This window comes from Astatotilapia calliptera, chromosome 6, assembly GCF_900246225.1.
Source record: "Astatotilapia calliptera chromosome 6, fAstCal1.2, whole genome shotgun sequence".
NCBI lineage: Eukaryota > Metazoa > Chordata > Actinopteri > Cichliformes > Cichlidae > Astatotilapia > Astatotilapia calliptera.
In genome coordinates, this window is record NC_039307.1 from 9,708,406 (window position 1) to 9,812,855 (window position 104,450).

At 40.8% G+C, this 104,450-nt stretch overlaps 6 protein-coding genes across 9 annotated transcripts; all 6 read left to right on the top strand.

Annotated features, from left to right (window-relative positions):
* The first annotated feature begins 2,756 nt into the window (after positions 1 to 2,756).
* Positions 2,757 to 8,349, top strand: LOC113023227 (myeloid-associated differentiation marker-like protein 2). 2 transcript variants are annotated; one of them, XM_026169253.1, is made up of 3 exons: positions 2,757 to 3,538; positions 3,634 to 4,048; positions 5,807 to 8,349. In XM_026169253.1, the coding sequence occupies exons 2-3, from the start codon at positions 3,768 to 3,770 to the stop codon at positions 6,456 to 6,458; spliced, it is 933 nt and encodes a 310-aa protein (XP_026025038.1). In that variant the 5' UTR covers positions 2,757 to 3,538; positions 3,634 to 3,767; the 3' UTR covers positions 6,459 to 8,349. The 2 variants fall into 2 exon arrangements, with proteins under 2 accessions (XP_026025038.1, XP_026025039.1); XM_026169254.1 differs by having other exon boundaries at positions 2,757 to 3,145.
* Positions 8,350 to 18,993: 10,644 nt separating this feature from the next.
* Positions 18,994 to 27,621, top strand: pycr1b (pyrroline-5-carboxylate reductase 1b). Its single transcript, XM_026170147.1, has 9 exons — positions 18,994 to 19,192; positions 19,721 to 19,804; positions 19,923 to 19,993; positions 20,110 to 20,289; positions 20,665 to 20,772; positions 20,899 to 21,012; positions 24,340 to 24,432; positions 26,101 to 26,264; positions 26,487 to 27,621. The coding sequence occupies exons 2-9, from the start codon at positions 19,738 to 19,740 to the stop codon at positions 26,662 to 26,664; spliced, it is 975 nt and encodes a 324-aa protein (XP_026025932.1). The 5' UTR covers positions 18,994 to 19,192; positions 19,721 to 19,737; the 3' UTR covers positions 26,665 to 27,621.
* A 6,174-nt stretch (positions 27,622 to 33,795) lies between these two features.
* Positions 33,796 to 56,205, top strand: mafgb (v-maf avian musculoaponeurotic fibrosarcoma oncogene homolog Gb). Of its 3 annotated transcripts, none has more exons than XM_026170149.1 (3): positions 33,796 to 34,685; positions 51,236 to 51,301; positions 53,712 to 56,205. In XM_026170149.1, the coding sequence occupies exons 2-3, from the start codon at positions 51,266 to 51,268 to the stop codon at positions 54,189 to 54,191; spliced, it is 516 nt and encodes a 171-aa protein (XP_026025934.1). In that variant the 5' UTR covers positions 33,796 to 34,685; positions 51,236 to 51,265; the 3' UTR covers positions 54,192 to 56,205. The 3 variants fall into 3 exon arrangements, with proteins under 3 accessions (XP_026025934.1, XP_026025935.1, XP_026025936.1); XM_026170150.1 differs by lacking the exon at positions 33,796 to 34,685 and adding an exon at positions 34,694 to 35,597; XM_026170151.1 differs by lacking the exon at positions 33,796 to 34,685 and adding an exon at positions 50,655 to 51,103.
* Positions 56,206 to 62,887: 6,682 nt separating this feature from the next.
* cp110 (centriolar coiled-coil protein 110) lies at positions 62,888 to 78,764 on the top strand. The gene is made up of 10 exons (XM_026170152.1): positions 62,888 to 63,598; positions 63,856 to 63,975; positions 65,298 to 67,845; positions 68,496 to 68,623; positions 71,692 to 71,793; positions 72,305 to 72,415; positions 73,243 to 73,335; positions 73,492 to 73,608; positions 77,362 to 77,444; positions 77,662 to 78,764. Exons 1-10 carry the CDS (start codon positions 63,461 to 63,463, stop codon positions 77,819 to 77,821), a joined length of 3,600 nt encoding a protein of 1,199 aa, XP_026025937.1. The 5' UTR covers positions 62,888 to 63,460; the 3' UTR covers positions 77,822 to 78,764.
* A 1,104-nt stretch (positions 78,765 to 79,868) lies between these two features.
* sirt7 (sirtuin 7) lies at positions 79,869 to 87,711 on the top strand. The gene is made up of 10 exons (XM_026170153.1): positions 79,869 to 80,159; positions 80,265 to 80,402; positions 81,679 to 81,783; positions 81,866 to 81,936; positions 82,032 to 82,104; positions 82,646 to 82,744; positions 83,633 to 83,869; positions 85,509 to 85,589; positions 85,701 to 85,807; positions 85,963 to 87,711. The coding sequence occupies exons 1-10, from the start codon at positions 80,055 to 80,057 to the stop codon at positions 86,162 to 86,164; spliced, it is 1,218 nt and encodes a 405-aa protein (XP_026025938.1). The 5' UTR covers positions 79,869 to 80,054; the 3' UTR covers positions 86,165 to 87,711.
* A 2,965-nt stretch (positions 87,712 to 90,676) lies between these two features.
* Positions 90,677 to 101,496, top strand: pcyt2 (phosphate cytidylyltransferase 2, ethanolamine). Its single transcript, XM_026170154.1, has 12 exons — positions 90,677 to 90,992; positions 95,304 to 95,392; positions 95,982 to 96,143; positions 96,821 to 96,972; positions 97,052 to 97,093; positions 97,211 to 97,349; positions 97,458 to 97,540; positions 98,135 to 98,212; positions 98,603 to 98,668; positions 98,907 to 98,972; positions 100,213 to 100,301; positions 100,398 to 101,496. Exons 1-12 carry the CDS (start codon positions 90,868 to 90,870, stop codon positions 100,513 to 100,515), a joined length of 1,209 nt encoding a protein of 402 aa, XP_026025939.1. The 5' UTR covers positions 90,677 to 90,867; the 3' UTR covers positions 100,516 to 101,496.
* The last annotated feature ends 2,954 nt before the right edge of the window (positions 101,497 to 104,450 follow it).

Sequence of the window (104,450 nt, forward strand, 5' to 3'; positions counted from 1 at the left end):
GTACATAAGGTGTGCTTGCTGGCAAACAACCTGTCAATCACATCTCGTTTGCCAATGAGTCTAAAGCATCTCTCAGTTTCTCAGCCAGATCCGCTTCTTGTTCATGAAACCAACTCTCTAAATATCAAGATGAATAAGGTGAAAACAATTAGCTGAAATCTCTTAATGAGACTTCAACAACCAGTGGGTGATGTTACAGCATCTCCATCCATCTATACCTCATCCTGGCAATGACTAGTGGTGCCTAAACTCTTCAGTTATTTTTTATAGTCAAGATTTATTTGGTTAAATGCGAACACTGAAAAAACAAAAATGAAAACAGGATTTCATGATGTCTGCAGCTTTAATAATAAGGACAAAAAGTTACTTCTGCCAGTGCAGCACTTGGGTGTTCTTTTCACCATGCATGTCAGAGGAGACCTGAGGGGTACTACAGAGAAAGTTCAGCAAAGCCAGACTTTCTTTGACTCGACAAAACCTAAAAACTCAGCCAGAGACAATAATCGGTATCTCAGTATTGTGTTTTTTTTTTACTTTCTGTATTAACTTAGGCTTTCTGCTTCATCATCAGCACAGTTGCTGCTGCTGCCCATCTTCTTTCTGCAGTGTAGGACACATGTCAACACTTGGATTTAATAAACCGCTTGCTTCAGCAGAGAATTGTCCCCATAAAACGTACTGTAAATACAAGATTAGGTATTTAAAAAAAATGCTCTTCCACATTATTTTAAATGAAACTGAACATAATAAGCTGCCAACAAGATCATTATGGTAACACAAGTTACAATTTTAGCTCAGCCAGGTAAAAGGAGACCAACCTTCATGACACTGAAAACTCTGACTTTAAGCTCAACATTTAAGCTCAACATAGTTAATTAATGAATTAATCTCCCTCTGAAATGAGCCCAGGTCTGCTGGGTAACTAGATAACATCCGGCTTTTATGTCAGCTGTAATAGCAAGACTGAGAATGTATTACATATTTATTCATATTTATATAGCGATATTTCCAACACCAATATTCAGAATGATTGACTGTCATGTTTTATTAAATCAAGTCCATATAGTAATAAAAAAGAAGAAATAATGAATTTTTAATATTTTAGGATATATATATATATATATATATATATATATATATATATATATATATATATATATATATATATATATATATATATATATATATATATGTTTTATTTTGTACTATTGCTAAACTTAAAACTGAACCCTTTGTGTTTCAGTCCTTGAGACTCCTGTTTGCATGTGAGTACCAGGTCACTGTGTTTCTTCCAGAGTGGGGATCATCTTAGGATGTGGGGACTGTGTATATCCTCCATGTCATGGTCTTTGGTTTTGAATTTTTATTCCCGAGTTTTATTCTCTGCCTGGGTTTGTTCCAGTTGAGGTCTTAAATTATTCTTAGTTTATTTTGTTCTTTTTTTGAGCTGTAATACTTTTTTGTAAACTTTGAGTTCTGAACCTTTTGTACTGGTTTAGATCATGTATTGTTCTCGTGTTAGTTTTGAATTCTGGGATTTTATTAAGCTCCATTTAATGTTTTAAAGTTGTTGGTCGTGTGTTTAGATCCCTCAGCTTCTTTTGTATCAGGGTTTACAGGTGTCTTTTGGGTTTTTTAAGATTTTTTTTTTTTAATGTGTCATATCAGGGGTGTCGAACTCCAGGCCTTGAGGGCCGGTGTCCTGCAGGTTTTAGATATCACCCTGGGTCAACTCACCAGAATCACATGATTAGTTCATTACCAGACTTCTGGAGAACTTCAAGACATGTTGAGGAGGTAATTTAGCCATTTAAATCAGCTGTGTTGGATCAAGTACACACCTAAAACCTGCAGCACACTGGCCCTCGAGGCCTGGAGTTTGACACCTGTGTGTTATATGTTAGTTCTGCTTCCTGTCTGTGCCTTCCTCGCTTCCCTGATTGTCTTTACTTGCCTTAATTAAGTTCAGCTGTGCTTTGTTGGCCATCTGTCTCCTGCTGTGTAGTCATCTCTTTGTGTGTATGTATTTCCTCCATTGGTGTGTTGCTGTTTCCCTTTTTGATTGTGAATATTTTGCGTCTGTGTTTTTTTTTTTTTCCCATTTGGACACATTTTAGATATGCCTCCTCCATCCTGTGTTTGGGTCCTCATCCATCCCCCATACTGATTCTGGCACATACGAAATGAAATAACAAAACACTGGGTTAAAAAATGAGGGAAAACAATAGGTGCACAAAAAAGGGAAGGCTTAAGATACAAGCTATGCAAATCAACCATCTAGGGCTGATTATTTGAGCTTAAAGTAACTTTGTATGTTTCTGTTTCTGAGATCCCAAAAGGTACACGTTTAGCACTTAATCCACTGTGACCAGTTTCATTCTATATCTGTCTTTTATATCTGCATAATGATGATGATGATTACAGAAAGTTACTTTTGAGTTCAATTCTCCTCGAGAACATTTGCTCGCTCTTGGTTATTATCAGTTGGTAATAAATGCAGATATTAGAAATATAATGTGCAGTATAGCTAGATTCAAAAAGTCCCATATACCATAAAACTAAAATGTTAAGCACTTTATTGTCTGAGAGTGTGGTCATGCTGCTTCTGCTCACCAAGACATTTAATGGTTCTGTATTAAATTGATTGATTTAACTAGTGAGTCAGATATTTAACCTGTTTTGTTATTCAGTCTCTGGGTTTCAGCTTCACTGGGGTCATTTATTTCACCTCATTCCACAGGGTCTGCAATGTGTCTGCATGCTTCAGCTCCACGCCCAACCACATGTACACAACCCTCCAACACTCATTTGGTGATGGCCCAACCCCAAATAACTTCCATTCTGGTCTGACAGACCAATGGCACCCCGTCCCCGGAGCACATGGGAGGAGAAAGTAAGCGCGAGGGTGCGACAGAGGGAAAGTACGAGGATGAGACCGAACATGCCAGAGTCTGCATAAATGATCCGAGAGTCAAGAGGAGGCTCTGAATCAGCTGAGAGTTTTGCGCGGACCTGGTTCTGATGTGGTCCAGTAGGAAGAGGCTCATCAGGCTCTACAGGAGATTTTCAAACAGTCCTCACGACTTCATTCCTGGTTTTGAGTCTGTATATTTTGGAATAATCAGGATAAACTCTCAGAAGAAAGGTGAGTGTGTGTGTGCCTGCCTGCCTGGCTGGCTGCTTGAGCTCTGACAGAAGACCTCAAAAAAGTGTCTCCCCCCACGTCACTTGGTGACATGCTCTGATTCATCAACACATAAGTACGACTGTCCTCATCAAGTCGACTGAGAGAGAGAGATGAGAGTGAATAATTCAAAATACCTGAGCGTCTGATGCCTTAACACACATTTACCAGATGTTTGAGCTGAAAGCAGAGGCATCCATTCATCATTAGTGGCGTTCTAAGTTTGGAGGCAGTGGTGATTTCCACGCACATGTCAGTGGTTTAATTTTGTCTGAAGGGATGCAAAGCGGAGACTTAAAGTGAATGATGAGAGCACTAATGGAGAGACAAAGGCTGCTTCATGAGACAAGAGAGGTAAACGCAGAATAAGCTTATTTTTAAAGTGAAGCTATACTAGTGTTTCAGATCTGTGAGAGTGACTCTTTCTTGTTTGCTTCTTTTCCCCACAGATGTCATGAAGCGGAGGGATTCAGTCAGATAACCTGAGATCATAAAAGACTCCTCATCATCATAAATTTTGCCAATTCTGAGGCCCTAAAGAAGTTCTGTCTTGAATATTTCACTGTACACTTCCTGGACTGTCATGGATTCCCACAGCGGTCCCTATCTCAACCATAAGGCTCTCTGCTCACCTCTGGGTGCAGCCCGGCTATGTCAGTTAGCTTTGGGCTGTGCTGTGATCGCGATGGTGACCCACACTGCTGGCTACAGTGGCTCACACGGCGTGTTCTGCATGGCGGCATGGTGTTTTTGCTTCGCCATGTCAGTGCTGGTGTTCTTCCTGGATGCAACTCGTCTCTACAGCTACCTGCCCGTATCCTGGGACAACCTCACAGTCACGTGTGCTGCCTTTGCAACGCTCATGTAAGTCACAGAGTCAACCTTTGAACTGGAAGTTACATTTTGACCACCTTTCACTCGTCATACCAGTTTTTTCACATGCAGCAAATTAATATCCACCCAACAAAAATACCCAAATACATCTAACGGATGAATTATTGCATAAAAAGAAACAAACATTATCTTCTGAGTCCTTTTAAATGAAGAAACAATAAAAATATATGCACACCATGATCTAACGTCTCCCACTGGCAAATTCTCGCAAGAATTAATTAATTAAATCTGCTATTTAATCAACGGTGGAAAAAAATGACAATTAATAATGTAAAACTGCTGCTCAGTGATGAACAGCAGATGATTATCATTCGACTACAGTTTTCTCCAGCTTTAAGAAATATTTTTGCACTTTCCATTGCACTTTTTTTTACAGTTAGCAACTGTTGCTTATCACCGTCAGTGTTTTCCAGCATCAGGCGGTTAAAAGACGATTTTGATAAATCTTCTATATGCTCTGCACTCACTTTTTGCACAGGCAAGGTTGGCACTGAGCTGCTAAATATTTGTGTACATAGGTGAAAAGATGCCTTTTTTCTAAAAACTACATTACTTAGCAGGCAGATCTGAAATGTGAGTTAAATACTGGACTCAATTCATCAAGTGTCCCTCCAGATAAATGCTTCTGTTGCTATACTGGATGTGCTAAATGAATAAACGCAGCAAATATTCACCACATCAAGTTTATGGAAAATGAACAGGACTTATATACAATGTTTCTACTCAGCTGAGCAGTCAGAGCATTTCCTACAAGTGTCATTCACCCACTGACACCCAAACACTCATTTATACCATGTTTTTATCTAACGTCTAATCGCTTTCTAACACACTCACACACACACGCACTGATAAGGAGTCAGGGATCTGACTCTACCACCTATTGTGCATTGTGTTTAAAAAAGCACAAACAAAGAAACCTACATAGTTTTGACTAGATAAAAAATATTGCAGTTTGAGATCTTATAACCTGGTCTTTACTGCTAAACACACTTGGATCAGGTGTTGTTAAATTGTGAGACTTTAGGGATATTTGAACTGTTCTTGATTACAGCCATCTTTAAAGCCAGACTGGTTTTAGGACTGACTTCCTGTGTAAACACACCTCTAATCAACTCTTACCTATGTGGCTGAAAGAGTCACAGCTTTAACAGAGGTAGAACATTAACCTTTCATTGCAATACTGGGCACATAATCACACTACTGTCACTGTGTGAGGTTTTTTTTACGGGACTTTTGATCCTCTACAGGATCCATACAGGATCAAAATTATACATACAGGCTGAAAAATCTGCATATATCTTTACTAATATTTGGTTAAATGTCCCTTAGCAAGCTGTACCTTGGCCAGACCTTTGCAAAGTGATGATACGAATAAATAACTTGTACATGGGTACAGTTGTTTGAAGTGATGATCTTAGAATCTGCAATTGTTTAGAAATAGCTCCAAGAGACTTTCGAAAACAGCATTTTGCAAATTTGTTGCAGTCAGAAACTTGTTTCCAGTTATACCAAAGCAGTTATAATGGGAAGGTTAAGGGTCAGCCTCACTCATAATTTAATGCCATAACTTAGAAAATAAAACAAAGGTTCCTGCTGACCTATTAAAGACTGCACAGTGTATATTTTATATAGTGTATCTTATGAGACGTTACAGACATAGTTGTAAATGTAACTCTGGTTTTCTCAGATTTAATAAACTCATATAGCTTTTCTTTCCTTCTTCTGCAGGTATGTGACGGCCTCTGTTGTTTACCCTCTGTTCTTTGTGCAATCCGAGTGCCCTTACGCTGGCTGTGATGTCAGAAATTTCCGCATTGCCGTCACCGTCTGCTCCATCCTGGGGACTCTGGCCTACGGGGCGGAAGTGGCCTTGTGCAGAGCAAGACCTGGCCAGATTGTGACGGGTTATATGGCCACAGTGTCCGGCCTTCTCAAAGTTGTTCAGGGCTTTGTAGCCTGCATCATCTTTGGTGCACTGGCCAACCGGAGTCAGTATTCCCAGTATGCAGGCACAATCTACTGTGTTGTTGTCTATGCTTTCTGTTTTGCTCTCACAGCACTGGTGATCATAATGACTGTATGCAAGCGGACCAAGGCTGTGTGCTGCATGCCCTTTGACCGCTTTGTGGTAGTGTGCACCCTCCTCGAAGTACTGCTCTACCTGAGTGCATCAGTGGTGTGGCCAGTGTTCTGCTTTGACACAAAATACGGCTCCCCATGGAGACCGTCGTCCTGTCCACAGGGGAAGTGTCCGTGGGACAGCAAGGTTGTGGTGGCCGTGTTTTCCTTCGTCAACTTTGGACTGTATTTGGCTGACCTGATCTATTCCCAGAGGATAAGATTCGTCTCCTCACATAGGCCCAGTAACTCGCGGGCCTAGCAATCCTTATTTGGCATTGGTTTAAGTTATTTATTTGCCTCAGTTTATGATTTTTAATATTTAAAACTATAGAAAAGGTAAATTTGTAATGCACAAGTTTCCCAACCCAGGTGCTGCACTTACTCTGCTGCTGAGACATCATGAATTTGAACTGAAAGCACTCTTGTGGAATTTCACTGCCACACCCTACCATGGCAAAACTGACCCCTTCTTTCTTAGGAGCCAGCCTTACCCAGACAGTCTGGACCCAGTGTATGTCCTGCCGAATCCTCAAAATACAAGACACTCCCACTATTCTTGACCTGTGACACAACACACACTTCCTTTCTACTTGTATTTTTGGTCAAATAATACATAAAAGTCTTGAATATAAATAGCAAACCTGGTTTTGGCATCCATGGCATCCCTGTCATCTGCGAACCCCACACCAACAATCTACGGACTCAGGCTGCCAAAAATAAACACGAGCCGTCTGCACTCATAGTAAAGCCATGACACAGCATTTATAAGAGGCTGGTGTCTTTAAAGCCTCTCTATGAAATGCTTTCCTCAGTCTATGCAGATGAGGAGAAAATTATCAGCCGCCCTGTAAGATTTAAAGTTTTTGTCAAAATTTTCCCAAGCGCCTTTTTTAACAGAGCAGGGGATTTTCCGCATAGCTTTTCTAAACAAACTAGTTTTCTTAAGAAAGCGTAGATTATTTCTGTTTGCACCCAATAACGAAATTATTTCAGAAAATAACAAAGAATTACCAAAATCAATTTACACAGAGTATTAAAGCCTCAGCAGTGTTTGAGCTGTTGCTTGAGAAAGCATCATGCCAAAAGCCAAAAGAAATCAGTTTAGACTTGAGAAAAAGAATCGCCGATGCAAAGCATGGCATGACTATACAAAGTTATTACAGCATTTCAAGAACTGGAGAGAGAGGTATCGTGAAGAAGGTCAAAGAGAGCCACAGAGAACAGAACAAGCAATACTCTGGAAAGAAAATGTGATGTGATGTAAAGATCCCAGAAACACTGCCAAGACACTATCGAATGACTTAGCCAATTCTGGATGCTATTGCAGTCACTAGGACTCAGCACCCCTGGACTGTGAGATTGCAGAAGAGCTCCACTTCTGCAAAAGAAACACCTTCTAGCCAGACTGAAGTACGCTAATGACAACCTGGAGAAACACTGGAGGCGCATCCTTTGGTCAGCTGACACAAAACTAGGGCCACAGACAGACACAGCTTATGTTTGGAGAAAGACTTGGAGAAGACCGTCCCCACAGTGAAACATGCTGCTGGGCGTATTATCCTATGTAGCTGCCTCCGTTTATCTTAAACTGGGAATCTCTACGCACCAAGGGACACTATGAGCATGGTCAGGGTGGCCAAGAAGTGTTTATACAGTCTCACTGATTAATCACATGTAACTCAATATGTGTGCTTATTTTGCTTTTTCTTGTGTTCTGTCACATATGTACACATTGTTATGTTACATATATTGTTATGATGGTGGATGCTCATGTTAAACATAGCCAGGATTCAAATAATGAGGTCAAAGTATGTAAAAAGCCAAGTTTCAGACATCTTTTTTCTACTCTTGGGTCTGAATGATGTCATAGAGAGTGTATATGAATATTATGGCCATCTTGGGCACAGAGCTCTGGCTTCAAATGAACTGTTTGTAAGGGGTAGCTAAGCCCCCAGTATATGGTAAGCTGTGAATAATGCAAAGTTACTCTAGTTAATATTATGGAGATGGAAATGAACATAATAGATCCTGTTTAACTGATAGTTAAAAGGGTTGTACTATCCTTATTAAAAATGACCTGTGTGATAATCCTTGTAAACCGTATTGAGACACTATGTGATTTTACATTCAAATAAACTCAGATTTGTTGATTTAAAGTTTCTGTAATAACGTATCTTCCCATGAGTGAACTAATTAGTGAATCTTTGATTGGTGATCTCTGATATTTGTAGAGATCAAAACAATAATGATAACACCGATTATTGTCCTTGCTTTTGTTTTTGTATGGAAACTTGATTTAAAATGAGCTCTAATGTTGCCCTGCACACCATCTTTGATAACATCCCGGTGCTGTGTTTAAGGCTTGTGCTGCCACCAAGTGTCAAAATAAATAATGAATTCAGCGCACTATATTATATAAAATATGTTTACATGTGTTTCACCACACATGTAATAGTCTCTACGTACATTCCATTTCTCTGAACAGAAAAAAATGTCAAACCTTTGAGCTAAACTTCAGTGAGTTTTGTTCAGATTTTACATTCACCTCTGGAGTCTGCAGACATGAAGCCAAATGACCTGCATCATGCTGCCGCTGCCACACGACTGAGGTGGTGAAACACAACCTGTGTAATGATGGGTGGAAGTTTGTCAGTGTGAGGCTTAAATTATCTCCAACACAGGACTGCTTGTCTATGTTCACAATGTGCCATCTCCTGTATGAGCCTCTTTCCTTTTCCTTTCCTTTCTTTAACGTCTTTCTAATGTGCAAATTCAGGATGACATCAGTCATTTTGATCGTATGACCCATCAGATCTCCAGAAACACTCTTCAGGCTTTGGTTGTAGATCATTAAATTGCTAGACGGTCTGATTTTTACCCCCTGTGCACCTTCAGGGGGTAAAAAGGCGCAAAGACGGGTCTTTCTCTGTCTGTGGTGCTAGCATTTACAGGGATAAAACACAAGAAGAGATCTGATCCGCTCAGCCTCTCTTTGTTCTCCTCCATTAAGATTTCTCTCTCCTCCACATTTTCACACTCCCTCCCTGGATTTATTTCTCACACATCATACCAGTTACCTCCTCCTCCTCTTTGCTTTGGTCACCTCAGTGAATCTCATCTCTTTAATCCAGGATCAATGTAGTGCCCTGTCACATCTGTGAGTGCTATGGATGTATTATAATAAGTCCTCGGGAAGCTGCTGTGGCACAGCATACGTCTCGCAAAAACTGTTCTTGCTGCTCAGCAGCAAATCCGCCACCAGTTGGCTGCTCTCATCTCCAAATCTGTCTAAGACAGCAGAAAACGTCACTGTGCGACTTGGAGATTTGCTATTTTCAACATTGTGCCAATTTATGGAAATTAGTAAGTAAATACAAGTAAATAAGATATACCAGATTATCTGAAGAGGGTTTATCTAAACTGCTGGGCTTTGTAGCAAAAAATAACTTTGTATTGTTAAAGTAATATTTTTATGTTGTGTCTGTTGCTCTGAAAGCATTTAGATCCTCTTATATATTCTGCTCAATTATTTCTGTTAGCTAGCTCTCTGGAGGTACTGCTTGATCCGTGTGTACTCTTCTCTGGGGTTATATTTCCAGAGTGAGATGTAACATCAGTTGAATATGACAGAGCCCAGAGAAAGCTACGACTGAAAATGATGGACACTGTCACCACAGAGCAATCTGCAGCTCAGTCGAGGCCTGCATTCTGCCCGCTCCTCCGCAGACCTCCATTCAGCAGCTGTTCCATGTTTGGCACTCATTTTTCCTCTCTATCCCAAGGGCCTCTGTCTTAAACATAGCAGTGGATGAAGTCGCCTGACAGAGATGGGATGCGGCAGGTGTCCATCATAACTGTCCCCTCCTCACCTTCCTGCTGGGGGCACATGGAGCGACGGCTGGCTCACTGTTGTCACTAATCTCTGATGGCACATGTTGTTGGTGTCAGATTCCCCCTGCGGATCTCAGCTCTCGTTTTGCCAAATGTTGGGTGGAACAATGCTGAAGTCTTGATTTTTGGTCCCAGTAGATCTCAGTCTGCTACTGCATGCAAAACAGTGTGGGAGCTTAGTATGAAAGCAACGGCATGGTACTTAACAGACACATCCAGCATTATGTAATCAGCTTCAATATTGATTGCATATGTTGCTAGGCTACTGAACTGCATGCCATCACAGTGTGTGGTGTTGAACCTATATTGTGAAAATCCGATGTGTTTACTGAATTGTGTTTTGTTTGCCTGAATGAAATGACAGAATAGAATGTAAATAAAACAGAATGCAATGATTTGCAAATCTCATAGACCCATATTTCATTCACAATAGAACACAGAAATAATATTTCTAATAAAAAAAAAAACGGAATATTTAATCTGAGAAAATGCACCATTTTAAGAAAAATATCTCATTTTGAATTTGATGGCAGCAACATGTGGATTGGGAAGGACCATTTTTACTACTGTGTAGCATCGATTCTTCTTTAAATAACAGTCTGGAAACTGAGGAGGACAGTCGCTGAATTTTTGGGAGGAGAATGTTGTAACGCTTGCCTCAAGGCGCTTTATATTGTAAGGTAAAGACCCTCACATAATACAGAGAAAACTCCAACAATCAGACAAATCACTATGAGCAAGCACTTGGCAACAGTGGGAAGGCAAAACTCCCTTTTAACCAGAATAAACCTCCAGCAGGCTCAAGGAGGGGCGGCCATCTACTGCAACGGGTTGGGGATGAGGGGAGGGAAACAGGATGATGCTGTGGAGAAGAGCCAGAGAATAATAATAACTAATGATTAAATAGGTTACCGAGTAGCATGTAAGCACATAGTGATCAGGGGGAAAACTCAATGCATCATGGGAAGCCCCCAGCAGCCTAGCCCTATTGCAGTGTAACTAAGTGAGGAATCAGGGTCACCTGATCCAACCCTAACTATATGCTTTAGCAAAGAGTAAAGTTTGAAGCCTGATCTCAAAAGTAGAAAGCATGTCTGTTTTCTGAATCCAAATTGGAAGTTGGTTTCACAGAAGAGGGGCCTGAAAGCTGCATACCATTCTACTTTTAAATACCCTAGGATGGCAGCATATGTTTCTCTAAAACCTTTCAGCTTGCATTGTGCTTTTCCAGATGTACAGACTGACAATACCAAACAAGCACCCCCGCATTTCTACCTCTATAAAATGCAAGTGTGATGTAAACGTTTGAACTGAGCGTTGATGAAAACTGGTGAGCAAAAGACAAATATTTTCTGGTGACCTTTAGTTTGCTCTCCTCAGACCTCTCATGGCTTTATCCACACCACACGAGAGCTATAGTCAAGCGGTAATATCATCCTGGTAAGCGAAATACAGGTACCAAGGATAGAGACACAGAAGGAGTATATTATTGAGGCTTCTCTCCCACAGATTCTTCTGGGATTTACAGTCTGATTTGTTCCTGAGATTTTGAGATGTGCTGTGGGAAATCCTTTATTAGTTTTGGGTTTGACATTCAAATGAAAGCTGACATTACACTGGATGCCTTAACTTCCCTGCTGCCATTTCCTTTGTATTCTGTCTTTGCCGCTTATTCTTGTCTCAGACTGCAGGAGGGTGATGTATGGCAACACTTGGGAAAGATTTCTGTCTGTCTGTGATATTAAATATGCACATCTCCCCTCACTCACCAAAGCTACTTTTCTCTCTCTCGTTCTCACATCGTGAAGAACACAAGCACGAATACACACCTCGGGCCCCTAATCACTGCAAGCAACAATTTGTTGTGAACGCTTCACCTAGATCTGCTTTCTGCTGTTGCTGAAAAGAGAGAGAGAGAAAAAAAGATTTGTGCTCTACGGGTATTTTTAATAAATCTCTCGGGGTTTTGTCAAAAAAAAAAGAAAGACAGAATGAGTGTTGTCACGCCTCAGCACACATACCGAGTCTGAGTGATAGATAGAGCAGAGGCAGGCAGTGGTAAATTGACTTTGTCTGTCTGTCAGACTGAGAGGCAGCGTCGTGGGGATATATCTCTGTAAATTTCAGCTAGTTTCAGATTAGGTTCATGGAACAGATTTGTGGGCAATTAGCTTATTCTGCAACCAACAAGACGAAGAACACTGACACTTTGTATCATCAGAAGGGAATATTTTTCCCTAATTCCCAACAATTTTCCCTTTTCTTCTGAATATAAATGCATACAAATGCAGAGACAATCTTCTTCTCAATCCTTCTGCAGAAGGAAAAAGTGTCTGTGTTGTTTTAGGGATATTTAACAAGCTTGAGGAAGAATGCACATTTTGCAGTTGCACACAAAAAATTAATTCTTTTCATTCAAATATGCTCAAATTTTATTGTTTAGGTAAGGAGAGTGTTTTATCAGGGGAGACATGGTGGTGGGTTTGAATGTACTGGTCTCCTGAGGGCTTTATGGCATTCGCATGTTCTGCCTGTGTAGATTGTCTCCGGGTACTTCAGCATCCTCCAACAGGTAGGTGTGGATGTGAAGAGTGTGTGGTTGTCTTACTTACTAAATACAAATACAATGGTAACTAGTTCAGGTTGTATCCCTCCTCTCACCTTGGAACAGCTTGGAAAGGCTTCTGTGACCCTTTGGCAATCGAAAATCTTTCTGACCTAAAGTAACTGATCTAAATCTGAATTTTCATTTTCTGGATGATTGGCCAAATGGTTTCTAGGCCTTTGTGAGTGTGGATGGATGGATGGATGGATGGATGGACTTTTGAGAGGACTCAAACGTTAATCACCCTTCAAGGCTTTTTGGAGGTAATCCTTGCTGACCTCAACATATGATATACTGATATGTAGAACCATCAGCTGCTCAATCCTGGGTCTATAATACACAATGTCAACCAAATGATGGGCATACTCAAATAATGTTGAGGTGAAAATTAGTATCATGGATCACAGTGATGATGGGTTTCTAAAATGTATTTATTTTTTATCTTGCATATTGTGTTGTAAACAAAATCTGGAAACGTTTTTGAGTTGCTCCTACAGAGATGTTCAAACATAAATACAATAATCTTAGAATTTATTTTGAGTCATCCACAGTGATTTCCTCACTTCTATGAAGGTTGACCAATATTAACACAGAGTGCACAGATTTCGCAGCACTCTGTTCTTCTTCCTCTGCTGACAAGTTTTATACACATGCCGATTTAATTTTCCAGCAGGACTTAACACCTGCTGACAGTGCCACACAGACTGCCAAAGCTACTACAAAATGTTTGCTAACCATGTTATTACTGTGGTTGACCGACCAGCCAAATCATCAGACCTGAACCCCACGAGGAATCTGGGGAATATTGCCAAAAGGAAGACGACAAACACCCGACGCAAAAAGAAAGTGAAGGCTGCTATCAAAGCACCCTGGGGTCTATTAACACCTCACCATGGATTACCTCCATGCCACACTCCACTGATGCAGTGATTCATGTTAAAGGAGCGCAGAGTAAAGAAACGAACATACTTTTCAGGAGTTGGACATTTGTTTTATGATCCTCTGCACAACATTTATTGCCATATCTATAAAAACTTTACACTTTAAGTATGTTTTTAGTATTTATAATCATTAATAATCAGTATTTAGAATTTTACCCCTTTAAATGAGTAATATTTTATTATGTATTTCACTATTTTCTCACCTACACTAGTGCTAAGATTGACCTGATACTGAAAATTTAAAGACGTCAGGCAGAAATTCTCCACAGTCTCTATTTATCCCACATTTTCAGTCTAAACAGGTAGAGGAACACTGTGTGTTTCATCACTTGCCACACTGGTGGGTTTAGTACTTTTCATAAAAATACACAAAAGTACTGATATTTATAGAGGTTTGTCTTTGTACTTCAGAAGTCATCACCTCATTTTTGTGATTCTGTGCTGCAGACAGCAAATCTTCTACAAGATTGACGTTTTGATCAAATGCACGGAAAGCATGAGTCATCAAAACATTGCGGGTTACCAGAATTGGCTTGAGATATTTTAGGGAGCTGAATATGAATAGACGATTGTTATTCTAACAGGAGACTGCGGACCAGTTCTTTTTTTTCTTTCCCCTTAGAGTTGACAGAATTTGAAATAAAGCAGAACTGAATAGCACATACGCTAATGAGCTATGGAGTATGAATACAGTTTGGCTGCCTATCCCTTGGTATTTCACCAGCACATATTCTCAGAATTAGCCAAGAACTTGTCCTGTAACTGTCAGTTTAATGTTAAAATCTCCCCTCTCCACATTTTAAAAGGTTCAACCCTCTTCTTGTCTATCATGCCTGTCTGTTCTTTTCATGTTTCCCATTCCATACCAGCCTAAATTTACACACTACGGGAAGAAGTGATATGTCTTCTTCACGGGACCACATTCCATTTATTTTCTCACAGGAATGCACACTGAGGGATTGCTTATGCTCCTGTCTATATATAAAGCAGAATGCAAGGCTGAGCTCTGAAAGCGCCAGCTGTTCAGATACTCAGAGTCCTCAGTGATATATGCTTGGCTAAAACTGAGATGAGCCCAGATTTAACTAATAATTCAAGTAATATCAGAGTCTTTGTACCAAAATGTATATCCAAAGTATTGGCAAACAGAGCACTAAAACAAAGAAACAAGAAAAATAATCTTTATTTATATTGATAGGTTATAGGTTAGGGTTTCGTAGATCTTAGACATTTTTTACTCTGTCATCAGGAGTTAAAATGTAATCTGTAATGTATCTATCTATCCTACTAACTTTCTTCATGTCACGGTCCACGTGGCAGACTGTGGGGATGTGGAGGAAAATAGGACCCAAAATGCAGCACTCTTTGATGAAGGCAGTGCGTTTATTTACAGCGATGTAACAATCCAAACAACAATAAATCCCCAGTGCAATCCCGACTCCCGTGCTCTGTCTCCGTTCCTTGTGTACAGTCCGTCAGCTGCTTTCTTGTTTCCAGGGGAAACAAGTATGTTTCTTTGTATGTGTTTCACATACAAATATGTATGTGTTACAAAGGCAGCCGTACCTTTACATAACAGCAGACTGGCACTTACTTTGCACATTTACTGAGAACTGATGGAAAGTCACTCAACGATCCAGCGTCGAGGAGCTCTCAGCTGCACTGCTTTGTAGCTCCCCCGACAATGCTTGATCAGCTGCAGGTGTGTGATCATTTCCTTAGGTGTGGCCAGCCACCTGGCAGGGCACACCCACCAGGCCTGAAGATGCCTGTAAACAGGTGCTCCCAGATACACCTGCATCCACACACACACCCACACATACCTGCCAGTACACAGGCATGAACACAGGAACACCAGCAGTGCAGAAGACACACACATCAAATAATAATAATAATAGTCCACACTGCTCACGGACCCCGAGTCCACTTCATCCCTATCATCTTAATGACATCAATAATGACAGTGATTTCAGTCCAAAATTTACCCTTAAGACCTGATATCACTGAATTTCAGTTCAGCTCTTGTGTAATTTGGCATACCTCCACATTTGTCCAGTTTCCCTTCCTTAAGACAGCCACGCTCCCACTGAGACCATTTCTGATGAGGTTCTGGTTGAACAGATGGATCAGCTGAAGGGTCAGATGCATCTCTCAGGTTCTGTGTCAGGTCTTTGCTAGATTTTTTAAGGACATGACTTTCAGATACTGTTCATCTTATGTGAATGTTTTTTAAGCTTGCCACTTCTTTTAACCTTCATTTTTTCCAGTTTCCTGAAACTTGTAAGGACACACTTCAAACCACCATATGCCAAGATTTTGGCTAATAGCTCCTTTTTAACACCTTCTTAGTGCTAAAAACTATTTCATCCCTGCCAATTTGTGTAATCGTTGGCATTTTTTCTAGAATCGACTAAAGAAATACAAACAAATTGTGTTTTTGTGAGAGGATGATAGTAATAAAGTGCCTAAAGGTATAATTTAAAATTGCTTTTTAAATAACTTTTTATTTTTTTAATAATTCATGTGTTTGAGGTATATTTAAAGGTATATTTTTTTCATTTCCAAAAATATTTTAATTTCAATTCAACACTAGTATTAATCCGATATTAATACCAGCATTGGTATTAATACTGTCATGGTCGGCTGTGTGGCAGGCAGGCAGGAGTGGTGGACCCAAAATGCAGGATTCTCAGGACACGAGGTTTAAACAGAAAATGCAGCTTGATTGCTGGAGCAGAACATCAAGATAAAATAAAACTCACAAAAGCAAACAAAACTCTAAACAGAGATGCAGGAGGACTGGAAATCCTAAACACGCAGCAAGTGAGGGTAAACAGACATTAACGACGCGACGCTGACACAAAGACACACTTGGGCTTAAATACACTGAGGGAGTCATCAAGGAATTAGAGACAGAAGGGGGACACAGCTGGGAGAAATAAGACCTAACGAGATAGGGGAGAGGTAAAACTGAACTCACTGACATGAGACATGAACTTTCAGAATAAAACAGGAAACTTAACAGACACAGAGAACCAGACAGGACACTGAACTTGACAGGCAGACTCATGAGCAGACACATATATGTATATATATATATATACACACACATATATATATATATATATATATATATATATATATATATATATATATATATACACACACACATATATGTATATATATATATATATATATATATACACATATACACATATATATATATATATATATACACACATATATTTATATATATACATATATTTATATTAGGGGTGCAACGATACACAAAATTCACGGTTCGGTTCGATACTTTGGTGTCACGGTTCGATATTTTTTTGATACAAAAAAAATGTTCATGCCTTTTTAATTTGTCATTTATTAAAATTATAAATATATATTTTAACTCAAAAGTACAGTTTTTAAATTTAACCCTAACCCTTGTGCGTGTTTTTTATTTTGACAGCGAATGCGCACCTGCGGACCACTTATGTGCAGCCCTGGTTATTTAGCTCGTCATATTGCAGCCACAGAAATTCTTTTGTCCATGAAACCATAAAGCTGCACTTTCTTTTTGCCTTATAGTCTGATTTGTCATAACTTCTCCGTTTTGTGGTAAGCTTTTCTTTGGCTGTCACTTCTTCACCCTGACCTGTCTTATTTGGCTCAGCAGAACTAAAATATATATCTGTCTGTGAAGGTTCTCAGTCATCCAGGTCATCGTAGTCAAATATAAATCCTGCTGCTTTTACACACGCACTCACATAAGCTCAGCGATTCTCTGCGCGATCAACCTCTCACATGTTTAAGCTGCGGGAGATTTCACTTGTCATGTTTGCATAGTAAGCTAACGATTAATAAGACGATGTCAGAGGAATTGGTGCACAAATTATCATCACTCACAGATCAGTGCTGTCGCTCTCTATACACAGATCAGTGCTGTCGCTCTCTATACACAGTTCGCGCGATTGCAAAGTGAAAGCAAAAAAACAAGCGCAAATTCAAACGCGACTTCAATATGTCGCATATTGACAGTGGCTCACCGATGCCAATGACATAATTACCCAGCGACATTTCCGAAAGAATGCAAAAGCATTGACATATATTTTTCCTTCCTACAATAGCCCGACGGGCAGGGCAGAGATAGATTTTGGTACCCCGACTGAAAAAATCGCTAGCACCGGGACGTCGGGCTAGCGATATTGCGAGCCCTGTATCTGATTGAGGAATCACTCATCTTTGGAAAAGAGAGTTTATTACAGAGAAATGTCTCTTTCCAAAATAAAAGCTATACTATCCGCTTCTTCTGGGCTATATTCTCAGCAGCATATTAAACAGCTATCTAAATGACTCGGCTAAAGTTAGTAGCATGCTTGCTTGTTTTTCTGCTTCCACTTGTCTTTGCACTAGGATGATGTCGGCGTAAATGTGCAGTCATATTCGTTGTGTTCCCACTAGTGCTTTCAGGTTAATCTCGTTGAAATGACCTTAACGCCACAACACGGCAAATCTCCGTTAACGAGCTACTGCCGATCGCCCGTGCATGGGGCTAGACGGCCAACACGTTAACAAGCTAACTGCGCTAACACACTAGTTCCCACCCATGTAATTGAGTATTGCATGGCACATCCAACATACTGTTTTACTTTAGTCCATGACTCGCTTACCTTCAGGGTCATACGTCACATGAAAACCAAAATAATTCCAAACACCAGATCTGAATGAGGGTGGGGAAGGTCCATGTTACAAGGAGAGCTTAACTTCTGTCTCGCTAGCTTGCCCTGCGCTCTTCCTTCTGACGATGCTGTCTGTGTTGAGCGCTCAGTGAATCTGCGTTCGACTACTCGCCTAGGCTGCACTGTCGACCCTAGGCGGAGTAGTCGAACGCAGATTCACTGAGCGCTTAACACAGACAGCATCGTCAGAAGGAAAGTTGATAAAATAAATTACAAATTTTGTATTGTTCGATACATATGCATACCGAACCGAAAGCACTGTATGAACGGTTCAATATCGATACGAATATCGTTGCACCCCTATATATATATATATATATATATATATATATATATATATATATATTTAAATTTAAACTACATAGTGAAAAAACAGACATTTTCTGTGTTTTAACTGTTATTGTTACTTAATACACTCGACTAAATACTCTATTAGATTAGCACTCGGTTCATGGTCACATATTATTGTCTTAATATGTGCTGGAAGTTCCGGTCTCACTATATGAACATGACCTACTTTGAAACGCACAGGGTGGGTGACCTGTATTTTTCCCGGGATGAAGCTGATGCAACTCCACCACGCCCATATTTCATAATCAAGCATCTCCATTGGTCAGAGACTCCGAGTATGTCTGTCGTGATTGGTCCTCTTTGATGTCTGCTGCTGCTCTGAGCTCACATGTGGGCTGAGAAGAAGGAAGCCACGTTGACACAAAAAAACTGGTGTTTTTTGTGTGTTTTTTTGACACCGGGAAAAGGCGGTCACATCGACACTTTATATCCATCAACGCAGAAACATCAGTTGGAGCGTCTGGATAAGGTATCTTAGCATGTTTAATATGTATCCGCCATGTTTCTCAGTCATTTATGGGTGTAAATCTAGCTAAAAAAAAGTTAGCTGGGAAGGGAGCTCAACGGCTAGCTAATGGCTTTATCATTTCAATAAGGATAACGCTTCATAGATTAACGCCCCCTAATAGTTGCTAATTGGTTGTGTAAGTCAGTATTTAACACTGAAAACATGTGAAATCGTGGTTTACGTGGATTTGTACACTGCAGACACAAACTCAGTGCCTTTAGCTCCGTGCACATTCAAATAAAGGCTGAGAGTATTTGTATGATACACGGCATTTAGATAGGTTTTATTTAGATGTAAAGCTCACTGTAAATCAGTAACTGCACTCATATCCTGCTGGAGTCAGCCATGGGTGCTGGAAGAGTGTCAGATGAGTCTTTGGCCATCATTTGTTGTCCGGGCCAGCTCCAGGACGTTTTCTCTCTGCTAGTCAGGCGTAAAATGTGAAAAGTCTGGTGGACTGAGATGACTCTCCCCCCTCCTCCACTGTAGGACAGAAGTGCCACATCATGAGTGTTGGATTCATTGGAGCGGGCCAGCTGGCTCATGCACTGGTGAAGGGCTTCACTGCTGCAGGTGATATGAGTCTTTTAGCTCTTTTTCTCCACTTTGTCCATCTTTCTTGTGACTCTGGGCCTCAGTAAGGACTTATTTTACAGCTGTTATTTATTTCTCTGCTTCCACCTGCCACCAGGTGTGATCGCCACCCACAGGATTACAGCGAGCTCCCCAGACACAGACCTGCCCACGGTATTGGGGCTGAGGGTGAGAAGTTTCCACATAGTTATTGTGATATCACCTGTCCTTCCCCGCCTCTTCACGTCTTAACATCTGCAGTTTTCATGACAAGTACCCCTGTCTTTTTTGCTCTTTTCCTGTAGAAAATGGGAGTGAACCTGACAACAAGTAACAAAGAGACCGTCAACAAGAGTGATGTGCTCTTTTTGGCTGTAAAGCCCCACATTATCCCCTTCGTTCTGGATGAGATTGGGCCAGACATTGAGGACCGTCATCTCATAGTGTCTTGTGCTGCAGGTGTTACCATAAGCTCCATAGAAAAGGTGAGCATTGGTCTCTTAGTTCAGTTTTTCATTTAAAGGGGCTGTACCAGCACTAATAAATAGATATAAACTAAAATATGAATAATGTTGCATTAAAATCGGTATTTACAGCATGTTCTCTATGTGGATGATTGCATGTTTGTAATTTTCCTGGGAGTAAATTTAATAGAGAGACCATGTTTTGAGTTAGGTTTGATAAAGTAGGTCTTTGTTGTACTTTGAAAGGAGGAAATGTACACACTTAAATGCTCCAAATGTGTTTTACATCTCCTGACTTGTTTCTTGCATATCACTAAGTTAAATTAAGCTGCTCTGGTGTGATTTCAAACACGTCTCATTTACTGACATCGCCTACATTTCCTATTAATTTTACAGAAGCTGCTTCAGTACCGCTCAGCTCCTAAAGTCATGAGGTGTATGACAAACACTCCAGTGGTGGTGAAAGAGGGAGCAACAGTGTATGCCACTGGGACACATGCAGAGGTAAAGAGGGATGAATCGCCTCGTGTTTATTGTCAGAAAAGATAAGATGTATGATCAGGTAGTGGGATTTCAGCTTTATTTTAACCCCATTAACATACATTTTGTCACTGTGGCATTTTTATCAAGGTGGAGGATGGGAAATTACTGGAGCAGCTGATGGCCAGCGTAGGCTTCTGCACGGAAGTGGAGGAGGACCTCATTGATGCTGTCACCGGTCTGAGTGGCAGCGGACCTGCCTACGTAAGTCACTTCGGGGGTGGTTTTGTTTCCCGGAAGGATGACTGTAAAGTCTGATGGATCCAGGTTTTGGCTATTACAGTGAGGCCTGGCACAGATGAAATAATCTGAGTAATCCTTCATCCTAAAATAGACTACATTGGAGCCTGGTGCAGAATTCATTCATTAAAGAGGACCTGTTATACTCATTTTCTATTCTAGCCCATTATGACTCTGCTAGAATAGGTTTTTGTGCGTAAAAATGTTTCTATGCCTCCAAAGAAGTTTTAGTCTTTCCCAAATAGAAAATCAACAGCAATCTGATAAACGTAACCTTTAAAAAAAAAAAAAAAAAAAGTTATTCTTGTTTTATTTTCTCAAGGTTAAATACATTATCTCCAGACAGCCAGTAGATTTCAGGTAACAGTGACATCTTGACTATATGTGGACATGTGATGCATATGTCGGGTGTGAGCCCCCCTAAGGACAAGCTTGAGCCAGGTAAAGGGGTTCGGTTAATTCTTAATCAGTTATTCCCTTTAAACTGTGCTTTTATCTAAATCCTCAGTTCACCCACTGTCTGAAAGGAGCCGTTTTAGATCCCTCTTAGTTAAACAAAATCTGGTATTCTCATTTCCAGATCTCTATTTCTTTCTTATGGGACTCCAAGTAGTAATAGTTATGCATGATGGAAATACAAAGTTTGTTTATCAGGCCCTCTGTACAGTCTAAAAAAAAAAAACCTCTTAGCTTCTGGGCTGAACTTTTGTAATCTGTATATAATCAGTATAAAACCAACCAGACAGCATCGGCCGCTGTGCCAGACTGAAGACACAAGTGTACGATCATGTCAGTTTTTATCGCAATTTCAGTTATTTATCAGTACAGATGCTTAGAGATTTACACATTATACAGAGGGAGATGTTGCAACACTTTGAAAAGATGAGACTTCCTGGAACCAAAAACAACTTTGAAAAGAGAAAAAATGTATTTGGTTCCAGGTCTGACTTCCTCCCCTTTTTTATACCACCAATGATGTCGAGATTTTGTACTATACTACAGCGAGTACTCGCACCCTCAGCACTGGTATTTATGATACAGAGCAACATCACTGTAAACATAACACCTTTTTAAAAAGTGTGTTATTGTTTTATTTGCTCGAGCTCCACTCCAGCTCCTCTGCAACCCTGAACTGGAGAAGGAGAAGAAAATTGATAGATGGGTAATAGATCCCCTTTAAAATTTTGCAGCATCCTTCGTCTTACAGTGTGTCTTACGAGGAATTTATTTATATTTTTATCAAACCACCCTCTCCATTTTGCACTCAGAGCTACTGGGATTTATGTGGATTGATGCAGGAATGATCTGATACGCTGTATTTTTCGAAGACTGGTTGCTATTACTTCTGTTTATCTTCAGCTGTCAGGCTTCACAGCCTGGTCTGAAACTAATCATTAGCCTTTGATAAATTATTTAGTCTATAAGATGTCAAAAATAATGATGTGAAGCGTTCGATTCATGACAGGATGTTGAGAAAAGTAAGCACTTCTTCATAGATGTAAGCAGAAAATGTGTCTTTTTCTGATTAGGTTGATTCAAGAACACATTGTTTTGGCTTCGTACCTGCTAGTCACGACTGCACTGACTGTTTAGAAACCTTTGCGTGTTCACTGTTTTTCAGTGACTGGTAATATTGTGCACATGGTCTCAAGCTTGAGGTCTAGATAAAGGAAAAAACATTGGCAGGTGTGTATGTATATATCCTGTCCATATAAAGGACCTTTCGTGTTTGTGCTGTTGTGGTATTTTTGGGCAGTTTTGTCATATCCTGTCCTTGGTAATTACCTGTAGTGCCACGAGTGTGTTTCCAAATTTCAGTCCTCTTTGCTTTCGAAAATGTCACATCAAATTTCGTGTGTAGCAGGCCGATGTAAGCACTGGTGGAGGAAATCAAGAGTAAATGTGTCTTTGGCTGATGTCTGCATAGAATCTGAGCTTTAGCAGAGATCTTGTAAGAAAGCGGACTTGAAAAATCCTGACTTGATATCTTTTCAGATTTTCTTTTTCTTCTTGAACGATGGTGTTGGTGTTAGAAGTAAAACGTTCATGGGGAAAGAGGTGTTTAAAAACTTTTGTAGATGTTTTGTATTAGATTTGAGTGTTGATTCTTTACAAGCAGTTTAATTCCAGTGATAAACAGAACATAAAAGCTTTAAAGTTACTTCCAAAATGAGTCACTAGGGGCGTTTAAAAAGGCATGCCTTTGGCACGACTTGCTTGTAGTGGGACTCTGGCTTTGGGCAGGTATTTCTAAATACATTTGAAGGGCTCTGAGGACGGTGCAGCACCGTCCAAAGACATACAGGTTGATTGATTAATCCAAATTGGCCATAGGTATGAATGCGGGAGTGAATGTGAGTGCGAATGGTTGTCTGTCTATGTGAGTTAGCCCTGCGACAGACTGGCGACCTGTCCAGGGTGTACCCTGCCTCTCGCCCTGTGACAGCTGGGATAGGCTCCAGCGACCCCCATGACCCTGAAAAGGATAAGCGGAAGCGAATGGATGGACGGGCTCTGAGGATTATTTTCTTTTTTCTGTGCTGGCTGTTCAACAGCATATTGTAAAAACTAGTTCTGGGAGAGCATTTACTTTCCTGCCTCACACTAGACATATTTAGTGGAATGTAAAGAATAAAGGAGAAGCATAAGAAAACTAATCAGTAGCTTAAATTGATCTCTACCCTCACTTGTAGTTTGTTGTCCGTCATTGTTTCCTTCACGATCCAAGAAGTCAAGGCAGATGGTTGTGTCTCCCTGTTATTCATTCTGCTGTTAAAAGGGAGTTCTTCCTCCCTACTGTCGCCAAGTACAACTCACAGTCGATCTTCTTACCTTGTATTATAATGCACCTTGAGATCACTGTTATGAACGGATGCTGCAGGAATAAAACTGAATTGAACTGTGAGGAAAAAATAACATTGTGCAGTGCAACTATTGCCTCATGTCTTCTATTGTTGTGGTGCTGCTGGCCAGTTTAGACCTAGTTGGATACATTTCTGCCTCCCAAAAAGATTTTCCCATGGCACTGGATGATTTGCAGATGAAGCTTGCAGACTGTGTCCACCAGGATTTTATTCCGTCCTCAACTTTTTCTGCGTACCGTAATGTAACATTGTATTTCTCAAATCTGTTGAAATGTGGGGTGGCTCTCAAAATAAGCCAAGGGAGGAATGGCTCTGGTCTGAAACGGGCCAGGTGATGTTGAATTTTTGTGATGGGTTTAGATGCTTTAAAGACATGTTGATGACTTTCTTGTTGCTTAAAATAATAGAAAATGTTGTGTTTATACAGGCGTTCACAGCCCTGGATGCTCTCGCAGACGGAGGAGTGAAGATGGGACTGCCGAGGAGGCTCGCTGTCAGACTTGGAGCTCAGGCCCTGTTGGTCAGTAGTGCTAAATCTGTGTGTCACATTCAGGTCTCTTCTGTTGCACTTATTCTAAATATTAAGTTTCCTTGATCTGCTACGCTGCATGTTTGGAGGCAACAAAATTATTAAGCTTGAGTTGCTGTTTTCAGTGCATCCAGCAATTTTGCCGTCTGATAACTGCTGACTTTTGTTCAACGAAAAAATAATGAAACCCAAGAAAAATAAACACCTGCGGGGCACTCGGGCTTGCCAAAAGAGGAGGAAAAGAAGAAGAAAAGGATAAATTTTGATCCTGCAGCTCTTTTTCTGCAGGGTCTGCACAAATTTTAAATTGCTCTTTTTAACATTAAACTTAAATGTAGTTTGATTCTGTTTATACGGCGCTGTTGGGATGTGATTAGGCTTTGGCAGTTTATCAGAGACATTACTGGAAATTACTCATTTCAGTTTTTGTTATCATGGCAGTTGCTTCAGGCTTCGTGTGTGTGTGCGCTTACAAGTTAGATGTTATTATGAATTGTTTTCTACACATTACTTGAATGGGCTGCACAGATACATCTGGGGACTCATTTGGCCTTTTTTAAAAAAAATAAAAAATAAATAAAAATGTATCTTTTTTAGCCCTTTAGTTGAACAATAGCATCCACAGTTGATTTACTCGAGGATAACTCCTTAGTCTTTTATTGAATGGGCTAACCCATCCAATCTCATGGTTTTGTTTTGGGGTTTTTTGGTGGGGGGGGGGATCTTTTCACCGCTGACTCGCTGGCGGGGGGCTATTGTGTCGATATCATGTAGCTGCTTCTTCACCCCATGTTTGGATGCGCTCCATCTCCTTTGTTTTATATTGCAGCTGGCAATGAGCTCATTTGAGCTCCTAACCAGAGCTTGGTTCTTGTGCTGTTACCCTGAGCTTTGTAAGGCTGCACAGCAGAACAAGGACTGCTGTTGACGTATGCAGCACCAAGCCGATTGTATTCCAAGTTATGTATTTTTGGGGGGTGAGTTGTTGTTGTTTTTTTGTTTTTGTTTTTTTTTGTTTGTTTGTTTTTGTAGCCGTTATTGTACAGAAAGTAGGGACAGAGCCGGGAGGAATGACATGCAGGGAAGAATCAAATCCCGAGCCCCTGCAGCATTTCAGCGTACGGTTCGCTCACTCAACCACGAGAGTTAAAACGACACAGAGTTTGTGTTGAGCTGAAGAATTAGAGACAGTTCTTGGATTGATGGGTAATGGATATTGCTCTTTTTTTTTTTCCTTTTTTCTTTTTTTTTTTTAAGTGGTGTTAATTTGTTTCTTACTCAGTAAATTAAGAGAAATGGTAACCAACCAATCATCCAAGGTGTCATTCAAATATTCGCTGTACACCAGCATGGTGCCGGAAACCTATTTGGCTGGGGCCATCAAATCTGATTCTGCATTGCATACGTGCTCCATTTACAACAGAAGTGACACAGGATAAAACAGATCAGCAGAATTTGCAAACAATAAGTGAGAGAAGACGCTGAGAAGCAGGAGGTTAAAGCTTCACAACCCCTAGTGGCATACAGAGCAACTTTATTATTTGAGCTACGCCTCAGACTTTATTCTCTTGTCCATGCTCTATAGAAATGGATGCCAACACCTGCACTGTTTCTGCAATACCTCCTTTATTTTTACATATTTCTAATGTTCACTTTCAGGGAGCAGCAAAGATGCTGCTTGAGTCGGAGCAACACCCCGGCCAGCTGAAGGACAATGTGTGCTCACCAGGGGGCGCCACCATCCACGCCCTGCACTTTCTGGAGAGCGGTGGCTTCCGTAGCCTCCTTATCAATGCAGTGGAGGCTTCTTGCATCAGGACACGGTGAGAAAATTAGAAAGTCGTTAAAAAAATGTAAAAATTGCAACTGTATATTTCTCAATTGACCCATTTTCCCATTCACTCCACGTTTAGTCCTGACTCAGTTTTGTGACATTTTAAATTGTGTGTCTGTCTTTATCCTTTAGTTATAGTTATCATGGCACACACAGAAAACCTTTCATTTTTAGTGTACTCGTGACATTAGTATTTCTCTTGTCCTCGCAGGGAGCTGCAGTACCTGGCAGACCAGGAGCGCATCTCTCCAGCAGCGATTAAGAAAACCACGTTGGACAAAGTGCTGCAGCAGCCTGGAGTCACAGTCGGTGGAGTGGCTAATGGGAACAGCAAATCAGGGCTGAGCTTATTCAATAATCGCGGCTCTGGGCTCAAGAAGAAGAACTGAGTACACAGAGTGGCAGACACACACACACACACAAAGACACACAAACATGTTACAAGTTTAAGTGTGCCGGCACGTGCACATGTGGACCTTCATGCTGTACATCTATTCAGCCATAGAATTTCAAAGACAGACTCAGGACTGCTCCGAAATCGAATCCAAATGACTTTGCAAAATTATTTATTGATACTTGATTGACGTGCGGACAGCGGACCTCTTGATGACATCGCCACATTACACACAAGCACAGATGTGCTTGTGCACGCTGCTCACAGTTATCGCCTTATGTTGTGATGTGGGATTGCTGTATGCATACACTCACTGAAGAGCGAAAGTGCATTAACAATCTGTCTGTCTGTGCTTTAGCTCTACGGTCTCTGGGGCTGTTAAACGGTAATGACCCAGTGGGCCATCATGAGGTCCTGGTGCACGCCAGGCAGCAGATGGTTGCAACATCAAGCTGTTAATGTACGTCTTAAATGTGTGTCTTTAAAAAAGAAATGAAACCATGTAAATCATCATGTACCAAATAATTATCATTTCTCTTTGTCTGACAGTGTTATGAAGACTGAATGCAGATGGAACAAAAATGTTAACTTTTTTCTTTGTTGTCTGTCACATATAAACACTTAAGGACGTTCAAAGATCATTTCAAACTGTTATACCTCTGACTTCAGCATTGCTGTGCTTTATAAAACCCAAAGGCACTAATTAATGTATTTTTCTTTTTTTTTATGGAGAACAATGTGATATTCCTATATGGACGGGCAACAAGAAAGCTTAAATCATCTACACAGTGCATCACAGATCATATGGATTATATGACGGTCCTGTTTACTTCTGTATTGCTCTCTGAATTTTTACCCCCATAATGTTACATATAATGTCTATTTTACCTGGTGCATCAGCCACTGAATTGGTATGCAAGTCAAAAAGTTGATATTAAAGAAACAGAATCTGTTTTCTTTGTTCATCCTCTTTTCTTTTCTCTTTTTTTCCCTTCCCTGTTTCCCGAACGCCGTTATGCATGTTTCATTTTTATAGTTTACGCTTATGTCCATTAGCTGGTAATTAATGTGCACCCTGGCCTCCAGATGGCGTCCTCTGATCAATGTGACCCATTTAAGCGCGCCTGTAAAGATCAAATTACCGTCTTCACGCTGCTGCCTGTTAATAGAGGCTTAAAAATCAACCTTAATATAGCATCAAATATAACTAAACCACCTCCCTTATTGGAAAAGAGCATTAGCTGTAGTGCTACAATTACATGTTTTATACAATCTCCATTCTAAACTCTCCCCGTGTCGCGTATCATGTCCTCTCGTAGGTCACCGCCTTCTGAATTCTTTCCCAATCAGATCTCTGTGGTAAATTTAGACCTTGTGTGTGCTTTAAATAATGAGAGGTAGACCGGTGTTTCCTTGCTGGCCTCGAGATGCATTGTGATTGGTTGTTTGAAGAGGAAACGCACTCCAATTTTAGACACCTTCTGTTAGCAAGACTTATGACCAAGGGGTGGGGACGTGGTTTTTCTCTCCAGATTCAGTCCTCGTGTGTCCTTAGTCCTCGACGAGATCAGAGACATGAGTGGGGTGGAGCAGGTGATGGTAGGCTACTAAAAGTACCACTTAAACCTACGGAGGACCAAAACTGCCAAAATAGAAAAATTAATTCTCAGTGAGAAATAGTTTAAGGATTAAATGTACCAGATATACACAAAGCTATAAACTTAGACATGAGTTTATTCAAAAATGTTGAATAAATTATTATTTTCGAAATATTTTTTTTAATGAATCTCAACATTCTAAAAGACTATTACTGATTTATGAATGTGTAAATGTTTAGTGTTTATTGATGTGGAGCTTGTTAGATTGATCAGTTCAGTGGTTCCCAGCGAAGCGTCTAACCAGAAAGCGGTTAGCTCTAGGAGGTCATGAGATATTCTGTAACAGTTTATCACCCAAAAATCTGCATCACTTGTCAGATTTCCCTGTATTCAGAGAGTGGCGCAAGCCCTAAACTGAATTCACTTTTCGTGCGCGTTATTAGTGTATTACTCATTTTTTCTGCCTGTGTGTGTATTTTGTGAAGTTCTAATTTACACTGCTGTTAGTAACCGGGTTGGTTATTAGTTAAATGAATTGACCTGTGTTGAGAAATTGGATCACTCTTAGACGATCCTCCCAAATAACCTCAAACTCCCATTTGTGCTTTTTCTAGTGATTCCCCCCCCATACAACCAAAAATGAAGCCCAGTTAATACTCATAGAACTGGAGTTACGTCCAGTGACAATTTTTCAAGCAGAATTTCTTTACAAAATATTTGTTTTTGATGGATGATGCTCCCATACAGACAATTTTAACCAATAAATAAATTCTACACTCATCAGTTATTTTATCAGGTTATTCAGCTGTTCACCTTCTTGTTAACACAAATATCCAATCAGCCAATCACATGGCAGCATCTCAATGTATTTAGTTATGTAGACATGGTCAAGATGAACTGGTGAAATTCACATCGGGGCCATGTGGGTATTAGATGCCTCAGTTTTGTGTTGTGTTTTGTCCTGCAGGAGCTAACTGGAGGGTAAAAAGCCTCATAAGTTCTACACTGGCCCAGTGAGCTCTGTTTTAAAAGATTACTCCTTCCTGCAGACTCTTACCACCGGCTGCTTTTTAGTTTCTTTCTTCTGTTTTTTGCAGACACTGCTACTCATCCATACATTCTTTGCATCACTGTCTTGCTCATAAATGCAAGTTCTTATAAGTCTAATAAGTTTTTAAGTAAATGAATTCCCATGTTTTTAAGTCTCGTCTCCCATTCCTTGTCACAGTCTGTGAGGTCCACTGTGACATGAGTCAAGCATGCATAAATATAACAGTGAGTGACCAAAATAAATTAACTCTTTGGCTTACAGAGATTTTCCACAAAGAAAAAAAAATGAACAGGACATTATTTTCTTTGCCACCCAAATGTAAGTAATGGTTTCAGGCTGGAAACCCCTAGAAAAATGTTCTTGCATGTGCTAATTTGCCCTGCTTAGTAAATCTGGCCCTAAATATCGAGTTTTGAATTAGCTGATAGAAAAGGGCAGAAGTTCAGGTGCATTTGGGGAAATTAAGAGACAGTAGCTACTGCAGACTTCAGGTCTGTAAGGTACTTTTCCGATTTTTGGGCCCATCACTGCGCTCCAGGCTGCTACATTTTGGATTAACAAATGGCACTTTGTGTTGGAATGAGATAGGCCTGTGGGTGTATTCAGCCAATACACAGGTGCATAATGGCGAAGCAAAATGATGGAAGAAGGGTGATGGTTTGTGAAGAGCCATGTCCTCATTATAATTGAACAATTTATAGCTGTTGTAGGATTAGTTTATTTTCCTTAAACTAATACACACACCAGTGTCCCTTGATTAAATTGCGTCCCTCATGCTCTCAGCGGACTCTGGCTGTTTATTTGTGCGTGCAATGGTTTTTCTCTGCCGCTGAAGTGTCTTGGTAATCCCTCTTTTATTCCGTAAGGTTATTCTCCGCTTGCTCCCGCCGCTGTCCGTTAAGATTAGCCATTCCTGAAGAGACTTCCATTTGCTTCTCATTATTAGACTTCTGTTACCTTTCGTTGGTCGGGCGGCTTTCGGCGGCTCTCTTCCACCCAAGGTGAAGAGGATGTGCTCTGTGTCAATCATCTTGACACTGGCTGAGGGTCTAAGATGGCAGTTCAGTAGTAGTTAATCCTGAGTGGAAAGTTTGTGCATAGTGTGTGTGTATGAGTGTGCGCGCTCTCGCTCAGCATGGGATTTCTGTCCACAGGTAGGCCAGATGCTACCTGTCATCCCCATTCAATCAGTGTAATCACTGACCTTTGCAGTAACACGGTTGTTTGCATATTGTGTCAAGGCCAGGAGGAGTGCCAGAAACCAAGAGGAGTGGATAGATGGAACAAACATTCATTTAATCCTCTCCAAAATGATAAACTCACACAGACAAGCGAGTAAATAGGTGTTTGTTTTTCAAGTTCCTCTGTTTTTGCTTTCTGTGCACTCAAGTGTAGTGTCAGCAATCTGTGTGTGCAAGTGTGTGTGTTTGTGTGTGATCTGAGAGCTGATACAGTATCAGCTTTGTGCAGCTGTATGGTGAAACGGCCCCAGAAAGAGGAAACACTGGCGGTTATCACACAGCCAGTGAATCTGCAGTATGGGCTTCCCTCTATTGCCAACTTGCAAAGTACAGAGCGAAAGGATTCCTGGAAACGCTGACCTTTATTTACCTGATACTTATCAAGGAATCAGACAGGTGCACAGGTGTGTACATGATGTACCAAAAGCATTGATCAACCAGCTTTTTAGCACCCTCTCTACGGTTTTAGCAGTATTATATAGAAGTACACTTATTTGTTTTTCATGTGTGTTGTTCTCATTAATAGCTTTCATATAGAACAAGAAGGGTAAAAACAGATAAAAATGAAAATAATCAAAATTACTTCCAATTTTACTCTCACCCTGTGGCTTGCAGGGTTGTTGTTTTTTTCATCTTTCCTCTCTTCAGAAGCTGAAAAAAAGCCCACTCCAATCCATTTTCTTCTGCTTATAAAATTCAGGGTTGTTGGAGGTTCTGGAGCGTACCCCAGTGATCACGGGGCAGGAGGCAGGGTACACCCTGGACAGTTCGTCAGTCTGCTGCAGGGCTGGCACAGAGAGACAGACAACCATGCACACTCATATTCACACCTACGGTCAATTAACCTAACATGCGTGTTTTTTGAACTGTTGGAGGTTTTTTGTGCTCCCACTGTCAAGACTCTCATTCTCTCATTCTCAATAATACATTTCAAAATCACATATTGTGAAAGCATAGGGTTAGCAGTTAGAGGTAGGTTGCTTCTTACAACTACTTAGTCATGGTTAAATGCATGAGTTAGTATAATCAGTTACTTTCCACCACTAGCTTTGTGGTTCAGGCGTTCCGTTTTTGTGTGGCTCCAAAACCAGTGGAGGAGCAAGTAGGTAAAGCTTTTAATTAAATTAAAAAATAATGAATTTTCATTATGCAGACTAGCTTATTTCACACAAAATATACATATAATAATGCTGGATTTGGATTAGCATAATTTTAATATTTTTTACTAAGAGTGGGGCTGCTTCGACATATAATGAGCATTAACACTGTGTTTTTCCTTGATATCCTATACAAGGGCTCACATTTTCGTCAGCAGTCTTGGCATGGGTAGCTCTTAAATCAAATTCTACACTGACCTCATGTATATATTAGTCATTTTCATAACAACTCACCCCCCACCCCCCATTATTATGTTCACTTTCAGCAGCCTGGTAAAGATTTACTCCTCAAAGGCCTGTGCACGGCCAAGTGGAAATAATCGGTCAATGAATATGTAATACCAGCTATCCCCTATAAACTGAGTGGCATTATCTGGAAATAGGCTGCTAATATTGGCAGAGTGCTTCCTTGTCTTGCATGTGAAGTCGTTAATTCCTCAGAAATGCTAATGGATATTGATATACTAATGTACATCAGCCCTTAATTTTGTTTGTACTGTAAGCGAGGATTGGTAGCTCATGGCTGTTTTATGTGTTACAAAACAGGGAAGGAAGTGTTGCATGACTCTGACTACTGGCCAGACAGGTGCTCTTCTGCGGAGCAGAAAAGAGACAAAATCTCATGTGAGAGAGGCTAATATTTTAAACAGTGCAATTTATTATGACTTGGTTGATGGAAAAGGTGAGCCAGCGTGTCCAAGATTGCACTAAAGTAAGCATCAATGAAATCTTGAATTGTCAAAAAATAAATCCTCATTGAGTATAAGTTACACTCAATAAGAAATAATGTTTATATTACAAAAGTTTTGTTTTTCCAGTTTCATGGCTTTGCATGTCGTGGCCTTTTAAAGGTGACATGGCAGCAAACCATTAAAAAAAGCAACAAAAAACTGCAAATCACTACAGTTAGAACTGGATATTAAACACATTTTAAAAATACTTTGCTCTTCTAGCCCAATATGTGTAGCACTGCAGTCAGTTTCTCTAGAAATTAACAAGCTAAGTCATTAATAATAATGCTGTGTCACATTGACACATCCTTTTTTTTTTTAAGAAGAAGAAGAAAAAAGAAAGAAGAACAAGTAAATGATTGTGATATGTCCCCATGAGGACTCATCACAACCTGTTTGAACTACTGCCTTAGAGCAAGCATTGCTTGCAAGACCATCAAGTTAGGGACAAAGAGACTCATTAAGAGGCATCATCATCACCATCACCATCATTTTGTCAAATACTATCGTCATGTGCAATATTAATTTGCTAATACAAGGCATAAATTTGAGAATTTTACATTGCGTGGTTCTCTGATACACACTCACTGGTTATTTGGTCAGGTCATTTGGTCATTTAGGCATGCAGTTGTGGTCAAAACAAACTCCTAAAGTTCAAACTAAGCGTCAGAATGGAGCAGATAGGTGGTTTAGAAAGGCAGTGAGTTCACTGTACTCAAATGACCTCTGCGGTCACCAGATCTCAATCCAATAAAGTGCCTCTGGGATGTGGTGGAATGGGAGATTCACATCATGGATGTGAATGCAGTTAACAAATCTGCAGCAGCTGTGTGATGCTACCATGCTATCGTGGACCAAAATCCCAGAGCAATTTTTCCAGCATCTTGCTGAATTTGTGACATGAGGAATTAAGGCGAAGGTATTACAAGCTGGTACAGGGTGTAATTTATTAAATGGCTGGTGAATGTGTAGCTATAAGCATGTTAATTACCCCCTTTCTTCTTTATCTTCTTTAGCACCTTACAGAATAGTGAACTAATTTGAGTGTATTTGGTACATTTTGTTACACATTCGTGCGTTTTCAAACTGGGGAAAAAAATAGAGAACCTCTTCTAAAAAGTGGCTGTATTTTGTAATTTTCTCTTTTGTATTTCTCTCTTGCCCAGGGATGTCAAAACCACATACAACACACTTTGATCTTATGTGGACCGGACCAGTGAAACTCAACCTTTCTCTCAGTATACAGAAATTTAACTACAAATTTAATCAATTAGATATCTCAATATAAGAAAATGAAGCAGAATTTAAACGGTATGTCTGAATTCTTACATGATGAAAAAATGCTGCTGTAGTAAATCTGTGACTCTTTGGGCTTAAATTGTACGAAGTAAATGTGTGAAATACAGAAAACTATAATTTAATTACTTTGGGGTAGTATAAAAGGCCACGAGGAGGTCTTTATCGGTAGGAGCAGTGGGTGAAAACGTGTACATAACTTTTTTCAAAGCCATCCAGTGTACAGAATTGAATTCTTTGCCGACCCACTCTGGCCGTGGGACCTTATGTTTGACAATCCTGCACTAGCTTGTAACATTAAGGTATTTCATAATTTTTTTAAGTGGGTAAATATTTCGCATTGAATTCTTTATTTTAATCTCTTTGTTTACCCGTTTTCATACCCTAGTCCCTATTTCAGCTGCATGTTCAACACAAAGGGGTAAAATTCCTAAAAATACACAACATTATTAAAAATAAATGAGTCATAAATGTGGAGGGCACTGTCTTTCACTTGTCGGGTGATAAATTTCCATTGCCTCTCAGAGCATCGCTGCTTTAGTGTTAGATGGTTGTGTCGCCGCTCTTTGTCCTATTGTTGGATCAGAGGTTCAAATGTTAGCTCTAAGTATAGAGATGTGCACAGCTGTCGTGTCACGCTTTCCACCCTGCCTGTTGTTAAAGCACACAGTAGTAGTGTCTCGTGTCTCTTTAAAAGCGGGTTGCGTAGATCCTTCATGAATGAAGCCACGTGATCCAAACATCATTTGACGTCTGGCGCCTCCGACCATAGACTAAAACAAGCGGGGAAGGAGTGGATATATCTGGAGACCTGCGAGAGAAGGCGTGAGCGGAAAAACATTTCTCCAACTGTCTGTCTTCTCCACACCGGGTCGACGAACCGTCGGCGGACGTCAACCTTTCGAAGCTGCGGGTGGGCGAAAGGCGCCGGTTTGACTTCTGGTGAGTCAGCTTTGTCGAAATCAAAACTGAAATGTCTTCAGAAAGTGCTGAATGTAGAGGTGTTTTGCTGAGTGTGCACGGCCGCCGTCGCTGCCGCTCAGTGCGGGCGCACTGCCGCCTGTCCCGGTGTGCGCTGCCGCCGCCGTCGCCGCCGCTGCTGCTGTTGTTTAAAGGGCATTAGTCTGGCAGTGCTGAATCATCATCATCATCATCATCATCATCATCATCGAGGTCTTTGGTACATGCGCTACTGAAACGCGGTCGGTCGCTCTAGCTGCCACGCACTACCGACCAACCGGTGATTTCATAATAAGACAGACAAAGGGGGCAGGATGAGTGTGGCTGTCAGGCTGAAAAAGAAGTGTCGGAATTAGATGACCGCGCGGAGACGCGGCGGTGCCCGGGGATTCCCTTGTTTTGTGCCTGTTAAATTTCTAAATGTATAGTGTTTACTTAAAGCACCGAAACCCCCCTCGGTAACGGCACATAACCTCAGCTTTTTCTCTGGCTGTGCCTCGCATTTGGAGCGGCGGCAGCGGCGCTCACACAGACCGGACATATCCAGCTGCTGGTTCAGATGTGATATGACCGTTAGTCAGCTGTTTGTTAGCTATGTTGGGATTTAGGGCTCTCATATATGAGCGTCTCGTTTGCTCTCTGGTTGTTTAGCTGTAGGTGGAAATATAAAAATATGTAAAAAAAAAAATTCTTTCTGTTTTTTTTTTTTTTAAAACAAGGCAAAACACGGCTGGCTGTCATGCTGGAGCGTCGATAGCTGTCAGACGCCCAGCGGCTAGCTACAGAGAGAGAGAGAGTATTGTGGCCGAACTGCCCGAGTGACTGTTTTGACATTTGCTTTGTGTCAGCCGCTTCACACAGACAGCCGCTCGCTTCGCGTATCACTCAGCAACAGTGAGTATTTTTTGGCGTTTTAAGGACTTGTACTACCGGGTTTACTCTCATAGAGTCTACTCGGTTTTCCGGCCGCGGTGCTGCTGCTGCTGGTTCACCGGCTTGAGCTAGCGGCAGAGATGCTGATTCATCACAACGTTCGTATTTCTCAACGTTTGCGCGAGCAGAGCGGAGGCACGAGGGAGCCATGGCAACATGGCACCGGCGGCAAGCGGGCGGGCGGACAAAGGTCTGGCGTAGAGGGAAGGAAGGAGGTCTGTTCACGGCGGTGAAATTAGACCTGGTCACGGAGTCGGGGTCAAGGATAGGTGTTTTTAAAATGGTCCTAAATGTGTACATTTTTGTAGTATTCAGCAAACACTAGTTAATTTATGTGCACTGGAGCACGATGTTTGTTATCTAGTGGCTTAACCCCATGATGTTTGAATCCCCCAAGCCTTTGTTTAGGGTTTTTTTCTGATTGCCTAGACTTCGGATGTTTTAAAGCCAAAGTAATTTTAATTAAAATCACATTCTGATAAATTAGGCCACGATACTGACGGCCAGAAGCCATGTGAAGTCAGTGACATTCACCGTTTACGAGCGAAGAGGGGCGAAATAACGGTTAGCGACGTGAAATGGGCGGGTCTACCGTCGAACTTTTCTCAACTTCAACGGTATTTAACGAAGAAGCCACCAATGAGAGCGGAACATGCGGCTGATTGACATTAGAGAGTTACCTAGGTAACCGGAGCTTGGGTCCACTGCATACCAGGGTCAGATACAAAACGAGCGAATGGAGGCGGCTTCAGACCTTATAGAGTTAACCCCTCAACCTTTAGTTCACTTTTTAATAAAATAAATAAATACAGTCTGATTTTGCCAGATTAAAAACAAGAACCTCCTGTGTAAATATCATTAAAAATACAGACACAAATGAAGGCTGAGGGGAAGGACTGATTCCCATGGCGGTTAATGAACCCACACTGAGACGTGTGCTAAAAAAGGAAGCTATAATGCTGTGCAACAGAATTTCCTCTGATTGATCTCTTGCGGATGGGCCATTATCTTCTGCCTATGAGCGCTGCAACTCTTAAACACTGAAGAGTAATAGGGAAGCTCTGTGGGCACAAGAAAAACAGAAACTTCACCCCCCTAATGACTCCATATCAGCAGCTTTAGTTGGAGTCAGCACTCTGCAGAGTGTATCAAAAGTATGTAGTAAGCAAGTTGGCAAGTACTGTAATAGAGGGTCATAATGATGAAACGGTTGTATCAGTATTGGAGAGAAGAGCACCACCACCAACCCTCCCTCTTCACTGTCTTTCTTTCTCACATACACACACACACACACACACACACACACACACACACACACACACACACACACACACACACACACACACACACACACAGATTTTTCCCATTTCCTTTTCTCATTGCATGTACGCACGCACACACACAACCTAGGGGCTAAGCTTTTTATACTTGGTATCAGTATTTAATCAGTGCTTGAAGTGCATTTCTCTGTCAAGTACTTTCCCATCCTTCCCTGGTGTTCGCGGTAATTGAACGCTGACCAATGCTTATGTGTGCAACTTTGCTGATGGTGGCAGAGCGGCGAGGCGCGCAGAGCAAAAGGGGGGGATGAAGGAAGAGGGAGGAAGAATGAGAGATGGGATTTGTGGAGAGATTGAGAACAAGGACCTTTTTGTCTTCAAGGCATTCCCCTGAAAATGCTGAGGCGAAGCAAATGCGCTCTCGCTTGACAGATGGCGTTTTCACTTGTTACTTACCACAGCTAGTTTCTTTGCCTTGTCGTGCGTGTGTGTGAGTGTGTGTATATACATGTGAGAGGTTGCAAAGAAAGCAGGAGATATAAAACACCTACAAGAAGCTAAGATCTTCCTGCTGTAGGGCTGTGTGTGTGTCTGTGCGTATGCCAAGCACCAAGGTTAAAAGCTGTGTGTGAGTTCCTGCCTGCACTGTTGAGGCGTAGAAAGGAGATGTAACAAAGGGAAGTGATTTTACTATCAGTTGGCCATTACAACATTTGGTGCATGGTGGTTGATTGCGTTCTATCTCTTCTTGTCTGTCTTGAAGCCTCGACGAGGAAGGAAGTATATGTGTGTTCATATTAGAGATGGCACGATACCACTTTTTTATGTCCGATACCGATACCGATATCATAAATTTGGATATCTGCCGATACCGATATGAATCCGATATAGTGTGTTTTAATCAACAAAACTGTTTTTTAAAATATCTTGCTGCATTTTGCAAGTCTGCAAGTTCATACTCAAGTTTAAAACAACAACTACACTAAAGCTATTCTGTTATACCTGTATACAAAAAAAATATTTCATAGTTCAGCAATACTGATCAATCTAATAAACTTAGACCTACACCATCCTCCCTATTCTGGTATTTTAAAGAGTACTTAGCGTAAATATTAAGCAACCTAACTAATAGGGTTCCAACTCCCAGCAACAACAAAAAGAAATAAATAAAAAATAAGGAACCACCCCTCACGCTCCACCTCATGATGCTTAATCGACGTAATCAACCTTAATTTGATGCAGTGTGAAAAAAATGCACAGAAATCAATTATTTTTCAAGAAATATTAAATAGATTCAACATCTTTCTTCAACAAAATTGCAGACTGCACAGATGGTACCTTCCCAAAGTAAAAAGTACTATAGCTTACTAGGGTATATATTAGACTTAATAGTCACTATATACAGTAATTGACTTCTATTCATTTTACATCAAATTAAAACTTTGGGTGTCAGATAATTATTTATTAAAAGCTCGACATTTTAAATGAGAATAAGAAAGAAAAGTATGTCTTTGTGCCCCCTTTTCCCTGTTCATGCCCTATCGGCCCCCCTGGCTAAACTTTGCTAGATCCGCCCCTGCACAGTTACCAGCGTCAGCTACGTAGAAAAAGATTCTGGAGTAGAAAGTAATATTAAATAAATTCTAACAACAGCTTATCAAGCTTAAACGTTCTGCTGTTGTTCAGCCGCTGGTTTCCTCTTTCTGGTGCAAAGTGGACCAAAAACAAACAAGAGACACGGACTCGCGACAGAAAAGCCGATCAGCTGATCATTTAAGCAGTGTCACGATTGAAGTAGCAGCCGGAGAGCGAGAGGCAGTCGCTTGTTAAGCTTAACGTGGGAATGCTTTACAAACATTCAGAGATGGACTTACACACTTGCTTTACTTCTCTCGGGGATAACTTTGTCGGAGATGAAATGCCAGGTTGCTAGCGAAGCTCCAAATGCTATCCAGACCACAGGTCCCGCATGCCACAGCCGCTCTATCACGTGATGCATACTGCTCCGACTGCTAACGTTCTGAGGTGAGTTACGGCGTGTTGCAAGTTTTGTGAGGTGCTTTCGTGATATTTAATGGATCGGATTACATTTTTTATTTTTCTCCGATATCCGATCCAGTAATTTAGGTCAGTATCGGACCGATACCGATACGTAATATCGGATCGGTCCATCTCTAGTTCATATACACTGTTTGATGCCCTACGTGTACGGTGGTCAAGGTGTTGAAGCATCATGCAGAGCAGTGATAGTCATAGTAAACAAAGGGCCTCACATGGAACATCTGAATGAAAATATCACACACACATATTGCTGATGAATGTTAAAATCCATTAATTTGGGTAGATATAACAGATTGCCTGAATGTTTTAAATAATCCCAAAACAAGCCTGAGACAACTAGTTCACAACCCCCATGCTTTTATTTTGAAAGCCCAGTCACTACTAAGGTCATTCTGCAGTCCAGTTCAGAACAAGATCTAATGCAGCTGGGGACAGTAGCTCTTGTTCTACTCTGGAGATCCGCTGTTAGCTTGAGGGTCACTCATACTGAACCTGCAGCAGGTGGAGAACGGGTGCTGCTGTGCTCTAACTCACAGAGGCTGCAGAGCAGAACGAGGAGCACCAGCAGCAGTTGAAGTCAGGGTTCCCGTGTGCCTCCTTTCACGCAGTGTTTATTGATTTTTGGGTGGTTGTTTAGTTTTCTTTTAAGGTTGTAGGGAATCGAATTGAGGTGGCCGTTAGGCTCTGCTCATGTGTGATGTAGAGCCTCCTTTGGCTGTGTTTATAAGGAAGGATGATTTACTGAGCTACAACAGGAGTTGGGTATATTCAAGATGGTCAGCACAATCTATAGACAGAGGTTAAAGTGGAATTTGGCAGATGAAAAAGACTGCTTGAATTGCCCAGCACTATCAGCAACACATCGTATGTGGATCCAGTGAAAAAAATTCTAGAGAGACTCTGTGTATTTTCATATATATATTTATATATGTCCTTTAAATTTCCTTTCTGAGCATTTCTTAGCTTCGAAAAATAATCCCTCATCTTCACTGCCTGTCCTTTTTTTTTTTTTTTTTTTCCATCTGTGAGAGTGATGTTATCAAACTTTTGTGGAACTGATATTTTTTCCTAACTGATCAAATGTTCTGAGGCTGTTGCCAACAGCATGCCTCGGTTTTGTTACTAATGCTTAGAACACATATTTTATTTATTGGCTTAGAACTGTAAATCTAGTTTTTCCCTCTAAAATACATCAGCACCTATTAATTTGGTCTTAAACTGAATGTGGACACATTGATGTCAGTACCAAAAGGTTATTTTAGATCCATACCCAGTAACTGTGAACAAAGTCTGAGGACATGATGTTTAATGATGTTTTTGTTCTAAAGTAAAGAATTTTATCTTAAGGTTTTTTTTCATGATTTTTGTATCCATTCTTGCTCTGAGATTGCATTGAAAAAAGAGACTGCACAAAGGCAGCGTTTATTGCAGGGCTACAGCTCTGGATTGCATTAGATTGCACAGGTGTTTCTGATATTGTGTCCACCTCCTCTGTATGTGTGTGTATGTGTGTCTGCGAGGAAGAACGCGGTGTTTGTGAACATAATTTCTAAGTAGTGTTTGCATGTTTATGGTCTTGTTTACTACTGGGAACCATTTCAGAAGTCTTGTTTTGCTTGCAGATTTCTAAAAGAGTGAGAGGGAAGTAAAATGCGATAAGTAAACACGGGAATAAAAGATTGAATTGCAGTGAGAGAGAGGAAGAGAGAAAAGGAAGCAGTGGGGCAGATCAATAGTTGAGTGTTTTTTCTCCACAGTAATGATGAAATATGGTGTAAGCAGATCTGGTGCATAATCATTGCTGTGCTCCACTGTTTTTTTTTTTTTTTTCTTCAGTTTTCTTTTTTGCTTCGATGTGAGTGCGCAGCTTGTCCTTGTGTTATTCTGTCTCCGAGTCTGTGTGTGTGCGTTTAATGTACCCGCCCTCCACAAGTGCTTCGACTGCTTATTTCATAACCTCCCTGAGAACCAGAAAGTGTATGAAAATGAGACAAATCTCATTTCAGCATGTCAAAGGGATTTTTTTATTTTATTTTTTTTAATGGAAAAAAGTTGAAGTTCAGTTTAAGTTGTTGATCTAGATTTCGGTCCTGAATCGATTGTGTCGTGCATTTCAGTGATCGGTGAAGTGATATTGTAGTCTTTGAGTAAAGTTATCAAGTTTTTCCTTTGTGGGCCTTTGGGCTTATTTTGGAGCTTTTAGAGATGCCGCCAGTTAAAAAAAATAACACTCACACATTCATTCCATACCTCACCAGTGATGCAGCCATGAGATATTGTGATTGGCTTGTAGCGGCGAAGATGCAAGGCCCTGGTAACAGAAGTATCCGCACCAGCGGTTGTCTACCAGTTGCATCATCTCTATGCCAACTTGCCGCATTTTTTAACTGCAGTGTGACGATCCCAGGATTGTGGTATGAATTTCTGAAGCTTTAAAACACACACAAACAGAGTGGATCAATGCCAAGGAGCAAAGAGAGGGAACAGAGATACGTGTGCGTTGAATGTGGCACCGGCTTTGCTATCACCTGTGGCATTAAATTATTTCCAAGCAACAATGGTCCTCCGGTGTCTCGACTGAGTTTTCATTTCCCCTCCTCATATTGAAGGCTGGCTTGCAAAGTAAACATCAGACCTATTCTCAAACAAAACAAGTGCATGTTTTAGATCTAATCACCTTCAGAGTGAGCAAATGTAGCTGATGAGGAATTAGCGTTTAGGGCCTGCTGAAGCTATGGAACCTTTGTTTCATTGTATTTTCTGCATCTTTTTTTCGTCTTATAGTCATGAAAAAAAGAAAAAAAATATTATATATATATATATATATATATATATATATATATATATATATTGTTATTAATTCCTTCTCAATCTGTTTGACCTTTTTGTAGAAGCAGCTGACTGCACCTAATGATTATTTTCACCACCAAGTAATGTTACTGCAGTAATCTGTAATTTCTTGTCTGAGCTGTGGTAATGATTTTTCCACAGTCCAAGGTGACATCTTCAAATGCTTTGTTTGTTAGACAGTCCATAACAGATATTAAAGTTAGTTCCACTAATTGCCCTTTTTGGAAATGGGCTTTTTGTCTGTGACTGTCAGATAAATACAAAATAAAAGAGTAGAAAAATCTACTTAAAACTCACTGTTTAGAGTAATCTGAAGTCTGAGCTTTTGGCTCACAGGCTCAAAGAGGCTGTTACTCAGTGCCTGTACAAATATTTTGTATTTATAATGTCATATATACACAAAGAAAAAGTATAATGGGTCCAGTTTTAGCCTGGGAAAAGCTGGAAGATCAGGCTTTTTAAATCAGGAAGTTGTTTCAGCACTATTCACTTCACAATTCTTGGCATTTAATCGTGTTTCTTTAAAGTAGTAGAATTGTTTATGGTTTTTACAAGTGAAGTTTTGTTAGTCATGTGTTGTTTTAAACTGCTGCGTTTAGCAGGAGGATAAATATCAGATTGAAGGGAAGCAGGCAGCACTGCTTCGGTAAAATGTCCACATACTCTGCCCCTCTGTGCGCATTTAAATATATCGTAATACCCATCATACCATCTTAAAGGAAAACCTTAAAATAGTCACGGAGAATGTCGCAGTGCAAAAGAGACCACTGCCCCCGAGTGCACCTCTGTAAACCACAAACATGTCTCCTCCTCCCTGTGGTAAAGGTTTTCTGATGATACTTTCCCATTAATGTGACTGATAATGATGAATGCCTCCCCACAGAGTCGCGCCGTGCTTACTTTGCTCTTGGACTCGAACTTTCTCTTTGTCTCGAGTTTGTATTGCTGACCTGGGATGCACGGCGTCTGGGTGAAATAAACTTATAGTGTCGTTTAACTTATCCCTGTCTCCCTCGCAGCTCTGTTTGTATGCACGCATACACACACACACACACACACACACACACACACACACACACACACACACACACACACACACACACACACACACACACACAGAAATGACTTAACCTGCGCTACATGCTTTCTCTCTTCAAAAAAAAAAAGCACTTATGAAAAAAAGGCGCCAGAGCTCAATTGCCTGACAGTGCAGGTTTTTTTTTGCTTGTGTTGGGAAATTTGTCATCACACTCCGACTTACTACCTGGAATGGGAAAAACGTGTCGACGCCAGGACTTTTTCTCGCCTTTAATAACGCACTTGTCTCACAAACACAGACACACACGCACGCTGCCCCTTTTTAACTCTCAGTAAACTGTGAAAGTGATTCCATATATGTTTATGAGGGGCTAGAACATCAATGTCAAAGTGATTTTAATTACTAATAATGACTTAATTTGTATAACACTTTTTAATACACACAGTGCTTTAAAAAGAGAAATGCGTAAAAAGTGTGCATATGCCAACAAACAGTACATACAAACACACATTCACTGGCAGGGTCCACATCCTCAATTAGATTTGAAAACATGTTTTGTAAGAGAATTGCAGGTTCAATAAGAATAGTTGTTTAGGCTGTGTTTTGAAGAGGACCTCAGTGGAAACTCAAGCTCCCAGGTGAGGCAGATCCACATGTGCTAAGGAGGGGTATGTGAGATGAGAAAGTGGATGAGGGTGGGGCACGAACTACTCCTGGCATTCAGAAAATGATCTTGAATTCAAGAATGGTTACATACAGGCAATGGTGTGAACCACAGCAGAAAAGTAAGGGCAAAATTTAAACTAACCTATGGAAATTAGTTGTGTTAACAACTCTGCCTCCAGCACCAGCTTAAAAAAACCAGAGAGCTGAAGGAAACGTACATTTTTTTTGAACGCCAGCAGTTGTGACGTTACTTTCGATGTACGGTGTCATACGCTCATGTCACAATGCTTCTTTTTTTTTTTTTTTTCTTCAAAAGTTGGAGTAACTACAATTTTTTTCTGACTCTGGTGGGCTGAGTTGAACCATTTTGCAGACCGGTTATGGCCCCCAGGCCACATGTTTGACACCCTTGGTCTAGACTCCTCTTCTCCATGACTTTTCCTGTGTTTTCTCCATCTCCTCATTCTGTCTGTGTTATCATGCTTATTTCACGCTCTGCATAACCTCCAGTTAATAGCTTCCTTTCCTAAAACACACACGCGCACACACACTCTCAAACACACATAGCCCATACTAGTGACTTCTCTCCTTGTCACTCCTCAGCTCCTCAGACCCAAGGTCCTGTATCGCTGCTCCTCCCTTTTCTCTACACACAGGTTGCCATTATCTCTGATCTGATTCCTAATTCTCAATCAGACTCCACACAGAGCTCATCGTTAATTATTTACCGACTCCCTCACCATCTTCGGCCCACACGGGATCAATGAGAGCTACTCGCTCTGTTTTTTAACAAACCCAAGGTGGACTGCTGCCAGGAGCTGAGTTTTGTAGCTGTCTGAGGTTTCAATTCACTCTCCCTACGTTTTGCTTCCTTTATGTCTTTCTGTCATGTCCTCTCTACGACCTACTGTGCGCGTCTACTGCTTCACTCAGCTGCCATCCTTTGTGTTTCCCCCCCGCTATTGCTTAGAGAAATGCCTGAAGGAGAAGACACAGTTAAAGCAGTTGTTATTGTCGGATTATTCAATAAACGCAGCAATGCCACTGCATCACAAATGACTTGTGACTCTTACAATCTATTCTTGATCATTGGCTATATATGCTCACTTGTTTATGTGCGCAAACACCCACTTGTCGCAGCCCCCGGGTCATTTTTGGAGCGCCTAATCTGGCCATTTATTTTCCACTGTGTGTGTCTGCAGCAGGCCACCGGCTCTTAAATAGCAAGTCTCTTTCTAAGAAATTCCTCTCTGTGTGGCAGTAGAGGCCGGGGCAAAAGGTTCTCGCAAACAAGATTAATTAGAGCTCTGTCTGAAGCCAGCCGCACAAAGAGAGTTCATCATCCTGTTTGTCTGCGAGAGAAAGCAGTCTATGTCTCATCATGCTGTGTCCTTTGTTCTTTTTAATCTATCTTTATTAGCCCCATGATCACATCCTGCTGCACTATTACCCTGGTTTTCATCCTGGGTGCAAGACAGAATGATAAAAAATAAAAGTCAATGGCAAAACTAAAATTAGGAAGCTTGATTACCAGCAAGTAAGAAGATCTTACGTGTAATGTCATGGCATAAAAGAAAATCATTGCAAATGCATTGAGGTGATTTAAAGGTGACTACTGGGAGGCTGACCTCCTCAGGCAGGTTGTTCCAGTGCAGAGGGGTCCTGATGCCAAAAGCACAGTCACCTTTAAGCAGTGATTATATTCTGCTGCAGCGTGGGCAGCTGGAGACACTACGGTTGACTTGTAACTCATTTCATAGTTCTTTGAAGCCAACTACACATGCATAGTTGGTGCAATGTCAAGTCAAATCTCTGCAGACGAGTCTGCATAGTCATGCAAATCGGACAGACATGTGGAAGTACACTAAAAACCTTATCCTGACAAAATACACATCGCCTGGACCCTAATAGCCTAATGAATGTGAAAATTGTAAAACGCCTGTTCATGTGGTTAAGCGACCCTAGCCCCCTTGAAAAGGTAGGCCTGAGACAGCGCATGACTATCTCAATAAAAATCTCTTTAACTTACTAACAAATACTTTGACACTATGAAACTGTTTCCGCAATGAATCCACAAAATGCATAAAATTATTAAAAAATTATGAAGCTCTGCAAGACTGATGTCGGAAATGTGTGTCGAAGGAGAGCAAAAACGTGCCTCTTCCCAGTAGATCATGCAGTCATGAGTAAAGCCAGGAAAGTTGGACCCAGTAATCTAATAGTTCACATCGAATGTGAAGTGAAGTTTTGCCTAGCATCACGGCAGCAACCTGGTTGAGCTTTGGTCATACGCGGATCGTTCTCTAAATGTTATAACTGTGCGCTGTCACCAGGGGGCGCTGTCAAAAACGACCTGCCTGTAAGTTATTCTCGTTCTTTATTGTGATGTTGTTGGTTATTCAGCTTAGCTCCTTCTATTTAACAGAGAGAAGTTAAAAGAAACAAAGAACTTCTCTGTAGTGAAGTGAAACTGAGTGTTAAAAACAACAGTATTTTCTATGCTTCTATCTTTGTTTTGAACTCTGCTGCCACTTCCTTTTCTGTTCAAGTAAACTTTTCAACCAGTCCACAGTCTACCTTTGCATAGCATCATTGCCGTCAGATGTGCTGTTGAATACGTAGGTTGCTTGCATGCTTATAATACTTCACTATGCATAGCCAATGGAAACACAGTGTTATGAATACAGTCAACTGGAAAAATGATAAATATTTGCCTCTAGCAGGCAACCGGATAAGGAGGAATCAAGGCTCATACAGGGATCAACGTGTCTCTTATGCAGGGAACAAAAGAAAAAGGCCTGAATGAAGGAGGATATGTCAGGTTACTTTTCTCCCAATCAAGAATGTTTAATTTCATTTTGCTGTAATCAATAAAAAGGGTAGTATAAAATTATTCTTGAACCCACAAGGACATCCAGAGGGCGGTTAACTTCTATCATCGCCACTTTTGTTGTGGAAATTTTTTTGTTGAGAAAGACGGTCAGCCGACAGATAGTTGTCGCTGAAATGTTTGCCCGGGGAGTTGCAATATGAGCCTTGGGGAAAATAAATGCTTGAATTTATTTTATTTTTTTTCCCCAAGTCTGAGTGTGGATGTATTGGTTTTATTATTAATAGCTCTTATTTGCAAGACTATCCCCCTGTCCCTTCTGTGGGATTTGATTTGTCAACAGGAAGAGATGTGAAGTCTTTTCTTTATTTTGTGTGTTAAAGAAGGTTGAGGGGAGAGGGAGGTGGTCAGCAGTGGTTTCATTGCATTGGATCAGCTTCAGAACTTTTCTAATTGGAGGTTTTAGTTGTGGTCGTTGCTGAGTTCAGGGTTTTTGGGGGGGGCTTTATCCCCCTACTCGTCCTCCTCCTCTCTCTCCCCCACTCTCTGTACTCCACAGCTAAGCTCTTACAAATGTGTTGAGGATGCATTTTCACCGAAATGCTTTCCCACCCCCCCTTCCTCCTCTGTCCTTCTCCTCCTCCTGCTCCTCCCTATTCGCTTGCTTCTCTTTTTCTTCTCTTCTTTCTCCCTTGTCATTTGCACCCCCCCTCGTCTCCTCACACCCTGTCCTCTCTCCATACTCAGCATTTTTCTCGGCTGTGGGTGTGATGTCTCTGTGTAACGCTAATCAGCTCTGGAGACGTCAGCATTCTTTCAGTCCTCCTTCACCACCAGCGCCCCTCTCCTCTTCCTCCTCCTCTTCTTTTCTGTCTTCACCTTGCTATCTTTTTTCTCCCTCCTGACTTTCTCATCTTTTTTTTTTTTTTTGCCTTCCAACCATATTCTACTCATCTTCACCACTTCTCAGCTCTTCTGCCATCCCTGTCCTCACATCCCGTCCTCCGTGTTTGTGTGTGTTGTCTCTCTGCTGTAACCGTAAGCAGCTCTGCTCTTGAGTCGTCAGCGTTCTTTCAGTTGCTCCATAAAAATACAGCCTGCCACAGCAAAAAAAAAAAAAAAAAAGCTCTGTTGTAGCAACAGTGGCTGTGGCATTGACCACACCGCAGCGATCACCTAACAAGCATGATGGGAAGGACACCTCTGGCCCTTTGTGTTTGTGTGTCCACCCAAGATGAATGGCGATGCCTTTGCTCAGCAGATGATCCTCAACCTGGGTGACTTACAGATGCCCCAAAAAGACACAGTTTGTTGCAGTTTTATCCTCTGGTCTTAGTCAGTTTTTTGAAATTTGTTGTTGTTGTCTAACCATGATGGATTAGGACATACAGGTTTTTGTTTTGTGTTGCTTCTGTAAAGGTGACACAAGGTAACGCAGACTCTGATTTACCTGTTTGCAGATAAATTATGCTTATGTATGCAGTCACCCTCAAAGAGCCAATTAATTAATGCTGAGCGCTGCACCCAAAATTTTTATCACTGTTTTTTTCTAGTGGTTTTGCAGTTTTACACACTTTTTTTTCCAGGTGTAAACAGAATGTTAAAACAAACAAACAAACAAAAAAAAAACATTAAAAAAAGTAAAGTGATGAAGTTCTGGGGGTTTATACTGTGTCTTTTGACACTGCTTGTAATTCCTCAGTGTTTGGTTACGGTTTATAAATCTGATTACATTCGGTGGTGTTGTGATAGAGCAGAATGATTCAAGAATAGACCTGGCACCTTTTTGGAAATTAATTGGCATTTATAAAGTGGAAAACTGATTTATAAATGTCTATGAGCCACAAATTTATAGCCAACACAGGATCACCAGTTAACCTAACTGCTTTGAATTGTGGGAGGATGCCAGTACACTCCACACAGAAACACTCCAGCTGCCCTAAAGATTCAAACAAGGAACCTTCTTACTGTGACTTGATGGTGCTAACCACTGCACCACCATGCCAACCTTTTATGTTGCGTATATAAACATCTAAAGTGCCTTTTAAAGTGCTTTTAATTACGACGTTAAATATGGTATCAAACCTCTGCAGTATGCGAGTACGACATTGTTTAAAACACTTGTGTACTCGCAGTCAACCATTTTGCATGTGTGTTTTATTGTGCCCCGCTGGCATAGCAGCAGGGTAGTGTGTGTGTGTGTGTGTGTGTGTGTGTGTGTGTGTGTGTGTGTGTGTGTGTGTGTGTGTGTGTTTGGCAGCATGCTTTTTGTTTCTATGTAGATGGAGGATGGGGGGGTTTGGGCACAAGGGAAATAAACCAGTGCCTGTCAGGGAAACAGCCCCCTTTATGCCCCCTCTGTTTGCATCAACCCAACCCCCAGCAGCTAACCTCAGTCTTCATGTCTTTGATTCATCTTTTGTGCGAGCGTGCACCTCAGCTGTGGGAGGCTGCATCCTAAAAAAACAGAAGAGTGCAGCGGCACATTCAGCTCTCAAGAAGAAGCTCTTTAATAAAAGATTGTGTTTAACTGACTGATCGTAACTCATTAAGAAGAACCTTAAGTGCTGAAGTCAAATGCTTTAAATGAAGCTGTGCCATTTCTCCATCGGATTAAGCCTCGCATGTTATTGCGCGTTTTTTGTTGTTGTTGTTTTTCACTCTTCACCACTTCCTTGAGTTTTAAACTGTTTTTTTGTTTTTTTTTTAACTTGCTGTGCATTTGACATGTTTTTTTGTGTGTGTGTGCATGCATAATTATTTGTATGTTTTTCTTTGATCTGCAGCTATTTATATCTGTAGGATTTGTGGCAGTGCATGCACAAACACTGAAGCCCCCTCACAAACAGACAGGCAGGCAGTGATGCGTTGTGAGGGAGGCTCACTAACACATTTGGTGTCTTTTGATAGAAAAAATGGAAAGAGTCGTGTTGCCCGGTATCATTTAAATGTCATCACACCTAAGAAAGGTGTGATAACGCCTTCGTAGAAATTAGTCCAGTGAGAAAAGTTTCCACCTGACCCCCTCAGAATAGCTTTATTATAATGAAATGATGCAAACCACCATACTGTGAAACTGTTACGTTTGAGTTACAGGCCCTCAGAGTGCATAGGGGTGGATCTAAAGCTGTTTTGTTTTCCAGCATATTTGAGCCCTCATAACTAAGAGTACATGAAATAACCACATAAGACAGGACTGAAAAACACATTTAAGCGTTGTTGAAAACTGCAACCAAATCCATTTTATAACCACTCCAAATGATTCTAGTCTAAATGAAAACATTTTTTTCTATAACTTTAAGCATCAATAGCAGGGGATATATCATAGACCCTGGATCTTTGATCTGTTTTCTGATAATTCACTGGAGAAAACTTCTTCAAAAAGTACATCTTAGGGTAAACTTTCAACTTATAACACCATATGATGGGATAGGTGGCTGGTCAAAATATGAAAGGTCTCCTTTGTTACAAGGCTAATCTTTTATCTTGGATTCTTTCTGAGTCATCCAGGGTACCAGTTCTTGTTTCTGTTATTCTACGTTGTCTTCTTCTTTCGGCTGCTCTCCTACATCATAGACCTAAAATTCCAACTTCTACAACAACGACTTCTGAGGTAAATGAAAGGCAGCATTCATCTGTGATATATCCCGTGACAATAATGCTCAACGTTAATAAAGAAACCTTTCTGGATTGTGACACTTTGAGGTTTGTTTGATTTTTTTTTTTTTTTGTGTGTGTGTGTGTGTGTGTGTGTGCGTGTGTGTGTGTGTGATTTGGGGGCTTTAAGACTGATGTAAATTTTTACATCGTCCATTGCTTTGTAAGGTCCCCTTGTGAGGCTTTAATCTGAGAATTATTGCCATTGCTGTCTCTGTTTTTAAAATGGATATGATGACTTCGGGCTTGATTTGACTCTGAATCTGAGGGATGCTGCATGCTCATTGGCTAATGACTCGTGATTGACAACCATATCTTGTATTGTCCTCCCCTTAAAGGGAAGAAGGGAAGAACAAAAAGTCAAGAGAGGAGAGCAGAAATTTGTGTTGCAGGAGAGAAGGGAGGGAGTGAGATCCGGAATCTGCTGCGTCGTCATGACTGGTCTCATGATGATCGCTCAGCACCAGCTACAATAGCCGCCCTTTATGAACACACACAAACACACAGGTCACCAAACAAAGATTCTCATTGAGAGCTTGCGGAGATGCTCATCATGGAGCCGTGCGCTCTAAGGGCTGATCTCATCCTTTGCGTTTCCACGCTCGGTCTTTGTTGACTTCTGATTCACACATTTGTATCTCCATTCTTTTTTGTCTCGTTTCCACTTTGGTGCAAAGGCATCAATGATTTCATTTTTATCCCCAGTAGGTGTAGGTCTATATCTGTTTTCTGCTCATCTTTGGTACGGAGAATGTGTGTGTGCGTGCGTGTGTGTGTGTGCGTGCGTGTGTGTTTGTGTGGACGTTCTAACAGTTGGTTTTCCCCTGGAGTCCTTCCCACAGTTTTTACCACTTCCTCTTCACTCACACTCATTTCATTCCTATTGGCAGAAAGCCAGCCAATAAGAGCGCAACAACACAAAGGTAGTGGGCAATGTCAGTGTAACCACAAGGAAACAGGAAGTCAGGAAAATTCTAAGAAAAGTTTCTGTCACTTTCACTCATACAATCTCACCCCGATACAACAGTGGAACATGCTCCCACAACATAGTAGATATAGATTTACCATGTCTCCACTCCTCTTGGTAGGTATTGGTTTGCAATTTTTTTTTAATTGACTGTTAGAAGAGAGGGTGTCCTTAAACACAGTTTATTTTAATGTTTTTTTTCTGTGATGTTTCTCTGCTTATGTTTTGTGCTCTCCTGCATCTCCACAGGTTCATTCAGAAGAGCAAGGCTCTTGTGGCATGACGACGACTAACAAAGGAAATAAAGCCTTGAAGGTAAGCAGGTGCATGTTTCAATTTTATTTTAGTTATACAGGGTAAGCTGTTGGGTAAGTTAAAAACCCTACAATATTCTAGAGAAATGAAACAATCAGATGGTCCACTAACAGCAGGAACTTTGGGAAGAGAAAACTTTTAACGGGAGACCTCTAGCAGAACCAGGCCCAGAAAGGAGTAGACATCTGCCCTTAAAGGTCGGAGAATGAGCGGAAAGAGAAGAGAAAAAAGAAAAGGACACAGAGCCCATAACAACATACGGGAAAAACACAAAGTAGTAGATTAAAGATAATGATATGCAGCAGTGGCATATAAATGCATGGCAGTGGGAAGAAGTGCTCAGGTCACGGGAAGTCCCCAGCAGCCTGAACCTATGACGGCATAACTAAGGGATGCTGATACACCAGTAAATACTCATTTCATATTTATTCACAATGCCATTTATATTGTAAGGGAAAAACCCCAAGATATTAGAGAGACAATCCCATATGAGGTGGTGATGGCAGAGAGGAAGAACGACTTTTAACAGGAAGTTGACTGTGGCAGAACAAAGCTCAAGGAGGGGCCGTTATCTGCTGAGATTGGGTGAGGGGAAGCAGAGAAAAAAGGAAAGCATCAAAATCAATACCCCTATGCCTAATGGACAATTTTGTCTTCTTATGCTTCTCCTTTAGTGATTACCTACCCCAAACTCAGTACAGTTTGAGGTCAAAGATCAAATGAGAAAAGAAAACTTTCTCAGAGGACCGCAGAATTTAAAAAATGCCCATCTGAAGCCAAAATGATGCTAGAAGGAAGGCACACCTCTGGGCTTTTTGAAATGCCTCTGGGCAGTCATTTTAAAGGATTATGTAAATGAACTTGAATTTAAATAAGCAGATGGGAAGGTGAGGAGGGAAAAGAAGAGACAAAAAGAGAGCGCAGAGATATCACAGACAAGGAGAACAAAACACAAACTACAGAGTAGAGAAGAAAAACATCATTCACATGTTGTAGCGGGATAAACACACGAGGCATGAAAAACATGCTCAATGCTGGGAAGTCCCCCCAGCAGCCTGACTCTCACGGCATAACTAAGGGATGGTTCAGGATCACCTGATCCAGTCCTGGGATCTGGGAGCTGGTTACATGGGAGAGGGACCTCCTATACTACTTCTAAAAACTCTTCTTTGAATTTATCCAAAATAAAATGACTAAAACCATTAAACACAACCTGTGACAAAATAATTAAACATCTAAATGTAATTGAATAAGGAGCTTGAAAAGAAACACACACGTGTGGTATTCATATCTGGTGGGGACATCGAATTGACATAATGCTTTCCCTAGCCTCTCACCCTAACCCTAACCATCAAAAATGAGTCCCTAACCCTTACTAATCCTTACTAGCTCTCACTAAAAAACATTTTGAGTCTCAAAAATGCCTTCAAACTTATGGGGACCAGGATTCTGGTCCCCATAAGGGCTGCTGGTATAGTGAACTTCTCATTTTTGGTCCCCACAAAGATAGGAATACATAGTCTCTCTCACACACACACACGAAGTTCTCTGCTGCTTGTCCAGGACGTGGTGCAGAGGGTGATCTGGGTCCATTTATGTCTGTTGCCATTCACCACAGTCATCTGCTGACCTTTGCATCAGCTGATGGAGGAATCCAAACTGTGATGATTAAATCAAAGTTTAACTCTGAATTCATGCAGTAATGAAGGGGTTTTTGTTTTTTTGTTTATTAAATCTTTCCAGTGCTACATGTACTCATTTGTGTTTTTGTACTAGAAATATTTTCCCGTTTTAAAGCATGACAAAGTCTACATTTGCAGGCTTGAGGGTTTGGTGGTGGAGGGAATGACTTCGCCTCTTAACTGAGGCCTGAGTCATCATATGTGGTAACCCTAACCCAGTAGTTTGGAGAAAGCAAAACAGTGCATGGTAGGATGATTATTTTCTTTGTTCCCTGATTGTCAACACTTAGGATAACAATTTAATAAAAAACTCCAAGGGCCAGAGTTTGTTGGGGTTAAGCTTGGGTTCTTCAGGATTTAGAAATCGGTAAACCACAAACCACTGTTTGAAATGTGGATGGTTAAATCATGTCACAGATTTAACACGTGAATTATTTTCAATATGTTGTTAACCAAGCCACCTTTAATGGTAATTAAGTTTAGAGAAAGGTCATGGTTTGGCTTAAAGCACAACAGCTGCCACTTCTTCTAAATCTCGGTTTTCTGGGTTGGCAGGGTGACACGTGGCCACTGGAGAGTCTGATACAGGTCTGAATGTTCAGGCCACATAAACATTTCCTGGCAGTAACAGATAATATGAGGTCTTAAAGGTGTCAGGCGGGGCTTTTTACAGTCAACTCATTGCTGCTTTCTCTCTCTCACTTCTCTCTTTTTCCTGTGTCCTGCAGGTGAAGCGTGAGCCGGGCGAGAATGGCACCAGCCTCACAGACGAGGAGCTGGTGACCATGTCGGTGCGGGAGCTGAACCAGCACCTCCGAGGGCTCACCAAAGAAGAGATCCTGCAACTGAAACAGCGGCGGCGCACCCTGAAGAATCGTGGCTACGCCGCCAGCTGCCGGGTGAAGCGTGTCACCCAGAAGGAGGAGTTGGAGAAGCAGAAGGCTCAGCTGCAGCAGGAGGTGGACAAACTGGCCAATGAGAATGCTTCGATGCGCGTTGAGCTGGACGCTCTGAGGTCTAAGTACGAGGCGTTACAGACCTTCGCCAGGACTGTGGCACGAAGCCCCACTGTCGGGGTCGGGGTCAGGGCTGGAGGGGGAGGGGGAGGGGTGGCGTCATCGGTCATCGGTCCGCTCATCCCAGGGAAGGTGGCGACGGCGACGAGCGTGATTACAATAGTGAAGTCAAAAACAGACGCACGGTCTTGAGGGAAGGGAAGGGAGATGAAGGTGCATCAGGATGGAGCTTAGCTGCATCTGAGTCAATCTTCCCCTCTGCCGGACTCCTCCTCCATCTGCACTGACAGACAAACAGCCGGGCGGCCTCGCTTGCATCGCCACGGCACGCTCCTGTCACGTTATCACTTCTGATCAGTGCAGATGAAGGAAAGGATGGAAGCGGAGGAGAACTCTTGTACCAATGCAGGACAAATACACAGGGTTCCTATGGGCACTGAAGACCCGGAAATCCCAAATAATATGAAAACTGTCTTATTCCTGATCAAGAAAATAATCTGACATTTGTAAATACTCAAAATGAGAAAATTCCAACAGTTTTTATTTGGTTTTCGGTGCTCAGTGCTGGTGAATCTCTTTTTAAGTACATAATAACCATGTCACGAATTTGCACACAGATTTGAAGAGGTGCCTGATCGAAATAAAATGTATAAAATTGAAATTTGGTACATCATCAAACAATCCTAAACACACATGAGAATCAGAGCATTTATTCTTGATTAGTTCTATGGAAATCATTGAATTTAATGTGACCTGCTGATTTGAGTGGCTGCAGAGAGGCCCCATCTTGTTCCACCTAGCCAAGAACTTTTTTCAGAAAAGTACTATAGAAGATATATATATTATACAATGGTGGTAACTGTATTTCTACTGTTTTGTACTGTGTTGTCATTCACATGAGGTCCAAGGTGTATTCTCTGTGTGTGAATTGTTATATATCAGGAATTCTGTGAAATTCTGTGGCGCGTGTTCGTTTTGGTATTGCTATATTTGGGTAGCTGTATTTTTACTTTGTTTTTCTTATGGTCTTTTTACTTTCAAGTCACACTCTCGCGTTCTCTTACCTACTCTTTTCTCTGTCCTTCGATTTTTCAACTCCAACTGGCTTCCATTATTACATGCAGTACTTCCTGAATTTTATGAAAGGAGGAGGGGAAAAGGAGGCAATTAATATTTACCAAAACATATTATAGGAAAAGGAGATGACGTTATTTAATTCGCTGACCTTATTTTAGTGTGGGAATTTTCAGGGAAATGGTCATATGAAGATAAAAGCCTCTTTGAGTTTTGCTTCAAAGTTGATTATTCAAGACATTTGGAAGGGCAAGTGCCTTTTCCTCCTAGTGATATGCATAGAGAAGAAGTCAAAAGGATAACTGATGAACAAATAATATGATAACTTGTGGAAGGATGGTGGAGATTCAGTGTAGATGTGTTGCGTATGCTTGTGCTTTATAGCATAAACTGACCAATCAGGAGTCAGCTAGTGACAGCATTGAACTCTTCCCGTACACTGTTATTTAAGCTGTGTAATAGCACGTAAGGACGATGATGATTATTAACAGTTATGTACCTTGGCAAGTCATTTGTTTAAAGTGGACCTATTCTGCTCGTTTGCATCTCTATATTTTTATTCTTAGACTCTAGAGAAGCTTTGCATAAGTCTCAGTGCAAAATGATCCCTATTTATTCAACACTAGTCCTTGATGCAGCCCTTCAGGTCATTTCTGTGTCTGACATGAGCTGCTTTAGCTCTTCACCCTTTTAAGGCAACCTTCTGGTAAGCAGAAGGATTGACAATGAGTTGAGAACATTCAAAACATGGTTTCATAGAGTGGCTTTGCATGATTCAGAGTTGAAATAATGCTTGTTTATCTGATACTGGTCCTTTATGCAGCCCTTCAGTTCAGTTATAGCTCCATTCCCTTTTCATTTAGGCTGTATTCTGATTGGCTGCTAATCCTAAATAGAAGATCTTTGTCTGTACTCACAGTCCAAACTATGTCCCTGAAATTACCAGGGGAATCTGCTCTCACTGACATCATACTGGGCCAGAAGTAGAAAAACAGTCTAAAGCTGAGCCTTCTCGTCTGTGCGTTTCACTCACAGGTTGTTTTTTTTTCTATTTGTTATTTGTCCATGATAATGTATACATATGTAGAAAGAAAGGAAAAGCACAATAGGTCCTCTTTAAGTGAAAAGAAAAAGGGAGATTAGCAACAAAAAAAAAAAAGAGCCTGAATTTTATTCTTGCTTTTTTTTTTTCTTTTCTTTTTTTTGGTCTTGTTTTGGGGTTTTTTTGCATAAAATACATTTGTCTGTTATAAACAAAGTCTGCTGTAGGTTACAACACCTGCAGGAAAACCTTTGCCTCATATCAGAGCAATTTGGGTTGCACTTTTCTTTTCTTGTTTTTACCCGCAAAACTTACAACTGCAAACTGCAACTGTGATTTCTGACAGTGCAGTCAGCGGGCATGGGTGACAAACATTTCTCTGAATTTCACATATTTCACGCGGGCTTTACCATAAAAAGTAGTCTTACGTGGTGTTCTATACTTAAAGAATCTTTGTCTATGTATGGTGGAGTCTGGATTTTTATAAAGACAATTATCTTTGCATTGTTTGTAATGACATGTATAAAAAAACAAAACAAAAAAAAGGTATAACAAAATCTGTTTGATATACAGTATCTCTCTATTTTGCAATTGTACCAAAAGTGGCTTAACTACTGAATAGCTTTGTTTTTTCTCTAGCTACTAGGCACGTGTGTGTAGCCGTGAACTAGTGTGTGGTGTGCTGTGTAGGTATGTGACGAGGTAATATAACGTTCCCTATTTCATGGATATGACTTTGATACGTGTTTGATTTCAGGCTGAAGCGGGTGATGACACAGTGAGTAACTGCACTCTTTCTCAAATCGTAAAGTCTTTGTCCTCCCCGGCCCTCATCGTTCAGCTCCAGCCCTGCAGACGTGTTAGATCATTTGCTAAACTGCACTTTGGCAGAGTTCACGTTTGTGACGTATTTCTGAGCAGGCCTCCATGTCTTTATTTTTGGTCTGTGCAGCGTGTTGCAGATAAAGTGACCAACGAGATGAGGAAGTTTTATGGTTAACCTCACACACTGCGTTGTGTTGTGTATTCAGGTCATCAGGCAAAGTAGCAAATATGTGAAACTCTGCTGAAGGCCTTTGTGGCTACATCACACCCACTCCTTCAATAACTTATTTTTATAGTGTGTGATTAAAAAAAAATGTTGTTTTTGTTTTTTTTGCTTCTGTATTTTACACGGTTATGTGTATTTAACATCGTTCCAGTTGTATTTGTTTTTTGTTTGTTTTTTTAACTGTTCTTGAAGTGTCAGGGAAGTGAAATAACAATTGTTATATGGTGTTTTATGAAGTGAAAAAAAAACTATTCTGCTATTTAATGGTTTGTCTGTCAAAGAGTGAGGTTTACCTTTGAGTACAATTGCCTCAAATATTTTTTAACCTGATTTTAAAGCTGAAAGAGAAGCAATTTACACAGATGAAAACATACATGCAGCCTTTTACCTGAACCGCTACTTCTCCACTGTGAAGAAAAATGGGTTAGCTCGCCTACTGCTGTGCAGTTACTATGATAAGTAAGGAGTGTCTTCATCTGTACAGAAATAGAAGTCAAACTGGTGAACAGTGAAAAAGGCGCAGGAGGATAAATGGGTTTGTGATTGAAAATATTTTTTCTCCGTAGTCTTTGAACGGATAAACGTTCACACGTTCAGTCAGGCGTGAAACCAGAGAGCTTCAGATGTCAAATGAAAATCACTTATCACACCTAATGGTATTGAGCAACAAGCAAATTTCAGTATCTCATACAGTGTATTAACGTGTTTTCTCCATATTAAAGAAAACGCCCTGTTTTGTACGTCCTGAATGCCGTTATCTGAGTTTTAAAAATGTATTCTGTCCCTCTCCATCAGTCTGCTGCTTCCTGCCTGTCTCACTGATGTTTTTCACTGGCCAGCTGTGCGTGCATGCGTGTGTGTGTTTCTGTCTAGCTATCTTTGTGAGGACCGAAATCTGCATTCTACTATACTTGTGAGAACCAACAGTCACTTGTGAGGACACACACCAAATTTGAAGGCCTTTTTGAGGCTCAAAATGTGGTTTTAGTGTCAGGGTTACAACTAGGTTATGGTTAGGTGTAGAGAAAGTTTGGGGCTGCTGGATCATCCAGACTCTCCTTTAAAGTTCCTGTTAAGCTTTTCTGCTCCTCTTCTCCTTCCTCCGACGGTCATCTTTGGCGTTGTACTGTAGTCGAGCCCTTCTGACTAATTGATCCATGTATTAAGCTATTGTGGAGATATTCAGCTTTTGAGCTAACAGAAAGAGTGGTATCTATTAAAATATCAGCTAAAAACATGATATTAAAATCAAAAAGGTAGACAGGTCCCACTAACCCTGTGTGGAGTGGATTTAGCCTCCACAGAACACTGAGTCTTTTAGTTTTTGTGCTTTATTTTGTGCTGTTAAATCAATTGTGAGGTCATTCACTTTTTAGTATTTATCAATATCCACACAATTTTCTGTTAGTTTTATAAGTAACACTTTATTTACACACTCTATAATATACATGCAGTCTCAGTGGAAGGGGAACCTGTCTAAACCATCCGATATCAATATAATATTTTTTTATATAATTATTTTAATATTTTGACTAAAAAATTAATTATAAACCTTATTTCTTACACTAATAGAACCTTGTTGTTTTTTTTTGTTTGGTTTTTTTGTTTGGTTTTTTTAGGGTTAGGCATTTATTTTTAATGGTTAGGGTAAGGGGCTAAGGAGACCATTATGTCAATGAAGGTCCTCACTAAGATAGCTGAATGGGCTTGTGTGTGTGTTTGTGTGAGACATCATATAAAACAAGAGGAAACTCAACTTGTGTTGAGACTGTAAGTTATGTCAAATTGTACAATTACGTGTGCTGCTTCTCTGTGTTTTTATGCTCCTCTGGTTTCTAAAAAGAAAAACGAAAAAAAGAGAGAAGCATTCTGTGTAAACATTAATGTGTCAACATGTGGCTGCTGTTAAATAGACACATCTAATTATGCAAACTGGCAAAATCCAAACTCCTGCCTCACAGGAGCACTGACGCTATCGTAGTCGTTTGTCAAGTTGTCTGTTTTCCTGACTGTACAGTGTGATGTGACGAGGTTAAAGAGCTAATGTGCGGTGTTTAGCTTCTTCTTCTTCTTCTTCTTTTTTTTAAATATACCTGATAAATTAAAATGTCAGCTTGCCTCTGTTTAAATCTGGCATATGTGGTGTGGCTTACCCACTTTCACTTAGCAGTTAACTGTGAAAACACAAAGTCTTCAAATTTATTTATTTAGGATTTTTTTTTTTTTTTTTTTTTTTTACAGGGATGCACCATTTTTATTGGCAGATATTGGCTTCAACTCCCATCAGTTTATTCAGCAAATAAGACGGCATTCAAAAACTGCAGCAACTGATGTTTGTTTGTTGTGCTCCATCAGTTTGGTGTCCATTTCTAGCTCAGAATGGGTCTCTCACATCCAGTCAGGTGCATGTGTCTGGACGACACTTAGAATACAATATTTTGTTTTCTGAAACTAATGATGGCTTCCTTCGCTTAGATTGACACGTCTGTTGACCCTCATATTTAGATTTCAAGAGAACAGCAACCAAATGCAAATGCAACAAAACCACTTCAGACCTCAATGAGGCTTCATTACGAAAGAACTGGCCTCACCTGGCCATAAAACTGTTCCTCGGTCGATAACAGTATTGGCCTGTTATTTTTGGCCATTTGATAAACAAAAGTATACTGTGTGTTTTAGTAACTCAAACCCCCACTTTAGATGAGTAACGGACTTGTAAGCAGTTTATCTCTTATGTCATATGAAAAAGGTTGAAGTCTTTTACATCTGATATTCAGATATTTGTATTTGTAGAGAATCCACGTCAACATTTGTTTTAAATTTTGTGTTGTTAATAAAAATATAAAGGACAGTAACTACAATGAGAGACAAACAAAAAAGAGAGTGAGAGGACTACAGAGTGTAGTAGCGATGCAGTAATACAGTCACTACAAAAAAAACAAAGCAAGATTTAATTAAATTCCACAAAGAACATCCAACTCCTCTCAGGCTTGTAGAACTGCAGCGACTTGTTCCTTTGATAAGTCCATAAAGTCCTCAAACCGCTTCACCTTACCGCAACAGGTTGTTGTTTCAAGTTTGTTAAAATGATTTCATTTGACTGTGCAATTATTTCAGAAGCAAAATGTGTTTCAGAAACCTAATCTTAACCCTAGCTGAGTCACCAGTGAGGTTAAACATTGTTATCTGCTTAAAATTTCACAATTGGTGCATTCTTGTGTTTTTATTTATTTAATTTTTTTAATCCGTTTCTAACCGAGAATGATGCAGCCGTCATGCAAGGCCTCCTGCTGACCTGTAGAGTTCTTATTTTTGTCTTCCACATTTAAACTTCTTGTGGCATTTCCAGTGAGAAACCATGTGCCACATCTCTAAACAAACAAAAGGTTAAACATTACACAAGTTTAATCCAGACTATCACTCAGCAGACACGGTCAGCTGACACCTCAGACCTCCTGTGATTGTCAAGACATGCTGACCTTATTTTCTGCCACCCCTGCAGGGGTCGAACCCTCGTCATAATGAAGCTTTTCATCACAAACCCTAAAACAACCACTCAGACTACATCTATAAATATTTTACAGAGACAGAAAAGGAGTGGTGGAGATGCGTCTGATAAAGCTCTTAACCATTTACCACTCTACTTATTCTCTCCTGCTTTAGTTAACTCAGCAGCCTACCAAGCCCTTCTTCAAAACCCACACTTCTTCCAGAAGATGCAAATCATTAACTCCTTATCTTGCTGCTTGGCCAATCGGTATGCAGGCATCCAGTGATTTTCCTGTGTAGTGAGTCACGCCACTGGACTCTAAAAGCCCTTTCACCCACCGCTGATCCTGATCGATAGGAGTAAATGAACCAAGGATTCCTTTGATCATTTTGTTTGGTGTTTGCATCAATAGTGATGTTTGTTTTTTGCATCCCAGGTTCATACCCAGCCTGCATCAAATGTACAAATAAAAAAAAATCGTACAGAGTTCAGGTATCAGCACATTTAAATTAGTATTTATTTATTTTTTATTGTAGCAGTGTCCCCGTCAAATTTGACTCTTGATGCGAGCATTCAGCCAGGTTCACCATGGGATTTTTTTTTTTTTTTTTTTTTTTTGTGTGTGTTTCTAAATCTTACACATGGAAACGCAGTATAAATAATGGTCCGTTTAAAGCCTTTGAAAAGTAGTGAGTTTGTGTGAATATGGTGTAACCTAATCAGAAAAGCCCTTGTAATAGGAAATTCTGTGTTTTGTAATATTTCTGTAAGGGATGTAATAAATTATTCGATGGCAGTACTTTCTATGGGAAACTACTTAAAATGTGACAGTCTTTGTTAGTATTTATCTTCCAATTTAAATTATTGTCTTTTTTTTCTCTCTCGCTCCTTTTTTTTTTTTTTTTTTTTTGGCAATTTGTAGATAGTGACGATGACAAGGTATGGGTAATCACGAAATTAACTGTTTCATCATAGGTCCGATGCATTGTTTAATTTATTGATGTATATAGTGTACGTTTGTTGATAAACAGCTTACTTTATTTTGTATATGACCAATAAACATGTTTTAAAATGGAACTGTCTACGTGTTAGTCATTCATGAATCTTTAGTATTATTAGCATTTTTAAGCAAATATAGTGCATTTATTATATAAAAACAGTGCGTACAATGTCATCAATTATGTTGAATATTGTTGCATTATTCTGTTGCAATAACTGCATTGATTAGTGAAGACAGTTATGTACAGGGTTTAATGAGATCAAGCAAGCTTCCTAGGCAAAGCCTTTTGTAGTACTGAAAAAATACAGTATAATCAATTAAATTAAAGTTTATACAAAAAATAGTCCATATATGGAAATGCATAAATATATAAAAGCATTTATGACATGTGTAACTATTTGCTGTACAGCAAATGAAGCAAAAAAAGGAAGCAAAAAGTTTCATTTTTCACACTGTCTGTCTGTGTAAATGGGTCATGGTCGGGAATGGAATAATGAAGGAACAGCCCACACCTGGTCATGAAACTGCGCAACATTCAACTGTCCCATTACTTTTGAGCCTCTGTAAATGGATCACTGTACAAAAAATGTAAACTTTAGTATCTAAAATAGAGAACCTGTTAACCTTCATACACCCAAGCTGTGTACTTGATTACTTTAAGATTATTTTACACTAGAACCATAACAAATATTTATTCTTTACTTGTTCTTAAACCATTGAGCACCACTGATATACAGGAAAACTATTACACACACAAAATAACACTCGGTTAGTTTAACAGAACACACAGCTTTAATTATAGTCCATCCTTACACACTTGTTAATGCGATACTGCTGCTGCAGGTGTTTTGCTTTCAGTCTGCTGCTCTGCTGCCAGTAAACCAGTACCTGTGTCTGTTTGGTCACATGCTGCTGACACTGCTCCCCCCCCCCCCAGGTGAACACCTGGATTGATATGGGTGAATTGCGGGGTTGATAACCACCTTCATGTTACAACTTAGCCTTATAGGTGCTGTTGGCTTAAGTAAAGCCAGATAAGGAAAACATAAACTTGCTTTTTGGGACAGGGCCCTGGAAGAACAACAACAAGCAAATTTAGATTTTTAAATTCTTTGGATTCTAATTTTAATCGTAAAAATATTTAACCAGTAAATAAATAAATAAATGCGAGCGTTGTATTCCCTTAATTCTCTTCCGTCTGACACCAAAGTATCTCCATACTTTTCTGCATGTTTTTCTTTGGTCAGTCAGGCCTGTAGGGGGCAGTATCACGTTAGTCTGAGTTCAGTGAAAAGTAATTTCTTCTCATTATTTTTTAAGTATTAAATCCACTTCTTATACTTTGTCCGACGTAACGTTGTAGCGGTTTTCTTCCTTTCCCGTGAAATGCTTTTGTGTTGTAAAGGGGGTGTTTGTTGAACCCTGGTGTGAATCCACTCCGGGTTTTCGGCGCTCTGTAACCGTCACTGTCGTTCTTTACCCGGTTGTTGCCCCGGAGGAGAGGCGGTAAAAATGTAAACATTGATTCCCCCCAGTGGACCTGACCAGACTGTCTTTTGTGTTGCTTATAAGAGGACCAACAGTATAGCTGTAGCGTCTACCTTTGCTGAGTTTAACCCAGTGTCTTCTCTTTTTTTTTTAAGTTTATGCGTCTACTTTTAAACGGTAACAAAAAGCAGCCAAAGCTAGCGTTATGTTAGCTAAGCTAGCTAGCAAACTAGCGTTAGCAAACAATAACTTGGTAGTAATTTTTTAGCCGTTAAACTGCCCAAAGTTACTCTCTACTGTGTTCCGATGAAGAGTAATGGAGGAATACGAAGAGTTTGTGCAGCATCTTCTTCCTCAGCTCAGGAGAAGAGAAGAGAAAGAGGAGGAAAACCACAGACCCTCATCTGCATCCTCTGTCATCCGCTTCTATGGACGATCCATCCTCCCTCCTCTGGTGCTGGATAAGTTTACGGCTGTCATCATGGTTGATCATTTTAGCAAAAGGCTGAACTTATTTTTTTTATAGATAGATGCACTCTTAGTTTGAAGGAAAATGACGCATATTAATTCAGTCACTGAGACATGCTGCCTATCTCCCTTTAATGTAAATTATAGGCATCCATTAATAATAATGATAAAACAGAAGCAGACTTGTTTGAAATGAAACAGTATTAATTCCAGATAACTCATGTCTGTTTTGTGATGACACAGCTCTCAGAGAAACAGAGAGAGGAGATGCGTCGACTCAGAGACGAAGCTGCTGCCCACACAGTTCAGTTCAGAGATGATCCCCGGATGGCCTACTTCCAGACGATTCTGCACAGCGTTCAGGTAATTTAAGCTTTGTTTTGTTTGTAACCTATGCTGTTGGCTCCTTGTGTGAGAGCAGCTTCAGTTGAGAATGACAGAGTCCGGGCACAAAATACGGAAGGAATATTGTAATCTTTAGTTTTCTTTTATAGGGAGAGAGACGTCTAATGTATAATAGTACATCACCATCACAGTTTGCACATATGATTTGTGGACTCAAATGCAACAATACAGTTTAATATGACAGAAGTAAATCTATAGCGCTTTCAGGTGCTGTATGGCCAGCTGTGCCATTTAACGTGAGTAATTACATGAAATAATTAAAAAACAAATTCTGCTTGAATCTGGACTATCCACCTCCCAAGAGGGTGGTCACTTTATATAAATTTGTCCAATACAGATGGACTCAAATATTGCAATTAATCAAGTATTCTTTGGCTGATAGCCTGCGCCGATACAAATAAGGTTATGCATTTACCCAATGGACCATTGATGCAGTAAAACAGTTGCTTCAGCCATCATGAAATGTCACTATACTGGCTCACAGGGTGGGCAATTAATTGGAATTAATGTAAGTTTTGGCTTTGGCTCTTGGAAGTTGTGCAAAAACTATCATTTTTATATTCAAACACAAGACAAATCTCTTATTTGTTTTGTGTTTTAAATCAGTTGCACACCTTTCATTTAAATCTTTTTAAGCCCCTCCTTAAAAACCCAAATCACTCAAAGTTCAGCTTGAGTCAAGAACACAGAAAACATTTGAGAACCTTTTGGTAGCAAGGTCTGTCTGCTGCATTGCCCGTCTGTCACTGAGGGACTCCTACCTGGTTTGCTTTTAGTAGTGCATGACCGAGTTGAATATTAGGCTTTGCCTGTCCATCTCTCTTCCTGTTGATACTTTGCTGGTCTTCCAAGGAAGTCTGCTGCCACCTGGGCCGTTTTTAAGCTTCCATCTGCCAGTATGGACATTTTGCAGTGGAAGCTGTGGTATATATGTACATGGCCCTTGGCAGATGGACTTTATGGTCCAAAACACCCACTACTCTGGGCCTAGCTCTACCAGACAACACACTGTACTCCACGTTGTACACCCCGCTTTTTAATAATTTATTTATTTGTTTGTATGTTGAAATTATTTTTAAAGTTCCAGGGTAATCCCCTGTAAAAAGATGTATTGAAAGTTCATTATATGCATAAGTGTTGAAAATTAAAATTACCAACTAAAATAGCTGTAATTATGTTTTTTGGCATAATCAGCGTTTGGCATTGTTGTATTGAACAGGGAAAAGCACATTTTTTAAAATCTCATTGCATTATTTTTGTTTCTGCTCATGTTTTTCCAGCTGAGGAAGACACCAACACTCGAGGAGTTGCTTCAAGAGTCAGAAATTATCACACAATCTTCATATTTCCGTAAAACCACTGGTGGACTGGTGTGTCCGGATGATTTTTTTGCGGGAAGCAGTGATAATGTTTCGCTCCCAGCTGCAGCGAAAGGAAAAGTTGGTGTTTGTCTTCCTCCACTGACATCGACGACATATAGTTCCTTTTTCGCCTCTAACGTGACACCTCAGGAAAATTACCAGGAAGGATGCCTTACTGACCAAGTTAACAGCCAACAAGGATCACAGCCAAATTTTTTACATAGTGCAAGCTGCCAGTCGCTCTCCTCAGGTTATGTCACCAACGAGAATGTAGAAAACTGTACTGCTATCCCTGAAAGGATTAATGCAGAAAACGAGAGCAATGTCTCCGACTACTCAGAAGGATTTTATAACACAGTGGGCTTTTTTCTTCACAACACCTCAAATACAATCGCCAAGATGCCAGATATTATCAGCCACCCTCCCATAGATGGAGAGGAATTAGAGAGGAGTGGGCGGGAGTCATCTTTTTGTGATAACTTAACAGAGTTGAGAGAAATTTGTTGCACGTCATTTGAGGAGGATTCACTCTTGTGTAATCCTTTACCAACAGAAAAATCTAAAAATGGTCAACTGGACAGTGTGATGCGTGATGATAACGATCCCTTTAGTTCAGTGCATGACCCTGACAAAGATGCACATTTAGACAAAAATGAGGACTCAGTTGCTTTTTTGGAAAAAAGCAGCTTTTCAGATAATCCAACACACACACAAAGCACTCGTCACCGTCTTACAACAGAACTGTGTGTTCAGCGTAGTCCCAGAGAGACTGAACTAGAGGACAACCAGGTAGATGAAGCAGACTCAAAGCTGTCTGAGGAGCCTTATCGTCTGAGCCTCCAGGCCTTGCTGAAGAAATCTCAGGAGTATCGACGGCGCCAGCGGATGCTTAGGAACCAAGCCAAAAACACTAAAATCCAAGAGAGAACCCAAGAACAGCCAAGAGCAAAGGCAGAGGAGCAGAGCAGCTCTGATAAGGAGAATGATGAGATCCCTTACAAGGACACTGTGACTGCAGAGGGGAAGAAGACTAAAGACAAGAGAAGTACTTTTATCTCGTCAGTGGAAACTTTGTTAAAGAAATCCTATGAGAATGAGCGGATGATTGAAAGTGAACTCTCTGGGAAAAATATGACACATTTAACAGGAGATGGAGATAATAAGGAAATGACTAGTGTTGATGAAGAAACAATCATCATAAGTAATAGGCTGAACAGTTCACAGGAGGTCTTAATAAAGCCAAAACAATTCAGTGCCTTCATCCAGCAACAGCCATTAGAAACTTCCCTTGTTAAAGATCCTCCAGCTTTTTTTAAAGGAGCAGGGAAATATCGCACAGTCCCAGCCCCTAGCTTCTGCAGGAGCCCTGTTCACTACAAAAGAAAAAGTGGACAAAAGGTTGATGTGGAGGAGACCTCAAAGGGGAAACTTGAGGTTGGTACTGGTTTGAAAGACCATCACAATTCTGAAGAAGTTAATCCAGGTCATCAAAACAGTCCTATAGTGGGTCCTCCCGGAGTGAATCTCACAGTTGAAGGGGAAGTAACAAGCATTTTAACTGAGAGTTCACAGCACATGGATCAGTTGGAGTCAGACCTGTCCAGTCTTAAGGTTCTGATCACAGATCTTGAGTCAACGGTGAAAGAAAACTTGAAAGAAGACAGTCACAGCCAAGCTGAGAGCAGCCTGCAAAGTGAGTTAAGTTTTAAGGGTATGACAAATGAGCAAATAAAAAGTGATTATTGGGAGGACAAGCAGAGAGCTCATGGTGATAATAGCAGTGATGCAGAGTACAGGAAGTGGTCGAGCAGACAGTTATATAACAATTACAGAAACATGCATGGAGACTTAGTTCCGGAAGCGACTGTCAGTGACACAGATGATGTTCCCCTCACAGTTAAGGAGAACGGGGATGAGCTCTGTGATTTTAGCGAGCGCAAATTGATCAAAACCTTATCTGCAGAGAGAGAAAGTTGGAAAAAAGTGAGCAGAGAAGCACTAACCGGGAGTTCTGCACAGCCTGGAGATTGCGGAAAGCAGCAGCCACCTGGTAAATGCATCCTTTCTGTGGCTCAGCAGATGCGCATTCCCGATGTTTTCCGAAATGTTCCATCTGATCCTCCTTTTCGGAGTTACATCTCAGTGCCTTCAGATAACAGTAAACACCTTGTTGAAAGAAGGAAAGAATTGGCCCTAGAAGGTCACAACTCCACCCACTCACCATCTCTAAATCAGTCATATGATGTGGACACACCGTCTGGCCTGTGGTTCACTGAAAGATCAGGGTCACAAGGTCATCCTGAGCAAGAAAAGCATCTGACCCCACAGAGTGGCAGTGACGGTCAGGGAGGGGTGTCCAAGGTCAAACGGAGACTGCTAATGCACACGATGGAGGAGACACTGGAAGGGAGTGCCAATACCAGTGGGGGAGTGGACTCTGTCAGACCCAACTCCAGCACACCCAGAGGTAAGACGAGAAGAGGAAGTGTTGTTTAAATAACCATGTTAGTTATTAGATATTTATTCTCAGTGACATCATACAGAGCCAAGAGTAGAACAAACTGCCTGAAACACAGTGTTTAGAACAGTTTGAGGCCTGACAGTTTATACATGCACCAAAAATAGCCGACGTCTTTGTGTTGTTTTGTCTTGAGTTGGAGACTCTTGATGTTTAATACAGGAGGGGATAGTGCATCACGTGGAAATGATGAGGTGTTGTGTAAAAAAAACTCTTTGATCGAGTGGTGACACCTTTCTTTCCATCGTGCCTCGGGTGCCTCAACACTATAAATGGTTAGGTGTGCTGGTAATGTTACAGCTCACCCAGACACTGACAGACACCTCGCCCATAATGATGTCTTTAGATTTTGGTTTAAGTGTAATATATGACAGAAAATAAAGGTAAAGAAAAAAGATAACAGCTCTTCTTTAATCTTTGTGCCACAAAAAGGGGAAAAGGAGAAAATATTTACTCAACCCCAGACTCTACATCATTAGAAAGCTAATTTTTCAAATCTTATAAAGTATAGTAACAGTTGTGCAAATGACCTGTAGGCAAATGTAGTGGGCCAACAGTGAATTTCATATGTGACCACATGTTGTGTTTCCTGTCTGTAGCTGCAGGGCAGTGGTGTGAAGGTCTCGGCAGTCAGAGGGATAAGCGAGAGCAGCTGAAAGAGATACACGCTGCTCAGGTCAGAGCGCTGCAAGAGGAGCACAGGAGACAGCAGGAGGAGCTACTACAGGTGAGACTTATTTTATTATTTATTGTATTGTACTATACATATTACTGCTATTTTGTTATTGGATTCATATATTTCCTTTAGATGATAGATCTGAAACATTTTTTTAAAAGTGTGGAAATAGACAAATGTGAAGCAAAGAAAAAGAGTGGCAGAAGGTTTATTTGAGAGTCCAGCTATGTACAAATTACTCTGTATATTTCAGGTATTTTCTTCCCAAACTCGTTTGTTTAATACTTGCTGCACCTCTGATGGTTTGTTGCCAATTTGGATCAAAATCTCCTGATAAAGTTTTAACTAATGGTACAGTGTAAGCACACATAACCCAAAGACTTTAGACTGATGTAAACACCCATTTTTCTGCTCTGTATGATGTCACTAAGAGTGGATATCCCTAATAGGGTAACCTCCTATTCAAACCTTTTGAGAATGAGGGGCAGCCAATCAGAAGAAAGTTGGCTTAAGTCATCTTGGTGGAGAGAGAGGATGCTCTGAGGGGCTACCCCATGGCCCAGTATAAAACAAATAAGGATTATTTTGAATTGTGACTCATACAAAAGTATTTTAGCAGAGTCCAAGAATAAATCTATAGAACTGACAATGAGAATAATCGGGCACTTTAATAACGATGATAATTATTTGCATATGTTTAGTTGGTAATACCAGCTCATCGTTATCGTCTTAGTGAGGAGTGTTTGATGTACAGAAAAAAAATATCAAATTAACCAATAGTGCTAAAAAAGTAATGTTTTTAGATCTCAGGAAGTGCTATGGTTAGAAAAAGTTTAGGGACCACTGCTGCAGCTAATGGATTTAATCAGAACAGCTTTAAAATATCATGCATACAGAGCTGACATCAAACATGTCGCCCAAGGTGTTTGCAGTTAAAAAAAAAGTGTGTTTATACTTTATTTATTTTTTTATGGTAATTTCACTCTACATCTCACTGAGATTTATTTATTCACAAAAGATCTCAGAATATTAAGTGCTAGATGATATCGATGATAATTACTTACAGTAAGTCACACAATAACAAACCAAAAATGCTAATAAAAAATAAAGAATGATAACAAAGAATTGAATTAAATGGGAAAAAAATACAGGTGTAGGCTTATTACACCTGTCCTGTTTATTTATTAATTATTATTAATAATTTGTTCAATATGAGTTGTAAGTTGGATAGCTTGATGTAAAATAGATTGAAATAGATTGAAGACTTGAAATGTTATCCAGAAACTGCTGTATGCGCAGAAATATTGCATTTTATATGCTGAAAAACATTTTTATACTTTTCTTTAGTCTGTTGCTAAAAATATTCACATGCACAAAGAAAGTTGAGAAGAAATACAGCATTTACTCATATCTGAGTGGCATCTATTAATATTTTAGCAGTTCTTTTAGCTTATTTTTTTTTTACACAGAGTATTCAATCATGAGTTTAAATAAATAGGCCACAGATTAGAAAAGGAATTTAGACAGTTTGCTTCTGTTAATAGATTTCTTCAACAATGATAGAGAAGCGGTATAGAGCACTGTCAGGGTCATTCTGTCATTGTTTTATTTGATGCAATCTAAAGCTGTTTGTCAAGTTACATCAAGAAAATGGAAAAAATAATCTGAAATTATATATTCCTGAGACCCCCGAACAAGTGATCATTTATTCTAAGTCTAAATATGGTAAAAACGCAGTCAGTGATATTACCTCCCTCCCATTGGTCTGCTTCTTGCATTAGATTGCATCACGTATTGCTGTACAGATCTAGCACTGTGTAATTCCAGTACAGCAACCATAATTCACTCCGCCAAGGTTTCCGACTTCACCCAAAGTCACCTATGAGAAATAAAAACTGAGCTCCAGTTTTAATCTTTTAAAGACGAGGAAAACAGGCGTTGTGAGTTTCTAGCCAATTTACTGAGCGGTAATACAATACTGACCCTAAATGTTTCTTTGAAACTAGAAGCAGGCATTTGAAAAAGACTTTGGCATTGTTCCACATGTGACCATGTGCACACAAACGCACACACACACACACTGTCACCCTACCTGTTAGAGTGAGCTTTTGGAGACCCAGGTCGTGGGCTGACTACAGACGTTTGCTCATTACAAGAGACCTTCAGACTCTCCCCAGTAAAAAAAAAAAAAAAAAGGGTTTCTACCATAAATGTTTCATTACATCCCTAAGAGGCGAGCTGGCACGGTCGCCTCTTTCTGTGTGTGTGTGTGTGTGTGTGTGTGTGTGTGTGTGTGTGTGTGTGTGTGTGTGTGTGTGTGTGTGTGTGTGTGTGTGTGTGTGTGTGTGTGTGTGTGTGTGTGTGTGTGTGTGTGTGTGCGCGCGCGCGCGCGCACATGCAAGACTTCAAGGACGCCTGCTGTTCTCTGGCAACCGGTTCCTGTTTCTTCAGCTTGTGTCTGTGTTTGTTCTTGGCCCGTGTCCTTGCCCTGTTAATCACAGGCTCTGTTTAATTTATGTATCCTTAACAACAATATAATTAACATAAGCTGTTTCATAAAAAGACTTCTTTTTGACTCCCCTCCGTCCTTCCATCATCTGCGCTGTGATGAGAGCGAGCTGTCTGCTGGACTCTCTGGTAGTGGGTGGAGGGGATCGAGGGAATTGACACAGAAAAGGAAAGGATAATTTGTTTAATTCATGAGCGTCTGTGGTTAAGTGCCAGATCGTCCCGCTGAGTGCCACCGCTAATGGTCCCTTTGCCTTCTCCTCCCTCCTTTTTTTTTTTTTACCTCCTCTCTCCTCTGATCCCACTTTTTGTTTTGTTTTATACCTCCACCAACATTGTTTTTACTCTCTGGCTGTATTAATTTCCTCCATCTCTCTCGTCTCATCATCCTGGTCATCCCTCTGCTCTGCTGCTCATCTCATCCCTCTTACCTCTGTGCCCCATCTCTCCCCCTTCTGTCTCTTCGTCTCTACCCTCAATTAATTTCTTTCTCCTGCCTCATTTGCTGTCCTTTCCAATTCAATATTTTCCAACCTTGCCTGCTCCCAAATGTGCACTCACATACACATGAACTTTTCCTCTTATTCCGTATGTGTCTCTCTGTCTCTCAGGCGCTGGCAGTCCGTTATCGTATCCTTCAGAGCGTGTCCTTCCCCTGCTCCATGTCAGGCTCACGTCTTGGGGACACGTTGACCTTTTCTACCCTCTCTCAGGTATTACCATAATATTTGTCCACTCATGTGGGTGATGCAGAAAGCTTGCCCTGCTCACCCTTTTATCTGAAGGATTTTTAGTCATCACCAGTTGGCTGACACGCTCATGTAAAACACACTCCACCCCCCACATGTCTTAATCCTCATCAGCATCCCTTTTTATCTGTTATTGTGCTTTTATACGTCTCCCCGCACAGCAGTTCAGCTTCAGTAGAAGTACATTTGTTCAACAAACATGTCTTTTTAATGCAACCGCTCTTGAATCAACAAGTGAGTGATGGCACATCAGCTGCTTATTATTCTGCTTATTATTCTCTATTATAATGATGAGCCACGAGTCCACTTGCGTTGATGCACTAAACAGATGCCAACCAAAAGACCTTGAGAAGCTGCGTGGGAAATTAATTGGTTGTCACTGATGGAATTAGCATTCTCCTCTCTCCTCCCCTCTGGTTCTCATTATTCACCCCTCTCTCATCACTCATTTTCCCTTCTTTCTCCTCTTCCTCAGCCTTCCAGCTCGCAGCACTACCGCCCCCTGCTGGCAGCGGCTGTGAAGGGTTTTCTAACTCGCAGGTTGCTGAGGACGGAGAGAGTGACACAGCTGGTGCGCACCGTCAGGGTGAGTGGAGACAGCAGCGACACGTCTGTTTCTTGCAGCACATGCTCTTATTGTCATTAAATGAGCTCTGCTTGTGTGCAGATGTGTACAGCTGTGCCTAATTTAATTTATTAGGATACCCTTTAGCTATAGCCATGCAGCTGCGATCCTTCCTGGAGTCCTTGACAGTGCAGCATACAGTCTAAAACAGAGACTTCCTCAATCAGGGGTCGCGTTAAACAAATATTTTCCATCACTTATGAGGTTTTTGCGTTCGTTTGTTTTTTAATAGTGACAGATGAATCTGATCATCTGGACAGGCTAAAACACTGGTAGTGGGTTAAGCATAAGATTAACCAACACACATGAACACAGTGTTGCTGGCAACATCTTGTCTTTTATACCATAACAAAACGCAACCACCAGAAGTCCAGTCACAGCCACTGGATGCCTTTGAAAAGTGTGAATGTTGCAGTGAAGTCTTCAATGTCTTACATTTGTTTGTAAAAACAACCCTCAAATGGACTGAGGGATTATTATACCATCCATGTTTGATATTTGAATAGAAGGAAAAAAAATTGGGGGTATCTTCAGCAGCTGAAGCAACTGTGTTCTTAATTTTGGTGAAATTTAAATTTTTACTAAATAACATGTAAACCAGCAGGTGCTGGCAGCGTTTTTTGTTTTTGTTTTTTGTACTTTAATTTAATCGTAAATCCATGAATATTTTAAATATCCATTTGACAGATTTCACCATTCAGTTTGTCTCTGTGTAAACATAATATTCATGATAAATATAACTAAATAATAGCGCAATCTTTGCTGTGTGTGTGCTTTTGCTCATTTAGGACACACAGCAGTTCCTGCAGGCCCTCCGGCAGCAGAGCACTCAGCTCTGCAACAAACAGGACCTCTTACTGGAGGAGAGAGTCACACTGCAGGTATAAATGTTGTAAACACATCTGTTAACCTCTCTGCTCTCCTGCACACCGTCAACTCAACAATTACTCGCTCCATTAGCAGTTACCACAACAGTTACTGTGACTGCACGCATTCATTGAAGCCATCGTCTGCTCTGAAATTGTTTGCTCCTCCAGCTGCGCGCTGCACTTTATGAGGTCTACGACATATTCTTCAACCTGTCAGCCAGAGAGCGAATGCAGCTGATCAGCTGGGACAGAGAGCTCGCCAAGGAGAGAGAGCTCAGACGACAGGTAACCTTTTCAGGAGATCATAGGCTGTGTTTACACATGTGGTCAGTAGTCAGGTTTTCTTCTGGTTCTCCAGTCAAGTGACTGTAAAGTGACCCTGGAGTATTTTAATGGCAGTCTTAATAAGAAAATTCACATTCTCTAAGTACTGTGGAAAAGTGCTTCAGTGCTTCCTTTATTACCACCTGTATTACTTCCTTTTGCAGAGGCTACACAGAATCTTTTGTAAGAGGAAAAGAGATAATGCACTCCCACAATTCACAGAAACACCAAAGAAACAGTCAGCATGACTGAGAAGTGATGCAGGTCATTTAAATGTTAATGAACAGTATGTTTTCCATTTTGTGGCATAACCTTTATTATGGTTGAACCTCTAAACTAAAAGGTGAACTCTGAATATACTACATTGCAATAGTAAAACTGAATGATATGATGTTGTTACATTGTTTGACAGACTTCGTGTGTGTGTGTGTGTGTGTGTGTGTGTGTGTGTGTGTGTGTGTGTGTGTGTGTGTGTGTGTGTGTGTGTGTGTGTGTGTGTGTGTGTGTGTGTGTGTGTGTGCACAAAATCATGAATTCATTTTAGTGCAGTCAGAGAAAGCTTTTAACAAAATGAACACTGGATCATCTCTCCAGCAGGAAGAGAAAATATGAGTGGATGGGATGAGCAGCTAATCATATTTCACTTTATGTTCTCTATTCCTTTGACTTAACCAAAGTGTCCTTCATAACAGGTGATTAACCTTATGTTTAACTCCTGACATGCACAGGATATGCATATAGTTAGCTGTAACTTGTTACAATACAATACTACCCATGTTCGGGTGTACCACACCTGAAGACTCATTAATTCATAAGACTGTGTGTTCATGTGACAGCAAGTCAAAAGGTTAAAGTAAGAAAGACTCATACTGTTTTGTTTTTGTTTTTTCCTCACTTTCACTATAAAATTAGGGCTCATGAGGATGTAAGAGTACACCAGCTGGGTCAAAAGACACATCACACAAATGCAGTTGTGGTTAGAAGTTTGTATACACTCACTGTCGGCATGAATGTCACAGAAATTTTGGTCTTTGTTTATTTTTAACTTCATTTTTCAGGGTGGAGTGGTACATCGTACAGCATATACATCACACATCTTTAATGACTTTTAAAAAGTCCAAAGATTTAATTTATTTTGGGTTTTCTGCAACCCACACAGAGTCAAGTATACATACAAGCTCAAATATATCCATGCACCCCCACTAATAGTTGGTTAAATTTCTTGCAGCAAGTTCGACCTTGGCCAGATCCTTTTTGTAGCCATTAACGAGCTTCTGGCACAGTTCTGGCTGGATATTTGGCCACTCTAGACCCAACTGTATGGAGCCCCAGAGCATGATGATGCCACCACCATGCTTGACAGCTGGGCTAGTGTTCTTACATTTGAAAGTCTCCCCTTTTTCCTCCAAACATACCTCTTGTCATGTTGGGCACAGGACTGAACCTCTGCCTCATCTAACCAGGAAACTGTTCCCCAGAAGGCAGTCGGCTTGTCCATGTGGTTAGCTGCATATTTCAGTGAAGCTGGAGGTGTCAGTTTTGGGTCAAAGACTTCTTTCTCTGCACCCTTTCAGTCCATTTTGAGTTTCAACTCATTTCACGGTGGATACTGATGCTGATGTTCCAGCAGTTTCCAGTTCATGGCAGTTTTGAGCCTTGGTGGTCCCTGTGTTGTTCCTGAACATCCAAACCAATTTCCTCTCATCTGAGCGTGACAGTTTGGGTCTTCTTTCAGACCCTGGCAAAGTGGTGACTAGGGCAGGGCAATATGGCCAAAAATATTTATCACAATATATATTTGAAAATGTGCGATAACGATATAACTGAGGATATAATTGACACAAGACAAAATACTTTACAACTCCACAACTTTATTAGTGCAAAAAAAACCCATCAATGTATTTTCACTTAAACAAGCAGCTGTTTTTTATGTGCATTAAAGTTATATAAAAATTTAACAGTGCAAATGCAAATTCCTTGCTGACAGTTTAACCAAAAGGCATTTCCAATGGAAATTGGCCAACATATCCTCAGCATAACCATGTATAATATCCACAAAACTTAAAAAGAGGTTATACACACACAATACGGTAATATTATGTTGAAGCACAGTACGTATTACTCCGCGAGGCTCCCGACTACGGTAGCCGTAATGCTCTGACATCAAGCAGTGCGGCTTTGTAGCTTCCGAAAGTCGTACTAAAACATTTTTTGACAAATTTCTGAGCACCGTGTACCACATAAAATCAGTTCGAAGTCAGTAAGCACAACCAGAATTCATACATAAGGCACACAGGATTATAAGGGGCACTGTCAATTTTTCAGAAAATCAAAGGATTGATTTTAAGTGTGCCGTATTTTCCGAAAAACACGGTAATAACGACGGCCCGCTAGCATGCTCTACCAAAAAATGTGCTCTGGTGTGTATCTGACAGAAGAAAGCCAAACCAGTTCCACACCACTGAAGTTGCATTTTTACAAACCAATTCTGGTTCATCCGTTTCATTCAACGATCTGCTTTCGCCCTTCTCATTCTCTGTCGCCGCTATGCTTTTTCCGCCATGTGCGTATGGGGGGGGGGAAGGCACTGTGCATGCGTATTTTACCCATATTATATCATGATATTTCATTTTCTTATCGTTGCCCAACATTATAACTGTATTACCATGAATGTTATGATATGGCCCAGCCCTAGTGGTGACACATAAAAATAATGTGAACTTTGATACAGTTGTTTGAACTGGTGATGTTGGAATCTCTTTAGAAATGACTCCAAGAGACCTTCCTAACTCTGGTAAATCCACAATTCTCCTTCTTAGATCTTCACTGAGTTCCTTGGACTTTCACATTGTTCTAATTATTGATCAATCCGTTGAGTGCCATCAAACAAGTTCTTCTAATGCTGGCAAAGAGAAACTATCAGCTCTAGTTTGTGATCTGAGTTTCTAGGCTGAGAAGCAGAAATTCTAATATTCCATCAACATTGTATAAATTTGCTTTTGATACTGGTGGCATACATGCCAACCCTCCCGATTTTTCTGGGAGAATCCCGAATTTCAGTGCCCCTCCCAAAAATCTCCCGGAGCCACCATTCTCCCGATTTTCCACCCGGACAACAAAATTGAAAAACCCCAGATTGGGCCGGTCAATTCCAGTTTCCAACAATGGCTTCTACTACTGCAGCTACTTAGTTTTAATATTACTCTTATTACTCATTCTGGGTCGCAAAATAAACTTTTCGAAAATTTACGCCAGGGTCCGGTTATATTTTAGATAACAAGGAGCAGACAGCAGAGTTTCACTCCACCGAGAGAGCTCGTGACGTAATTCTGAAGGCTAGACTGTCCAATTTCACAGTCGCTCATTTCCGGTCTAGCCGGCTTTCTGTAGTGCGCGAAGGCCGGGTCCTCAGGTGGACGCAGCCTCTGAATTTGGACAGCCCCGCTGTTTCCGGCTGGACAGTATTAACAGTGACATTTAACTTATTTTATCCAATAAATAAACATTGTAAAATTCTAATTTTCTGTATATATATGTATATGTATACCACTCCCCCACCCAACATCCCTTTTGAATGTCTCCCTAATTCTGAGGTCTCAAGGTTGGCAAGTATGACTGGTGGCTGCTGCAGAGACTATGTTCTAAATATTGTGCATTTTTACGTGTGTGTGTGTGTGTGTGTGTGTGTGCGTGCGTGCGCGCTTGTGTGTTTAGGGTTCACAGACTGGCCGCCCCAGAGGAAAGAGCTTTCTGTCAGCTGCAACACAGAAGTCGCTGGAGAGGAAAAGAGGAATGATGTGAGTTTTTCCTGCATCGTTGCTGTTTTTCTGTTTTCTTCACAAACCAAACCCAGTCATTACAAGTAACATAAGAACCACTGGAGTGGCTTTTTATTGCAAGGTAAAAATGCAGCAGTTCCTTTAATTTTGTGATGAATTGAAAATCCTGCACCACAGAAAGAAAAAACTTTCTTCTTCATTTCTTTGTCAGCTCTAAAACTTGTCTTTGTTTCAGGATCCAAAGAAAGGCTGCAGGAAGGCACCGCGGGGTTATGACGAGGACAGCACAAAAGTCTGGATTCTCTGCTGAGCCCCTGCCAGAAACCAAACGAGGACATTTCAGAGCAAATCCTCAGAGGGTCCCCAAGAGCGCTTCCTCCTCTAGACCCCAATGACACCTTCCTAATTGGCCCCAGTGAGAACTCCTAACGAGCCCTCTAGTGATTACATGAATAGAGTATTACTAATCATTTGAGAGTTTCCAAATCCAAAAACCAAATTTGATTCAAATGGATGACTAATGCATATCATTGTATTTCATCTCGGGGGCTTTGAGAACATTTTTGACACCATGGTGTCTACAGAGGAGCGGCTATGTCACGTCTGCTTCCGGCATTTTTTAATTTATTTATTTATTTAATTTTTTTTGCCATCTTCAGATTATTCATGTTGAAGATATTTGTGCGAAAATGTTGAGTTGACAGAAAAAATCGTTTGGCAGCAACTTTAAAGGGTTGTTCACAGCACCTGAAAGATTTATAGACTCGCAGCAGACGTTCTGACAGCTACAGTGAACAGTATTGATCATCTCTCTGTTCCTTTGGGTACTAGAGGAAGACAGCAGTTCATAAATTTGGGGTCAAATATTAGATTTGTGTTGGGAACAAATACTCTTTAGTAGGTTGTGCATTGTAGTCTTCAGATAGGCAATCGCTTTGTTTAAAGGTGACCAATTGTGCTTATTTCCAGCCTAATATTTTTATTCATGAACTCCACTAGAGTGGCTTTGCATGATTCACAGGTAGCAGATATCCTTATTTGTCTTTTGCTGAGGCTTGGTGCAGCTCCTCAGTCTATCCATTGTCTGAAATAAGATACTTTAGCTCCTCTTTTGTTAACTTTGTGACCACTTTGACTGAAATTTCAGGACCACAGATCCTGAAACATATTCTTAAAGTGTGACTGCTGTCACATGCCTTAAAGTTGGCGATCTAATAGATACACAGCAGCTTGTTTCACGTTTGCTGACATTGGCAGCTCTTTTCCTGCATAAGCTTTATAAACATCTATGAAACAGAATAAAATATACTTCAATCTTACTCTCAGATTTGAAACATAGCTTGGAGTTTTGTTCTGCTTATTTCCAGTTCCTTTTTTTGTTGTTTGACTCTACCAGCATGGCTTTGCATGATTAACAGTTAAAGGTTTTCCTTATTATCTGATACTACATCTTGGCGTAGCACCTCGCTCTCGTTCACTAGCTAAAATGAGCTGTTTTAGTCAACTTTCTCCTGATTGGCTGCCCCTCATAAAACAGGTTTCAAGCAGAAAGTGGGTGGGGCTTCTGTGAGAAGACCATATTAGGGATATTACCATTCTTTTAAAGCCAAGCGTAGATAAAACAGTTAGAGCAGTGTGAAGCCTTAACTTTTGTCTGTGCCAAAGTATTTATGACAGAAAACGAGAAAAATTATAATAGATCCACTTGATGATGTTAGGAAGTAAACATGTGGTAGATAAGCTTTTTCAGAGCAGACACTTTGGAAAAGCACCCTTGTATGTGCTGTGCTATATGGCTCAGTGTTACATTTAATGGGAAATAAGCATTGCTTGTGTTTTTCCTGCTGCTGTTATAAATCTTTGTCTTTTGTGGAAAAAACAGTATTTCCCCTTTTCCACAAAGACAATGCTGGTGCCCAGTGTAGTGCAGACTAGTCCCAAGTGACAAAAGCTGAGGCCAGCACTACGCTTCAGAGATCCCAGGCACGGTGTTTTAGGCCCTCAGGTCAGTGACCATGAGAAGGACTATCACAACAACCAGCAGGCAGTCGTCAGATTCTCTCTGTCATCATTTTTCTTCCCACAGTATTTCTTAACTTCTCGCAACTCAGCATAATCGCCACTAAAACCAGTTGAGAGGTGGGCCGGTTCTCTGGAAGCTCTCTGTGTGGGTGGAAAAGAGGTCCATTAGGACACCCAGCTGAAACACACCTGTTCGTTCATCCCCTTTGTGATTCGCCACCTCTTGTATTCACACATATTAAACCCTGCTTTTGTGATATGAGTAGTATTTTGTTCGTCTTCATATCAATGGCTGATACTTGAAGTGTTACTCTTCGTGTTGCCTTAAATATTTGTAGCTAAAACCTTTTGCAAATTTTGTATTGTTGTGGATTTTTGATTTGTTTTAAATGTTATTTATTTGTTCGTGTTTGATAATAATAAACTTATTTACACTGAGTTGTTGATGTGAGGTGTGAAATTGAGGGAAAGTACAGACTCCCACCGGCAGGGGGCGGTGTTCCCGGCTCCCGCCCGGTTTCTTTTTTAACTTCCGCTTCCGGCTGTATCTGGTGCTATGAGCTTTGTTTTGAATAAACGTCTTCTCGTCAGCTGATTGAAAACAGGATGGCGGAAGAGCAGGACGCCGGTGTTTCTTCTCGGACTCAAAGGAAAGCTTTGAGTAAGGCTAAAATACTACAGCGGGAGAGCGAGAGGGAGGTCTTCAGACTGGTGAGAGGGGGAAAACATGCACATTTACAGCTAGCAGGCTAGACTAGCTCATGTTTGCTGTGTCCATTGTGAGGCTTACCCGGTCCCTCTGTCCTCCTCCCGTAGGTCGGGCGGGTCCTGAAAAAACCGGAGTCTCAGCGGTCAGAGGAGGAGGCCGCTGCTCTGCTGCTGCACAGAGACACTGTGGAGGAGCTCTGCAAGAGACAAGTCCGCAGAAATGTGCTCAAGAGGAAGCAGGAAGAGGTGAGACTCCGGCCCAGAGAGGCTGGCCTGCTAAGGTTGGTTTGTCAGCTAGTGGGACAACTTCAGAACAGACGTGGAGGCAGCAGGTTTCTGGGTTGATTGTGTGAAGACTCAGAGAGGTTGAATGGTAGTCGCTCTTTGTGCACAAACTGTAGTAAATACAAAAGGACTAAAACCATTCTGGTAAATGCACTGGTACTCATATAGTGCTGTTCTGCTCTAAGTGGGCACTAAAAGCTTCATTTGCCCAATCACACACATTAATTTCTTACACCTAAGCACCTTTTTACACTTTTCACACATATACTCACACTCTGATGGATGCAGCAGGCTCAATTCGAGCTTCAGTACCCATGGATAAGTCAAAATGCAGACTGGAGGAGCCAGAGATTGAACCATTGGCCTCCTGAGCTACCACTCGGGTCCTCATGGATTGCTCATGGAGGAGCAGTATGAGGGCTCAACATCTACCCATGTGTGCGTGTGTTAACTCAATAAGAGTTAACACACGCACACATACACCCAGAAGCAGTATCTCTCAAAGAGCCCAGAAAAAATGTTAGCAGCTATTTTTGTTGGTTTGTAATCCTAGACGTAGCCAAAGTATGAACTGAGGAGCTGCACCAAACGTGGTTTAACTCTTTCCCCCCTAAAGACGACATTTGACAAGATCCTCTGTACCCTTAATGACATGTATTGACACCGCAGTACCAATATACTCTGGTTTGAGTTTGACAACCACTAGAATAGTTTATGAAGGTCAGCTGCATAGGTAGAGTCCACCCTCACCCATTTCTGATGAAAACCCAGTCATTTTGTTCTATAAGCAGGTCTGAAATATGGTAAAAACCACTTCGTTCAGAAAAGAGCTTCAAGGGTTATTCCTAGTAGGCTAAAGCAAGGTAGAAGGTAGAAAACTTCCTCTCTTAGAAGTATTTGTGGTGATTAAAAAAAGTTTCATTAAAGATCATGGTTGGGTGAAAGAGTCCTCCTGCTGTTGTGACGGCGTCTAGCTCTCTCTGCTGTGAGAGGGCAGCGAGGCTTCAGAGTGAAACGTACAGTAGTTTACTGCATGATTTTAAAAAATAAAACTGCTTCTTTTGCTTGGACTTCCTCCCTTCAGTGATCATTTTACATTATTTTGTCATGGTTTAAAAAAATCAGATGCAAACCATCGTCACCGTCACTCCCTGACCCACTCTCCAGGCAAACAGTCTATTTCTGATTATTTTTGAAGCTCTAATGGTCTTCAGTACAGCTCTGATGTCTTTTTCAGGTATTTGATGGTGTTGATGAGCTGAAAAATAAAGTCAGGCAGCTCGCTGTGGCAGTCAAACAAGCCAGTCACCTGGTGGTTTACACCGGAGCCGGTATCAGCACGGTATCTTAAACTCTTCCTCTTCATTTTCGCCTTACTTTTCTTTTTTAAACTTTCACAAAACTGACGTCGTCTGTAATTTCAGGCAGCTTCTATCCCTGACTACAGGGGCCCTAACGGGGTATGGACGCAGCTACAGAAGGGTCGGGCCATTAGGTGAGATACAGAGTCTTTACTGTGGTATGAAATATATGTATTACTCTCCCCTAGTGTGTTCTGTTTGATTTATCTCTGCGTTTCTTTACAAACAGCTCGTCAGACCTGAGTAAAGCGGAGCCGACGCTCACGCACATGTGCATTAAGATGCTTCATAAGGAAAAGCTGGTATGTCACACCAAAGTCCAAAAACATATTTGAATTTCCATTTAAATGAGTGATTAGAGATTTGTAACTTCAGTTTCAATGGTTACTGCGACATAAAAACAGCATCTAAAGACTCATCCGTTAAATCCAATCATTTAAAAAAAAAAAAAAAGCTTCAAGTTAAAAACGTTATTTACTTTTTCCAGTTATTCTGACTTATTCCAGTCATTCCGACAGAAGCTTCAAAATAACTTCCAGGATGTTCCAAAAATGACAACTTATTCTAGAAGGATTTTAATAAGGTTAGCCAAGAAAAACAATAGCTACATTTACCAGAATTTTACTATGATAACAAGCAGATGTGACACACACACCTGAAACATAATTGGCTATTTGTGTTTCCTGGTCTGGCATTGATAAGGACAGGACAGCGTCCATCTTTAGCGTTACAGAATATTACCTCAGTTTACCCAGGTGCTGCGTCTCCTCCTTGTAGCATCTCTGCTCGCATCACATTTAAAGGCAGTGCTTCATGTTCTGTCTTTGTTTGCTCTGTGTAAAGGTTAAGCACGTTGTGTCTCAGAACTGCGATGGACTCCACCTGCGTAGCGGTCTGCCCAGACACGCCCTCTCTGAACTCCATGGAAACATGTTTATTGAGGTAAGAACCACGGATCCTCAGTTCTTAGACTTTGTAGAAAGCCTGGAAAGAATTTGCTGTGATGTTTCTAAAAACAGCATCTAAGCCTAATCCCCTACAGATCCAGACGTGTTTGTTTCGCATCAAAAAATATTTCTCAGGTGCATCACGTCTTAAAAGCGCTGGAGGTTAATCTTGCCTTTCAAGAGCCATCACACACGCTGCTTAAATTGCTGCTCGACTCTCCACAAAGGCCCGTTTAATGTCATTTGTGTGCTCCCATCACTGGCTGCCTCGTCATTTAGTGTCTGTGCAGTCCTGACCAAATATTTTTATGCAAATGGCAGGGATTTGCATGAGAATATTACAAGAGCTCAGGCTAAGTGATTAACTGTTAGAGATGATCCAGACATTAAGTAAATATGTTTTTTAAAAGGATTGCAGACCAATGTGAGAGGGGCCAAAATTGCTGTGAGATGTCATTGTGATGTTATTGAGAAAGATATGACAAACTAATCCCGATCCAGATATCTTTCCTGGATGCAGGGATTTGATTCATTCATGGTGTGGAGGGAATTTTCAGCCTCAGGCAAAGTTATGCAGTCTCTGACTGCTCTCATCCTTTAAAATTTCCAGGCTTGGGATTAGTAAAGGTCTCTGAATTGAGTAATTGAATAAAGAAATTTGAAATGTAGAAGTGAATTGCATCAGCAGTGTAAAGCATGCATGGATGAGTGAACACTAAAAGTTGAAAGAGTAGAAGAAGCCCTAACATTAGATGTGTGTACAGCAGGATTAAATGTAAAACATGAATTGATAAACATTACAATACATTTCTTACTGGCCTCAAACTCTTTATTCAGAGAGTTTAAACTGCTCTGAAACGCTGGGTTTCCCTTCTGTCGGTAGGTGTGCACGTCCTGCTCCCCGGTCAGGGAGTACGTGCGTTTATTTGATGTGACCGAGCGGACGTCGCTACACCGCCATGGGACGGGACGGAAGTGCAGCCACTGTGGCGCCGAACTGAGAGACACCATAGTGCACTTCGGGGAACGTGGGACCCTCGAGCAGCCTCTCAACTGGAGGGGAGCAACAGAAGCTGCCAAGATGGCGGATGTTATACTCTGTTTAGGCTCCAGTCTGAAGGTAGGATTTATAAAGCTGTCGGAGTCTGTAAATGTAATCTGGGTTAGGTTGCATACACTGTACAGTTTTATACCAGTTAAACAGCATGTGCCCTCAAGAACAGACATCGAGTTTGCGTAAAACTGAGCAGTCCAAACAAGATTTGAGCCCACAGTAAAGTGACGATAAACCCTAAGGCCTGATTTGGACTTCTGCAGGGAATCTTTGAAGAGCCTGCGACGTAACCTACGTATGCTGTGCCAGCCAATAGAAACAAATGAAATGCTGGGTCTATTTTCCCTACTGGGTCTCCACTTTTTGTTGTGGTTAGTTTTTGCTAGACCACATACAAAAACTGTGGTGAGAAAAGAGGGATTGATGGTAGTGAACAGATCACAGTAGTTGCGAGCTGCATTGTTACATTTCTAGAGAGCTGCATCGTCAGGTTACACTGTAGGGTTTCACGGGGGTTTGCGGTAATGGTAAAATGGTTCGTATATAGCGCTTTTCTACTCTAGCACAGTACTCAAAGTGCTTTACACAACTTGTCTCATTTAGCCATTCACACCCATTCGCACAAGCACTTTTGTCTAAGCTTTTTCTCTGTAAGTGCTTTCTGTCTAACATTCACACACATTCATACTCTGATGGATGCCTCTTGCCAAACGATACTTGGCATGCAGACTAGAGCAGAGCTGCGGTGTAGATTTCCCCAGTAACTCAGTCATGTGCACCTTTAGTGTCTCCTGGTTATTAATGATCCTGGAGCATTCAAAAGGTCACAGCCTCTGTTATTATTCAGTTAGTAGTTTTTTTAAAATCATATTATGATGCAAAGAAGGGTTCCCACACTCCCACACAACTTAAATCTGGGACTCTCTACCATTTGACCCTAGAACTGAAGAAGCTTCTCGGATTAGAGGTGAAATGTCTTCCAGCAACTTAAATAAGTCCAGACGCTTTTCTTTCCAAGCTCCTTAGACAAAGGGTTCCCCTTGTCCTGCCAACTCAGTTTTCTTTTATTTCACTTGCAGGGATTTTTTTTTTTTTTTTTTTTTTTTACTTTATCCAACAGCTCTCATTAGCAGTTGTATTTCAGGTAAATGCAGAGAAAAAGTATGAAGAACTTATCAGTTACTACTGCGAGTTAATTTATAACTACATTTGAGTTGTAATAATGGCAATATTGACTTCATTTTTAACAACACAGTACTTTAATTGTACTGTTTACATGGACAGCTAACTCCTCCTGGTTCTGGTTTTCATGCAGTAGACCAGTATATAAGTTAAAGTTTACCTTAAACCTTATAATATAGTCTAAATATATGTACAATATAAAAAAAAAACCAAATATTTTTTGATGTATTTCCATTTGTGAAGAGGGAAAAACCCATTTATTCATTTTACTGTGTGTTACGTTCCCCTGAAAGGGGTCTAGGTGATGAGGGGGAAGTAACAAAATGTGTCCGGGTCAGAAAAAGGAGACAGAGGCAAAATGGTTAAATTAAAGAGTTTTTGCAGAGGGACGTAACACTGTGTGAAAGAAGCAGAAATCAAGTAGTAGGACAGTTAAATTCCAGCTATATGGCTTTATTAACTTTTTAAAGGAACCTCTATTTTGACGAGTGGTTTCCCTTTGTACTGCCTCTTGCTCTTTCAGGTGCTGAAGAAATACACTTCTCTGTGGTGCATGAACAGACCAGCAAGCAAAAGGCCCAAACTCTACATTGTCAACCTTCAGGTACATTTAATTTTTTTCAGTATAGGTGAAAAACATGCAGATAAATAGATGAGATGCGGGTAAAGTTCTGAATGCTCAGTGGTTCATTATGCACTGGCGTTTTTGTTTTAGTGGACACCAAAAGATGATCTGGCTGTGCTGAAAATTCACGGCAAGTGTGACGATGTCATGAGACTCCTCATGGAGGAGCTGAACCTTCAGATTCCTGCATATAACAGGTAGGATGATAACGCCCATCAAACACAGATGATGTAAATAATATTGGCTTATTGATATAAAATCTGTCATTCAGAGACAGATGGAAAATTACAAAGAAAACAATTTAGCCGAATTGTTCACTGCCCTGAGTTCTCCTCATTGTTTTTTTTATCAGGGCAGACGATCCCATCTTCACTCTGGCTACACCTCTGCAGCTTGAAGAGGTGCAAAGCCACTCTCGTGAGGTCGTAGCGCCTCCCAATGATCAAAATGACTGCTCAGATGACCCCGAGGAGCAGAAACCCACATCTGTGCAGGGCGGCTGGTTCGGACGAGGGTACGGCAAAGGAAGGCAGAAGAAGAAAAAAGTTGCGTGACTGACAGGACATTGTGAACTTTTTGGTCACTGCCAGCAGTTTATCCCATCAAGAGATTCAAGTTTCAGTCCTGTGATGACGGAAAGTTGGACTTGAAGCTTCTGGGGTGTTGTTTTGTAGGATTGTTTCCTTGCCATTAGGAAAATGGCACACTGCACTGAACTGTCGTGTTGTACAGCGTACACTTTAGAGTGATACCTGGGTTCAGAGCAGGGTTTTGTTAAGCAGCTGCAGTTTGTTATGTTTTTGTGTTCATGGCAGCTAAGCCAGCTGGGTTAGACGGAGCCAAATTTTAGCTCAGTGTGGCTAGGATGTTTTTTTTCTTTTCTTTTTTTTTTTCTTTTACAAAAACTGACAAGAAAGGTCTTAAAACGTGTCAGAAAATGAGGTCCTGTAGGGGTTTGGTTTGTTTTTTTTGTGAATGGATCACTTTTGACACCATTTCAGGTGTTTTAACCAGACTGGTAACGGGTGCTTCTTAGAGCCTGATTGATATCACCAATATCAGTATCTGCATTTCCCACAAACACAGCCAGCTGATCTGAGTAAAGGTGGGGGGTAAACAAGTAATTCATGGCTTACTGGAACAAAACAGAATTATTTTTAAATATTATCCTAGTAAGTCTTCATAAAAAATGACAAATGTTAGAAAAGTCTTTGTTTTATGTGTCTGAAAGGGGAAATAATATCACCAAATATTGGTGTAGCTCGTATTCCTGCATCGGTTGGGCTCTACAGTGTCTAATTTACGCTCTGCTGGTGTAGTATGACCATGATGTATTAAAACATGGATATCTGAGGGTAGAGTACTTCATAAATACTGTATCATCAGAAGAACATGAGTGGCAGATAACAACAGCAGCTTAAGCAAAAGTCCATTTTGAATTATGCTTTTCTATCTTTTACACATGTACTGATTATAGTAGAATATATTTTTGTAGTGTTTGTTTTTCATATGTTCAAGACTTCCCTTTTTTTAAAAACATGGCATCTTTGTGTTGATGTTTATTTTGAAGGTTTATGTTGGCCGTACTTAATTATTGTGTGCTGCCCTTGACTCTGCTGTAATCCTTCCTCAGGTATGCAGGCTGGTTAGTACAGCCGCTACTGTATTACATTTGTTTACGTTTAAACTTTAGTGTGATATATATATTTTTTATTAATAAAAAAAATGATTTTTGTTTACAGCATAGGAAGGTAAGCTGAGTTTTGAGTTAAATTACTGTTTGCTTAAGTGATTGGAAACAGCAGCCAGAGTCATTGTATCTGTTATTTTATCTCAGGAAGAACCTTTAGTGTCAACAGTCTCATCATGTCTGGTATAGTGTTACACATTATTAAAAAAAGTGCAGGCTGTCTTTGATAAGCTAGTGTCGGCATTCCTAAAACTCAAACCAGTGCTAAACCTGAATGTGAAGCCTCGTTGGTTTTTGCTGTATTTCTTTTCTCTCACACGCAAAGATGTATTTGTGAGAAAATAAATCATGATGCAATGAATTTTCTTTCTGCTACCATTTGTTTGATAAAAATAAAGAAACCATATCTGATTTGGTGCTCTAACTTATCCTATTGCCTTTGTAGGTTGTGTATAATTCTATACAAAATAGGAAATGGGTGCAAACAGAAATGAAAATGCTGTATCTAATCCAAAAACAGTTTGTACAACTCTAATGAGCTTGAAAGTCAATATTTAGTAGGATTACTTTTATTCTTCAGCACAGCCTGAACTCTCTAAGCAAATGCTGATGTGAAGTGGTGTATGACTAATATCTTTATCCCAGTAAAATATGTTTCATGGCGATTTTGGGCAAAATTTTTCTTCCCCCAAAATACTGCTTCAATAACATTGAGGTGCAGGAGGCCAATCCATTCATCGCTGTCAAACACACTGTTAGCAAAAGTGCTCCTGGATAGGAAAACTGTACCTCTCTCCTGAGCTCCTCTGAACATACTGCTGATTGGTTAAATAAAAACAATCGTATTTGGACTCATCACTTCATCAGACCTGTTGCCACTGAAAACCAGCTTTTTCTCCATGTTTCACTTCCTTAAAATGGCTTCTTAATACAATCCCACTTCCACTGAGACCATTTCCACTGATCAATGGCCATGAGTACCATTCACAGAGAGTTGGGGAATGGCTGCAATTGTAAGATGGCGAAAGATGTACCCTTAGTCCCCCTCCTCGATACAGAGATGGTCTTTCCCTTTTCACGTAAATGGACTCCTTGAGTCTGCCCTCAAACCAGCTTTCCTCCCTGTCCAGGATGTTTACATCCTCATCATTGAAAGTGTCCACTGGCCTGTAGGTGTAAATAGACTGCGTCCTGGCCTGACGAGGTGGCTCTTCTGTGTTGTGCCATCCGCTTCGCCAGAGGTCAGGGCCGTGCAGACAGGTTTAAAGGGGCGGGTGCTCAAAGTTAAAAAGGGGCACATTGAACCAGGCTGAATAACAACAACACACATTCATCAAGAATCTAATATGGGAAGGGCAGGGCTGTGTTGATCTGAGACTGTAGACATTAAAAAGTCCATAGGAGAGATGGTAGCTGATTAAACAAGTGTCATGAGATAATAACAAAATGCAAAGATTGGTGACAGCGCTTGGAACCATAAGGCAGCAAAAAACTGTGAGAAATAATTTAGGCTCTGCCTGTGAATCACTCTTTGCTTCTCTTCTTCCTTCCATCCCATCATTTCATATATCACTCTCCACTTGCTATGTGGGAACAAGGCACAACTTGCTATTGCAATAAACTATAATCTAATTATCCACACCTAACAACTCTTCCACTTAATCTATAATAAAATGATGACAGAAAAATGTTATAGCACTGCCTTTAGTAGCCTCACACAGCTCCTGCTGTTTCCTCCTCATGTCCTTACCAGGCATGTCTGGACAATATTATATCATGAGTAATATTTTTTTTTTAAATCCATCTAAATAAAACACACACATGCACGCACACACAGTGACATTTTAGACCTTCTTCAGAATACTGTATATACTATGGGCATCATGGTGCTGATCCAGAATCCTTACATATTTATTACTAGAGCTACAATAATAAAGCAATGAGGAGGGGGAAGTAATAAATATGAAATAATGTCATTATGATGATTCCATTTGTTTCACTATCCACTCTGTGCAGGGGAAAAGCTTATTACATTTTTAAACTGTAGAGATACAATCATTTTACTGCTGTAAAATCCAACTTTTGTCTTATTTAAAATATAAATCTGATATAATCTGCTTCTTAATGTATGTTCTTTAAAATACAGCTTGTGTTTTTTAATATATTATAATTATAATAATGCATAATTATGTGGACATGCATATTAGATCGTTTTTTAGTGAAATATAATCCCTCCAGAAAGGCAGGAAAAGCCCGGAAACTTACTTTAAAACTAAATATGTTTCTAAATACTTTAAAACTAAATATGTTCCCTAAAACGGTGACAGAGCTACAGACCCATGACTGCCAGGTAGCCAGCAGCTATGACCAGCACTACTTGTGCAGTTAATAAAAGGACAGGTAATGTTTGTCGCGCTGTTGCACACACGCACGCTCGTTTGTTTCAGTTCGTCAGCTGCCACAAGACAGCTTACCAACGTGTACGTAATAAGCTAATACTCCTGGGTGCTACACACTACAGTGTACGCTGTACACCTACTTACTGGTTTTGTCGCATCAGTCTGTGTCTCTGAGTTAACTTGTGTTTCTCCTACAGCTCCGGACCGCTAAAAATGCGCGTGCTCTTTGTGAGCTCGTTCCCGGCTCGTAACCAGCGCGTTCTGCCGTCAAGGGCGATCATTGGTTAAATGTGATCATGTGACTGATGCAAGCCAGAGCCTTTTATTTAGCAAAACTGTGATTAATAGTTAAATATTATTGTTGAGGGGCACAGACAGGACTCCGCACGCACGCACACACACATAAAAAAAAATAATAATTTTTTTTTTCTTAAAGTTGCCTCAACAAAAGGGCACTTTGGGCACCCATCAGGAAAGGGGCGGGTGCTCAAGCCCCTCTAGCCCCCCCCCCCCCCCCCCCTGCACGTGCCTGCCAGAGGTTGTTGATCAATGGTCATGAGAATTTGCATAATTATAATGAAGGAACTGACCTCCCAGCCCATTGTTCCTTCAGTGGGCTGGTTTCAGTCATTATGCAAATGTTGTGTTTATAAGGTTGGGGAAACTTGCAGTCAGAAGAAGTCACTTGGATGAGTGACGAAACGTTTCTCCCACTAAAAACGCTACGTCCAGATGAACAGAATCAACTTTTGGAGATTTACTTACCTGGATGATTGAACACGCATCAAGACATTACACTGTAAATCTTAAAGCTATAAAAAGCAGTAACGTACACAGTGAATGTTTACATGTTGATTAAATGTGTATTATCACTTATCTAGCGTGGGCGCCCTTGGCTTCTCACACAGCGGTACTTGTTACTGCCGAGGGCACAAAGTTACGCTGAACATGTGATCTGGCGCAATCTGCACGTCAGCGGTTCGATGTGACGTGGTGCTAGAGGCGTTGCCCGGGGCACCCGGTTCAGTGTAAGTCTGAGTTAGAAAACAGGAGGCGCACAGGAGGATTTCATTTGAAGTGTTCTTTAACGATCCAGATACTCCTAAACTTAGGTCTCCTCTCGTTTTTACTTGTTTGGCGCTGCGCTGTTTCCCCTGAGCCCACAGAGATGATCAGAAACGGTCACCACGCTACTAGCGAGCCTCGTGAAGAAGCCGACTGCACGAAACCGGGATCCTCGGCGTGCAGCCCAGAGAAAAGGAAGCGGGTGGTCCGGTTGTGGTGTGATGGCTGGTGAGTGTGTGTACCCGCTTCCAGTTCTTATTATTAGTGTCGACTTATTAAACTCTTCTCCATAGTTTATTGGTCTGATACGCTATTGTTATGCAATCAACAGCAGGGGAACAGGAGGTTTAGCATGCTATTGCTAACTAGCCGCTTGGCAGTTGGTAACTGAGCACCGGGGCTTATCTGTTACTACGATAACCAGCTTAAATAGCGTATTACGTATAGCCAACGCTACATGATGAAATGCGCAGTGTTTAAACTGCGCTAGAAGTTCAACAGAGGTGAATGCTGTGTTGTCAATAATGTTATTAAGCGTTTATTAAGGACCCCGTGTTTCACTGATAAGCTTGAGTTGTGGGGAGCTCCGTTCAGAAAGCTGGGCGTTGTTCCTGAGCGGATCATCACGTTAGACCTCTGAGCCCACCGTTTTTCTTCTCCGGTGATCACACACATGCAGAATAGCTATTAATCATTATGGAGATGTGGACTGTGCTGTAAAATGAAAAGTAGCCTCGATACTTAAAATATCTAACCTTTAAAAAAATAATAATTAGCAATATTGTGTTTAATTTAATGTCGTTTCCGTCCTGTTGCTCTCCTCTGCTCGGGCGGCATTTTTCGGTGTCTGTCTTCCTCATGACACACATTCCTTGGTAAGTTTGGAGCTCGAGCTGCGTTTAAGTTCAGAGAAAAAGTACTTGTTTATATATGGAAGTATAGGTAAAGTTTACAAGAACAACACACGCAGTTTAAACACATACATTTGTTGTACCCCAGTAAAAAAGCCGATTAATGAATAATTAAAAGCACTGAGAGCCTGTACGAAAGTTAAAAATGTTTCGCCCGGCTTGAAACCCGAAAATCTTCTTCCTTGAATGACATCTGTGGTGAACATACTATACTGGTGTTGACTTGTGATAGTTACTAAAAGGTAATGACAGGATATCTTCCAGATGACGACGGTGGTTTTGTTTGATTGTTAATATTTAAACGCAAGCAATTTATGATGATGTTAAACCTGCTTATTTGGCCCACCTGTAGTATATTCACTGCCCACACTTTGGTAATAACTGCACTAGCACTAGTGACTTCTCAGCTTTTGGGATCGATAAAGCATCCATCCCATCTGTCTGTCTATCCTTCCTTCCAATGTCTGGTTTTGGGTCATGGGGGAAGCAGCAGTCTAAGCAGAGATGTTCAGACCTCTCTCTCCCTGTCCACCTCCTCCAGCTCATCTGGGGACAACCCGATGCACTACTGAGTCACCTGAGCGACATAATCTCTCCAGTGTGTCCCGAGACTGAGCTTGGAGCTTTCCTTAGGCACGATATGCCCAGAGTACCCTGGATGTGTCTGGAAAGAACCACCTCAAGTCCTTTCACTGTGGATGATAAATACTAATAAATAAGTATATCTTAGCTTTTCTTAAATATGTAATGACTTAATTTACAAAAGTAATTTACAACAAACCTAAACAAACAAAATATTTTAAATGAGTGCAATTATATATAGATCAATAGTATAAAATACAATGATAAAATAAATATCTTAATAAGATAAAAACTCCAGCAAAGCAAAATAAAAACATTAACCTGCATAGAAAGTGTCACATTATTTTTAAAGCGGCTCAGTGTAACAGTGTAAAGTATAGTGACAGAGGAAGCTTGAATTAAAATGTTAAAAGTAGCAAACAGACGATTCTCTGCTCCACAGATGTGTTGCATTGTACAGAGATGCTGCACGAGGCGTGAAAGGTTTCCTGCATCTGTCCTTCTTGCAGCAGATCTGAATCTGTCTTAGAAAAAGTTTCTTCGCTGCCTTTCCAACAGTTTGTCATCACAGCTTCATTTGTGTCCAGTTTTCTGCCAGTCACAGAGTCATAAAGTCCAGGGCTATAAATAAAATAACTGGCTTTACCATTAGAGTAAACAGGTGCCACATTCATGATCGAAACATACTGGTGCACACTTTCCTTACAGAAAATGTATGTAAACCTACGCCCATTTAATAAACTCTGCCTGGACAGAAGTGAAACTGATTATTTAAAGGTCAGAGGAACCTCAGACACAACACCTGTGAGTTGTGTTGCCTGCGCGGATGTTAAAATATCTCTTTTTTTTTTTCTTTTTTTTCACTGCTGTCCCAGTGAGCATTAGTCATCCTTCTTTTACACGTGCACCTTTATCCCATTAGGAATCCCGTCACGAGCACCTGCAGGTCTGACAGAACTGTTTGTTTATTTTCTGATTCGATCAACTGAGTAACGCCGAGTGCTGCTTTGAACGTATATTTACTCAGGGACACGTAGTTCTTTACGCTGCCTGTCTTGCTGACGGCAACAGACGGGACTTACTTCTAAAACAAACAAGCGTATATCTGTCATTGTTGTGATTTTAAACTCTTCTGCCACAAGCGCATGCTGTGGGGAAAATGCCTGGACCCTTGCTGCGGCTGGACAGAGAGCTGAGTCCTCATTTGTGATGTGTAAATTCTCTCCTGGATTCACTCAGGCAGTCAGTCATGTGGTGGTTATAAATATCTAGTGTACACTTTGTTCGCTGTATTGCAGAAGAGGCGTGTTGGAGTGGTGTGCAGGGCCTGTGGATGTCCTGAGACACAGAAATTATGCAATGACAGGTGAAATATGAGCGTATAGGAGCTCGGGATTCAAATGTTGGCCATGTGCGTTGGCCTCGTGACGGACGGGCGGCCCGACCAGGGTTTACCCTGTCCTCTCACCTGATGACAGCTGGGGGGAGGCTCAGATTCAGTTGTCATTAAGTAAAAATGTTAGTTTCAATGGAAGCTGAAGAAGCATGCTGAGTAGCTTTTCCTTACAGTCGGTATTTTCATGTTAAAATGATAAAATGGCAACAGAAGTTCTTCATAAACTGTGTACTTTTAGTACCTTTAGTCTTAGTTTTTAACTTTTAATCTCAGTCTGTACCTTAATGACGAGTTTTGACACCTCAGTATATATCAGTAAAACTGTGGTTTGGTGATCATTAGAATAGTTTCTCGGGTTTTTCAGATGGTAGCTCCATAGACACCCTCTGATTCCACATTCACAGTCAGTTTGTTCCATAAGCAGGTCAAAAATATGACATACAAAAGAGCTTCAAGGGTTACTCAAAGTATGCTTCTAAGGTGCAAAGAGTTAAAGGTGAAGCAAAGTGCTCTGTTGAAAGCGCTTCCATTCACCCGGAGTTTGTTTGCCACATTTAGGGCAAAACTGAATTAATAAGCAGCTGAAATGAAAGATCTCTGTGTGAAGACACTTTGTTCAGTTTGCCAGAAACTGTCAAATGGATAAATCTGTCAAATTTCTTGTAAACTTCGTAAAAAAGTTGACAGCAACCACCCACCTCTTCTTTTTTTCCCCCAGCAGTGATACCTGCAGCACGTAGGACTTTATTTTAAAGCTTTAATGGCCCTTTTTTGCCATTTTAGTTTATTAATAAAAGGGGGAGGAAGATCATAGATGGATGTAGTGAAGGAAGACATGCTAGGGTTGATGTGACTGAGGAGGATGCTGGGATAGGGTGAGATGGGGGCAAATGGACCACTTTGGAAAGATGAAATCTTTTTTTTTGTGGGCCAGTTCAAGGTCATAAGTGGCGTTTTGGGGAATATTGGAGTTCTAAAAAATTTTCAGCAGAGGATGAAAGAGTGACCTGGTTTGATCTGCAGGGCAGCGGACCCCCAACCTTTTTTGCGCCATGTACCGGTTTATGTCCAACAATATTTTCGCGGACCGGCCTTTAAGGTGTTGCCATGTTTGCTTTACAAACATAGTTATCGACTCTTTGTTTCACAATCAGGTTATGCCTTTCACTATCAGCAGAGACTTTGACTATGGTGCAAGAGAGAAAGAGTGCTCACATTTCCTTCCTATTTAAAAGGCAAGTCTACAGAACATTAACTGCACAAGTTGCCAAATAGTAGAAAGCAAATAAACACTGGAATATCGTAGACTTTGTGTCCGTCTAACCTTTCTCCCAGTAACCTTTAGCATTTTTGCTCACCACGACTGTCCGTCAGTTTGTTTTTAGATGGATATAGGCCATGTGATTTAAAGACACTGTCTGGCCCCTGCTGTGCAAGGTCACCAAAATAAAAAAAAGACACGACAAGGTCGTGAAAGGTTGTTTTAAAAGACAGTGATGCTGTGAGCCTGCAGGGCTTCAGACGAAAAGCCTAAAGCTGCAGGGTGCTGGTTACCAAGGCCACACTTGTGTTTTTATTCATTTGTTTGAGCCCTTAATGTATCCATTGTTTTCCACTGTGATGACGTGTCGCCTCTTTCCATCTCCACAGTTATGACATGGTGCACTACGGTCACTCAAACCAGCTGCGGCAGGCCAAAGCCATGGGAGATTACCTCATAGTGGGCGTCCACACAGATGGTAAGACCACAAGTACAGACCCTTTCTTAACCCTGATACAGTGATTAAATATTAATTCCTGACTAAACGGTCGGTCATTCAATGGAAAAATTGTCATTCACTCAGCTGTGTCATGGTTTGAATTTCTCAAATCTCATTTGATGTTATTATAATAATTTATAAGGGATCTAAATGCTGGAAAAATAAGGCAGTTTTAAAGACTGTATAACTCGAATGATATTTGTATTTCAGTGCTTTGCTTAATAGCTGATTCTGAGGGCGTCAGGCGGGGCTGATTTTCTATGGAAAGACTTTAGTCTGTTCAGTCACATCCAGTAACACTTTATCTCTAAATTATAATCAATAAAGTTTTATGGTAGAAGTAAATAAAGATGTTGCTCAATGATTAAACACGGAGCTAACCTTTGTCAGATTTTTCCTGCTTTAGCTGTGAACATCAGAGGCAGACCTTTGATTATAATCAGCTGTTTAATGTGGATGTTTAAGATTTCCTTACTGGAAATGTGTTGGTTGAAATAAAATATAAATGTAACTACATTTATATCTACATTTTTCATTAATAATTCTTTACCTAAAACCCAATTTAAAGCTGAGATCTCCAAGCACAAGGGCCCTCCAGTCTTCACTCAGGAAGAGCGCTACAAGATGGTGCGTGCAATCAAGTGGGTGGATGAGATAGTGGAAGGAGCACCATACGTCACCACCCTGGAGACGTTGGACAAATATAACTGTGACTTCTGCGTTCATGGAGGTGAGTCCGTTTGAATCTCACAGCCTAAAACGTTTGTTGTTACACATTGTCGCTGTGAAAGAATCCTCCCGAGTGACTGGGTTGTGCAGTGCAGGGTTAAGGCACTCGTGAAATCAGAGCTACACCATCTTTTATGTGCCATCTCCACCAGTTTGCTGATGTAGAGGCTGCAGGGTGTCCTTAATGTGCTCCCTGCTTAATCTTTAGGTTGTCTTGCTGGTTTTGTCCATTTTTATCTCAAACAAATATGAGAACTGCTGGACTTTCACACGTCCACATATATCGTTAGCTGATTGCTAATGGACTTACGATGGACAGTTGTAAATTTTAACATTTAGGGGGGTTGGGAAGCGCATCTGTAGCCGGTTCGATCCCCGTACTCTCTGTCCTGGTCGTTGTGTCCTTGGGCAAGACACTTCACCTACCGCCTACTGGTGTTGGCCAGAGGGGCCGATGGCGCGATATGGCAGCCTTGCTTCTGTCAGTCTGCCCCAGGGCAGCTGTGGCTACAACCGTAGCTGCCTCCACCAGTGTGTGAATGCGAGAGTGAATGAATAGTGGTATTGTAAAGCGCTTTGGGTGCCTTGAAAAGCGCTATATAAATCCAATCCATTATATCACTCAACCAGAGTACATGATGTGGGCAGGCTTCAGGATGTGATGTTTATGTTTCCCAGATGACATCACGCTGACGGTAGACGGCAAGGACACATATGAAGAGGTCAAGCGAGCAGGCCGTTACCGGGAATGTAAGCGCACTCAGGGCGTCTCCACCACTGACCTGGTGGGTCGTATGCTTCTCATGACCAAAGCCCACCACAGCAACATAGTGAGTTTACGTGGTTCTCTTTGGCGTGTGGATAGCTGTTGTTTATTTTATTGTCAGCCTAATCTTTTCCTCTCTGCAGGATAACCCAGATTATCAGCAGCATACGGACAACTTTGGAAAGGTAAATGTCATTTACTTTTAGTTTCAAGGGTTTGTGATATTTGCTAGTCTTTGCTCATCATCCCGACGATAGGAATGTGTCAGAGGCGTTCAGTGCTGTTTATATGTCACCTTTAAGGGTCCTAAAGGCCACAGTCCCTGGACAGGAGTTTCTCAGTTCCTGCAGACGTCCCAGAAAATTATCCAGTTTGCCTCAGGAAAGGAGCCTCAGCCCGGAGACACCATCATCTATGTGGCTGGAGCGTTTGACCTCTTCCGTATCCTTATCACATGAAAAAAAAAAAACAGAGCTGAGTTATGAACAAAGAGATTTCTGTGGTGAACATGTTGTTGTAGCTGTTTCCTTGACGACAGCATCTCTGCAGACATCGGCCATGTTGACTTCTTAGAGATGGTATATAAACAGGCGGAGCGGCCGTATGTCATCGTAGGTCTACACTTCGACCAGGTACATCTCAAGATTGAAAAATCTATTCCCCCCTGCTGCGTCAGCAGCTTTCAGGAGAAACATTTGGAACAAGTTAAATTAACAGAAGCTCACAATTAAATAGAAGTAATGGAAACTAAAGTCCTTAATGACTCTAGTCAAACTTTTGGGGAGAATTGAACGTGAAAATGAGCCTTGTAACTGCTGGCTGAGTCAGTTATATTAATAAGGGTTCTTATTTAAGACCAGGATTGACTAAAGTGCATTTTGATCCATCTGCTCATTTTCAGATGGCCACTCTTCCCAACATTTCATCCAATTTTGAAGAAATTGTGCTCCTATAAATAAATTGAATCGTGTTTTGCTGTGTAAATTTCACATCTTATTATCTCTATTAGAACTTTTGACCTCTATTTTTTTTTCTTTTTTTGTTTTGTTTTGTTTTGTTTTGTTGATCAAACTCGGGAACAGCAGTCAGCTCTTTTCATTGTCACATTTAGAGGAAGCATAAGAAATAAGAAAGCAGTTTTGCTACTGTCACATCCGTATCTGAGATAAATATTTGAAAAGGAAGAGCATCGAGGTAATAATCACTGATCTCGTCCTGTTCTTCAGGAAGTGAATCGCTACAAGGGGAAGAACTATCCGATCATGAACATCCACGAGAGGACCCTGAGCGTCCTCGCCTGCCGGGTGAGTTCGCATAAGAGAAATGTTCATAACAGCGAGATGTTTTTTGTGCCCCGCATAATCACACACTGAACTTGGCTAAGCGCCATTCATTCCTCCTGATCAGCTATCAGTCAGGAACAATAAGTCTCTGTGCCCCTTCTGCATCATGTGTTGGTGTTACCTACGAGAGTGTTACACAGTCTATAAAAGCATTAAGTCGCTCCGCTCTGTCATCAGTTTTTACCAGAGGTTGTTCACTGAGCTGTAGAAGCATACTGACCTTTGAGGTCTCCTGTAAAAGGTTTTTGGTTAAACTGTGATGTGTAAGCAGAAATGCACAGATGTGATACTGCCATTATAAGGTTAATCATTTAATAACTTTTCCTCTCACTGGTCTCTGTGTGTCTGCAGTATGTGTCAGAGGTGGTGATTGGTGCTCCCTATGCAGTAGGCAAAGACCTGCTGGATCATTTTAAGGTGAGTTGTAAATGTGTGGCGCCCCCTGGTGGTATGAGATGTGTTAAACATGCTGAAGTGGTTAACCATTATCATTTCAAAAATGTGTATAGAAATCGGTTTGATAGCCTTGTATGTGATCACTGAGTTTCAGATAAATCTGATTTATATAGGAGCTGTTTATATACAAAAAAATAAGGAGATAAAAGGATGTTTCTGTATTTTGTCATGGTTTAATCGAGTGTGTTTGAATGTGCAGGTGGACCTAGTGTGTCATGGGAAGACTGAGGTACTTCCAGACAAGGATGGGGTGGATCCCTACGCTGTGAGTACACTGTTAATAAACACTGTGAAGATATTGTGTCACAGATGCACAAGGATTCACTGACGATCCAGTTAAGTCCTTTTTTAAAGTGGTTTGGCGATAGCAGGCAGGCAGCCTGATGGGAAGTACTTTAGTTAAATCCAGAGTCTCCACAAAGCCTCCATCCCTTACGATTATTCTTTTTTCCTTTCTCACATTTTCTGGACAAGCACTCGTGGCAACGGACAAAAAAACAATAAAACAGAGAAAGAAATAGTTTGAGGTTAGTCAGAGATAATCCTTGACCAATGTGGGCAGTGAGTATATCGCAGAGATGAGCAGCACAAATTCCTCTGAGAGGGCGTCTCAGCTCTCCCTTCGAGACAGGCTGAGGAGCTGAGTCACTCAGGAGGGACTCAGTAGAGCTGCTACCCCTCAACACTAAAAAGAGCTGTCATGGTTCAGACATCTGACCAGTAAGTGCTGGATACCTCTTAGGTGAGACGTTTTGGGAAAGGCCACACCCAGAACATGATGGAGAGATTATGTCTCTCAGCTGAATTGGGAACACCTTTGTTCTCCCTGGAGAGCTGGAGGAAGCAGCCAGGGAGAGGAAGGTCTTAGCATTTCTGCTTAGACTGCTGCTGCCCAAATCCATTTAAGCAGGAGAAAGGGATTTGATCCATCCATTAGGAGTTATGTGCTCAAAGCTAAGATGAGCATAAAAATCACTTTGTCTTGATCTGTTTTCACACGTGTACTACAGCCCTGGACTTTTACAGAGGTCACCAAACAAAAGGTGCATGTGGAAATGCAAATATCAGACGCAGCCAGGTCAGACATTGAATGGACTTTAACCTTTGCAGCTATGAGCAAATACCACAGCAATTTGTGCAGTAGATTCCAGGCTTGTGAGTGTCATGTGCAGTGCACACCCTGCACAGGCAGCTGCCTCATCTAAACCAAACACTTTTCTCATAAATCAATCTAAAGCTGGCTATTTCCTGCTGTGTACTACATGTTAAGGAAGGACAACTTTGGAAAAATATCCTGATCTGATTCACTTCTTCAAAGTTTATCTATTCAAGACTTTTCATGGTCCTGAATCAAATCATGAGTCCGCCACAATCGTTAGATTCGATGAATGATAGGTGCTTCACTTTGGATTTAAACCATTAACCCATCTGGCCTGAAGTGGCAGTATGGAGCAAAATATCTGCTAGTTGCTTTATTCTGATCAGTTATGTTTTTGCCCCCTCAGGAACCAAAGAAGAGGGGGGTATTCAGGGCTATTGATAGTGGGAACAATCTCACTACTGATGACATCGTCCAAAGGATCATTGAAAACAGGTCGGGGACTCGTCGCTTCTCTGGGTCTTCATTTTCTGTATTTATAAATCTGTATCTTCATCCTTTGTTTACTAATCGGTCTTTTCTTGTTAACAGGCTGCAGTTTGAAGCCAGGAACCAGAAGAAAGAGGCCAAGGAGATGGCAGTGATTGAAGCAATGAAGAAAAGAGAGCAGAAGCAGCAGGGCGAAGCTCCAGCTCAGACTGCTCACTAATAAAACGGCAAGCACGGCCCCAGAGTCTGTTTTACTCGTCCACGGACTCTCAGGTTTAAGAGCATGGACCCGGACAGAGTCCATACAGTCCTCAGCTGGGCCTGGCTATTCGGTTTCTCTGCTAGTCCACTGAGTGCAAAATCCTGCTTTGAATATTTTGGTGAATCAGCGTGCTTATCAGTATGGACTGCTCCAGCCTAAAGGGTTTAGGATAGATCCAAAAAGTCCAAAAACCCACTAAGACCTTAATCTGCAGCATCCCTTTACTCTTCCTCCACAGAAAACGTTTATTTTCTGTTGTGCACTGTTTTTGTCCATGAAGTCACACACTACATGTCCCCGTATAGGTGTAGAAATGGTATGTTAATTTTGTAAGTATCCTTAACTTATTGACACAGTGTTGATGTCATTGTCGGTTATGTTTTTAGATTTTTAACCAGCTTAGTTTTAACGATCATTCTTAAAATTATCATCAGCACGGTTGAATGTACTTTGTTTTTAAGTAATTTTCATCCATTTAATTTGTAGATCTCACTTTTTAAAAAAAAATCAGTCCTAAAAATATATCTTTTAAACGATCTGTGAGTGGTCGAATAGTTTTAACTACCTGAATTTGCACCAAGTGTGTGTGTGTGTGTCTGCGCGTGCGTGTGTCTGTGTGTGTGTGTGTGAGTGTGTGTGTGTGTGTGTGTGAGTGTGCATTGAATGAGGTCACTGAAGGTGTGTTTGGTCTATACTAGAATAGTGCCTCAAAAGCTATAACTAATGTAAGGGCTGTTAATTGTCTCATTGTCTGATTCCACAAACTACAGCATATCTGCAGCTACTCCTGTTTCTGTTTATAAGGAATGTGTTGGAGAAGATGGGATTTTTTTTGTTTCCCTACTTCAGGAGACAATCCAAGAAGTCATGTGAACATAAAGTCCGTTGCTTTTCCTGTCTTTGTATGGGGAGCATTAAAGGTGAATTGTTACAATTATTCACAATCTTTCAATCATTGTCTCAGTTAAAATATTTGCTTTATTTAATAAATAACAATGTGGCAAAAGCTGAAGGCAGCATCCATGTTTCTCAAAAGGAATTTCTAGTTTTGATTCGTCGGATCACAGAACAGTTTTTCACTTCACCTCAGCCCATTTTAAATGAGCTTTGACTCAGAGAAGACTGCAGTCTAAGGGATTGGCCACATGGGATGGGTCGAAGTACCCTTGCACTCTGAGAGTGAAGTTGGTAATGCACTATATGGATAAAAGTATTAAGTCACACCTCTTAATCATAGTTTTCTCAGGTTCGGTCTGGGCCTGTTAGATCCAATGAAAGGAAATCTTATTGCATGAGCTTAATTTTTTTGTGATAATTATATGCTTTTAACTTTGTGGGAATACGTTGTGGAAACCCCTTTTTCTGTTGCAGCATGACTATGCCCCACTGCACAAAGCAGGGATCATAAAAGCAGGGCTGAATGAGCTTGGTGGAACTTGATTGGCCTGCATAGAGCCCTGACCTCAGCTCTATCACACACCTCTGGGATGAACTAGAACAGAGATGTCTGACCTTACACATCCTCTTCTGGATGAATATGCAAAGCTTTCCACAGACATAATATGAAATTATGTGGAAAGCCTTCCCAGAAGAGTGGAAACTGTCACAGCTGTAAACACAGGACTGATTTAGAATGGGATGTTATAAAAGCTCCTGTAGGTGGCTGTCTGTCTTTATCGTTAATCATACTATGAACACATTAAGATATGATGGGGCCTGAACATTCATGCCTTTGTATCTATGATGAAGGATTTTAAATCCAATTCTGGATTTAAAGTTGAGTGAAGAGACATATGAGCTCTGTGGTGTTTTGGATTAACTAAAGGCTTTTCAGGGAGCTTTTGGGACAGTCTAACGATAGTGAATTATGATAGTCCTGCCTCAAAGCAACAAATACATGAACTACTTTTTCAAGTTCACCCTGAAAGAGGATGTTTCTAATTTTAGCCATGTTGCACAGATGAAAGAAAGCAGCCCTACTTGTGCATTTGATGTCTGTATTACCGCTGCCACATAATGTGTGCTGCCTGATGACAGAGCGTGGTCAGCACATAGTCACGGTTCACTGAGGCGGTGAAATGAGGCCACAGCCACTCAGAAACAAATAACTCACATGGTTACCATCCAGCCACCCTCAGATCTGACCAAAGACTGCAAACCTTCACATAAAAAACAGTAAATCTTTAATCAGCAATCCTCAGTGTTCCCGAGGAGTTTGGGCATCACTCTGGACATCACACATAGAAGCTCTGTTTGATCTAACTTTCAGAGCTCTGTACGGATGCTGAAGGTTTGAAAACACATGGACTTTATTCCACATGTTGAGTTATTGAGGCACTCAACCAAGAGGAGATACACTTGGTTTGTGGAAATAATGCCAGTGGCTTTTCATCCAGAAAACATCTCACAAATTAGACATTCTGGAGGAAATTGTTTTTATGCTTTAAGAGTGATACAAATAACATAAAATAATACTTACAATAAAGGAAACACATAAAAGAAATCAGACTAATCAATATTTTAGTGTCTTTCAGTCACTAGGCTCACTTCAGGCTCTGACTTACCTTCATTCGGCTTTTGATACTTTCCAACTAGCACCCTTTAATCACAGACTTGATTTAAATGCAGAAAAGAATTATTGTATAAGTATAATTATGGTTTTCTCCACACTGACCATCCTGCAATTAAAACTTTAAATGGCATCAGCCTTATTCCTGCTGAGTCCAACAAAAACATGGAGCTTTGTATTAGTTCAGTCAGGCCGTGAAGTCGGTGCCAGCCCACATCAGTCAGTGGCTCAGCTGACACCTTTCTACACATCTCACTGGCAAATCTGAATTAGGGTGTGCTATTTAGCTTGTTTCTTGAACATGGTTACGGTGTATCTGCGAGCCACTTTGCAACCCACACTTCCATTTCCTCCTTTCATGGCTGTATCTGCCTGAATCAGTGTTCTGCACTGGCTCTCGCTGTGGCTTCCCATGCCAAATATGAATCACTGCAGACACACATAGCAATCTTTTGTCTATAGCGGCCCTGGCTAAAGCAGGAATTTAGCTCAAGAGCTACAACAGCAGACTTTCATTTGAGATTTATATCCAACATCTGGCTGAGAAAGTTAAAAATTAAACTTCTTGGATTGAATAAAAGGATGTCTGTCTTCTCCAACCTTTTAAGGCATTGTTAAGTCAGCCGTCATGTCTCTCCTCAACTATGAAGATATTCTGTATGGTCATGCAGCCTAAACAAGACTCCAGCACCCAACCCCTCCATGCCATAGTCCAATTTATAAAGATCTGCTGTTTATCATGAAAGCTGTCATTTAAGCCTTCCAGTAAACCAGTAAATATACATTTACTGTTGTGAAACAGGACTCCATCATTCCTTTAGAGAGTTTAAAACTATTATGGAATCCTGTGATCTTTGTAATAATGTATTGTTTATACTGTTTTTCTTTTCAGGTATAAGTAGGGTGACTATATCCCAACAAACTAAATGTGGGGCAAGCACTGTGTTTGTGTGAGACAAGATGGGACACGTCGACACTCCTAAGAGATATGAAATAAAAATTCAGAATGTGTGAATTTTATTTCACAGTTATTTCCTCTGCTCTTCTGCCTGGTAGCAGGCTTCTTTTTAGCTTTCAGTTTGGAGGTATCCATGAATTGGCATACCTTTTTTATTTTAACAATATCTGCTCATTTTAGCAGTTTTTTTTTTATCCAAATATGACCCATATACCGTGTCACTACACACTGCATTTTCCTCCTATGCAAAATTTAAAAGTGACTCAAGCAAGAAAAGGAGAAAAAAACTCTCAGCATATGTCATTACTTTTTCATTTGTGTGAGCTTTCATTATATTCAGCAATAACAATATGTTTTATTCAGCTC

What these genes read in the sequence shown, in the direction of transcription:
- cp110 (XM_026170152.1), top strand. Translation starts at nt 63,461, where the DNA reads ATGGAGGAATACGAAGAGTTTGTGCAGCATCTTCTTCCTCAGCTCAGG. An exon ending in GATCCATCCTCCCTCCTCTG is followed by an intron (nt 63,599 to 63,855) that starts GTGCTGGATAAG and finishes GTGATGACACAG; the next exon opens with CTCTCAGAGAAACAGAGAGA. An exon ending in AGGAGAGAGTCACACTGCAG is followed by an intron (nt 73,336 to 73,491) that starts GTATAAATGTTG and finishes TTGCTCCTCCAG; the next exon opens with CTGCGCGCTGCACTTTATGA.
- sirt7 (XM_026170153.1), top strand. Translation starts at nt 80,055, where the DNA reads ATGGCGGAAGAGCAGGACGCCGGTGTTTCTTCTCGGACTCAAAGGAAA. An exon ending in TGCTTCATAAGGAAAAGCTG is followed by an intron (nt 82,105 to 82,645) that starts GTATGTCACACC and finishes CTCTGTGTAAAG; the next exon opens with GTTAAGCACGTTGTGTCTCA. An exon ending in ATGGAAACATGTTTATTGAG is followed by an intron (nt 82,745 to 83,632) that starts GTAAGAACCACG and finishes TTCTGTCGGTAG; the next exon opens with GTGTGCACGTCCTGCTCCCC.
- LOC113023227 (XM_026169253.1), top strand. Translation starts at nt 3,768, where the DNA reads ATGGATTCCCACAGCGGTCCCTATCTCAACCATAAGGCTCTCTGCTCA. An exon ending in GCTGCCTTTGCAACGCTCAT is followed by an intron (nt 4,049 to 5,806) that starts GTAAGTCACAGA and finishes CTTCTTCTGCAG; the next exon opens with GTATGTGACGGCCTCTGTTG.
- mafgb (XM_026170151.1), top strand. Translation starts at nt 50,771, where the DNA reads ATGTGTGTGTGCGTGCGTGTGTGTGTGTGCGTGCGTGTGTGTTTGTGT. An exon ending in CCATGTCTCCACTCCTCTTG is followed by an intron (nt 51,104 to 51,235) that starts GTAGGTATTGGT and finishes GCATCTCCACAG; the next exon opens with GTTCATTCAGAAGAGCAAGG. An exon ending in AAGGAAATAAAGCCTTGAAG is followed by an intron (nt 51,302 to 53,711) that starts GTAAGCAGGTGC and finishes TGTGTCCTGCAG; the next exon opens with GTGAAGCGTGAGCCGGGCGA.
- pcyt2 (XM_026170154.1), top strand. Translation starts at nt 90,868, where the DNA reads ATGATCAGAAACGGTCACCACGCTACTAGCGAGCCTCGTGAAGAAGCC. An exon ending in TGACTTCTGCGTTCATGGAG is followed by an intron (nt 96,144 to 96,820) that starts GTGAGTCCGTTT and finishes TATGTTTCCCAG; the next exon opens with ATGACATCACGCTGACGGTA. An exon ending in ATGGGGTGGATCCCTACGCT is followed by an intron (nt 98,973 to 100,212) that starts GTGAGTACACTG and finishes TTGCCCCCTCAG; the next exon opens with GAACCAAAGAAGAGGGGGGT.
- pycr1b (XM_026170147.1), top strand. Translation starts at nt 19,738, where the DNA reads ATGAGTGTTGGATTCATTGGAGCGGGCCAGCTGGCTCATGCACTGGTG. An exon ending in CCATAAGCTCCATAGAAAAG is followed by an intron (nt 20,290 to 20,664) that starts GTGAGCATTGGT and finishes TTAATTTTACAG; the next exon opens with AAGCTGCTTCAGTACCGCTC. An exon ending in TTGGAGCTCAGGCCCTGTTG is followed by an intron (nt 24,433 to 26,100) that starts GTCAGTAGTGCT and finishes GTTCACTTTCAG; the next exon opens with GGAGCAGCAAAGATGCTGCT.